The sequence below is a fragment of the Heterodontus francisci genome, chromosome 6, assembly GCF_036365525.1.
Source record: "Heterodontus francisci isolate sHetFra1 chromosome 6, sHetFra1.hap1, whole genome shotgun sequence".
Lineage (NCBI taxonomy): Eukaryota > Metazoa > Chordata > Chondrichthyes > Heterodontiformes > Heterodontidae > Heterodontus > Heterodontus francisci.
Window position 1 is genome coordinate 11,943,726 of NC_090376.1, and position 144,179 is coordinate 12,087,904.

The 144,179-nt window shown below is 43.9% G+C and overlaps 3 protein-coding genes across 7 annotated transcripts; 1 reads left to right on the forward strand and 2 right to left on the reverse strand.

The window, feature by feature from the left end:
- Nucleotides 1–2,004: 2,004 nt before the first annotated feature.
- clns1a (chloride channel, nucleotide-sensitive, 1A) lies at nucleotides 2,005–33,097 on the reverse strand. 3 transcript variants are annotated; one of them, XM_068033129.1, is made up of 7 exons: nucleotides 32,783–33,097; nucleotides 22,984–23,120; nucleotides 21,668–21,787; nucleotides 17,731–17,856; nucleotides 12,921–13,097; nucleotides 6,925–6,991; nucleotides 2,005–2,617 (listed from the first exon to the last, which is right to left on the reverse strand). In XM_068033129.1, coding segments are annotated over exons 1-7 (747 nt in total). In that variant the 5' UTR covers nucleotides 32,902–33,097; the 3' UTR covers nucleotides 2,005–2,616. The 3 variants fall into 3 exon arrangements, with proteins under 3 accessions (XP_067889230.1, XP_067889231.1, XP_067889229.1); XM_068033130.1 differs by having other exon boundaries at nucleotides 21,668–21,790; nucleotides 32,958–33,094; XM_068033128.1 differs by having other exon boundaries at nucleotides 21,668–21,790; nucleotides 32,783–33,094.
- Nucleotides 33,098–36,347: 3,250 nt separating this feature from the next.
- Nucleotides 36,348–76,288, forward strand: pnpla4 (patatin-like phospholipase domain containing 4). Of its 2 annotated transcripts, XM_068033132.1 has the most exons (7): nucleotides 36,349–36,722; nucleotides 40,007–40,191; nucleotides 45,720–45,814; nucleotides 55,005–55,140; nucleotides 62,158–62,223; nucleotides 71,224–71,376; nucleotides 72,369–76,288. In XM_068033132.1, the coding sequence occupies exons 2-7, from the start codon at nucleotides 40,012–40,014 to the stop codon at nucleotides 72,498–72,500; spliced, it is 762 nt and encodes a 253-aa protein (XP_067889233.1). In that variant the 5' UTR covers nucleotides 36,349–36,722; nucleotides 40,007–40,011; the 3' UTR covers nucleotides 72,501–76,288. The 2 variants fall into 2 exon arrangements, with proteins under 2 accessions (XP_067889234.1, XP_067889233.1); XM_068033133.1 differs by lacking the exon at nucleotides 62,158–62,223 and having other exon boundaries at nucleotides 36,348–36,722.
- A 4,033-nt stretch (nucleotides 76,289–80,321) lies between these two features.
- On the reverse strand, nucleotides 80,322–119,945 carry LOC137371137 (cytotoxic T-lymphocyte protein 4-like). 2 transcript variants are annotated; one of them, XM_068033134.1, is made up of 4 exons: nucleotides 119,731–119,945; nucleotides 96,691–97,053; nucleotides 94,469–94,581; nucleotides 80,322–91,298 (listed from the first exon to the last, which is right to left on the reverse strand). In XM_068033134.1, exons 1-4 carry the CDS (start codon nucleotides 119,792–119,794, stop codon nucleotides 91,104–91,106), a joined length of 735 nt encoding a protein of 244 aa, XP_067889235.1. In that variant the 5' UTR covers nucleotides 119,795–119,945; the 3' UTR covers nucleotides 80,322–91,103. The 2 variants fall into 2 exon arrangements, with proteins under 2 accessions (XP_067889235.1, XP_067889236.1); XM_068033135.1 differs by lacking the exon at nucleotides 119,731–119,945 and adding an exon at nucleotides 106,534–106,699.
- Between the last annotated feature and the right edge of the window lie 24,234 nt (nucleotides 119,946–144,179).

Consider the following 144,179-nt stretch of genomic DNA (forward strand, 5'->3'; position numbering starts at 1 on the left):
CAGGGAAGTTATGCTGAACTTTTATAAAGCTCTCGTTTGGCCCCAACAGGAGTACTGCATCCAGTTCTGGTCACTACACTTCAGGAAGAATGTGAGGGTCCTTGAGGGTGCATAGGAGATTTACCAGAATGGTTCCAGGGATGAGGGATTTTTGCTACAAGGTTAGGTTGGAGAAGAGGAGATTGAGGGGAGATTTTATAGAGGTATACAAGATGATGACAGGTTCAGATAAGGGAGACAAAGAAAAGCTATTCCCATTAGCTGACGGTACGAGGACTAGTCGATAATGATTTAAGGTTTGGGGGATGTAAGAAGTGAGTAATGGCCTGGAACTGGCTGCCTCTGCACAGACTGGGGGTTAAAACCTGGGACCTTTCTGGCCAAATCAGTGGACAAACTCAGAGGCATGCTCCTCCAGTGGCTCAGATAGCCATACCATTGGTCAGCAACTTCCATTATATAAATTTTAATATATTAACTGTCTTCTGCAAAGTTTTCCATTGTAATATATCAGTGTTCAAATGGTGCTCAGAATTTTTAATGTAAGAAATCTACATATTACCTAATGCTTTATAAAAAGGCTAAAGCTTTCTTTTCACATTACCACACTGAAGTTCTGTTGTACAATTTCGTGGTGTGAAGCTTATGCAGAGGGTGTTGTGATGGAGATAATTACCATGTCTCCACTGGGTTCTTACTCTGCTTTAATGAATATTGTTTAAATGTGGTAATACAGAAAAGTAGCACATTTGTGGGGAGTTTACTGAAGTGACTTCAACATTTGGAACAGTACATGTCACATGCCTAATTCTTAAACCTATGGCCAGTACTCTCTCCTCCTCTTCCACCACGCCACGCGGATCAATGGGCTCAGATATCTCACAACAGTTGAGTCGAAGGGGCCCTTTATAGGGGTCAAGAACTGCCATACCAGCTGTATTCACTATCTGTTGCAATCAATAGACCACATTCCTTGTGCATTGCCAGCAGGGACTTACCAGGGGTGACAATACCCTTTGTGAAATTGCACGACCCTTGCCTCTATGACAATTTCCAGGCCTTTGATTATGGAACTGACTTCTTGGTATACTGAAGGTGCCGTTACATTACTGCATGTGCAGGTCTTGCCCCGTTTATGGCATGGTAAATATAAACTTACAAGTTGTGCTAGTACAGCACACTAACTTCCACTATTGCATAAAAACAAGGAGGTTGGCGAAAAAACCACGATTGTGCCAAGCAGTCCTAAATGCATGTTGGGATTACCTGTTTGACCTTATTTTGAAATGGTGGCCAATATTTTTAGTGGCAGTCTCTGGTGTCATTGGCAGTGAGGAACGCGGTAAGTTTATATTTATCTTGTATTTATTTTGCTGTTGAACACCTTTAATATAATCATACTGCACCATGGAGGCTATCTGGCCCATTGTAATTGTGCTAGCTCTTTGAAAATTCTATTCAATTAGTCCTACACTCTTCTGCATTAATAATGTGTTCTGTGGTTACTATCCTGCCAACGGAAATCTATTTACTCTCATCAAAACCTCAGAATTTTGAATACCTCTATTGAAACACCCTTTAACTTTCTTTGGTCTATGAAGAACAATCCCAACTTTTCCAGTTTCTCCCTGTAACTGAAGCCCCTCATCCTTTTTACCATGCTGGCAAATCTCCTCTGCACCCTCTCCAATGTCTTAAAATCCTTCCTAAAATGTGGTACCCACAACTGGGCATGATACTCCAGCTGAGGCCTAACCAGTGGTTTATATAGGTTTCCTATAAGTTCCTTGCTTTTGTATTCTAAGACTCTGTTTATAAGAATCCAGTCTATGTACATGAACAAGCAAGGAACATCACCCTCTCCCTCTTTCTGTGGAATCACTTACTGCCACCTCCCATTTCATTGCTGGTCGAATCTGGGAACGTACTGCATTCTGAACAGTAAGAACACTGCCTGCTACTTGCAAGCCTAAAGTGACAATAAACAGAAATTGACCATAATAATGAGTTTTATATTTTAATTCGCCTTCAGCTGTGGAGGTACAAATTTTTGCAATTTATTAATTTTTTCCCTAAAAAAATGTCTGTAGAAGATTTGATTCAAGTACAAGTGTTGACCAGCTAGTTTTAAGTGTTGCCAGGATTAACATTTTAGTTTTAAAACATTTCTGAACTATATTATTGTCCTTTAGTTACATGCAAAAAAAATGCAATCAGAAAATCTGGCCTAAACTTATTGGGACTCCCTCTCATCCTCAAGCACCCTCCCCTCCCCTGTCCCCCAAACAAGAGACTCAAAAAGCAGCTGAAACCAGTTATCCACTCAGTACAAAAGAGAAGTAGGTTTTACTCAACACCGTAATCTTGCAACACTCGTCGACACAAAACGTGACGTACACTATATAGAAACAGCACTATATTAAGCATCGCATCCCACCTTATATTAAGAGTAATTTAAGTGGCAGCTGTCAGTATAGGACACATTTCACCCTGCAACAGTTTTGCTTTCTTTCAAATGTTAATTATTAAGCTTCTGTTAAACAGGTCGACCACTGTTGCATCACGATGAGATGTAGACTTCGCCAGTTAGAAACACTGGCCAATTATTGAGGCCCGTCTGCAAGGCAATGGAAGATTAGGTTAAAAAAATTACCTATTTAAATAGAAGTTTAAAAAAAATAAGTTTTGTTTTTCATCATCTCCTCCCACCCACTCCTCTCCCTTTTGGGGACTGAATTTACATGTCACCAAGTACATCAGCCAAGTATTGCTTCTCCAATTGGGCCCAAGCTACTCAACACTGCTCCAATTGTCTCACAGACTATTTTCTTCCGCAGCTACAATTTGCTACACAAGTTTTTCCATATTTATCAAAGTCCAACGACTCCTACAAACCACAAATGAAGAGAAGTGGGCAGCACTCTCGCTTCAGTCAGAAATTTATGGGCTCAAGGCCCACTATAGAGACTTTACAAGATTTAGGTTGATGCTCCCAGTGCAGTACTGAGGAGTGCTATACTGCCGGAGGTGCAGTCTTACGGATGAGATGTTAAACTGAGGCTTTGCCATGGACATACAAGATCCCACAGCACTATTTCTAAGAGGAGCAGGGGAGTTCTCATCAGTGCCCTAACCAATATGTAATCCTCAACTAACACTAAAGATAGCGGAATATAAATAAGGCTTTTTTCTTAAAGACACTTCATTGATGAGCACAGTTCAGTTGTGACTGAGGAACTCTAGAATCTTTATATATTTGCATATATATTTTGAGAAAATTGGATTGTTTGGAATGGATCCACAGATGACTGCCATCTTCATACACCTCATCCAAGAGGCTATTCTTCATCATAAGCGCCAAGCTCAATTCTGCCCTGATATGCACACATGTAGACTTTCCAAAAGGAGCAACTGACCATCAATCTGGAACAGGAACCTTGGCCAATTCCCTTAATCATCATGCCATTTGTAGTACCCCGAATGCAACTCTGTCACGATCAGCTAACTCTGTATAAACCAGGGATTCAACCACAGACTCTCAGGTTTGTGTGGCTCGGCCTTACTGAATCAGCTATCATGGGGGGGTTTCTGTCTTACACCATTTAAAAAAAAAAATTACAAACTCCCTCTCCACCTACCCTGCTCGCTATCATCACAATTGCTGTTGCAAACCCAAATAACCACTACTTCTCCATTCATCTTGGTTTTCCAATTAAGATACATTTTTTAAACTGAAATTCACTGCATTTACAGCACTGAGTTATGAGTGATACTCAGGACTACGTCACAACTAGAGCTCTACAGTCTACGTGCTGCTCAATTACAAATGCTTCCAGGCTCCAAACTGACAGCTTATAATTTGGTCTAGAGTTACTAAACAACTCAACCTCACTACTTAGTTGGAGAGTTGTTCTTACACAGACAAGGTGGGATAAGCAGCAGCACCCAAAGCAGCGTGGATTTACTGGCAGGATCTACAGAAGATTGTTTAGTTTGCTGTAACATTTTAAATACCCACCCAGTACTTCATTCAAAATGAAGGAGGATTTTTCTGGTGCCATGATGGATTAATCCATAGACTGTTGGCAGTTTCAGAGAATCTCTTTTCCAAATTGACTGGTTTTATTTGGTTTCCGCTCAAATAGACTTTGAAATGGATATTAATATTGCAGCCATAAATCTGCTCCACAATCAGGAATAGACTGATTAATGTACTACTAAAACCACGGAACACCTAAAGCATAATTTTATATCAAAGTACAAGTGAGTACTTCATCTGTGATCACCCATGACCCCTTTTCTTTAGATTTTTAAAAAAACGGTACTTAATTATTAACAGAGAGGTGGAGCACATTTAACAGGTCAAGTGATGTATTCCTGTTCCTATGAACCCTATTCTTCCACTCCGTTAACTTTTAATACAATTTGGCCCAGTGACACAGCAAGTTTAATCAAGGAGTAGCTGATTCATACAGGCGAGGAAGGTCCAAGGTTCAAGCTTTAGTTTGAATTAGCAGTGCGGACATTCAACAAGACAGCACTGGACTTGGCTGTGACAACACTGGCACAATAAAATAGCCAGCCAAAACTCTCAAGTAAATAATTACCACACAGGTGAGGTATCAGATGCTGGACTGGCACTCGTGGAACTGTACCACATCCAGGGCTCAATGTCTTCTCAGGGAAGTTGCTGAGAGAACAAATTGTTCAACTCAACTTTATTTGTTCGCCTTCCAATTCCCATTGACCATTAAATCAATCATTTGCATTTATAAAGTGCATTGAATGTGGTAAAATGTCCCAAAGCTGCTTCACCATGCCACATAACAAGATATGAGAACTGGTGATCAAAGTGTGGTTAAAGAGGTAGGTTTTGAGGAGCATCTTAAAAGAGGAGCAAGTGGTGGAGGGGTTTAGGGAGGCAATTCCAAGGCTTGGGGCTCAGGCAGGGCTCCCAATGGAGCAGCAAAGAAAATCAGGGTTTCACAATAATCCAGAATTGGAGGAGCACACAGATCGTGGAAAATTGCAGAGGTTAGAGATAGGGAGGGTCAAAGACATGGAGGGATTTGAACACAAGGATGAGAATTTTAAAAATCGAGGTGTTGCTGCATCAGGAACCAATGTAGATCTGTGAGCACTTTGCTTTCAAACCCTGATAACTGGCTTTAAAATCTCTTTCTCAATAATTGAAACTCAGATTCTGGCCAGTCAACCTATTATGTGGGAATCATGTCTAAACTTAACCCATGCAGCCAAGCAAGGTCATGATATTAGTAAACCGGCCCGGGTGGAGGGAATTCCAGTCGGCAGCAGCCAGGCATTTCCTTACAGAAGCTGCTTTTTCTTTTGCTTCCCTGCCTGTCTCATGTTCTTTTTCAAATGCTTGTCTGATTCCTCCTTTATAATGCGGTTCTAGACTCTGCCTCAATAGCCACCTGTGGTAAAAAAATTCACCATGACGTAGTAACTCTGAGGAAGACAGTGAAACGTTTTGTTGAATTTGCTGCAATGTCACTATCCATGTCACAGGTAGATATAGGAAAAAAATCAGGCAAAACAGGTTTTGTCAGGGTTGCAAGGTCTGTGCATTATTAGGTCGGCAATACTCAAGTGCCATTTCGATGATTTGCAGCCTCTATTTAAAGCAACATTATTTAAAAAACAAAGTGTTGCAGAATTTTTTTGGGGGGCTTGAAAGGGTAGGAGATAGTATAGGTCACAAAGAGTTCATACACCCACATATACAAAGTTATGTGATTTGTGGTAACACATTGTGCATTTGAAAAGAAATGAAAAACGTTTGCTGGGTTTCCACAGTGACTTTGCAGCAACAACAGAGACCAGGAGGATTCCAGCTTCAATCCTGGTTTGTGTGGAATTAGCTGTAACAGCAAAGTGCACTACAACTGGGTTAAGCACCCCTGAAGTAGAGATGGGGTGGGTGGCGAAAATACAACATCCCGTTCCTGTTCACTTGCTTACGGACCAACTTCTTGAACTGTGACAGTATGGATGTCAGGTGAAAACTGGGCCAGTTTCAGCTGTGATGTATCCGCCACCACCAACACCCCAACGTTTGACATAAAGGCTCGCCCGTGAAGAGTGACCACTTGGGTGAGGTACTGGAGGGAAGCAGGTCCCCGTGCAGCTCTTTTCCATCAAGGCAACAGATCCTTCAGAAGAAAACTGAATAGTAAAGGGTTTGCCAAAAAATCTTTCAAGAAGATGGAGTCTCTTTAATAAACCTTTAAGTGGAGAATATTGAACACCTTGGCGAGACTGAGTCAGCAATTTAATCAGGAGGCTGGGTTAGAAATGACCCAGATTTCCGACCATTCAACTTGATTAGATTACTAGTTAATTTGTAGACACTTGACTGCATGGAGGAGGAGGTTTATTCCACTTTGGAACTATTTTCAATACTAACCATGCCTGTCAGAGGAACGCTGTCATTTCACCATATGTCGCTAATACTGTTACTGCAAGAAAGCACAGCAATACATTTTCCACAATTGGGGCACAGATTGCAGTGTTTCAAAGGCAAATAAGACAAAACTTGGCGCTTGTGATCTCTGAGACTGGGTTTGATCACCTGAGGTGGTCAGAGAGGAATTTTCAGTTTACTGGCCTTGGACTTTCTCTCTCTTTAGTCCCTCCCAGGAGAGTACATGGCTGAAGGGGGAGGAGGTGGCAAGTGTCGGGTCATGATGCTCCCACCATCGTGATTGTGGGGGCAGGCTTGGTGGACCTTTCCTGCCCGTCATTTTTTTTTTCATGCTCTAACTGGTCACCAGCAAACTCCAGTTAGTAAAAGAATAACAGTCTGTAATACCTTCTGTTACATTCCCTCTACAGGTCATATTATATAACCCCAAGAACGCTGTGTTAGTTAAGACTTTAAATCAGTTTAGTAGCTTTTACCAGTGATCAACGTCAGCATCATCAAACTGTCCAGCTTCAACTGGGACTGCATCCACCTCCATCCCATCTGCAAAGAGAAGTTACAATTAGATCCAAAACATCACATCAGCTATGGCAGCACTCCCACACTGCCAGAGGTGTCTGTCTGTCAGACGTTAGACCAAAACCCTGCCTGCCTTATCGGTTCTGGATTCCGGATTTCTGCCCTGCATTTATCCTTCAACCAACAGCTAAAAAGATTATCTGGTAATTTATCTCAGTGCCATTTGTGGAACCTTACGCACAAACTGGCTGCCACGTTAACCTAGAGTACCACAATGATTATACTTCTAAAGGTAATTCACTGGCTGTAAAGGGCCTTAGGATGTTTGGCAGTTGTAAAATGGCTATATAAATGCCTTTTCTTTAACTCCACAAATATCTCACTACTGAACTTTGAACCATTAACCACTGAGGTCTTAAAATAGCAAGTCTTTTAAGAATATAAAGCTTAGTGAATAGATAGTGTATTATTTTATTAACCTAATCATAATAGGAAAACCCCAGGTCTGATCCCTGCTCTGTCATGGGTTAGTTCATCACTAGTAAATCTTACATAAGTGAACTGTGTACATACATGACCCCCAGACACTACACCAGTATCGGTCATTTTTGCTAGCCATTAACAGTTGTGATGCACGGTACAGCATAAAGCCAAAAAAGAGAGGCCTGCTTTTACAGTAAGAAACCATGTCGATACTAAATTAGCCCCCTTTCCACCCCACAACCTTAAAATTACAGGTAGGCCATTTTGAGAGAGAAATCAGGAATCACTTGTTCACACAAAGGTAGCAGAAATCTGGAATTCTCCCCCCATAAAGGCTGGGGATCAACTGGAGCTGTCAAGACTGAGATCGTTAGATTGTTATGAGGTAAAGATATCAAGCAACATAGAGCAAAGGTGGCTAAATGGAGCTGCGTAAAGATCTGTGACTTATTTGAATGGCGATGGATCAGGCTCAAGTGGCTGAATGGCCTACTCCTATTCCTAATAAGAACTGTTGAGTTCCTTTTTTTTGGTACCCTCTTGGCGGCTGACTGTTCCATCCTTAACTTGTAGGTTCAAAGGATATCCTGAAGTTACTATATTGAGAGTTGCCGCTTTAGATCAGCTTGGCAGGCATTCTGAAGCTATTGGGCCATCCCAGGGTGAACAAAAAAAAGTTACCATCTATTTGCAATACAAGTATGTAAGTACAGTAGGGAGAAGGCACGGTTTGGGTTACCATATGACCGTTGCTTATCATGCCTGCAAGATAGGCTGATTAAAGGTCAATGGACTGCGTACCCAAACTTGCTCGCTGCAAGTTAACCTGTAACTACACCCAGCTCAGCAGCTTCACAAGTGATCAAGCAAGGAAGGAAACTACGTCATAAAACTTCAATACAGCAACAGAAGGACATTCTTGCTTTAATCTCTGCTTTGAGACTGGACACATTCCTATGAGGGCAGAAAGGAAGGGCATCCAAAGCTAGAGCTGTCTGGATGACTGAAGAAACAGATTACTATGAAACAGAAAAAGGAGGCTTATGATAAAATGTTAGGTTCAAAATACAGTAGAGAATCAAGCAGAATGTAGAGCGCACAGTGGAGAACTGAAGGAGGAAATAAATGGAGCAAACAGCATGGATGAGAGAAGATTAGATCACATTAAAGGGAACAGTAAAGTACTTCATCAATTTAAAGAGTAGTCAAAGGACAGGTGGGAGTGATTGGGGACCAAAAAAGAAATCATCTTGTGGAGGCAGAGGGTACGGTTGACACTAAATGAGTACTTCGCATCTACCTTCACTGAAGAGGGTGGTGTCAGTGTCACAATAAAGGAAGCAGTAGAGAAATTGGATAGGAAAAATATAAAGAGGAGGTAAACACTTGGCAATGTTCAAAGTAACAAAGTTACCAAATCTGGATGGGATGCACTCTAGGTTGCTGAGGAAACTAAAAGTGGAAATTGTGGCTTTGCCCACAATATTTTAATTTCCCTTGGATAGGGGAATGGTATGAGAGGACTGAAGGGTTACAGATGTTACACATTGTCACAACCAAGACGGAAGGAGTGCACTGTTTATTCTGGTCCCACTTCTTCACAGGTCACAACATATATTTTAAATTTTTTCACTTACCGATACAGTCAATGATATACTCTATTTTTCCAGAATAAAACACACTAACCAGGTTTCTTTAATGAACAAAATTAACAAATTATAAAACAAGTCTTAACCAGTAATGAACACACAGATTGAAATTTTAAAGCTTCCTTTCTATCTTACTACACACATACACCAGTTAACCAGAAAAATAAGAGATTTTTGTTTAGAGCTCTGTTACAGATAAAAAAAACTTGGGTTGAATACTTACTTATTCTTGAAGAAAACAGATCAGATATGTTGTGTTCCAAAACTGGTATACAGTAGCCTCCGAGCACACATAGACAGGTCACTGGGATCTTTTAGAACAGTTCTTCTCAGGCAGTGTTGAGAATTAATTTAGCAGACATTTCTTCAAAGACAGGAGACGAACTCAGTTGAGACAGTGCACTTCTCAGGGTCTTAGAGAGAGAAGTTGGAAAGCTGAGCTGGGTTATGGTCTTCTTCCTTGGGAATTCTCTTCTCCTTCTGCAGGCTTGATTTTCAACATTCAGAAAGAATCTGGTCTCTTTCTCCATGACACTTCTTCAGCAGGCTCGAACTTCATCTCATTCCAGAAGGTAAACACTGACATTACAACCAAAAGCTTGTGAGTTTGCTGCTCCCGAGCTTGCCCTGTCAAGGGGTGTGCGACTGTCACGTCTCTGCCCACATCTTCTCCAGTTACCAGGGTTCCTGTTCAATTTTTATAACTTGATTCATGTGACAACCAGTAAACGTTGTTGCCAAACCAGTTCTTTCAGTGTCCTCTTGATGACTCTCTTTGAAAAATAACTGGTCCAACATTTCTTTAGTTTGACTATGAATTCCTCAAAAAAATATTATAACAAAAAACAATCACTTTCATAACAACGTATGCTCAAAAAGAGTGGTGGGGGTGGTGGAGAGAGAGAGCGAGAGAGAAAAACCAGGTTACTGGCAATCAGCCTTACTGTGAAAATGCAAGTTATCATAATGTAGGGCAAAATTTAACAGCCACTGTAAGAACATGGGTTAACAAATGACAGAATGGATTTGTTAAATGCAAAGGGTGCCTGACAAATTTGATTGTGTTCTTCGATGAAGTAAAGAGAGGACTGGCAGACTTCTACAAGTATGTATAAAGGCAGCAAAACCGGATGTGTGGTTTGAAGCAAGATGTAGCAGTCACTCAGCAGATGACGGGTTTGATGTAGGGATGCAGTGCATGAGCAGTAACAGGTAGAACCAAAACCTATACAATAGGTGCTTGGCATGTGAATAAATCTAATATGTTCCACAAGGGACAGGGAGTTACAGGCAATTCCCTTGAATGAACTATAAGCTGCTCTTAATGTATACCTTACCATATATTTTTATAATGCATGTTTGGTAATTTAGACATATACTGAAAAAGGAAATATCTGCAGGGCAATGGGGAAAGAGCTGGGGAGTGGGGACTAATTGGATAACTCTTTCAAAGAGCTGGCACAGACACGATGGGCCAAATGACCTCCTCCTGAGCTGTATGATTCTATTCTATGAATTAAGTGCAGTGAATGTGTATATGGACTTTAATGGATGTACAAAAATTAAAGCCTATGTGATTAAAAAGACCGTGGCAGTGTGGATATGAAATTGGCTGAGTGGCAGAAGGCAGCATGTACTAATGAATGATTGTTTTTCCAGACTGATTGGAAGTATGCAGTCGTGTACCCTGGGGTTGTATGAGGATCACTGTTCTTTTCGATTTATATTAATGACCTGGACTTGGGTGCAGGGGGATAATTGTATCAACTTGTCCTGCCACCTTCGAAAGATCTGTGTACATACATCCCCAGCTCTCTCTCTATTTATTTGTTCATGGGATGTGGGCATCAGTGGCTAGGCCAGCATTTATTGCCCATCCCTAATTGCCACTGAGAAAGTGGTGGTGAATAGCCTTCTTGAACCGTTGCAGTCCACGTAGGTACACCAACAGTGCTGTTAGGAAGGAAGTTCCAGCATTTTGACCCAGCGACAGTTAAGGAATGCTGATATAGTTCCAAGTCAGGGTGGCGTGTGGCTTGGAGGGGAACTTGCAGGTGGTGGCATTCCAATGCATCTGCTGCCCTTGTCCTTCTAGGTGGTAGAGGTTGTGGGTTTGGAAGGTGCTGTCTAAGGAGCCTTGGTGCGTTGCTGCAGTGCATCTTGTAGATGGTACACACTGCTGCCACTGTGCATCAGTGGTGGAGGGAGTGAATATTTGTGGATAGGGTGCCAATCAAGCAGGTTGCTTTGTCCTGGATGGTGTCAAGCCTCTTGAGTGTTGTTGGAGCTGCAGTCATCAGGCAAGTGGAGTGTATTCCATCACACTCCTGACTTGGTCCTTGTAGATGGTGGACAGGCATTGGGGAGTCAGGTGGTGAGTTACTCGCCACAGGATTCCAAACCTCTGACCTGCTCTTGTAGCTATGGTATTTATATGGCTACTCCAGTTCAGTTTCTGATCAATGGTATCCCCCAGGATGTTGATAGTAATGTTGATAGTGATGGCAATGCCACTGAATGTCAAGGGGAGATGGTTAGATTCTCTCTTGTTGGAGATGGTCCATTGCCTGGCACTTGTGTGGCACAAATGTTACTTGCCACTTAGCTGCCCAAGCTTGGATATTGCCCCGGTTTTCCTGCACTTCTACACAGACTACTTCAGTATCTGAGGTGTCGCGAATGGTGTTGAACATTGTGCGATCATCAGCAAACATCCCCACTTCTGACCTTATGATTGAAGGAAGGTCATTGATGAAGCAGCTGAAGATGGTTGGACCTAGGACACTACCCTGAGGAACTCTTGCAATGATGTCCTGGAGCTGAGATGATTGACCTCCAACTACCACAACCATCTTCCTTTGCGCTAGGCATGACTCCAACATGCAGAGAGTTTCCCCCCCCTGATTCCCTTTGACTCCAGTTTTACTAGGGTGCCTTGATGTCAAGGTCTCATCTCACCTCGAGGTTAGCTCTTTTGTCCAGTTTGAACCAAGGTTGTAGTGAGGTTAGGAGATAAGTGGCCCTGACGGAACCCAAACTGAGCAAGTTATTGCTAAGCAAGTGTCGCTTGATAGCACTGTTGACGGCCCCTTCCATCACTGCACAGAGGATGGAGGGTAGACGGATGGGGCGGTAATTGGTTGGGTTGGACTTGTCCTGCTTTTTGTATACAGGATATACCTGGGCAATTTTCCACATTGCCGGGTAGATGCCAGTGTTGTAGCTGTACTGGAACAGCTTGGCTGCACTTCCTTTAAAATTAGATCATTTAGTTCATATTGCCTCACCTCATTTTTCCTTCCAAAATGCATCACTTCACACTGCATTACATTTCATCTGCCACATTTCTGCAGTTCTCCTGAAGTCAGCTGCTATTTTTTGTGTTTTAGAGATACAGCACTGAAACAGGTCCTTCGGCCCACCGAGTCTGTGCCAACCATCAACCACCCATATTATACTAATCCTACACTAATCCCATATTCCTACCACATCCCCACCTGTCCCTATATTTCCCTACCACCTACCTATACTAGGGGCAATTGCTAATGGCCAATTTACCTATCAACCTGCAAGTCTTTTGGCATGTGGGAGGAAACCGGAGTACCCGGAGGAAACCCACGCAGACACAGGGAGAACTTGCAAACTCCACACAGGCAGTACCCAGAATTGAACCCAGGTCGCTAGAGCTGTGAGGCTGCGGTGCTAACCGCTGCGCCGCCCATTCTCACTGTTTACTACACTTTCCAGCTTTGATGTCATCTACCAACTTTTTATTATGCACTCCCCCCACCCTAAGCTGTAAAGGCTAGAATTTACTTCACCTTCAGTGTCGGCTGCTGAAGATTCTGTCCGCACACCAGCCATGTGAAAGGCCTGTTGATTGACTGACTGAGCTAACATGCCTTCTAGTCTCTGCAGAGTCGCCTGCCCCTCCGGATTCAAATGGGAGAAGCCTTCATCGTACGTGTAGAACGTGGGAACATCTCCTTGCCCTCGTTCTGTTAGGAGTGAAGGAAGAAATTAATGATTAGGTTTAAAAGGGCAAAAAGCCTCAGTAAAAGTAGCATAGCACGTGCTCAACAGACCAGAAGCCCAAAAGTTCAGCACACTCCTTAAATAAAGGGACTTTCCCAACAATGTGCAATCACACATTCAACCCTTGCAGAAACCGGCCATCTCCAGACCAAGCAACACAGGCAGTTTGTCCAACATGCAGAGCACATTCTTGCTCCACGGGGACATGCCCCACATATCCAACTCCAGACAGCTTAGGCACAAACTGCCAGCTGTCAATTAGGCATAGAAGCACTGCCAGTCTTAGTTTCAACCATTATTTGTGGCAGAGAATTACACATTTAAACCACTGTGTAGAGAAATGTATTTCTAATCGCCCTGTTAATTCTGTCTGCAATCAACTTAAACTTCTGAAACCAGCTGAAACAATCACTATCCATCTTATATAGAAACTTGCAGTGTAGGTGGCCATTCGGCCCTTGTGTCTGTACCAGCTCTTTGAAAGAACTATCCGATTAGTCCTATTCCCATACTTTTTCCCCAAAGCCTGATAAATATTTTCTTTTTGCTTCCCTTTTGAAAGTTACTTTTGAATCTTTCACAATTCTTTTGGGCATTGAATTGCAGATGATTACAAATCGCTGAGTAAATTCGCATCTCCCCTCTGCTTCTTTTGGCAATTAGCTTAAATCTGTGAATTTACTGGAGTTAAAGCCAGCCTTTTAAACAATGTTGTGAACCAGTGCAAATAAGATGCATAATCCATCAGTAGCGTTACATTAACTCCCCCAAACGGTAGAAAGGTCAGGAAATTTATACTGGGGAAACAAGTGTCATAGAATAGCAATTTCTGTTCAAACATTGCCACCCTGTGGTGAAATTGAATATCCAAAAGCAAAACACCACTGCTATCACTAGAATCTCAGCAAAGTATAATGACTGATTAATGCAATTTTCATCTCTGCTTAAATTGTAAAAAAAAAACACAGCACGATAATCACAGAATTAGAATATTCAAAGTTTTGATTGTTGCTGGAGGGAGCATTTGGAGCGACCAGCAAAGCCAACAGAATGCTGATTGACAGCCAAAACAGATGACAAAATCAAAGGAAGTTACGATCAAACTGCACAGTCCTCTGGTCAGACTACACTTAAAGCACCTGACACAGTTCTCCTCAACAAGACAGTCAGGCATTGGAGGCAGTGCAAAGAGGTACAAAGATCATCCTCAGTCACAGAGGGACTAAGGAGGAAAAGGACCAGAAAAGCTTTGGCATTGCAGCCTTGAACAGAAGCACTCAAGCCAACTCCTAAGTTCCCTCTAAGTTGTGCAGGTGCGCTGACATGCACAGGACAGTGCCATGCAGGGAACAAACAAGCCAAGCACAAGCAACATTCTCTTTAACATGCGCTCATGGATGGCCGCGTGGTAATCTTAAAAGGGACCGTGCAGTACAAGCAGGCCGCGCACAGCGAACAAAAGTTAGGGAGAACATTGCCCGAGAGGTAATCTTAGAGCCATACAAGACTTTAAATAGCACAGAAAAGGTAAACCAGGGAAGATTATTCTAAATTAAATTGCAGGAACAGGACCAAGGGCATGCAGTTTTAAACTTGTAATAAGTATATTCAGGCTGTTATCAGAACTTCATGGAAAAAAGTTCCAACACATGGAATCCACCCTCAGATAGAAAAAACTCAAGAATCAATTAGTTGCTGCAAAACGGAAATAGGAAGAGGGTGGCAGAATTTTAGGATAATTCTAGATGGACGAGCCAAGATGGGCCAAATAGCCTTGCTCACGGGTAATAATCTTGCAAACACTGGCAAGTGTTGCAAGTGTCAGCTTGAGGCCATGAAGTAAAAGCAGTGCACAAGAAGTGAATCACACAATGTTAAAGCCTTTTCGTTTAATTCCTGTAATATACCGAGTTAGTCAACTGATAACACAGCTGCCCTTAAAGTGAACGGAGAAAGCTTCAAAGACTCATTCTATGTATGTTAAGTCACATTGCAAGGCTGTAGATCTAAAAATACGGAAAATTTGGAAAATGTCACGAAATGCCAACAGAGACTCTTCTCAAATAGGTCAGTGAAGATCTTAAAGCCCTTTCTTCTTAACAGCAATTCTGCAATAGCAACACAGCAAACTGGTAATATTCTTGGGCCAATACAAATATAAGCAGGCATGGAGTAAGAAAAGGCCAATTAGCCCATTAAGCTTGCTTCTTTGACAGGCCTACTCGATCCTGAATTCTAACTTCATCTGTTTAATATTCTGGATAAATATGCAAGTGTTTGCTTTCACTGACAATGGATTAAATGACACATTTTTGATGGGTTGGAACTGTCATTCAGGAGCTTAATTTACAACCATTGATGGATAGCAGTTTTCGTTTAAAAAAGAAAGTGGATGAGAGATAAATACTGCTGCTAATAGCATTCTTCTAAAGAGGGAACTACACTTCTGTAAATTGACAGGTGCTGCAATCTAGCTTTTTTCGTCAACACATTGAAAAAAAAAATGAGCGTTAAGTAAAATCAACCTACCCTGAATGCTTTTAAAAACAACCTTGCTGTTCCAAATGAGCTCAAGGGGTTCTAACCCATGTCCCACAGCTATTGCTACCTCCCCTGCTTCTCTGACCCACCATCCTCAAATTCTAGCAAGTCTGATTGCTCAGCAATGAAGCACCATCACAGCATGCAGACACTCATCTTGGGCTGCTCAGCTAGCTCCAGGGTGTTGGTTTTAGAACACAGGCCGTGCTGCCTCTCTGAGCACAGATGATGCACGAGAACTCAAGTGGTTCACTGGAAAAGACCTTAAAACACCTCCAAAACGTCATACGGGATTTGTAAACACCTGCATTGCTTAACAATTGGCTACTTTCCTTCCTGTAATATTCAGAACACCACATTCTGGAAAACTGAGGAGATTGTTCGAAGGCTGTGCTCCAATTCAATACTCATTAAGAATGCTGCTCGCATTCACACAGCTGGACCCAAACTGCCAGCAATCTTTCAATACTGGGTTGAGGGAAGGGAGCTAAAGCCAGGCATCCTGTCTGGGGGAAAGAAGAAAAAAAAATCTCCTCAACTGCATAATAATCTGCAGAGTTTGAAAGCAAAGTCAATAGTTCACGACATAATCCACTTGCTCTCAGACAATTGTTTGTTTTGTGCCTTGCAGCTTGTGATTCCTTCCTCAATTGGGTTTTGGCTGAACTCAACCAAAAGTGGATACTCATTATGCTCAAACATCAGACAATTAAAGACCAACAAAAAAGCAACTGTGACTATAAACAGAAACAAGATGGGAAAAAAGACGCAGAGGGTTAAGACACATCGCCCAACAGTTTACAGGTCAACCCTCTCCATGACGGGAGCTTTTTCTCCCCCATCTATGTTTATGCATGCTTATCTTTCACTTTTCAGTGTACCCCTCCAAAACATTAACTTCTGGTTATTCGTTACAGTGTGAGATGTGTATTTCCAGCACTTTCTGCTTCAGTTGAGGAGCTAAGAGGCCAACTGCAGTTATCTCACCATCTCCCTCGCAGAGGTCAGCTAACTCAGCACAGACCAGGCATCTGAATCTGGTACCAGCATGTTCTGAATGACTCAGTACCACGCTAAGAGATACACTTACTCACTGAGGAGGTCCTACTGACCAACTCATCCAAACTTGTAAGCTTTGTCCAAGAGTTATGTCAAGAGTCAATATTCCTCGGAAACTGAACCGGGGACATTCTTCATAATGAAGTGCCCTTGTTCCTACCCACTGCCCATAGCTGGCTGGAATTTCACCAGCAGTCCATGGACAGCACTCTGCTGTAGCCTAAGAGGAGAATAGTCAAGGCCCTGATTGCAGACAAAATAACTTGCATTATATAATGCTTTACAGCCAATAAAATACTTTTGAAGTGTAGTCACTCTTGTCATGTAGGAAACGTGGCAACCAATTTGTGCACAGCAAGCTTCCACAAACAGCAATGTGATGTTGATTGAGGGATAAATATTGGCCAGGACATAGTACTGTAGGATCTTTTAAGTCCACCTGAGGGGGCAGACGGGCCCTCGGTTTCACGTCTCATCCGAAAGACAGCACCTCGAACAGTGGAACACTTTCTCAGTACTGCACTGAAGTCAGCCTAAATCTTTTTGTGCTCAAGTCCTGGAAAGGGACTTGAACCCACCAATCTTATGACGCAGAGGCGAGAGGGCTACTCACTGAGCCATGGCTGACAGTGGCAGAGTGGGCAACCATATGCCGTGAAAGTAACCCAGCCACTCAGTGATGTTCACTGCCCCAATGGACCATGCATTCTAAGCACGTACACTGCATAATGGGACTGTAATGCGGGTCACATTCAATGTCCAAAGTTTAACTGCAGAAGCTTTTAAAAATCTCAGCAAATGAAGGCCCAAACCACAGACTTCAGTAATAAGAGCGCTGACCCATAAAGTTGAGGCAAGACTGTATGATAAGTAGCACCCTCACAGATTTCTGGCCTTTAAGCACAAGAAAATGACGTGTCAGTGCAAATTATAGTTTTTACTTTTTGGTGAGATAGATATAATATATAGAATCTACTTGAAAAAGACTGTACTGACCATGTGCCTCCACATCGTACTCCTCTCCCTCTTCGTCGTCTTCCTCAAAATCATTCTCCGAGTCAGTGTCATCCGGGTCAGGGTGCAGGGCCTGGCAGTCACACATCGCTGTAAACATCGGCTCCACTGCAAAGAACAGTTAAAGAAAGAACTTGCACTTATATAGCGCCTTTCATCATCTCACGACGTCCCAACGTGCTTTACAGCCAATTAATTACTTTTGATGCGTAGTCACTTTTGTAATGCAGGAAATGCGGTAGCTAATTTGCGCACAGCAAGTTCCAGCAACTAGATGACTAGATAATCTGTTTTAGTAATGAGTTTATGGGATAAATGCTCCCCAGCTCGTCTTCAAAATAGTTACATGGGATCATTTATGAGGGAAGATCAGAGTATGGTTTAGTGGCTCATTCAAAATACTGCAATTCCAATAGATTTCCTCAGTGCTGCACTGAAGTGAGAGGTGGGGGGGGGGGTGGTAAAAGAGGTGGTGGCGGTTAGTCATATATATAATAGAATGGGCAGGATGAAATAAAGTTAATCTTTGTGGAGGTGAACCACAAACCTAAAAGCCTCCATGTTAACCAAGTTTTATTTTCCGACAGCCCTGCACACAATTCAATAGTGTTACATAATACATAGTTTTATGACCGACCGCTCCTGTCAAAGCCCCCCAAACAAAATATAACATTCTGATTGTGGTGGGACCAGCGCACTGTTAATTCAATCCCATCACTCCACAGATCGGCTAACATATCATTTAAAACTTTCCAAATTAAGGAAAGACCCAACTAAATTGGGCGGCGCAGTGGTTAGCACCGCAGCCTCACAGCTCCAGCGACCTGGGTTCAATTCTGGGTACTGCCTGTGCGGAGTTTGCAAATTCTCCCTGTGACCGTGTGGGTTTTCGCCGGGTGCTCCGGTTTCCTCCCACAGCCAAAGACTTCCAGGTTGATAGGTAAATTGGCCATTATAAATTGTCCCTAGTATTGGTAGGGAAGGTGGGGATGTGGTAGGGATATGGGATTAGTGTAGGATTAGTATAAATGGGTGGTTGATGGTCGGCACAGACTTGGTGGGCCGAAGGGCCTGTTTCAGTGCTGTATCTCTAAATAAATAAATAAATTGTACCATCTACCCCCAAATGAGGCTAACCAAACCAGATGTCTTTAAATCAATGAATTAACTCTTTAATTAGAAGAACTAAATTCTTAAAAACTATGAAGATATAAACAACATTTAAAAATAGAAAAAACTGAAGTCCGTGAAAATTTACAGTCCAATGTTGCTCAAAGTCCTCACAGGAGGTTGCTCAAAGTCCTCACAGGAGGTTGCTCAAAGTCCTCACAGGAGGTTGCTCAAAGTCCTCACAGGAGGTTGCTCAAAGTCCTCACAGGAGGTTGCTCTCCTCCAGTGAACTTCAAGAGTTAACGACTTGCAAACACTTTCAACAGAATTAATCTGACTTTAGAGTTTTTGAGGGATAAAAGATTGTCACAGTCTAACTTCCCTTCCTTCAGTTTAAATTACCAGAGATCTCGGTCTTGGCTTGACTTTTTCTTCGAATTTTGCGGGATAATAAAACAGACTAAAATCCTATTCCTTCAGTTTAAATGGTTGAGAGTTCTTTTTCAGGTGTCTGAACACCACAGCAGTCTGTGTCCTCTGTCTTCAACTAACAGCCAGTTCAAAACTGAATTGTAACTACTGTATCACATGAGACTCACTCCCAGTGGCTGTTTCTATGGTAACGAGAATGCACCCTTTGAATCGCAGTCTCCAAATGGCTGTTTCTAAGGCAACGGAAATGCATCTTCCTATTACTCCTAGGGCTTGCCGGCTCTTAAAGCAATACTGATCCTCTGCAAACCTTAAAGGCAAACCGTATATTCCGGAAAAAACTGCAGAACCATGACAAAGTTACAGTAGTCTCACAGTTAATCATGCTCTGAGAACAGCAATGACATTCTGTTTTCTCAAACACTACAGAGTAAAATGCCCAACCAACAGACTTGAAAAAGAACAGAATTAACCAGTCTAGAATACTAAGGCAATCTATTGTTCTGGACAATCTGCTGCTCGTAGCTAAACCCCAAGTCAAGCAAATTGGGGCCAGTGGCCACAATCGCAACAAATAGCCAGAGGGCTCCTTCAATTACTGCAAAAGCCACACATTATAATGACACCAGAAATGGGAAAACAGAGTTATGAGGAGGAACTTCAGATACCAGGACACCCCCTCACTCCACTCCAAGAAGCTGTAGCTCAGTGAGTAGCACTCTCGCCTCCAAGGCCAAAGGTTGAGTTCGAGTCCCATTCCAGAGACTCAAGCACATAACCGAGGCTGACAATCCCAGGGCAGTACAGAAGGAGCACTGCACTGTCAGGGATGCTGCATTTTGATGAGACATTAAACAGAGGTACTGTCTGCCCTCTCAGGTGGGCATTGGAGGCAGTACAGAAAAGATTTACCAGACGAATACCTGGAATGGACGGGCTGTCTTACGAGGAAAGAGTGGACAGGCTAGGTTTGAATCCGCTGGAATTTAGAAGAGTAAGAGGCGACTTGATTGAAACACATAAGATCCTGAGGGATCTTGACAGGGTGGATGTGGAAAGGATGTTTCCCCTTGTGGGAGAATCTAGAACCAGGGTCAGTGTTTAAAAATAAGGGGTGACCCAGAGATGAAGAGAAATTTTTTCTCTCAGGGTCATCTTTGGAATTCTCGTCCTCAAAAGGCAGTGGAAGCAGAGTCTTTGAATATTTTTAAGGCAGAGTAGATAGATTCTTGATAAGCAAGGGGGTGGAAGGTTATCGGGGTAGGTGGTAATGTGGAGTAATCAGTTCAGCCATAAACTTATGAATGGCGGAGCAGGCTCGAAGGGCCGAGTGGCCTACTCCTGCTCCTAATTCGTATGTTCGCATGTAAAAGATCCGACACCATTCAAAGAGCAGAGGCATACCCCTGGCTTCCTGCCCAACGTTTATCCCTTAACCAACACCTAAAAACAGACAATCTGGTTATTTAGCTCATTGCTTTTAGTGGCTGCTGCCTTTGCCTGGTTAATGGTAGCGATGACACTTAAAAAGTATTTGGCTGTGAAAAACTCTGGGACAGCTTGAGGATATGAAATGTGATCTGTAAATGCAAATTCTTTGCAATAGACTTTTTTTTAAAGTAGATAAAACTATGCTCACTATTTTCTCTGGTTGAGGAGTCAGTGACAAGGGAACATCAACTTAAAATGGTCGCCCAAGGGAAGGAGAATTAGTAGAAATTTATTTTATGCAGAGGATTGAAGCGCAGAATGCTTTGCCACAGCTACTGGTTAAGACAGATACCGCTACATCATTTAAGGAACAAGGAATAAGCTTTAACTATTTGAAGCAGAGGAATGGGATTGGGGAAGAGAGGATAGCAGAAAAAACAAAAAATTCAATTCATTAAAAATCTGAAACTGAAAGCTGGTTTCATGGCACCATTACTGAAACTATCATTGAACCCACCTGGTTCACTAATGTCCTTTAGAGAAGGAAATTTGCTGCCCTTACCTGGTCTGCCCTACATGTAACTTTTAACTGTCCTCTGAAATGGCCTAGCAAGTCACTTAGATACCTTGTCAAGGGCAATTAAGGCTGGGTATCAAATGATGGCCTTGCCAATGAAGCCCACATCCCATGAAAGAATAAGAGGAGGGATTAATTTACAGTACTCCGGTAAAGAAATGGGCTGAAGATATTTAAAACAGTAAACATGATGAAAAAAGTATATTGAGAAAGGTAATGCGAAGCTAAGGTTTGCCACTACAGTAGGGTGGAGGTGCGGAAGGGCTGGTTCAAACTGAAGAATATTTTGCAGTCATGTCAGGAGCTCTGCTCCACACAGAGTGATGAACACGAGGTACCTGCTAAGATCAAATGCAGACTATTACTCACAGGCTGTTTTATCCACCGGCACAAATCGAACCTCTGTGATTTGATCGGTGTCATCATCATCTTCCTCTGCCTCCTCTCCGTCAGGTGCCTTTTCATCCATATTTGCTTCTTTACATTCCTCTGCTGCGTGCAAACATATTGTTTTTACTTGAGCAGAAATATCATGCAACGACGTAGATAGGCAACCAGGATAGGCAGAAAGGTAGTTAATACTGACAAGTGTGAGGTGATGCATTTTGACAGACAGAATAGGGAGAGGCAATATACTTAATGGCACAGTTCTAAAGGGTGTGCAGGAAGAGGGACCTGGGATTATATGTGCATACATCTTTGAAGGTGGCAGGACATATTAAGAGTGATTAATAAAGCATATGGGATCTTGGGCTTCATAGAGGCATTCAGTACAAAAGCAGGGAAGTTATGCTGAACCTTTATTAAGCTCTGGGTAGGCCCCAAGTGGAGTATTGCGTTCAATTCTGGTCACCACACTTCAGGAAGGACGTTAAGGTTCTTGAGATAGTGCAGAGGAGATTTACAAGAATGGTTCCAGGGATGGAGAACTTTAGTTACAAGGTTAGGTTGGAAAAGTTGGGTTTGTTTTCCTTAGAACAAAGGACATTGAGGGGAGATTTAGTAGAAATGTACAAGATTATGTCAGGCTTAGATAAGTTAGACAAGGAAAAACTGTTCCCATTAACAAATGGTACAAGGACTAGGGGACACAGATAAAATGTTCTGGGCAAAAGATGCAGGGGGAATATGAGGGAACACTTTTTTTTTTAACACAGCAGGTGGTAATGACCTGGAGCTTGCTGTCCACAAGGGTAGTGCAAGCGGAGACAATCAATGATTTCAAGAGAAAGTTGGATGGCCACCTGAGAGAATTAGACTTGCAGGACTACAGGGATTGAGCCGGGGAGTGGGACTGACTGCATTGCTCCATGGAGATCCGGCATGGGCTCGATGGGCTGAATGGCCTCCTTCTGTGCCATAAATGACTATGTTAGGTCACAGATTGGATCCTGCTGGGTAGATGGACTGAAGGCTTCTTCCTGCCTGAAGTACACTATGAATTGTCTGGATAGCAGGGGAAAAGATGATCGGGTTAAGCTGCGATGCTCCCATAGTCTAACAGTCACTGTCAAAACTGTGTGGAAGTCAGCCACTTGGGAGAGGTACTGGAGGGATGCCCCCTAACTCCATAAAAAGTAGTTGCTTCAGAGACAAGGGGAGGAGAGCAAAAACAGGAAGCCACTGCCACACACCTCCCCACCCCCCACAGTTAGAAAAAAGGGAAGGAAAGGCACAAGTCTCACCTCCTAGCTTGGCATTCACCATCACATACAAGTGCTCCTGTGGATAAACAGTGGCATCTCGGGACACAGCATGTAAACTGATGGTCGGATATTCCAAGGAGAATCCCATCCCTGATCCATCAAACCAAGATAGTCGGCTGAAAATCAGAACAAAGAAGAATTTTAAAGTAAGAAATGGCTTGCAAACAATTAAAAAAAGTTCTGAAATATGGTCCTTGTTATTTCTGAAGTTACCCGGTACCACAGATAATCAGTTAAACTACACAGTGAAGTACAGAGGATCTAGCAAAATGCTCAAAGCCAGTGCCAGTCTTTACAGGGATTCAGTAAGTCAAGCTGTATTTTTATTGCGAGGCTATAACCAGTGTTCTTGTCATCATTTTCTCCAGAACTATGAGATCGGAAAATCAATAATCTGTCCTAAAAAGGCAGCTACTCACAAGTTAACACATACAGCACCATACACTGGCGAAACACAATACACACTGCACTGTCGGAGGTGCTTTCAGATGAGATGTTAAACAGAGACCCTATCTGCCCTCTCAGGTTGACGTAAAAGATCCCGTGGAACTATTTCAAAGTGCAGGGAAGTTATCTCCGGTGTTCTAGCCAATATTTATCCCTCAAGCAACATCACAAAAACAGATTATGCTGGGAAACATTGCTGGTTGTGGGAGCTTGCTGTGCGCAAATTGGTTACCACGTTTCCTACATTACAGTGACTACACTCCAAAAGTACTTAATTGGCTGTAAAGCACCTTGAGACATCCAGTGGTCATGAAAGGTGCTGCATAAATGCAAGTTTTTCTATTTACTGGTGATGTTCACACTGTGACATCCAATGCACTCCCCCCACCTTGTACCATTCAAAAAGGGAGAATATAGTACTAAAGGTGGGACAAAAGGATAAAATTATAGCTAGGAGGAAGTTCAACTCAATTTGTAATCATTGACCCTGGACTCCAGTGTAAAAGCAAGAGAAATATCTTAGGACTGTTGAGATAGAATTTTTGTTTTGCTAAGGTAGTAAAACAAGAGACCTCTTGCCTGAACTGGTCAAGATTCATTGCACTGTGTCCTATTCAAACTCATTCTTCCCCAGCCCCGTGAACCCTTACTGCCATTGGTTTTACAATCTACAGCTGTTTGAAACTCAAGCTGGACAATGCATAATCATCACTTCCTGACTTATTCAGTCTTCTCTCCCACCCTTTACAACCTTGTTGGTGTCCTTAATGATACAGCTTTGCCCTTCACCGTGGCTGCTTAACATAATGCTCCTTTTACAGCAGTCCTCGGTGGCATATAGAATGTCCATGCTTTGCTATGAATGCTGATGTTGCAATAGCTTCAGTTTCACTCAGTCAAATGGCGCTATTAATTTCTATCCATTGGTGCAAGGGTGCAAGACTTTCAGTCCTCTTTTGATAAAGTAGTTGCAACCTTTCCCACATTAGGACATGAAGAATTTGAAGTTACAGAAGAGATTTACTAGAATGGTTCTAGAGATGAGAGATTACAGTTGTGGGGATAGACTGGAGAAGCTGGGGCTCTCCTTAAAGCAGAGGAGGCTAAGAGGAGATTTGATACAAGTGTTTAAAATCATGAAGGGTTTCAATAGAGTAAATAAAGAGAAATTGTTTCCAATGGCTGAAGGGTTGATAACCAGAGGGCTCAGATTTAAAGTGACTGGCAAAAGAACCAGACGCGACATCAGGAAAGACGTTTTCACATGACGAATGCTTATGATTTGGAATACACTCTCTGATAGGCTGGTGGATACAGATTCAATCAGAGCCTTCAAAAGGAAATTGGATAAATACTTGGAGAAAAAAAATTGCACAGATACAGGGGTAAGAATGAGTGGAAACTAATTCAATTCCTCTTCGAAAGAGCTGGCGCAAACTCAATGGGCTGAATAGCCTCCTTCTGTGCTGTACTGTTCTGTGATAGAATAAGGGTAAAAATGTTGTTGTGTAAAGTGTGAAAACGTTTTTCTGTCCAGAATCACCAACAAAAAAGTAGGATCAGGTAGCTGACACCAGACACCATCCCTTGTGTAACACCTCATGGACTTTGTTCAACCTAGCTGAGCTGCCTTGGTTGCTCAGGGGGTAAATGCTATGAGTTATGCAGAGCCCCAGTTTTGATTCCTGGTCAGTTGCTCAGTAGCTGACCTCAGCTGGGGTAACAGTCAGGCTTGCTGCAACTGCACAGAGAAAGAGGAGAAAAGAAAAATCAGTCCAGGTTCCTGCCGACAGCTGTCCAGTTGGCTAAGTATATATAACTTTTCACTGGTCTAATGAAAAAGCCCTGTTGCAAAGTAAATGAACAACAGCAAGATTACAATCTGCCCACCATATCAACTTGTGGTCTCCGAAACACAAGACTTTCAAACCCTGGGGGCCTCTCAGAAAGGAGTACTAAAACTGATGTTTAACTTCAGGAAAATGTGTAAGAAAGATGGAGAAACTTGGGCTTTTCAGTCTTAAAAGGTAACATACAACACTAAATGGCAAATTATTTGAAACTAAACTATGACGGCCAGACAAGTAGATACAGGTACAAACAGGTAAAATGTCAGAAGTTGTTTACATGAAGAATGATCAGCACAAGGAATGTGTCCCTCAGGTGGAACAGTGGAAACAAAAGCTTGGAATAATTTAACAGCTGGGTATTACAATGAGCCATGGGGCTTTCTGGATGAACGCACTTAGTGACCTTCTCTTTATATTGCTTGGACTCTTGTAAGGCGACAGCCGCGGCTCAGTGGCAGCATTTGCGCCTCGAGTCAGAAGGTGGCGGCTTCAGACTCACCCGAGACCCAAAAATCCAGGTGGACAGTATTGACGGAGTGCTGCATTGTCAGATGCATTGTCTTTCGAATGAGACATTAAAACAAGGCTTCGTCTGCCCTTTCAAGTAAACTGTTTTCGAAGAAGGGCAGGGGAGTTCACCCTAGTGTTCTTGCCAGTTCAGCCCTCAGTCAACATTAAAATAGATTATCTGGGTCATTATCACTTTACAGTTTTTAGAAGCTTGATGTGTGCGAATTGGCTGTTGCGTTTCCTACACACTTCACTAGTGACCACACTTCAAAGTACTTCATTGGCTGTAGAGCACATTTGGGACGCCCTGGAGTTGTGAAAGGCGCTGTAAGTTCTTCATTTCTTGGCTGAATTTTCCCAAATTATAGCTATTTTCGCCAAACACCTTCAACAACCTGTCTGTTCAATATGATCAATATTAGTGTTCCAGTTGCTGCTTCTGTGTTTGGGACAAGTACATTCAGAACAATCTCAATCAAATTCCGAGTGGACATGCACCCAGAGGACAAAAGTAGCTCTCAATTCAGTGCTGAGTGGCATTCCTCACTTGGAGAAGTGGTAATGCAGGAGCTGAGAATATACAGAAGGACTTTATTCTGCACCTCACACACTTTATAAATCAAGGTTCACCCTGGGTGGAGAGGCAAACATATACTGCTCACATCATGGCATTTAGTGTCATGATTGTCATTTTGCGTCTAACTCTGGGCGCACTGACCCTTTAGCCAACTTGTAACGACCAATGTATTATTGGCATTAGCGCCAGAACTTTGCACTGACATTAAGTAAGGTTGACAGCCAAACTGGCAGGGTTACACACAGCACATTCACTGCTTCTGTATAATTCTCTGCTTTTCAATACTAAACTAGGCATATTCAGCACAATGGGAACTGGCACATTGACTGACCTGATTCAGGAATTTAAAGTGGAGTATCTGCATGTTTACACGTAACCTGCGCTTGATGTTGGCACTAGTTACCTTGAATAAATTGTCTTTCATTCCTCAGCGTGACCATCCTTCACCTTGATCAATGAAAACATTCACCAAAGTGTAAGAAAAAAAATATGTAAAAAGCAACTGTTTATTTAAAAGCAAAGCTGGCATTCAGCTGTGCTAGAGCAGCATGCAGTACAAAAGATGCAGAATTATTCCCACACAGGCTGGGATGAAAGACAAAGCCTTGGCTATGGGGTAGGTCCTGGGTATTCAGAGAAAAAAAAAATCACCAAATGATGTGGAGAAAACTTGGTCTGAATTTAAATGATACAACTAAAGTGGAGCATGGTCAGTCACTGGGTCCCAGTTGAAAGTATAACCCAATAGAGTATCGGGTGGCAGTAAAAAGGAATGCTCTTTTCCAATCTAATGTAACCTTCCCCGAATCTAGGGAATTTTGGAAAATTAAAACTAACGCATCAACTATCTCACTAACCACTTCTTTTAACACCCTAGGATGAAGTTCATCAGGACCCGGGGACTTGTCAGCCCACAGCCCCAACAATTTGTTCAGTACCACTTCCCTGGTGATTGTAATTTTCTTGAGTTCCTCACTCCCTTCCATTTCCTGACTTACAGCTATTTCTGGAATGTTACTTGTACCCTCTATAGTGAAGACCGATGCAAAATATCTGTTAAATTCATCTGCCATCTCCTTATATATCCATTAATTCCCCAGACTCACTTTCTATAGGACTAACGCTCACTTTGTTAACTCTTTTTTTTTAGATTAGAGATACAGCACTGAAACAGGCCCTTCGGCCCACCGAGTCTGTGCCGAACATCAACCACTCATTTATACTAATCCTACACTAATCCCATATTCCTACCAAACATCCCCACCTGTCCCTACATTTCCCTACCACCTACCTATACTAGTGACAATTTATAATGGCCAATTTACCTATCAACCTGCAAGTCTTTTGGCTTGTGGGAGGAAACCGGAGCACCCGGAGAAAACCCACGCAGACACAGGGAGAACTTGCAAACTCCACACAGGCAGTACCCGGAGTCGAACCCGGACCCCTGGAGCTGTGAGGCTGCGGTGCTAACCACTGCGCCACTATGCTGCCCTCTTGTGTATCTATAGAAACTCTTACTGTCTGTCTGTATATTTTTAGATAGCTTTCTCTCATACTCTAATTTTACCTTCCTTATCAATCTTATATTCATACTTTGCTGTTTTTTATATTCTGTCCAATCTTCTTACCTGCCACCTATCTTTGCATAAATATATGCTTTTTCTTTAAGTTTGATACTATCTTTAACTTTTTTAGTTAAGCAAAGATGGCAGGTTACCCCCCCTTAGAATTTTTCTGTCTCGTTGGAATGTATCTATTCTGTGTATTCTGAAAGCCATTAAATACATCCCAAATTCAAGCCTGATTCGTGAATTAACTTATCAAAGCCAGGATGGTGGTGCCCCGGGATAGGAGGGAGGGTTAAAGAAAATATACCGCGATTCTTGTCTGCTATCCAATAGCGCCAACTGGAATGGGATCGCGTGTGGGCAAGGATGAGGTTTGGTGAAATAGTCTGCTAATTCACACTGCCTGGGCCTACACAGGAGAGGTGCTGGGGGCAGCTAGTATTGATGGACCTACGACACAAGGATAGAAAACAGGTCTGAGGACACGGCAGACTGTAGGGAACTCTTGCAGATTGCACACCAGCATTCTGAGGATCTTTACCGGAGTTACATCAACTGTGAGCTGCATTAGGCTATGAATAGCAGAAATGTGAATCCAGCTTTCAGACCAAACAAACATCCCTCTTTCACACAAGAGCTATTGTTAACAAACTATACAGTCAGCACGGATTCCAAGAGCAAGGCACCATCCCACTCCCCGGTTTCATTGAAAATGGGCTGATCAAAGATCTCTGCCTCTGGCAACAAGCTGCTGAAAACAGTTATGCATGCAGTGCATATGCTGGGAGCTGGGATACGGCAAATGGCACAGTTGAACACAAAGCACTGGCTTCAGAAGGGACTCAGATAAAAACTCCCATTCAGACAAGCTTGGTCAAGCAGCAGGCTGCTATTCCTATACTAGCTGTGCAGAGTCAAGTGCCTGATCCATCAAGGAAAAAAAGTGAAGGATGAAAATATATAGATAAAATATCTGTTGCTCATCTGTGGTGATTTGCACAAGGACTGAATACCAAGTGTTGTTTTCAGGTGAAATGGTGCTTGGCAAGCAGGAATAATTTAACCAGGGCAGACAAGACATAAATTTTGTCTGGATTTTAAAGCCATACTTTCGGCCCTTATTTTATATAAAAACTTTGATTTGAAATCATTATTGTAGTTAAATTCCAAGCCAAATAGGAAAGCTGAGTTCACCAGAATGATAGAGGCTAAAAGAATTAAATTATGAGAACAGGTTGCATAGACTAGCCTTGTATTCTCAAACACAGATTAAGGGGTTATCTAACAGAGCTGTTTAAGATGATAGATACTGTTTTACCTAATGGGGGAGTCCAGAACAAGGGGGCATAACATTAAAATTAGAGCTAGGTTGTTCAGGGGCAATGTCAAGAAGCACTTCTTCACACAATGGATAGTGAAAATATGGAACGTTCTCCCCCACAAAGCTCTTAAGGTTGGGGGTCAATTGAAAATTTCAAAACTGAGATTGATAGAATTTTGTTAGGCAAGGGTATGAAGCGTTATAGAATCAAAGTAGATGGATGGAGTTAAGATTCAGATCATCCATATGTTTTAATTGTATGGCGGGCGGAACAAGCTCCAGAGGCTGAATGGTTTACTCCTGTTCCTATGTTCCAACCAATTCTAAAACATAAGAATTTCTCCACAGTACAGGCTGAGGAGTTGAGAGACTCGAAGCTGAGGCACCAAAGTACCACTGTTATTAGGAAGGTGACCAGTTTACACAGGCAATTTCCATTATAAATGTGGACAGCAATTTAAAGCTGACAGTTTGACAAAAACTTGACAAGAAAGACATAACAGGATGCGAGTGTAGATTTTTACTATCATACTCGCAGAGAGCTGCAAATTATTTGCAGTCAAATTTGTACCTTTATTGCAACAGCGGTGCTGTAAATACATGATTTCTAGCTATTCTTTCACCAAAGACTTTAACAGAATCAAAACTTCTCATTCTGGAAAAAGCTACATAAAGCCGTCCATGTGCAAAAACAGGCCTCGGAATATAAATACAAATTTTATCAAGAGCTTGGCCTTGTGGCTTGTTTATAGTCAAGTTTTCATCTGATGGGCTCAATATTATTTGAGGAATAGGCACTCTACTTCCTTGAAATCTGCCTGTTATAATTTCAGCATCCATCATTGAAGAAAATAGCTTCCTAACTACCAATCTTGTTCCATGACAAAGTCCTTGTTTAGGATTCAGGTTCCGTAGCAACATTATAACTGCTCCTTTCTTCAGTCTAAGTTTGTGCAGTGGCATGCCCATTGGAGTTAGACTGTGTAGAAACTCTGGCAGGTAAAGACTATAGTTTACAGAAGCGATGCTGATGTATTCTTTTAATTCACCTGACAGCTTTTCTAAAACCTGTTCATTCAAATCTAGCAAATTTTCACGTTTAGCACAAATAGCTTTCAAATACTAAGTCATATCAAATAATTACTTCCATCATTTTGCTGCACTAAACAATTCCATCATCTCTGCCACCCCTCCCATGCCATCCCTCATAGAAATAATCACTCCAGCCAGAGTAGCTGTTGTTCAGCTCCCCGAACCACTGCTGTTTTGTACAGGGCTTTGGTGAGACTGCACCTGGAATACTGGGTTCAGTTTTGGTCTCCACATTTAAGAAAGGATATACTTGCACTGGAGGCAGTGCAGCAAAGATTTACTAAATTGGTCCCTGGGATGAGGGCCTATATTCTCTGGAGTTTCGAAGAATGAGAGGCGATCTAATTCAGACATACAAGATTCTGAAAGGGCTTGATAGGGTCGAAGCTGAAAGATTGTTCCTGCTGGTCAGGGAATCTAGAACACATGGACACAGTCTCAGGATAAGTGGCCAATCATTCAGAACTGCGATGGGAAATTACTACACTCAAAGGGTTGTGAATCTTCGGAATTCTCCACCCCAGAGGGTTGTGGATGCTCCATCATTGAATACATTTAAGGCTGGGATAGATGGATTTTTGGCTCGCAGGGAATCAAGGGATATGGGGAGTGGGCAGGAAAGTGGAATTGAAGCCCAACATCAGCCATGAATGTACTGAATGGCGGAGCAGGCTCGATGGGTCATATGGTCTACTTCTGCTCCTATTCCTTGTGTTCTTGCATTTTTGTTCTCTACCAACCCCCTCCTGACACCACCGCCGCCAACCGTTAGTAGCTGCGGGTACATTACACACCCCACGTGCCTCTGCATGTTCCAGGCACTGCCCAGCAGATAAACACACCAACAGTGCCTCCCTTAAACTGACCAATCAAAACAATGTGAACAAACAAAAGCTACTATAGATGTTGATGAGACGATTAAGGCGGGAGGTCATGAAATGCACTACCTAAATTCAATTTCTTTCCTTCTTTAAAATATGCAAAGCCGCAAGAAATGAATGTGATAGTGCAGCAGTTTTCTTGCTTAACTGAATCCAGAGACTGGCTCCATAGCAGTCTGAGAATTTAAATTCGCTTTTAAAAAGTTGCAAGAGCTGGTATCAGTAAAAACGATGGTGAAGCTGTTGGATTGTCGTAAAAACCCAACTAGTTCATTAATGTTCTTTGGGGAAGGAAACCTGCCATCCTTGCTATTTTTTAATTTTGTTCGGGATGTGGGCATCACAGACTATGCTGGCATTTATTGTCCATCCCTAACTGCCCTTGAGAAGGTGGTGGTGAACTGCCTTCTTGAACCACTGCAGTCCTTGTGGTGTAGCTACACCCACAGTGCTGTTAGGAAGGGAGTTCCAGGATTTTGACCCAATGACAGTGAAGGAATGGTGATATATATTTTTATTTATTTATTTAGAGATACAGCACTGAAACAGGCCCGTCGGCCCACCGAGTCTGTGCCGACCATCAACCACCCATTTATACTAATCCTACACTAATTCCATATTCCTACCACATCCCTACCTGTCCCTATATTTCCCTACCACCTACCTATACTAGGGGCAATTTATAACGGCCAATTTACCTATCAACTGCAAGTCTTTGGCATGTGGGAGGAAACCGGAGCACCGGGAGGAAACCCACGCAGACACAGGGAGAACTTGCAAACTCCACACAGGCAGTACCCAGAATTGAACCCGGGTCGCTGTGAGGCTGCGGTGCTAACCACTGCGCCGCCCAAAAGTTCTAAGTCACGATGGTATGTGGCTTGGAAGGGAACTTGCAGGTCAACGTATATCTGGTCTATATTACACTCCAGACCCACACCAACATGCTCAGCAATTAACACTCTGAAACAGCCTGGCAAGAGGCAAAAACAGGACCAGCGCCATTCTCAAGATGATGAATCAAGGTCAGCCCTTCCCGCATACCACGAATAAATATTAAAAACAATGCTCACATCAAACTTTTTAACCCATGTTTAATCTAGAACCAAAACATGAATCTCATTCTGTCCAAAGCATCTCAGTCCACTGAGCCCTCTTTCTCCAGTAACCTCCCCCACTCCCTCTCCTCTGAACCTCTCTCGTCTCCAATCTCTTTGAACTTCCCACTGTGGCCACCTACCTGCCACCCCTGCTTTTTGGCCCCATCCCTTCCTTGCTTGCAGTCCCCTCAGTGCCCTGCCTCACTGCCACCCCATTTCAGCCTTTTTTCCTCCGCCCTTTCGCTCCCCAAACCGTTACCTGTCTCCCTCCTCCTCACTCTACGACTCTCCCCTTCTCTTTCCCTCCTTCCTCTCCCCCTTCTTTCTCCCTCCTTCTCACTTCTCTCTCCCTCCCTCGCCCCTCTCTCCTTCCCCGCATTTATCACCCACTCCCCCCCTGTATTTCCAACCTCCCCTCCCCACTCTCACCTTTCGGCGATGTACAAGGTGCCGGTGCCCAGGCCCTTGCCGTCCAGAACCGCCGCGATCTCGGGCTGCAGGAGCCGGACTCCCTCGGCCGGGGGCGGGAAACACCTCAGGAAAACCATGGGGCAGACAGTGGCAGCGCCTGGACACCCTCCCCGCCGGACCTCAGCCTCCTCACCGTAGGAACAGACACTCCAGTTGCGGGCCCAATGCTCCGACTCTCTCCCCTCTCCCTCAGCCTGAACGCTCCATGCGGCTCCCGCCCGGATACCGTCACCAAACACCCGCTTCCGGCCGCTACCAGCGCCCGGGAGCAGTCCAATGGCGCAATTACAGTAACACGGCGCCACTGGCGCCCGGGAGGAGTCATTACCACACCGTCCAATGACGCAATTACAGTAAAACAGCGCCGCCAGCGTCCGGGAGGGGTCATTCCAAAGCAATCCAATGGCGCAATTACAGTAAAACAGCGCCGCCAGCGTCCGGGAGGGGTCATTCCAAAGCAATCCAATGGCGCAATTACAGTAAAACAGCGCCGCCAGCGTCCGGGAGGGGTCATTCCAAAGCAATCCAATGGCGCAATTACAGTAAAACAGCGCCGCCAGCGCCCGCAAAGAATCAATACAACATATCGTAATTGCCGCAGTTACAGTAATATAGCACCGCCAGTGTCCGGGAGGAGTCATTACAACACAATGCCTTTGGTGCAATTACAGAAATACAGTACCTGTGGAGGCCGAGAGGGATCATTACAACTCATCACCATTGGTGCAATTACAGCAATACAGCACAGCCAGCGACCGGTAGGAGTCATTACAACAGAACCCCATTGGTACAATTACAGTAATACAGTGCCTGCCGCTAGAGACCGGGAGGAATCATTACAACGCAATGCCATTGGTGCAATTACAGCAATGCAGCACCACCAGCGAGCGGGAGATATCGTTCGAGGGCACCTGCCATTTGCTTTTGGAATGTATGAATACCCAACACCACCAGTTGATAGGTGTCATTTCATCAACACAAGACCACTTGGCTGGTGGAGCTCCAATGATAGGAATCCAGTGCCAGCGGAAATGCAACTTGAGGGTCAATTTGTAATTGTAAACGAAGTATAATGAAAGGAACGCAGGGAGTTGGGAGTGTATTTTCAGGAGAGTAGAACTATAAAGAATGGCCTAACACCATCAATAACACCACCAGAAGACAGGGAAGTGCAATTACAGTCACAGCAAGGGGTGGGAAGTTTACATATAGCACCTCCTGTAGGCCAGAACAAGTAATTATTGCACCACAGTATCACTAAGTGTTGAGAAGGTATAATGGTGTCAGTAACAGGCAGATACAGTGCCACCAAACCAACTGCTAGCAAACATTTGTCATGTGTTACAACCGACGTGGGAGGAGTGCACTGTCTTTTCGAGTTTCACTTCTCCACAGGTCACAACATATATTTTTTAAATGTTTACCCAGTTACCGATGCAGTCAATCATATACTCTACTCTTTATCCCAAAATAAAATACACCAACCAGGTTTCTTTAATAAACAACAAAATTATCAGTTTATTATAAAACAAGACTTAACCAGTAATGAAAAAAGCATTAACACAGATTGAAGTATGAAAGCTTCCCTTTTTAAACTCCCCACACACAAACTAACTTCTTATCATTTCTTTGCAGACAAAGACTTTGGGAAGGTTGTTGTCATTGGTTGCAGTCCCACATCCTTGACTGACAGATTCTTCCACAGCTGGTACAAGTGAAGGTGTAGACACTGCTGGGGGAAATTAGAGTCATCGAAAGATACAGCACTGACACAGGCCCTTTGGCCCACTGAGTCTGTGCTGACCATCAACCACCCATTTATACTAATCCTACATTAATCCCATACCTACACTAGAGGCAATTTACAATGGCCAATTTACCTATCAACCTGTAAGTCTTTGGCCGTGGGAGAAAACTGGAGCACCTGGTAGAAACCCACACAGTCACACTTGCAAACTCTGCACAGACAGTACCCGGAACTGAACCCGGGTCACTGGAGCTGTTAGGCTACAGTACCAACCACTGTGCCAACCACTTGAAGCTATCCTTTCCCTCCTTTTCTCTTTCATGCTGGTTCTTTGCTCAGTCTCAAAGGTGTCTGTAGCCGTCCTGATGTAGCATCTCCAGGCATGCGATCTATGGCCTGCGTTTCCCACTGGCGATTTGATTTGATTTAGATATACAGCACTGAAACAGGCCCTTCGGCCCACCGAGTCTGTGCCGACCACCAACCACCCATTTATACTAATCCTACACTAATCCCATATTCCTACCACATCCTCACCTGTCCCTATATTCCCCTACCACCTACCTATACTAGGGGCAATTTATAATGGCCAATTTACCTATCAACCTGCAAGTCTTTGGCATGTGGGAGGAAACCGGAGCACCCGGAGGAAACCCACGCAGACACAGGGAGAACTTGCAAACTCCACACAGGCAATACCCAGAATTGAACCCTGGTTGCTGGAGCAGTGAGGCTGTGGTGCTAACCACTGCACCGCGATGGTCAATGTGGCACAAAGAGAGAGACTTCAGGGAGTCCTTGAAACGTTTGCATGGGGCCCCTCTGTTCCTTTGACCTGTGGTCAGCTCTCCATACAACATGATCTTGGGCAGGCGACTGTCGTCCATAGGATCTTTTACAGCCATCTAAGAGGGCAGAAGGGACCTGGGATTAATAATTATCCACTGCCCTCAAAGCCCATGTAATATGATGACTGCATTGGTCTTGCTGTCACGTGTGCAATGCTGCAGGTGGTCTTTCTGAACAATATGTTTAAATGTTCAGCTTCATGGTAGAAGTATAGAAATGATACAGCAGAGGAGGCCATTCAACCCATTGTGCCTGCGGCTCTTTGAAAGAGCTATCCAATCAGTCACCTCTGATCTTTGCCCACAGCCCTGCAAATGTGTTCCCTTAAAGTGTTTATCCAATTCTCTATTGAAAGTTATTGTTGAATTTGCTTCTATCACCCTTTCTTAGCATTATTATTAATAATTAGTGTCGTAAACAACGCAGAAAGAGCAGTTGGATTAAAAATAATCCTGGAATAATACAGTAAATGCTGTGGAGCCTGCTCTAATATAATATATAATAAAAACAAGAAATGCTGGAACCACTCAGCAGGTCTGGCAGCATCTGTGAAAAGAGAAACAGAGTTAACGTTTCAGGTCAGTGACCCTTCTTCGGAACTGACAAATATTAGAAAAGTCACAGGTTATAAGCAAGTGAGGTGGGGGTGGGGCAAGAGATAACAAAGAAGATGTAGATTGGACAAGGCCACATAACTGACCAAAAGGTCATGGAGCAAAGGCAAACAATATGTTAATGGTGTGTTGAAAGACAAAGCATTAGTACAGATTAGGTATTAACGGACTGAATATTGAACAGCAGCAAGTGCAAACCTGAAAAAAAACACAGTGGGTAAGCAAACAGTGGAGCCTGCTCCTTGGCTGCAGGTGTTTTGAGATTGAGGGCGGGCGCGTTTTGAATTGGCCCAGGCGACGCTCCGTAGCCTTGTTGTGGCTGGCGTGGTAGCTAAGGGTGGCCTTTAGTAACCGGCTGTAAGGTGAAGCCTGCGGATTGAACGGAGGGAAATAGCTTGAGGATGATTCGCAGCTGGCCGCAGAGCCGCGGTTTAAGGGCAGTTTAGACCTTCTGCGCATTAATAAGCTGCGGGAATTTTGTGTGGTCAGCCTGGGCTGTCCCTTCGCAGCAACAACAAAGTCAACAGAAACAATGAGAATTATCAGAAAGCGCAGGGCCAAAGCTCAATAAACACCCGCAGAGGCGGCAGCTTTAAGCATTAACCCCAGCAGGAGGTTTTATTGTCATTACAAGGGCCAGTCAATTCCCCAGTGACATTGAAACAGCAGGTCTCATGTATCACTCGCGGTAAGTTGCATAATACAGCATTTTAAGAATGACTTGCATTTATATAGTGCCTTTCACAACCTCGGAACATCCCGAAGTGCTTTACAGCCAATGACATACTTATGAAGTACAGTTACTGCTGTAATGTAAGAAACATGACAGCCCATGTGTACACAGTAAGCTCCCACAAACAGCAATGTGATAACGACCAGATAATCTGTTTTAGTGATGTTGATTGAGAGGTAAATGTTGGCCAGGACACCGGTGAGAACTCACTTGCTCTTCGAAATAATGCCATGCGATCTTTTACAACTACCCGAGCAGGGAGATGGGGCCTCAGTTTACTGTCTGATCCGAAAGACTGTATCTCTGACAATGCAGCACTCCCCCAGTATGGCACCGGAGTGTTGGCCTTGATTTTTGTGCTGAAGTCCTGTCGTGGGACTTGAATCCGCAACCTTCTGACTCAGGTGAGAGTCCTACCCATGAGCAATAATTGATCAATAGGAACACCAATAGCCTTCTAGCTATTTATATGCCTGTGAATCACTCTGAAGTCTATGCATCTCTGAAGTGAATATAAGCAGCTTTTTAAGCCTGAGTAACTAAAGTTCTTTAAGTTGGGGCTTATTCTAATGGCCCTCCTTTGAACCTTTTCCAAAGCCTCTATGGCACCAACCAAAACAACATGCATTATTTTAAATGTGGTCTAACCAAGTTCTTATACAAGGATAAAGTAGAATACTTTATTTCATATTGGATATTCCTGTTAATACAACCTAATGGTCGATCGGGCCTTGGCTACAGCCTCTGAATGAAGTGTTAAACCCTGGCCCTTTCTCTCCTCTCAAGTGGATGTAAAGGATCCCATGATACCATTAGAGTAGGGAGTCCTCCCCAGTGGTCTAGGCCAATATTTATCCCTTAACTGAAATCACTAAAACAGATTACCTCATGATTATCACATTGCTGTTTGTGGGAGCTTGCCACATTTCTGACATTACAACAGTCTTCAAAAGTGCTTCATTGGCAATAAAACGCTTTGGTACATCCTGATGTCGTGAAATGCTTCTCAGCATTGGCCAGGAATCTTCAGAGAACTATAATACTAAGATTCTTTATTCTCAACCCATTTCTGTTCAGTTCCCTGTAAAGTGTAAGCATACTTGGTGTTGGTCCTTCCCACTTGCATCACACTGTGCTTAAATACCATTTGCAAAGGTTTGGCACATTTTCCCAGCATATTTAAATCTGCTTGCAGAAATTTCTTCTCTTCCAGCATCCTAATACTTGTAGACTTTCACCAAAGTTTTAGCTGCTTCCTCTGTTACCTGCACTTTCTTCTTTATATTCTGTATCTTGTTCTTATTCAACATGCTACAGAATCCCGGGCTTTATAAATAGAGCTGTAGAGTGAAAAAGAAAGGAAGTTATGCTAAATGTTTACAAATCACTTGTAGAGCTTCAGCTAGAGCTTTGTGACCAACTCTGGGCACCATAGTTTTGGGAAGGATGTCAAGGCCTTGGAGACAGTGCAGAGGAGATTTACCTGAATGGTGCCAGGGATGAGGGGCTTCAGTTATGTGGAGAGATCAGAAAAGCTGGGATAGTTCCCCTTAGAACAGAGAATGTTTGGAGGAAATTTAATAGAAAGATTCAAAATCGTGAAGGGTTTTGATAGTAAATAGGGAAAAACTGTATCCATTTGCAAGAGGGTCTCTAATCACAGATAATTGGTAAAAGAACCGGGGGGAGATGAGACTTTCTAGCGACTTATGATCTGAAGTGCACTCCCTGAAAGGGCAGAGGAAGCAGTCTCAATAGTAACTTTCAAAAGGAAAATAAATATATATACTTGAAAAGGAAAAGATTGCAGGGATATGGGGAAAGAGCAGGGGAGTGGGTCTAATTGGATGATGGGCCGAATAGTCACCACCTCTGCTGTATGATTCTATGACCCCCCAGCCCCTCCTCCCCGCAACCTTTACAGGGTCATAGAGTCGCACAGCACAGAAACAGGCCCTTTGGCCCACCATGTCCATGCCGAGCATAATGACTATCAAAACTAATCCCATCTGCCTGCATTAATTCTATATCCCTCTATGCCTTGCTCATTCAAGTCCAGATGCCTCTTCAATGTTGCTACTATTCCCCTGCCTCCTCCACCTCCTCTGGCAGCTCATTCCAGATACCCACTATTCTTCGTGTGAAGAATTTACCCCTTTGATCCCCTTTAAACCTCCTCCCTCTCACCTTAAATCTATGCCCTCTAGTTTTAGTCACCCCTACCATGGGAAACAGACTCTGACTATCTACCCTATCTATGCCTCTCATAATTTTATATACCTCTATCATGTCCCCTCTCAGCCTCCTTCGCTCCAGGGAAAACAGACCCAGCCTATCCAATTTCTCTTTATAACTCAAGCCCTCCAAACTAGGCAACATCCTTGTGAATCTTTTCTGCATCCTCTCTAGCTTAATCACATCTTTCCTGTAGTGCGGCGACCAGAACTGCACACAGTACTCCAAGTGCGGCCTAACAAACGTCATGTACAACTATAACATGACGTCCCAACTCTTGTACTGAATGCCTCGGCCAATGAAGGCAAGCATGCCATGTGTCTTCTTCACCACCCTGTCTACCTATGTTGCCACTTTCAGGGAACTATGTACTTGCACCCCAAGGTCTCTGCTCAAGAACACTCCTCAGGGCCCTGCCATTCACTGTATATGTCCTGCCCTGGTTTAACTTTCCAAAATGCATCACTTCGCACTTGTCTGCATTAAATTCCATTTGCCACTCCCTTGCCCACTTTCCCAGTTGATCTATATCCTGTTGTAACCTTAGACAACCTTCTTCACTGTCCACTATACCAGCAATTTTGGTGTCATCTGCAAACTTACTGATCATGTCCCCTACATTCTCATCCAAGTCATTAATATATATGACAAACAACAGAGGGCCCAGCACCGATCCCTGCGGCACACATTGCGGCACTGTGGTCATTGAACCTGCATCTGCCAATGCTGCTAGCTAGCGCAGGCCCTTGGAAGTGTACTTGATGTTAAAAATTCACTACCCAGGTCCTCCTGATGTTGGTGCAGCCACTGTTTAGTGTGGGACTGAGAAAAGCAGTGCTAGAAGGCCCTGCAGAGAGATCACCAGTCTATGTTGAGTTACTTAGCAGATCTCACCAGTACTGACAATTGGGACACTCCAGGTGACCATGGCAACTCGGCTGGGGGTGATGTGGGACGCTGCCTTTTATAACTTTAACCTTGTTCTCATCTTTCCATCCTTCCAGTTAATATGTGCCCCCTGAACCTGACTTTTAGTGCCTGTGGATTTTTGGGGATTTACCACTTGGGGGCAGCAGTTGCTCTGCACAGACATGGGAACAAGTTGCTTGGTAAAATACAGAACTATGCTGGAGCCTCTGGCGGAGCTTTGGTTGCTGCTGTTCTGCTTTTACAACCTGAAAAACTAGAGGTGAGTAAGAAAGGAGTTACAGTAAGCACAGCACCTTGAATATCTACTATCGGGATTTTCATTAGATTGCACTTTTGAATGTGAATCAGAAATTCAGCACCATATTGCGGGCTGTGCTCTGTCCATATTTAGTCGTATTTATTCTCACTTCCCTGCTCTTTAACATTTTTCCTCTTCAACTGTTAATCTGATTCCCTCCTCGATGCTGTGATTGGCTTCAATAGCCACTTGTAGCAAAGCATTGCATCTCCTATGTGAAACAATGGCCTGGATTTTGCAGTAGTGATGACAGCAAAACTGTCAGCCTTTGCTGTCATTATTCCTCTAAAACAGACAGCAACGCCTGGAGTCCGGATATGTGTAGTTCAACACTGAAATCCATAAGTTGCTGACAGTGATTCTATGCTTCTCCATGGAGTGCGCTGTTGAAATCCCGGCTGTCTGCAGTTAATTAGAAAGAATGGATATCGAGACTGTGGATAAACTGCAACATAAGACTTATTACCACAAAACCAAGGATAAGACAACATAGTTATTTGAAACTCAAAAAAAATTACTACTGATTTGAGCAGAAATAGTGAAGACTGAACACTTGCTACAACAACAAATATTTATATAGTGCCTTTCATGCTGAAAAATTTTCCAAGGCTCTTAAATCTAATAGAGGTATTCAACATTCACGCCACACAAGTGCCAGGCAATGACCAGCTCCAACAAGAGAGAATCTAACCATCTCCCCATGACATTCAACAGCATTACTATCGCTGAATCCCCCACTATCAACATCCTGGGGATTACCATTGGTTTGTGGCTACAAGAGCAGGTCTGAGCCTGGGAATTTTAGAGTCATAGAGTTGTACAGCATAGAAACAGGCCCTTTGGCCCACCGCGTCCATGCCAACCATAATGCCTATCTATACTAATCCCACCTGCCTGCATTAATTCCATATCCCTCTATGCCTTGCTCATTCAGGTACCTTTCCAGATGCCTCTTAAATGTCGCTACTGTTCCTGCCTCCACCACCTCCTCAGGCAGCTCATTCCAGATACCCACTATTCTTTGTGTGAAGAATTTACCCCTTTGATCCCCTTTAAACCTCCTCCCTCTCACCTTAAATCTATGCCCTCTAGTTTTAGTCACCCCTACCATGGGAAACAGACTCTGGCTATCTACCCTATCTATCTTTTTCTTTTGGGCCTCCTTATCTCGAGAGACAATGGATACGCGCCTGGAGGTGGTCAGTGGTTTGTGAAGCAGCGCCTGGAGTGGCTATAAAGGCCAATTCTGGAGTGACAGGCTCTTCCACAGGTGCTGCAGAGAAATTTGTTTGTTGGGGCTGTTGCACAGTTGGCTCTCCCCTTGCGCCTCTGTCTTTTTTCCTGCCAACTACTAAGTCTCTTCGACTCGCCACAATTTAGCCCTGTCTTTATGGCTGCCCGCCAGCTCTGGCGAATGCTGGCAACTGACTCCCACGACTTGTGATCAATGTCACACGATTTCATGTCGCGTTTGCAGACGTCTTTATAACGGAGACATGGACGGCCGGTGGGTCTGATACCAGTGGCGAGCTCGCTGTACAATGTGTCTTTGGGGATCCTGCCATCTTCCATGCGGCTCACATGGCCAAGCCATCTCAACCCTATCTATGCCTTTCATAATTTTATATACCTCTATCATGTCCCCTCTCAGCCTCCTTCGCTCCAGGGAAAACAGACCCAGCCTATCCAATCTCTCTTTATAACTCAAGCCCTCCAAACCAGGCAACCTGCACCCTCTCTAGCTTAATCATATCTTTTCTGTAGTGCGGCGACCAGAACTGCACACAGTACTCCAAATGCGGCCTAAACAACGTTATGTACAACTGTAACATGACGTCCCAACTCTTGTACTCAGTGCCTCGGCTGATGAAGGCAAGCATGTCATACGCCTTCTTCATCACCTTGTCTACCTGTGTTGCCACTTTCAGGGAACTATGTACTTGCACGCCAAGGTCTCTCTGCTCAAGAACACTCCCCAGGGCCCTGCCATTCACTGTATATGTCCTGCCCTGGTTTAACTTCCCAACATGCATCACTTCACACTTGTCTACATTAAATTCCATTTGCCAGTCCCTTGCCCACTTTCCCAGTTGATTTATATCCTGTTGTAACCTTAGATAACCTTCTTCACTGTCCACAATACCACCAATTTTGGTGTCATCTGCAAACTTACTAATCATGCCCCTTACATTCACATCCAAGTCATTAATATATATGACAAACAACAGAGGGCCCAGCACTGATCCCTACGGTACACCACTGGTCACCGGCCTCCAATCTGAAAATCAACGCTCCACTACCACCCTGTGCCTCCTATCACCAAGCCAGTTTTGTATCCAGTTTGCTAGCTCACCTTGGATCCCATGTGTTCGAACCAAGTAACCCACCTCCGGACTCCCCGAGTCCTGTCCGTCATCTACAAGGCACAAGTTAGGAATGTGATGGATTACTCTCCACTTGCCTGGATAGGTGCAGCTCCAACAACACCCAAGAAGCTCGACACCATCCAGGACAAAGCAGTCTGCTTGATTGGCACCCCAAACACCACCTTCAACATTCACTCCCTTCACCACCGACACACAGTGGCAGCAGTGTGTACTATATACAAAATGCACTGCAGCAACTCACCAAGGCTCCTTAGACAGCACCTTCCAAAACTGCTAACTCTACCACCTAGCAGGACAAGGGCAGCAGTTGCATGGGAACACCAGCACCTGCAAGTTACCCTCCAAGCCACACACCATCCTGCCGTGAAACTAAATCACCGTTCCTTCACTGTCGCTGGGTCAAAATCCTGGAACTCCCTTCCTAACAGCACTGTGGGTGTACCTACATCCCAAGGACTGCAGCGGTTTAAGAAGGCAGCTCACCACCTTGTCTAGGGCAATTAGGGATGGGCAATAAATGCTGTCCTAGCCAGTGACACTCACATCCCAGGAACGAATAAAAAAAAAAGGTCCACTCATCTAGTTTTAAAATGTGGATCAGCTTCTCTGCCCCAAAAAGTTGGACAAATCCAGCTTTAAAGCACTCTCCTGGCTAGCCGCGCATCTTCCACTTATCTGAAACTCTGCTGCCCTTATTCTAACTTGCATCAAGTCCCGTTCACTCATCACCCCCTGTGCTCACTGTCTACATGGGCCACCCAATCCACCAATGCCTCTTACTTAAATGTAACCATTGTGTTCAAATTCCTACATGGCCTTGCCCCTCTCTATCTCTGTGACCCCTTGCAAGCTCTACAACCCTCCAAGAACTCTGCATTCCTTCAACTCTGGCCTCCTGTGCACCCCTAACTTTCTTTGCCCATCATTGGTGGTTGTGCCTTCAGTTGTAGGTTCAGTAGTCCCTGAACCCTGGAATTTCCTCCTTAAGCGTCTCCACCTCTTTCCTCATTTTAAGACATTCCTTTATAATCTTCCTCTTTGACCAAGCTTTTCATTGTCCATCCTAATGTTTCCTTCTTTGGCTCTTTGTTAATTTTTTTGTCTGATTACATCCAGTGAAGTGCCTTGGAATATTTTATTATATTATATAAATGCAAATTGTTGCTGTTGACCAAAGCAAAGTACTTGCTGTGCAAGAGCTCCTGAAATGTGACCCTTTTTCCTGTGCTGAGCTTTTCTCTTGTCTGCAGTTGCTGAGGTTTTGATGGTGTCTGCTGTATTTCCTGTGACTTTACTCTCAGCCCTTGTCTTGTTCACAGCAGGGTCACTCTTGCTCTTGCTTTTGCATCTACACTTTCCGCCACCTCCTGATGAGTTTTGCATTTCAATCAGTGCTTCCCACCATTTTCCAGCTATTTTAGGAAATCTTTTCTTCGGCTATTAAATCTACTAATGCCTGTTTGGATGTTAGTTGACCTTATCTGTACTCTTGACTGTTATTTGGATGCACAACCCCTCTTTATTTTGATCAGTCCTATAGTCCCTATTTTCATTTCTGGCAAAGGAACCCCAACACTCCTCTGTTCCAGTGGTGAATAAACTATATTCTCCAAACAATGTTCACGGCTGCAACAATCTATCTTTCCTTTGTTTTAAAGTTACTGCTGCACCCACTGTACATTTCAGAATTCCTACATTTACAGCTGTGTTTTTATTAATGTGGTGCGCAGGATCTCTTGCCGAAAGTAAAACCTAATGCCGCCCCCCCAGTGTATGTTTAATGGCTCGAGGTGTTAAGATGGTTACTGTACTGCTGTATTTTCTTGTCTCCTCTCCTGGAGATGGTGATTAATGCTAGGGTGCAACACCAAAGATGCCTAGCTCCCATCCTTCCACATGCCATGAACCATGGTGATTGTTGGCTAGCTATTATCATGTTGTGGGCAACAAGTTCGACTGCATTCTGTCCTCACCTAATGTGCACTAACGTACTTTTAAAATACATAAGGGTTTATTTATTTTTATTTTATTTAGAGATACAGCACTGAAACAGGCCTTTCGGCCCACCGAGTCTGTGCTGACCAACAACCACCCATTTCTACTAACCCTACAGTAATCCCATATTCCCTATCACCTCCCTACACTAGAAGCAATTTACAATGGCCAATTTACCTATCAACCTGCAAGTCTTTGGCTGTGGGAGGAAACCGGAGCACCCAGTGAAAACCCACGCGGTCACAGGGAGAACTTGCAAACTCCGCACAGGCAGTACCCAGAATCGAACCCGGGTCCCTGGAGTTGTGAGGCTGCGGTGCTAACCATTGCGCCACTGTGCCGACCACAGCTGCGGTTCCTTGACTTTATAAACGGAGACATCGAGTACAAAAGAAAGGACGCTATGCTGAACCTTAATAAAACACTGGTTAGGCCCTAGCTGGAGTATTGCATCCAGTTCTGGGAACCACACTTTAGGCCTTAGAGATGGTGCAGAGGAGATTTACTAGATTGTTACCACTGTACAGGATTTGAGTTACATTGAGAAACTAGAGAAGCTGGAGTTGTTCTTCTTAGAGCAAAGAAGGTTAAGGGGACATTTGATAGAGACGTTCAAAATTACAAAGGATTTTGACAGAGTAAATAAAGAGAAACTCTTTCCAGTGGCAGAAGAGTTGATAACCAAAGACAGACATTTAAGATAATTGGCAAAAGAAACAGGTGAGATGAAGAGAATTCTTTTATACAGTGAATTGTTATGTTCTGGAATGTGTTGCCTGAAAGGCTGGTGGAAGCAGATTCAAAAGGGAAAATAATAGAAGAGGAGAAATTAGCAGGGCTATGGGGAAAGGGCAGGGGGGAGGATTAATTGGCCATGTTTTTCAAAGAGCTGACACAAGCACAATGGGCTGATTGGCCTTTTGTGCTGTATAATTCTATGAATGTGACTGGTGATCAGAAACTGAAACACTGACTGATTTTCAAACCTAGCACCTTGCCGGTCTGTATGGTTCAGTCAACCCCCTCCAAATGATTGGAGAGAAGCTGTTCTAATTTTTAATTTTTCTTTTTCTTGCCCTCCCCCCACCACCACCCCCGCTACCTCAGCAATGCAAAGAATTTACTTACAGGTTTGCAGCTGAAGTCCGGAAACAGAGGCTTGGAGCAATAACACCCGGTTATGACTTTATGAAGCAATTGAGGTAAGAGAACATAGGAACAGAGAAGGCCATTCAGCCCCTCGAGCCTGTGCCGCCAATCAGTTATATCATGGCTGATCTGTATCTTAACTCCAATTACCATCCTTGATCCTGTAACCCTTAGTACCATTACCTCACAGAAATCTATCAATCTCAGTTTTGAAACTTTCCCCCATCCTCAACAGCATTTTTGGGGCACAGAGTTCCAGATTTCCACTGTGTGAAGGAGTGCTTCTTGACAACACCCCCGAATTACGTAGCTCTATTTTTAATGTTAAGCCTAGTTGTTCTGGGGCACCTTATTGTCACAAAACTTCTTCCAATTAGAGTTTGAGTTGTGTGGAAAATTTTCTTCCCTGCTTTTGAAGGTAATGTAACTTAAAGAAAACTTAGAAATTCATTGACTCCACACCTACTTCACAGGTATAAAATACACACCTAAGCAGCCAATATGGTGCGGGGTGGATGCGTGAAATTTCATGCCAGAAGTGTGTTTGCCTGCCATATTGGTGAAGACTCCGCTATGGGCATTCAGGGCTCTCTACAAGAAAGACGCGTTAAGCCCTTTTCATATGCAATTAAAGGGCCCAACACCTGTTTCGGAACTGCTTCCTGAAATTGGGCTGCCCTGAACGTAGCCTGCTGCATTCAGGATAATATTACATGCTGCCTAACCTCAAAGAGCCACTGGAGGCCACCTCCAAAATGCTAAGTGGTTACCTGAATGTTGATCTGGGAGCTGCTCCCAACTCCACAGCTGGCCTCAAGACCATTGCCAGCCTCCGCCCTGTCCCCTCCAATCACCGGGGTGGCAATTGGTCCAACTTTGTACTCATAGAGCTGGCTAGCTGCCTCTGGGCAGACGATTGTCTTGCACTGCCGGAGCAGCCTTCCTGCGGAGACGATAATAAAGCAAGGCTCTGACTGACTGGTTGGTTCAGATGGATATAAAAGTTTCCGTGTCGCTAATCAGTGAAGAACACTGAGCTTTCCTGGTTTAAGATGTTGACCAGGCCAACACTGTCCATGACAGTATTGGTAGGAGTGACCATCGCACAGTCGTTGTGGAGAAGTCCCGCCTTCACATTGAGGATACCCTCCTTCGTGTTGTGCTATATTTCAAACAGATCTAGCAATGCAAAACTGGACATCCATGAGGCGCTGTGGGCCATCAGCAGCAGCAGTATTGTACTCCACCACAATCTGTAACCTCATGGCCCAACATGTCCCCCACTCTACCATTACCATCAAGCCAGGAGACCAACCCTGGTTCAATGAAGAGTGCAGGAGGGGATGCCAGGAGCAACACCAGGCATACCTCAAAATGAGGTGTCAATCTGGTGAAGCTACAACACAGGACTATCTGCATGCAAAACTGTGTAAGCAGCATGCAATAGAGCTAAGCGATCCCATAACCAACAGATCAGATCTAAGCTCTGCAGTCCTGCCACATTCAGCTGTGAATAGTGGTACACAATTAACTAACTGGAGGAGGTGGCTCCACAAATATCCCCATCCTCAATGATGGGGGAGCCCAGTGCATCAGTGCGAAAGATAAGGCTGAAGCATTTGCAACAATCTTCAGCCAGAAGTGCCGAGTTGATGATCCATCTCGGCCTCCTCCTGAGGTCCCCAGCATCACAGATGCCAGACTTCAGCCAATTTGATTCACTCCGCGTGATATCAAGAAACTGAAGACACTGGATACTGCAAAGGCTATGGGCCCTGACAATATCCCGGCAATAGTACTGAAGACCTGTGCTCCAGAACTTACCGTGCCCTTAGCCAAGCTGTTCCAGTACAGCTACAACACTTGCATCTACCCTGCAATGTGGAAAATTGCCCAGGTATACCCTGTACACAAAAAGCAGGACAAGTCCAACCCGGCCAATTACCGCCCCATCAGCCCACTCTCAATCATCAGTAAAGTGATGGAAGGTGTCATCAACAGTGCCATCAGGCGGCACTTGCTTAACAATAACTTGCTCAGTGACGCTCAGTTTGTGTTCCGCCAAGGCCACTCAGCTCCTGACCTCATTACCACCTTGGTTCAAACATGGACAAAAAAGCTGAACTCAAGAGGTGAGGTGAGAGTGACTGCCCTTGATATAGAGGCAGCATTTGACCGAGTATGGCATCAAGGAGCCCTAGCAAAACTGAGGTCAATGGGAATCGGGGAAAACCCTCCGCTGGCTGGAGTCCTACCTAGTGCAAAGGAAGATGGTTGTGGTTGTTGGAGGTCAATCATCTGAGCTCCAGGACATCACTGCAGGAGTTCCTCAGGGTAGTGTCCTAGGCCCAACCATCTTCAGCTACTTCATCAATGACCTTCCTTCAGTCATAAGGTCAGAAGTGGGGATGTTCGCTGATGATTGCACAATGTTCCGCACCATTGGGCGGCACAGTCGTGTAGTGGTTAGCACCGCAGCCTCACAGCTCCAGCAACCCGGGTTCGGTTCTGGGTACTGCCTGTGCGGAGTTTGCAAGTTCTCCCTGTGACTGCGTGTGTTTCTGCCGGGTGCTCCGGTTTCCTCCCACAGCCGAAGACTTGCAGGTTGATAGGTAAATTGGCCATTGTAAATTGCCCCTAGTGTAAGTAGGTGGTAGCAGAATGGTGGGGATGTGGTCGGGAATATGGGGTTAATGTAGGATTAGTATAAATGAGTGGTTGTTGGTCGGCACAGACTCAGTGGGCTGAAGGGCCTGTTTCAGTGCTGTATCTCTCTCTCTCTCTCATCCGTGACTCCTCAGATACTGAAGCAGTCCGTGTAGAAATGCAGCAAGACTTGGACAATGTCCAGGCTTGGGCTGATAAGTGGCAAGTAACATTTGCGCCACACAAGTGCCAGGCAATGACCATCTCCAACAAGAGAGAATCTAACCATCTCCCCTTGACATTCAATGGCATTACCATCGCTGAATCCCCCACTATCAACATCCTAGGGGCTACCATTGACCGGAAACTGAACTGGAGTAGCCATATAAATACAGTGGCTACGAGAGCAGGTCAGAGGCTAGGAATCCTGCGGCGACTAACTCACCTCCTGACTCCCCAAAGCCTGTCCACCATCTACAAGGCACAAGTCAGGAGTGTGATGGAATACTCTCCACTTGCCTGGATGGGTGCAGCTCCAACAATACTCGAGAAGCTCGACACCATCCAGGACAAAGCAGCCCGCTTGATTGGCACCCCATCTTCAAACATTCACTCCCTCCAACACTGACGCACAGTGGCAGCAGTGTGTACCATCTACAAGATGCACTGATGCAAAGCAACAATGCTCCTTAGACAGCACCTTCAAAACCCGCGACCTCTCCCAACTAGAAGGACAAGGACAGCAAATGCATTGGAACACCACCACCTGCAAGTTCCCCATTCAAGTCACACACCATCCTGACTTGGAACTATATCGCCGTTCCTTCACTGTCGCTGGGTCAAAATCCTGGAGCTCCCTTCCTAACAGCACTGTCGATGTACCTACTGCACATGGACTACAGTGGTTCAAGAAGGCAGCTCATCACCACCTTCTCAAGGGCAATTAGGGACGGGCAATAAATGCTGGCCTAGCCAGCGACACCCACAGCCCATGAATGAATAAAACAAAAAACTTTTTAAAAAAACGCCTCCAGATTAACTCATTCGTCTCACTTGCCACTTGTGGGGTTTTTGCTATTTATGTGAAGCGTTTTAAGATGTCCTGAGAAGGTAATTAGATGTATTTTTGGACACTTAGGGAATCAAGGGATATGAGGAATAGGTGGGAAAAGAACAAAAAAACAACACAGGAGCAGGCCATTCGGCCCTCCAAGCCTGCGCCGATCTTGATGCCTGCCTAAACTAAAACCGGGGACCGTATCCCTCTATTCCCATCCTATTCATGTATTTGTCAAGATGCCTCTTGAACGTCATTATCGTACCTGCTTCCAACATCTCCCCCGGCAGCAAGTTCCAGGCACTCACCACCCGCTGTGTAAAGAACTTGCCTCGCACATCCCCTCTAAACTTTGTCCCTTTCACCTTAAACCTATGTCCCCTAGTAACTGACTCTTCCACCCTGGGAAAAAGCTTCTGACTATCCACTCTGTCCATGCCACTCATAACTTTGTAAACCTCTATCATGTCACCTCCGTCGTTCCAGTGAAAACAATCCGAGTTTATCCAACCTCTCCTCATAGCTAATGCCCTCCAGACCAGGAAACATCCTGGTAAAGCTCTTCTGTACCCTCTCCAAAGCCTCCATGTCCTTCTGGTAGTGTGGCGACCAGAATTGCACACAATATTCTAAGTGTGGCCTAACTAAAGTTCTGTACAGCTGCAGCATGACTTGCTAATTTTTATACTCTGTGCCCCGACCGATGAAGGCAAGCATTCCGTATGCCTTCTTGACTACCTTATCCACCTGCGTTGCCACTTTCAGTGACCTGTGGACCTGTATGCCCAGATCTCTCTGCCTGTCAATACTCCTAAGGGTTCTGCCATTTACTGTATACTTCCCACCTGCATTAGACCTTCCAAAATGCATTACCTCACATTTGTCCGGATTAAACTCCATCTGCCATTTCTCCGCCCAAAATGGAGTTGAGGTAGAAGATCAACTGTGATCTTATTGAATAGCAGAGCAGGCTTGTGGGATCGTTTGGCCTCCTCCTTCTATTTCTTTTGTTGATATAAATTCTTCTTTATTTCCTCTAGTCGTTGTGTGTTAGCAGAATTGTGACTATAGCGGAAAGATTTCCTTGTGGTAGACATTTCTGGCAGACTCGTAAAAATATTCAAAGCAACACACTTAAAATTTCAAATGACCCAAGGAAATCTTCCTCTGAGGTTGAGTACAGGTGGTTACTGGCTTGTCACTTGTGAGGTGGTTTTAGGTGAAGGATTAAACATCTCCTCCAAGAAACACTTAAACTGGTCGACTTCCAATGTGACCTCAACATGAAGAAAATCCACTGATGATCATTGTATTTTATCCAACATTTTTCTTTATTTTCCAGTTTTTAAAAAGAAATCACACAGACTATTAAACCCATTTGTGCCTCTTTGTAATTGTAGTTGGCATTTCTGCATGCCCTCTAATCTATTGTTTTCCTTGTTAATTTGTAGACTTTAACTGAACAAAGGATTTTAACTAAAAAAAAAAGGACAGCCCGTTCAATTATTTTTTCTTCCCTACATCATACCCTTACACCCTTGCTCAGTATGTTTAGTGTCAACACTGCCAGTGTTAAAGATAATAAAGAGGAGATATTAGAAAGTCTGGCTGTACTTTAAAGTTCATAAGTCACCATGACCGGATGGGATGCTTCTGAGGATGCTGAGACAAGTAAGCATGGAAACTGCAAAGGAAATTGGCATAATCTTCCAATCTTCCTTAGATACAGGGTGGTGCGAGAAGACTGGAGAATTACAAATGTGCATCCTTGTTCAAAAAAGGGTGTACGGCTAAACCCAGAAACTACAGGCCAGTTAGTTTAACCTCGGTGGTGGGGAAAGCTTTTAGAAATGATAATTCTAGACAAAATTAACAGTCACTTAGTCAAGTGCAGACTAATTAGGAAAAGCCAGCACAGATTTATTAAAGGCAAATTGAGTTTAACTAACTTGATGGAGTTTTGATGAAGTGATAGAGATAATTGATGAGGATAATGCAGTTGATGTGGTGTACACGGACATCCAAAAGGCGTTTGATAAAATGACACATAATGGAATTGCTAGCAAAGTTGAAGCCCATACAATAAAAGGAGCAGTTGCAGCATAGATACGACGTTAGCTGAGTGACAGGAAACATAGTGGTGAACGGTTGTTTTTCAGACTGGAGGAAGGTATGCAGTGCAGTTCTCCAGGGGTTGGTACTAGGACCACAGCTTTTCTTGATATTTATTAATGACCTAGACTTGGGTGTCAGGGCACAATTTTCAAAATTTGCAGATGACATGAAACTTGGAAGTATTGTGAACTGTGAGAAGGATGGTGATAAACTACAAGAGGCTGGTGCAATGGTGGACACATGGCAAATAAAATTCAATGCAGAGAAGTATGAAGTGGTACAGGGTTTACAAGGCTCTACGGGTAGATGCAGGAAGGATGTTTCCCCTGGCTGGGGCCTGGAGGGGTTCTAAGAGCCAGAGGACACAGTCTCAGAATAAGAGGTAGGTCATTTCGGACTGATTTAGGAATTTCTTTACTCAGAGGGTGGTGAATCTTTGGAATTCTCTAACCCAGAGGGCTGTGGAACCTCAGTCATTGAGTATGTTCAAGACAGAGATCAGTAAGTTTCTTGGTATTAAAGGCATCAAGGAATATGGGGATAGTGCGGGAAAATGGCATTGAGGTAGGAGATCAGCCATGATCTGGTTGAATGGCAGAGCAGGCATGAGGGGCTACTCCTGCTCCTATTTCCTATGTTCCTATGGCACATTTTGGTAGAAAGAACAAAGAGAGGCATGTTAAATAAAGGCAATGTAAAATAAAGGGCACAATTCTAAAGAGTACAGTAGCAGAGAGACCTAGGGATAAATGTGCACAAATCTGGATATTGCCAGGACTGGAGATTTTAGCTATGAGGAAAAATTGAATCGGCTGAGGTTGTTTTACTTGGAACAGAAGAGGCTGAGGGGTGACTTAATTAAGGTGTATGAAATTATGAAGGGCCAAGATAGAGTAAATAGGGACAACCTATATATCTTAGCAGAGGGGTCAAAAACCAGGGGGCATGGATTTAAAGTAATTGGTAGAAGGATTAGAGAGAAGATGAGGAAACATTTTTTCACCCAGAGGGTGGTAGGGACCGGAAACTGTCGGTCTGACATGGTGGTAGATGCAGAAATTGTCAACACGTTTAAAAAGTACTTGGATGTCTACTTGAAGAGCCATGACCTGTTGGGCTACGGACCGAGTGCAGCAACTTGGGATTAGGCTGGGTAGTTCTTTGTCGACCAGCATGGACACGATGGGCCAATTGGCAACTTCCTGTGTCACAAATTTTCTATGATTTCTATGAAATCGTTGAAGGTGGCGGGGCAGATTTAGAAAGTTGTTAATACTGCATATGGGATCCTGGGCTTTATAAATAGAGGTAAAGAATACAAAAGCAAGGAAGTTATGTTGAACCTTTACAAAACTCTGGTTTGGCCTCAACTGGAGTATTGTGTCTAATTCAGGGCACCGCATTTTAGGAAGGATGAGAGGGTGCAGAAAAGATTTACGAGAATGGTTCCAGGGATGAGGGACTTCAAGTACCTGGATAGATTGGAGAAGCTGAAACTGTTCTCCTTAGAGAAGGTTGAGAGGAGATTTGATAGAAGTGTTCAAAATCATGAGGTTTCTAGACAGAGTAGATAGAGAGAAACTGCTCCTGTTGGTGGAACGGTTAGCGACTTAAGGTGATTGGCAGAAGTACCAGAGGCGACATAAGGAAAATGTTTTTTTACACAGCGAGTGGTTAGGATCTGGAATGCAATGCCTGAGAGTGCGGTGGAGATAGATAATCAGGGCTTTCAAAAAAGAATTGAATAAGCACCTGAAGAGAAAAAATTTGCAGGGCTTTGAGGAAAGGGCGATTAGTTGAGTTGCTCTTGCAGAGAACCAGCACAGACGCGACAAGCTGAATGGCATTCTTCTCTGCTGTAACCATTTCATGATTTTATGTTATTCCGAACATACGAATTAGGAGCAGGAATAGGCCACTCGGCCCCTCGAGCCTGCTCCGTCATTCAATAAGATCATGGCTGATCTTAATTTAACCTCAACGCCACATTCCCGCCTATCCCCGATCACCTTTTGCTTATCAAGAATCTATCTACCTCTGCCTTAAAAATATTCAAAGACTCTGCTTCCACTGCCTTTTGAGCAAGCGAGTTACAAAGACTCACGACCCTGTGAGAGAAAGCATTTCTCTCATTTCTGTCTTAAATGGGTGAACCCTTATTTTTAAACAGTTACCCCTATTTCTAGATTCTCCCACAAGAGGAAATATCCTTTCCACATCCACCCTGTTAAGATCCTGAGAATCTTACATTTTTCAATGAAGTCGTCTCTTACTCTTCTAAACTTCAGAGGATACAAGCCTAGCCTGTCCAACCTTTTCTCATAAGACAACCTGCTCATTCCAGGTATTAGTCGAATAAACCTTCTCTGAACTGCTAATGCATTTATATTCTTAAATAAGGAGACCAATACTGTACACAGTACGCCAGATGTGGTCTCATCTGCACAACTGAAGCATAACCTCTCTACTTTTGTATTCAATTCCCCTCGCAATAAACGACAACATTCTATTAGCTTTCCTAATTACTGCATACTAACCTTTTGCGATTCATGCACTAGGACACCCAGATTCCTTTGCATCTCAGCTCTGCAATCCCTCACCATTTAGATAATATGCTTTTTTATTCTTACAGCCATAATGGACAATTTCACATTGTTCCACATTATACTCCATTTGCCAGATCTTTGCCCACTCACTTAACCAATCTATATATCTTTGTAGCTTCCTTATGTCCACTTCACAACTTATTTCCTTACCTATCTTCCATATCCTCTATTGTGCCATACACAAAACACCTCTTGACGTCAGGCCAGCGCCAGCCAGCGCCTGGTGATCCTCTTTGGACAAGTGTACAAGTGGCCGGAACAGCCTGTCCTTCCAAACTTTCTTTTTTTCTTCACTGTTTCTCCCAGTTTTGTACCCACACTCCCCCTCCCCGTCCACCCCATTCCCCCTCATAATTATTGAATACTGGTGGTACAGGCTTCAGGGGATGAATGACCCTGTTCTCTCTTCTGATGCCACCTTCAGGGTTCTGAGATCCTTGCAACAATTGCAGTTACAAATGGTTAACTCAAAATGTGAACATGATTAAGGCAGAGTTCAGGTTAGGTTGCACAAAGCTCGTGTGTGAATTACATAAGATCATAAGAAATAGGAACAGGAGTAGGCTATTCGGCCCCTTGTGCCTGCTCTGCCATTCAATAAGATCATGGCTAATCTGATGTGGCCTTAACTCCACTTTCCTGCTTGCCACCACATAACCCATGACTCTCATGTAGATCAAAAATCTATCTAACTCAGCCTTGAATATCTATATATTACATTGATTTTTGTTTTCTTTTATAAAAAGGTCGTGTTCTGAACAGGCCGGAAACGTTTAACAGTTGAAGACAAGTAATGTGATTTGTGTTTTTCCTCCTAAGGGAGGGGATGGAGACCATTCTTTCTGCCGACGCCCATATGAAAGCTCATGAGCGACTCCACGTGTCAATCACAAGCGTTAAGACACTGAAAAATTGTTTGATCTCCTCATTTCCGACCAGGGAGGACCTGATAACGGTAACTAACCTCAGATTGCATCTGGATGGATATTTGGGCTTGCTGCCTGCATGTTAGAAAAAAAGAAAATAAAAACTTGCATTTCATACTGCACCTTTCATGACCTCAGGATGTCTCAAAGCTTTTTACAGCCAACGACGTTCTTTTTTTGTGAGAAGTGCAGTCGCAGTTGTAATGTAGGAAAAATGGCAGCCAGTCTGGGCACAGCAAGATCCCACAGGCAGCAATGTAATAATGACCAGACGATCTGTTTTAAGAGTATTAGGAATTCATAATTCATCGTTATTCTTCATAAATCTATGCAAAGGGCCTAGTTCCATAATTCAGGACACCGCCAAGGTTGATAGGAATAGGAGAGATGACTTCAGTCAAGTAGCAATGGGCTGTAACTTGGCTTGAATTTTGAAAGATTGTAGATTGTAATCGGCGAGAAGGTGGACTGCAGCAGAATACCAGTTCTGAGGTCCTACTGTCTAAATCTTACCCTCTAGAATATTGGGTCAGTTTGCATAAGACATAAGGACCAGGAAGGACACAGATGGTGTGTGCCGGGATTGAAATCAGCTCCAAAAGCTCTGTTCAATCACTAAGTCCATTCCACAACCTCAACCCTCTGTGTAAAAATTAAAAAATGCTTCCCACTCTCTATCCTTAATCTCTTACTTTTACTCCCATCTATGACACTTTGTTCTAGGCCTCTCAATCACTGCAAACAGACTGATTCTGTCTAATTTGCCCCGATGCTTCATAATTTTAACATATCCATCATGTCGCCCAATAGTCTATTTCTATGAATACAGCTACAATTTTCTAGTCTTTCCTTGTATTTGTAGTTCCTTATACCAGGCACAACCCTACTGAATCTGCACTGCATTCTTTGTTTTGTGTTGCGACTGAGACCGGAGGAGTGCATTGTATTTCTCTAGTTCCACTTCTCCATGGGTCACAACATATATTTAAATGTTATACCCAGTTACCGATAAATATGTACTTTATCTATTTTGGTTTCAGATTAAAGTCCACCAATCAGGTTTCTTTAATAAATAACAAAATTATTAATTTATTATAAAACAAGACGCATTTAATAAAAATGCCAAGCTTATTACCACACAGGTCGAAATATGAAAGTTCCCTTCTAAATTAACCCAGCACACACACACACACACACACACACACACACATACTGGTTAAAGAAATAATAAAGATGTTTTCTCTGCAAAGAGCTCTTTACAAAAAAAGACAGAAAATAATTTGTCCAAATATTTGTTAATTTTTGAAGGAAAAGGATAAGATATGGTATGTTCCCAAGTGGTCCCTTATTCTGGCGTCCAAATATGCGTAGACGCTGTCACTGGGATCTTTTTGGAGCAGTTCTTTTCAGGCGACATCGAGAATTAGTCTGGCAGGCTTTCCAGGAGAATCACTGCATCAGGGGTTTCAGCTATCATACTGGATTTTCTAGAGTTTCTCAAAGAGGTGGAAAAAGGATGAGCTGGTGACTTCTCTCATAGCAGGGTACCCCAACTGACTCAAAACAATATCGAAAAGGAAACCAACTCTTCATTACCGTAAATCTTGACATGTCACCTCTCTGTAAACAACTCCCCTTGTCACGAAGGCTGCTGCTGTTTACTTAGCTTAAGACATGTGATTTCCAGTATGGGTTTGTTTTTTAAACAAAATCTCAAGTCCTTCCAGTGACCCTTTAAAAAAAAGTCTAGCATCGATGGAATCTCTTCAGTCTTTCAAATGAATCAATTTCCACAATTTTTAGACACGAGTCCTCAACAAATATTGAGGAATAGAAGCACTTTCATAACATTTGTCATAACATCCTTCCTAGTGTAGAGCCAAAAGCTATGCACTGTGTTCTTACTAAGGTTTCATATAGATTCACTATTATATATATTTTACATAGATGACATGACATAGATTGGGACCTGAATATTAAAGGGTACTTGGCATTTAGGAAGGACAGGAAGCTAGGAAAAGGTGGAGGGGTAGCTCTGTTAATTAATGATGCTATTAGTGCAATAGAGAGGGACGACCAAAGTTCAGGAAACCAGGATGTAGAAGCAGTTTGGGTAGAGATGAGAAATCATAAAGGCAAGAAGACACTTGTGGGAGTGGTGTACAGGCCACCTGACATCAACCACACTGTAGGAGGGGGTATAAAGGAAGAAATAATGGTAGCTTGTTAGAAAGGTACTGCAATAATTATGGGGGATTTTAGCCTACATATAGATTGGAAAAATCAGATGGGCAGAGGTAGCCTAGACGAGGAGTACATAGAATGTTTTCGGGATAATTTCTTGGAACAGTACATTCTGGAGTCAACCAGAGAGCAGGCTATACTAGACTTGGTATTGCGCAATGAGATAGGATTAATTAATGACCTCATCGTTAAGGCGCCCCTAGGTAGCAGCAATCATAATGTGATTGAATTTTACATTCAGTTTGAGGGAGAGAAGAGTGGGTCCAAGACTAGTATTTTAAACTTAAATAAGGGTAATTATGAGGGCATGAAAGCAGAGCTAGCTAAAGTGAACTGACAAATTAGGTTAAGGGATAGGTCAATAGAGATGCAGTGGCAGACATTTAAGGGAATATTTCAGAATACACAGAATAGATACATTTCAACAAGAAAGAAAAATTCCAAGGGTGGGACCCGCCATTCGTGGTTAACTAAATCAGTTAAAAGATAGTATCAAACTTAAAGAAAAAGCATATCATTGCGCAAAGATGGGAGGCAGGTCAGAAGATCAGACAGAATATAAAAAACAGCAAAGAATGACTAAAAGATTAATAAGGAAGGTTAAATTAGAGTACGAGAGAAAGCTAGCTAGAAACATAAAGACAGATAGTAAGAGTTTCTATAGATATTTAAAAAACAAAGTGAGCATTGGTCCTATAGAAAGTGAGTCTGGGGAATTAATAATGGATAATAAGGAGATGGCAGATGAATTGAACAGGTATTTTGCATCGGTCTTCACTGTTGAGGATACAAGTAACATCCCAATATTCGCTGTAAGTCAGGAAATGGAAGGGAGGGAGGAACTCAAGAAAATTACAATCACCAGGGAAGTGGTACTGAACAAATTGTTGGAGCTGCAGGCTGATAAGTCCCCGGGTCCTTTAGGACTTCATCCGAGGGTGTTAAAAGAAGTGGCTAGTGAGATAGTTGATGCGTTAATTTTAATTTTCCAAAATTCCCTAGATTCGGGGAAGGTTCCGTTAAATTGGAAAATAGCTAATTAACTCCTTTATTCAAAAAGGGAGGGAGACGGAAAGCAGGAAATTACAGGTCAGTTATCTTAACATCTGTCATAGGGAAAATGTTAGAAGCTATTATTAAAGACATTATAGCAGGGCATTTAGAAAAAATCAAGGTAATCAGAGTCAACATGGTTTTGCGGAAGGGAAGTCATGTTGAGCCAATTTATTGGAATTCTTTGATTACATGTGTTGTGGATAAAGGGGAACCAGTGGATGTATTGTACTTAGATTTCCAGAAGGCATTTGATAAGGTGCCACATCAAAGGTTATGGTGCAAAATAAAAGCTCATGGTGGAGGGGGTAACATTTTGGCATGGATAGAAGATTGGCTAGCTAACAGGAAACAGAGAGTAGGCATAAATTGGTCATTTTCTGGTTGGCAAGATGTAATGAGTGGTGTGCCACAGGGATCAGTGCTGGGGCCTCAACTTTTTACAATTTATATAAATAACTTAGATGAAGGGACCGAAGGTATGGTTGCTAAATTTTCTGATGACACTAAGATAGGTAGGAAAGTAACTTGTGAAGAGAACATAAGGGGGCTACAAAGGGATAAAGATAGATTAAATGAGTGGGCAAAGACCTGTCAAATGGAGTATAAGTGGGAAAGTATGAAATTGTCCACTTTGGCAGGAAGAATAAAAGTAGAAGCGGGTGGCACAGTGGCGCAGTGGTTAGCACCGCAGCCTCACAGCTCCAGCGACCCGGGTTCAATTCTGGGTACTGCCTGTGTGGAGTTTGCAAGTTCTCCCTGTGTCTGCATGGGTTTCCTCCGCGTGCTCCGGTTTCCTCCCACAGCCAAAAGACTTGCAGGTTGATAGGTAAATTGGCCATTAGCAATTGTCCCTAGTATAGGTAGGTGGTAGGGGAATATAGGGACAGGTGAGGATGTAGTAGGAATATGGGATTAGTGTAGGATTAGTATAAATGGGTGGTTAATGGTCGGCACAGACGGTGGGCCGAAGGGCCTGTTTCAGTGCTGTATCTCTAAATCTAAAAATCTAAATCTAAAATTATCTAAATGATGAGATATTGCAGAGCTCTGAGATGCAGAGGGATCTGGGTGTCCTAGAGCATGAATCGCTAAAGGTTAGTATGCAGGTACAGCACGTAATTAGGAAAGTCAATAGAATGTTATTGTTTATCGTGAGGGGAATTGAATACAAAAGTAGGAAGGTTATGCTTTCAGCTATACAGGGCATTGTGGAAACATTGGTGTGTACAGTACTGGTCTCTTAAGGAAGGATGTAAATATGTTGGAGACAGTACATAGAGGTTTTACTAGACTAATACCTGGAATGGGCGGGCTGTCTTTTGAGGAAAGATTGGACAGGCTAGGCTTTATCCGCTGGAATTTAGAAGAGTAAGAGGCGACTTGATTGAAACGTAAAAGATCCTGAGTGGTCTTGACAGGGTGAATGTGGGAAGGATGTTTAAAAATAAGGGGCTGCCCATTTAAGAAAGAGATGAGAAGAATTTTTTTTCTCTGATGGTTGTGTGTTTTTGGACTTCTCTCCCTCAAAAGGCGGTGGAAGCAGAGTCTTTGAATATTTTTAAGGCAGAGGTAGATAGATTCTTGATAAGCAAGGGGGTGAAAGGTTATCGGGGGTAGGTGGGAATTTGGAGTAATCAGTTCAGCCATAAATTTATTGAATGACAGAGCAAGCTCAAGGGGCCGAGTTGCCTACTCCTACTCCTAATTCATATGTTCTTATGTACATTCTATATCATTAACCCTGGAAGTGAATGTCACAGCCTCACAACCCTAATTCACTCCCTCTCACACATGTTTTCTCTCTATTTCTTGCACTTTTATTTCTCCCTTTTTCTCTTTCATTCTGGCTTCCTCTCTTGCTCTCTTCTCTTTCTCTCCCCTCTCATTCTCCATTTTTACTCTTTGTCCCTTTTGTTCTCTGTTACCCGTCATTTTCATTTTCCATTTCCAATTTTCTTGTTCTTCCTTTTTATATTCCCATTTGTTTTTTGTGACCCTGTTGCTCCTCACATTCCTCATTGTTTGTAAAGTGACTGCAGAGGAGGGATTAGGAGCAGACTGCGAAAAAAATAGGCATGGCACGATTGTGTGGGTGTTGGCCCCATAAAAGAAGTCACAAAGGCGAAGGTCACAGTAGCCTACAGTAGTCTCATTAGAAGTTGCTGCTGGTGTCTCAAGGTAGGGAACAAACCCCACTGGACAAGCCCTGTGTGTGATTTGAGGATAGGGGGTAAATTGTCTGAAGGTAGCACTCCTACCCATTCAGCTAATTGAAGTTTGCAGTAGCTCATAGGAATGGTAATCCTGGGGGATGCAGTATAACAAAGTTTTATGATTTTCTGGAGTGGGGTTGGGTGCAGTGGTGGGGCGCGTGCCAGAGGGTGTACCTGGCTGGAGGAACGAAGGTGTAATGGGCATCCAGGATATTCAGAGGCCCAGCAGGGTATGTCCTGCTGCTTGTAGAATGGAGGAGAGAAGTGGTTGGTAAAAGTGATGGGGCCAAACTTTTAATGAGAAGGGTGAAAAATGACAAACATGAAGGTCATGATACTGATGATGATCAGGACCAACACAGGAAATGTTATTAGAAAGCTGATTTTGATCCTATCGTAGCTTATTGTCCAATATATTGGTGTTTTATTATTGCACTGTACTGTGATTTATTGCCATTGGTCTTTCCTTAATACTAACAAATTCTTGTAAATGTCATATTTTGTTCTCACAAACGTTTTAATTTAGATTTATTTGTGACATTGCAGATTGGATCTCAAGTCTACAGCACGGAAAACTGTTCTCAATTTTTTTTCTCATCTACTGAAATAACCAAGCTATAAAAATTCTGGTTATTAAAATAAAACATTCTTGGCCTACTTATTTTTTTAAATAAAAATATTCCCCTCCTTTTTCCAACTCTTTCTGGTTACCCGAAGATGGTCACTCCTTGTTGTGGTATGATTACATGGATGGCAAATGCTTTCACGAAATACTCTTGTTTGATCCTTTTCCGTTAGTGTTTATAGATGTTAAATCCCAGTGGGCCCAGGCATGAATTCCTGATACTCGGCTTCCAGCAGGCGAAGAACGTACTGAGTGACACCTCTATAACAATTGCCCTCAAATGTCCTGGGCTGCTCCATGAGGAACTATTGTTTGGCCTGGTGCAGGAGGACTGTTGGAACCTATGGAACCAATGGGGTGGATTTTCAGCTTGCCACCAGGCATGAGAACCAGCTGCCAATCGGCCGCCCATGGTGCAAACCGCCCAATCACGGAAAAGAGAGACAGGCAGCTGGGGAGACAAACCCCTACTGGGTCCTATACATCCTGGACCCCTGAATGGCCTGTTTTAGGCTAGGCCCAGTAACACATCCATGTAGGATTAACCAGCCCTCCAATTTTGACCTAGAGTCTCGATGATTAATCTACAGGGCAACAGAAGAGAAAAAAAAAATCATAGGGGCAGAAAAAAAAAATGCCTTTCATGACCTCAGGACATCCCAAAAACACTTCACAGCCAGTGAAGTACTTTTCAAAGCGTAGCCACTGTTTATAATGTTGGAAACACGGCAGCCAATTCGCACACAGCAAGCTCCCATCACTGGCTCAACACAAACTGGGGGAATCTTTGTCTTTGTCAATACCATACAGGGATGTACATTAATCCTAGGAAGCCATCAAAATAATCAGAAAAAATGTTATCTTTGCAAATTTATCTTTGAAAGCCGACACTTGCTATTTATTACCAGGTTCTTCTTGCCAGTAGCTTTGTGCCATTCTATGCTGGGATCAAGGCAGTGGCGTATAGAGGAGAAGTGAGTATAAATTAGTTTCTATATAATGGTTATGATTTGCTATGTGCATTTTCTGTTGAAATGTCATGTAGAAGTATAAGGTACAATTTACACTGCGTAATGTGAGGACCTGAAGTAACCTGTGTCTACCTCAAAACCGACAGCAGCACTATAGAAATGGACACTTGAGGGCAGAGATGCTGCAGTTTAGAATGGGAGTAGAATAAATTGAGGCAAGAAGCAGGATGAAGTCTTGCAGAGGCTACCAAAATATAAAACAAGGAAGCTCTCATAAGAGTGGCTCTGTTTGGTGGAAGGAATAAGTTGCAGGCCGAAATCATACTGTGCAATTTATTAATAACAAAAGTGTTCCTCATTCTGAGGAAATTCCTTTATCTGCTCGTTTAATGAAGGCCTTAACCTGCTTACTGTTAACGCACAGAATGATTTGCATTGGATCCAATTGCATTCTGATTGTAATCTAACAAACATGCTGAACTTTTCTCTTTCTCGTTTCCCCCGTCTCCATTGATCACATAGAGTTGTCGAATACTACAGCACAGAAGGAGGCCAGTCAGCCCATCGAGTCTGTGTCAGTTCTTTTGAAGAGCAATCCAGTTAGTTCCACTCCTGGCTATTTTCCCATATCCCTGCAGTTTTTTTCTTTTTCAAGTATTTATCCAATTCCCTTTTGAAGGCTACTATTAAATCTCCACATGACCTGCTCGCTGGATTTTTCAGGTGTTGATCTGAGCTTATTTCGAAGTAGTACATGAAAGTACCCTCGGGATGACTTCTTTCTCTTTTCTTCCCTGCCTGTGTTAAGTTGCTGGCCTCATACTGTGCACTGCTTAGCACCAGCATGGAGATTAGAAATAACATGGGGATAAAATACAGGCCACCATTGCATTGATGCTTCAGTGCACTATGCACTATACCACTCTAACCCAGTAGATTACAGCAATCTAAACAAGGAGAATTTGAAATCCTGTTCTTTTGGGCCTCCTTATCTCGAGAGACAATGGATACGCGCCTGGAGGTGGTCAGTGGTTTGTGAAGCAGCGCCTGGAGTGGCTATAAAGGCCAATTCTGGAGTAACAGGCTCTTCCACAGGTGCTGCAGAGAAATTTGTTTGTTGGGGCTGTTGGACAGTTGGCTCTCCCCTTGCGCCTCTGTCTTTTTTCCTGCCAACTACTAAGTCTCTTCGACTCGCCACAATTTAGCCCTGTCTTTATGGCTGCCCGCCAGCTCTGGCGAATGCTGGCAACTGACTCCCACGACTTGTGATCAATGTCACACGATTTCATGTCGCGTTTGCAGACGTCTTTATAACGGAGACATGGACGGCCGGTGGGTCTGATACCAGTGGCGAGCTCGCTGTACAATGTGTCTTTGGGGATCCTGCCATCTTCCATGCGGCTCACATGGCCTGTACCTTACTTGTTTTATACTTGTTTTCCACCCCCCATTCAAATTTTCTATCTATCCTCCCCTTCTTCTTTCCTGAAAGCCTTGACTTTTGAATCTAAGGGTATTCAGTACCTTACCCAACTGACTGTTAATGTGTTCATGAAGAGCGTTGCCGGATTTTTCAGGCAGCATAACAGCCAAGCCCCCACACGTGCACTTTCTCAAGCAGGGTGCTGCAAGAGAAGGAGCCTTGCTGCTCTTTGCAACGCTGCAGAAAGCCAGCACCTCTGACAATGTAGCACTCCTCCAGTACTGCACTGGAGAACCAGAGGTGACATGAGGAAAAAGTATTTTACGCAGCGAGTGGTTAAGATCAGGAATGCACTGCCTGAAAGTGTGGTGGAGGCAGATTCAATCATGGCTTTCAAAAGAGAATTGAATAGACATCCGAAGAGAAAACATTTTCAAGGTGACGGGGAAAAAGCAGGGGAATGGAACTAGATGAGTAGCTCTTACAGAGAGCCAGCATGGACATGACAGGCCAAATGGCTTCCTTCTGTGCTGTAACCATTCTATGATTCTATATGTTCCGAGTCTCACTCCAGGACTTGAGCACAAATATTAAGGCTGACACTGCAGTGCAGTACTGAGAGAGTGCTGCACTGTCGTAGGTGCCATCTTTCAGATGAGATGTTAAACCGAGGTCCCGTTGGCGCCCTCAAGTAGATGTGAAAGATCCCATGGCACTATTTCGTAGAAGAGCAGGGGAGTTATCCTTGGTCTCCTGGTCAATATTTATTCTTCAATCAACATCATAAAAACAGATTATCTGGTTGTTATCACATAGCTTTTGTGGGATCTTGCTGTGCGCAAATTGGCTGCCACACTTCGTACATTACAACAGTGGCTGCACTTCAAACGTACTTCATTGGCTGTGAATTGCTTTGAGACATCCGGTGGTCACGAAGAGCACTATATAAATGCAAGTCTTTTTCTTTTCCTTTGAAAGAGCTATCCAGTTAGTCCCACTCCCTTGCTCTTTGCCCATAATCCTGCAAATTTTTCCTTTTCAACTATTTGTCCAATTCCCTTTTGAAAGTTACTATTGATTCTGCTTCCACTACTCTTTCAAGCAGTACATTCCAGATCATCGCAACTCGCTGTGCAAAAAAAATGCTCCTTGTCTCACCTCTTTTTTTCCCAATGATCTTAAACCTGTGTCCTCTGGTTACCGAGCCTCCTGCCAATGGAAACTGTTTCTCCTTATTTACACTATCAAACCCCAGGGTATGAGAAAGGAGCCTATGTCTACTTTTCCTTCCTATTCATTTTCTCTAGTTTGTAACCCCTACTGATCTTGAACTGAATACTACATGTATGCTTACGTTATTGCACCTCCTTCCCCAGATCATTATTCCATTGTTTGGATTTCTGTTACTTCTCCATGTTTGAGTTAATTAGTAGAACAGTACATCGACCAACAACACAACCCTCCATCTCAATTGAACGTGTCGGTGTGCTTCAAACATCCAAAAATATTGTTGCAAAGTTCCCATCATTTTCCTGTTTTTAAAAAAAAATGCGTGGCATGAATAGAATACCATGCAGGTCCCAATGCCAATAGATAGTTACCGTGCCGTCATCATTCCGTTCGACAATTATGGTTTGTGCGACAGGATCTGTGTCAAATCCTCTGTGCCACCACCAGGTGTTTCTTGTCTCTGACAGCGATTGAGCAGATGGAGACACAACAGGGTTCTCTAGCATCAGCTGTGGCGGTGGAAATGTGCGTGCAACACGTTGAAAGTATCTCAGTAGAGATGGCTATCTTTGAACTTAAAATTGTGCAGCAGATTTCTAGGCATATAATACTGATGGAAAAACCATTCCAAAATCTATGCACAACAACAACTTGCATTACTATAGCCTCTTTAACATAGTAAAACATCCCAAGGTGCTTCGTGTGAGAGCAATCGGACAAAATTTGATATGTAACTGGAGAGGTTTGCTCATTTGTGGGTTAGGTGAGGAGGTATAGATGAGGGGTAAGTATCTTGAAATTAAATTGCGGAGATACAAGGAGATGATGATGCTTGGCAGGAGATACTTGGGGCAGAGATCTTGATAAGTTGAAATATGTGAAAAGCAGAGACAATGAGGCAATTGAGGGGAGTGTTCGTGAAATCACTCCTGAAGAATGATGAAAGAGTGATGGGGTGAGGCAGGGGCATAAGCAGGCAGGGTTCAGGAATGATACGGTCTTGGTTACTGATGCAAGCTCTGGGGATCGAAATAAACTTCTCAAATCATTGGCGCAGGTTATCCAAAATAAAATGTAAAGGGAGAAAGAAGAAATGAACTGAATGAAAAGAGAAATTGAAATATAGAATTAGTAACTGCCCCCATGTCATAAACCTTTGCAGCACCCTAGGTTTTAGATTAGTATTCACCAACTTTAGATCTGAGGCCAAAGAGCTGTTTCTTGTCTACACTTGAAACCCAAAGCTTATTCACACTGATATCAAGATTCTTTATTGGAAAGTAAACCATGGTTCAGGAATGAGTGTTTGGTGTAAGATTGTTAAAATAGATAGTAGAATATAAGATAGTATGATTGAAACCCATTAAACACACGAGTAGAAATATCCTTCAGGAAGCCTTGTGCAATGCTGCCTTCAGCTCTAGGTGCTGCACAATTAGATTAGTGTTAGAGTTAAAGTGTTAACTGCAAAAGATCCACATTTGGCTTTTTCTTTTTCTCTTCCAATTTTATTCCCCCTTAAAGGCACTGACTATTGTTGAGGTATCATAGACATCAGTTCCCATGCAAGACTGTAGACAATGGGGGCTGGATTTTACCAGCCCCTCGATGTCGTGGATCTTAGCGGGGACGTCCATAAAATGCTTGCGGGAAAGGCCCGCTATGATCCACAATGCCGAGAAGGCCCTGCTGGATATTGGCGGCGGCAAGGCCTTGGTGCAGCCCCTGCTCCCCACCCCCCCCCCCCCCACCCCCCCACTTTGCCTCTTGGCAGCGGGGCCTTCATTTAAATATTTAAATTAAGTAAATGAAAGCAAATCTCCTTATCTGCTCCCAGCGGCTGTCCCACGCTAATTTTATGGCTGCAACTCGTGCGCCTTCGGAACTCCGTATGGGGGGGGTGGGGAAGTGAAACAAACACTTTTTATTGGCTGCGGGGATGGTGGGAAGGCGTTGAAAGGCAAATGTGGTGAGGTTGGGAAGGAAAATTCGTGCTGGGACTAAAATTCGTGCTGGGAGTAAAATACATTTCCATCAAATTGGAGAATAAAAAGACCATTGTGAAGGTTGAGAAAGGGCCCACATCTTTCAATGTTTTATTTTAATGACACGTGTTGTTGCAATGCTTTAAAAGTTTAACCTGAAGTGCTTGAAGCCCTTTAAAAATGGTGCCGGCGCTGGAAGCCGTTGCTGGAGGTGCGGCAGCTGCCCCTCTACATCATTGGGGGCAGCCGCTCCGCCCCCTCCATTTAAATGAGTCCCTGCATGTAATATCGCGGGGACTCTGCGGCGGTGCTTCCACGTCAGAAGGCCGCTGACTTCACAGCGCGCCGATAAAATTCAGCCCTGGGTGTTGGGAGACTCATTGGTAGTAATGAGTGTCAAAGAAGAGCCCAGTCCTGCGCTCCCAATGTCTACACAAGCTATTTCCATCAGGAGGGATCAGAAAAGGGAACAATGGTAGATTTTATTTCACACTCCTCCCTAGCCCAGGAGTACTGTATTGCGTTGGTAGCAGTGGAGCACTGTATTGCATTAGTAGTGGTAAAGCAGTGTATTGTTTGGTAGTGGTGGAGACCTGTATTGTATTGGTAGTTAGAGTAGTGTATTACACTGGTAGCAATCCAGTGCTTTGTTTTGTTGGTGAAGTAATGGAACTCTGTGTCGTACTGTTAAAGTGATGGAGCTCTGTATTAGGAATTCTTCTTTGGCCTCCTTGTCTCGAGAGACAATGGGTAAGCGCCTGGAGGTGGTCAGTGGTTTGTGAAGCAGCGCCTGGAATGGCTATAAAGGCCAATTCTCGAGTTACAGACTCTTCCACAGGTGCTGCAGATAAAATTGGTTGTCGGGGCTGTTACACAGTTGGCTCTTTCCTTGCGCTTGTATCTTTTTTCCTGCCAACTGCTAAGTCTCTTCGACTCGCCACGCTTCAGCCCCGCCTTTATGGTTGCCCGCCAGCTCTGGCAACTGACTCCCACGACTTGTGATCAATGTCACAGGACTTCATGTCGCGTTTGCAGACGTCTTTAAAACGGAGACAAGGACGGTCGGTGGGTCTGATATCAGTGACGAGCTCGCTGTACAATGTGTCCTTGGGGATCCTGCCATCTTCCATGCGGCTCACATGGCCAAGCCATCTCAGGCGCCGCTGGCTTAGTAGGGTGTATATGCTGGGGATGTTGGCCGTCTCGAGGACTTCTGTGTTGGAGGTACAGTCCTGCCACCTGATGCCAAGGATTCTCCGGAGGCAGCGAAGGTGGAATGAATTGAGACGTCGCTCTTGGCTGACGTACGTTGTCCAGGCCTCGCTGCCGTAGAGCAAGGTACTGAGGACACAGGCTTGATACACTTGGACTTTTGTGTTCTGTGTCTGTGCGCCATTTTCCCACACTCTCTTGGCCAGTCTGGACATAGAGGAAGCCTTTCCCATGCGCTTGTTGAATTCTGCATCGAGAGACAGGTTATTGGTGATAGTTGAGCCTAGGTAGGTGAACTCTTGAACCACTTCCAGAGTGTGGTCGCTGATATTTAAGGATGGGGCATTTCTGACGTCCTGTCCCATGATGTTCGTTTTCTTGAGGCTGATGGGAATTTGGCAGCGAGGCCTGGACAACGTACGTCAGCCAAGAGCGACGTCTCAATTCATTCCACCTTCGCTGCCTCCGGAGAATCCTTGGCATCAGGTGGCAGGACTGTACCTCCAACACAGAAGTCCTCGAGACGGCCAACATCCCCATCAGCGCATGGGAATTTGGTTAGGCCAAATTCGTGCAGGCAGCCGCAATCCTGTCGATGAGTCTCTGCAGACACTCTTCAGTGTGAGATGTTAATGTAACATCGTCAGCAAAGAGGAGTTCCCTGATGAGGACTTTCAGTACTTTGGTCTTCGCTCTTAGACGGGCAAGGTTGAACAACCTGCCACCTGATCTTGTGTGGAGGAAAATTCCTTCTTCTGAAGACTTGGAACACATGTGAGAGCAGCAGAGAGAAGAAGATCCTAAACAGTGTAGGTGCGAGAACACAGCCCTGTTTCACGCCACTCAGGATAGGAAAGGGGTCTGATGAGGAACCGCTATGCTGAATTGTGCCTTTCATATTGTCATGGAATGAAGTGATGATACTTAGTAGCTTTGGTGGGCATCCAATCTTTTCTAGTAGTCTGAAGAGACCACATCTGCTGACGAGGTCAAAGGCTTTGGTGAGATCAATGAAAGCAACGTAGAGGGGCATCTGTTGTTCACGGCATTTCTCCTGCAGCTGGCGAAGGGAGAGCAGCATGTCAATGGTGGATCTCTCTGCTCGAAAGCCACACTGTGCCTCAGGGTAGACACGCTCAGCCAGCTTCTGGAGCCTGTATAAAGCGACTCGAGCGAAGACTTTCCCCACTATGCTGAGAAGGGAGATTCCACGGTAGTTGCTGCAGTCACCGCGGTCACCCTTGTTCTTATGGAAGGTGATGATATTGGCATCGCGCATGTCATAGCCGCTAAGCGCATTGCACTGCTGAACTACAAGAAAGCCCCCAGCAAGTTAACATCCGTAGCACTTAAAGCAGCCAGAAGCGCTGCACAAAGAACAGCCAGGCGCTGCGCAAATGACTACTGGCAACACCTATGCAGTCATATTCAGCTGGCCTCTGACACCGGAAATATCAGAGGAATGCATGATGGCATTAAGAGAGCTTTTGGGCCAACCATCAAGAAGATTGCCCCCTCAAATCTAAATCAGGGGACACAATCACTGACCAACGCAAGCAAATGGACCACTCGGTGGAACACTACCTAGAACTGTACTCCAAGGAAAATGTTGTCACTGAGACTGCCCTCAATGCAGCCCAGTCTCTGCCAGTCATGAATGAGCTGGACGTACAGCCAACAAAATCGGAACTCAGTGATGCCATTGATTCTCTAGCCAGCGGAAATGCCCCTGGGAAGGATGGCATTACCCCTGAAATCATCAAGAGTGCCAAGCCTGCTATACTTTCAGCATTGTACGAACTGCTTTGCCTGTGCTGGGACGAGGGAGCAGTACCACAGGACATGCACGATGCCAATATGTATTAGGAATATTAGCAACAAAATTGTGTTTAATTTTGAACACTGCACCTCAGGAAGGGGAGATTAGCCTCGGAGGGGATGCAGTGCAGATTCAGTGCAGAATGGTACCAGAACCTCAAGGGTCAAATTATGAAAACAAGTTGCACAAATTTCTCTTGAGTATAGAGGTTTGGTGGTGGGGGAGGGAGGGGGGGGGGCGGGTGGGCAGGGTGATCTGATCAAAACATTTAAAGTTTTAAAAGGATTCAAAGCTTTCAACACTGAGATTGTTAGACTTTTGTTGACTAAGGCCAGAGTGTCAATGGATATGGAGCAAAGGCAGGAAATTGGAATTGAGGTGCAGATCAGCCATGATCTAATTGAATGGTGGAACAGGCCCAAGGGGCTAATGTCCTGTTCCTAATGTACCTAGAATGTGGTTGGTAGAGTGCTGGGGTCTCGATTGGGAGGCAGGGGGAATGCTTGGGACTACCTAAGCTCATTTTATTTATCACTGGTACTACAGGCAGTGCAAAGGCAGTCATCACATCAGTTTGAGGTGGATTCAAAACCTAATGCATTGCTCCACCCAATTTTCTCCTCCCCTCCCAGACTTCTCGTTTCTACTACTAGGTGTCGGCCATGGCTCAGTAGGTAGCATTCTTGTCTCAGAGTCAGAAGGTTCTCCGAAGCCCCACTCCAGACACCTGAGCACAAAATCTAGGCTGACACTCCCCATACAGTACTGAGGGAATGCAGCGCTGTTAGAGGTGCCGTCTTTCAGATGAAAAGTTAACCGAGACCTTGACTGTCCTCTCAGGTGGGCGTAAAAGATCCCATGGCACTATTTTGAAGAAGAGCAGTGGTGCCCTGGCCAACATTTATCTCTCAAGCAGCATCAATAAAACAGGTTATCTGGTCATTATCTCATTCCTATTTGTGGGACTTTGCTGTGTGCAAGTTGGTTGCCAATTTCCTACATTACAACATCCAGTGAAGTACTCTTGTCACTGTTGTGTTGGAATATCCTGAGGTCACGGAAGGCACTATATCAATACAAGTCTGTCATGCTTTGCTACAGTGAAGTTCACTTTTAATGTCATCTATATTTTAAACACTCTGGTTCTAGGTGATGATGTCAAATAATATGGTCAAAATTTCAGTGTGGTGACTGAAACTGGATAAGTGATTTTTAAAAGAAAAATCAGATGTGGTAACAGTTTTATAACTGTATATACACAGGATTTATTAGTTCTGGTTTACTCTGACCTCCTAAACATGGGACTCATTCTAAAACTTTGCTTTTTTTTTTAGACTTGGATTGATGGTGGGTTAACAAACAGGCTTCCAGTCTTATCCACTGGACAGACCATGACTGTTTCACCTTTCAGTGGGAAATTAGATATCTGCCCTCAAGACAAGGACCAAAGCAATTTGTATGTCACGATCGCAAAACAGGACTTTATCGTAAGTGCTTTTCAAAGCGAGTTTGCTGCTCAGATACTAAAAAAAGAACAGTTTCCTTATTTCAAAAATGCTGATTTAAATATTTTCCGCGGTTTAAGTAATGCATGTTTACAGTGCGGTTTTGTAAAGGTCATTTACATCATATCTCAACATCGATGATGCAGTTATTGTGTTGACTGTGGCCCGACAGCGTATCAGAGCAAAGTCAGACTTTGTCGAGGACAAAATTTTGCTTTGCTTTACTCCAGAATCCAGATTGGCCTTAATACGCCAATTTATTCTCATTCACCTTGGAGATTAAGCGATATAAATTGGACTATGTGGTCAGAAAACATGCATGACAAGGCCAATTCTGGGGACCAGTGTCTGGTTCCCAAAGGATGCCGGACAGATGTTCAACCCAATATTGGGTTGGGCCATTTTTTAGGCATCCTTGGTGCTGCCTAAAACAACCAGTAAGCCCCTTATTTACATATGTATCATGTCCAATGCATGTTTTAGGCCATCCTTATCAAATTGGTGTTGCCCATTGAGGACTGAGATAAGGAGAAATTTCTTCACTCCGGGTTGTGAATCTTTGGAATTCTTTATCCCAGAAAGCTGTTGATGCTCAGTCGATGATATTCAAGCCTGAGATCGATAGATTTTTTTGGACACTAAGGGATTAAAGAGATATAGGGATTTGAGGTAGATCAGCTATGTTCTAATTGAATGGTGGAGCAGGCTCAAGGGGCCATGTGGCCCACTTCTGCTCCAATTTCTTATGTACCAGCCAAGTGAGATAATTGCTGAAACTGAGTGTAAATGTTTCATTCCTTTGCATGCAGTCCTTTGCTCATACAAGAATAGCTGCTTATCAGGGTTGTTTATTTTAATAAACGAGGAAACAAAACAAAGGTGCATTACTGCATTTTAACAATGTGTATTCTGTTAATTCCTTCCTCTTTTTTCCTTTGTCTCTTTCTCACCACCCTCTCCCATTTCAACTACAGCTGTCCATTGCAAACTTCGTCAGGCTCAATCAGGCACTGTTCCCACCAGGCCAAGCGAGGATGGAGTCTCTATATAACAATGGGTTCAACGATGCTGTGAGGTTTCTACGGAATAAAGACTATTTTGAATAGCTGGCTTAATTTTACTAACCTTTGTTTTTTTGTCTGTTTGAACACTGTGCCACAAATTGATAAAAGTAAACTGTTAAAACGGAACTGAATAAGTCAAACTCCTGTTTTTATTAGATGGGATTTTGAGATTTCTGTTGGTGTTTTAGAGACCACATTCTAAAATACTGTCTTTTTAAGTAATGGGTAGCCCTTAGTTAAAAGGCATTGTTTAAAGCAAACCCATTTTATATTTCCTCCCCACTGAAAGTACCCATGGGGCTGGATTTTGTGCAGGAGTCAGGGGTCCAGCGCCAGGCCGAAAAGTCCAGGGGAACCTCGCTTCTGCGCTTTTTCAGGCCCTCGAAGCGATCCTCCGGTCTTTGGCCATCAAAGTTGAAGGAGGCGGGATCCCTGTCCCTTTAAACACTTAATAGAGAGCCCCCAAGAGCTGCCAGCCAATCACAGTGCCGGCAGCGCAACAGTATCAGCAGCATCTCCGGGAGTGGTGACCACTGCTGGTACTGCAGAGGTCTCGGATCCAAACCCAGCATTGGAACCCCGAGGTAGATGAGGCAGGATCGCCGGGACTGGTCCAGAAGGTCCTGGTGGGGGGGGGGGGAATGAGATTGGGCGTTCGATCTAGGGGGAGGAGGTTCACTGGGTGTACAGTGGTTCCCGGGGGGGGTGGAGGGGGGTGTCCACCATGGGCCAAGAATTGCCCACGAAGGAGGGACCCCCTCCACCCCAACCCTGTATGGAAGGTGCCTTGTTTTCCAAGGTGTCCTCCCTGCGCGACGGAGGCCCTCCTTGACACTGGTAGATCCCAGCGGCAGCGGGAAGAGGCCCTTAATTGGCCCTCAATAGACTACTTAAGGGTCTGAATTGGCCTCTGGGTGGGATGGCCAACATCTGCCTCTTCCCCCCCACCCCCCACCTGAAGATTCTCTGGCCCCACCACCACCCCGCCACAAAACCCGATGTCGGAACAAAATCCAGCCCATAAGAACTGTTTAAACCTATTTTGTCTGAAAGTGCTTCCAACCCTGCTGTTGTGCACTTATTTTAAAATTGTTAAGGAAAACAGAGAGATAGTTAATACTATCGAAAGAGACTTATTGAGCTCTAACCATGAATGAAAATGGAGAGATTAAATCTGCCACTACAGTTGTTAGTGCCAGATTTAAAACTGATCCTGTGGTGCTCTCTCTACATTAGAACTGTGTACATTTATCTCTAGGATCTGCGCTACAATCCAGCCCAGACACACAGATGAAGGACTCCAGTTTGGCTATAGGGCTTTTACATTTAAACAAGATTGGAAAGTGCCAGTCCAGTTCTTAGTGGGCAAAAGCCCACAGCATGCATAAAGAGGACATAACGATTGGTGGAGTGGGAATTGGAAATGCCATGCTCTTTTGAGGTTAAGGTTGGGGGCAGCATAGAGGAAACTATGTCTTGAGGTAAATTTTCAACTTGCTGACTAGGTGTGGAACTGGCATAGCAGATCAACCACCCATTATAGAAACCTCCCAATTTACCTTTCTATTGTATTTGATGGAAAGGAAAATGTGTCAGTTTCTATATTAAAGACACAACATATATGCATATTGATAATGTTGTATAATGTGCACCTGATTCACGCCACCTGTTTTATGTTTGGGCGGCAAGTTGAAAATTCAAGCCCATTTCTCAAACCTTTGCTGTGCCTGATCTGGGAGTACTTGATGTAAGCGCTAACTCATTTCCAGCACTGACGGCCCCTCACCTTGTTGAATCCCCCAAAAAATAAACATTACAAATGTCTTCTTCAGGACTGACCTTAAAGTTGGGTTGATCATTGATAAATTGGAGCATTTAGGGATAATCTCTAGTTATAGTGACTGGTGGCGGTAGACTCCAAAGCTGAACAGGATAAGCTACAGGAGGTTTCAAATGTACTTGGGAATTGGGTAGACAGGTGGAGAAACGCAAAGGTGCTTTACATGGGACAAAAAAACCCAAAACAGAACTATGGAAAGATATGAGCATGGAAAATGAGAGAGATCTGATTGACAATAAATTGAAGCTATTACAACAATGCTCAGCAGCAGTGAGTAAAATTTAGATATAGTCAGAGTTTAATATTGAGGTGAAATGATGAGATAATCCTGAAGCTTTAGAAACCATTGATGTGACCACACATAGAAAACTGTGTAAACTTCTGGTTGCCACAGTATAAAAATGATATTGCAGCTATTGAAAGGATATAAAAGAGATCAACCAGAATGATTGCAGGAATAGAGGGATTGGTTTTATGAGGAGTGATTATGTAAATTAAGCATGTTCTTACTAGAAAAGAGAAGGTTGAGAGGTGATACGAATGTTATTTTTTGGATTCTGAAAGGACTAGATATTGTAGACCGTGACCAGCTATGTCACCTTGTTCGGGACAGTAGAACCAAAGGACACAGTCTGCACTTGAAGGAGGGGTAAATTGAAAACTAATCTGTGAAAACAATGTTTTAGCGGGTGAAGGTTTCCTTGGGAGAAGGTGGAAATAAATAGTTTTGATCCATTCGAATGCATGAGATACAGTATATGAGTAATTTAGGACCTGACATGTGGTGAGTGCAGCATTGCTTGGGAGGAACAGGTGATTGGACCTATGCTTCCCAAAGCTGTCCACCACTGGGGGTTTTCCTCACATCATGCCTGGCTCCATTGTAGACTAATCAATAGTGATTGATCGCTATGATTAGTCAACAACTCTATATTCGGTGTATCATGTGACTACCAGGATAGTAGAAGGCAAACTAGATGGATTTTGCTCTTATCTAGAAATTCTTGCGCTCTTTCACCCCTTTCCCCCATAACTTGTCTCCTGAAAATGGCAGCTCATGTTGGGGGCTACAGTTCCACAGGGGAGGATCTCAGCTTGTCAAAATGTCCATCCCCTACTTGTGAGCCTGAATGGCAAGTGTTGGTGGGTGAGTCAACACAGGGCCACACACACAGGCTTCCAACAGGAGTTGAAGGAAGGGAGGGAGGAATTTATATAGTGCAGTTCATTACCATTGGATGTTGCAAAGCACCTTACTGCAAAATGTAGTCACTGTTGCAATTTAGGGAATGCGGCAGCTATTAGGTACACAGCAAACTCCCACAATCAGCAATGTGATAATGACCTATAATGTCGATTGAGGGATAAATATTGTCCTGGACTCCAGGGATAACTCCGCTGCTCTTCAAAATAGTGCCGTAGGATCTTTTGCATCCATGTGAGTGGGAAAACGGGGCCTCCGTTGAATGACTCATCCAGAAAACAGCAAGTGAGATTTCAAAGTAGATCGTGGTGCTTAAGTCGTGGAGTGGGACTTAAACCCACAAACTTTCTGACTCAGAGGCAAGATTGCCACCAACCGGATAGTCATCAGCCTCTTTTTAAAAAAATATCTTTGTTAGTTTGGGGACAGTAAGGCCAATTATAGTTTCCCCCTCACCACCATAATCACTGCTATTCCTTATTGTTGCCATGGCACAAAGCAGTTAATTGCACAAAGCATGCACTCTACAAATCTACCTGTGTCTTTGCTGTTAAGAGCTGATCGAGTTCCAAATGGGGCATCTCAGCTTTAACACGATCCAAAACAATGGTGACAACATCAACACTCAAATTGCCAAATGTGACTGAAGTAATTTCAACTCAAAGCAAAATCTACTGTTTAAATTGTTGGTTGCATATTACCTTATGAGTGGGTATAATGTGTTTTTTATGCTGCATTGTAATTCTGCATTGATGCAACAATAAAATGAATGTACAATGCGTGAGATTTCTTCAGTAGGATTCCTTAGGTTTTCTTAATGTCACCTTCTGATTTATTTTTAATGTGTTTAAGTCAATGTAATTTTTCTGTGTATGTTTATTTTCATGGGAGATTTGAACAAGTTTTCTGCTTTTTTATTAATAGCCAATTTTCCCACAAGGTCCTACAATGGAATGGCCAGACACCCTGTTATGATGATGTAATGGAGGGATAAATGTTGAACAGGACAGCATACGCACTTCCTTTAAATCGTAACCATGGGATCTTTAATTCTACCGAATAGATCTTCACTTTAATGTCTTGTCCAAAAGACTGCACCACCAACAATGCAGCACTCCCGCAACACTACATTAGATGGTCAGCCTAGATATGGGATCAATTCCTGGAGTCCAGATTTTTCTGACTAATGTTAGAACAGGAGGAGCCATTTAGCCCCTTGAGTCTGTTCCATCATTCAATTAGATCATAGCTGATCTGTGACATAACCTTTGCCCCATATCCCTTCATACCCTAGGCTAGCAAAAATCTATCAATCTCAGATTTAAAATTAACAATGGATCTAGCATCAAGCTGAGACATTTTGAGCATTTGATAAACATTTTTATTAAAAATTAAAATAGAAAAGTATTAATAAAATTAAATTTAATGATGCAGTAAGTTTTATGTTTCAGTAATGCTGTCAATTCTAAGAAAGATAACAGATAAACAGCAAAAAAAATCATTGCATGAAGAGACCAAGAGTTATACACTAATTTAAATGCAATTATAAAACTGCTGATACAGCTGATGATTGGTTTAAAGTCAACAGGAGAGGGGATACTGTGTCGGTCAAGTTGCGCCTTTTCCTGTTTCTACGAAGGTGCACTGCAGTTAAAAGGCTTCAGCTTTTTTAAGGTCAGAAAAATTCTGAATTAGACGTAAGTATTGTTACTTACAATAAATGAGTTACAAGCCCTGGTCACCCGTCGCCCGTGTGCTCAATGACCTACGAGGGTTCCTGGTTGGGCAACACCTTGATTTTAAAGTTCTCGTGCTTGTTTTCCAATCGCTCCCTATCTCTATATGCTCCTCCAGCCCAACAACCCTCCAAGATCTCTGTGCTCCTCTAGTTCTGGCCTGTTGCGCATTCCGGATTTTAATCACGTTGTCAGCTGTGCCTTCAGCTGCCTACTTACTACCTACGTTCTCTGGAATTCCTTCCCTAAACCCCACTTCTCTACCTCTCCTTAAAATCTTCCTCTTTGACCAAGCTTTTGGTCACCTGTCCTAATGTCTCCTTATGTGGCTCAGTGCCAAATGTTGTTTGATAACACTTCCGTGATGCACCTTGGAACATTCTACAAAATTAAAGGCGCTATATAAGTGTAAGTTGTTGATTCTAGTGACTGTGATAGCTATAGATGGAGAAGTCCCACTTAATGCATCATCCATCCAGAGTGCTTACTCTATTACCCTGAATGTTAACATCTAGCTGTTTCTTCACTGAGTTCAGCATCCCGGTCTCAAAAACTCTTCCCGGCAACCCGTTCCAGCTGCTGATCGCCCTCTTGATAAAGGAATACATCTTGACATCTATCTAAGCTTAACACGCCTTATTAGCACAAATGAACCCTTAATAGCTTATGTGAGCACACAGAAAAAGAAAAAAGGAAGACTTGCATTGATATAGCGCCTTTCATGAGCTCAGGACGTACTAAAGCACTTTACAGCCAATGAGGTACTTCTGAAGTGCAGTCACTGTAAAAATGTAGCAAATGCAACAGGCAATTGGTGCACAGCAAGCTCCCACAAGCTGCAATGTGATAATGACCAGATAATCTGCTTTTGTGATGTTGGGTTGAGGGATAAATATTGCCAGGAGACTGAGGATATCTCCCCTGGTCTTCAAAGTGGGATTTTTACGTCTGCCTGAGAGGGTAGACGGGGCTTTGGTTTAACAGCTCATTCAAAAAAAAAAAGAACCTCCAACCGTGCAGCACTCCCTCATTACTGCACTGGAGTGTCAGCCTAGAGTTTGGTGCAAGGAAGGTTGTATGATGCATTGCAACCCCTGGTAGAAGGCCTATCCTTAACAGCTCTGCCTCTAATAAACCATGCTCCTTTTAAAAATGTGTCCCTTATAATTTGCCTGTTTATAACACATTAACTAAGCCTTCCAAAGCCAGTTTTGTAACGAGTCTGTCCTTGTAAAAGTTCTCTCTGCTGCCACAATGCATCTTAACAGCTTTCCTTTGTATTTAAGGAAGCCTTGTTATCTGCAATCCTTTTAAAAGTCAAATTGCTAAAAGTAATTACACTTAAACTGTAACCTTCCTTTTGTTATATTGCTACCTGCTTCTGTGGCATTTCATAAAAGTTTAATGACGATGAGACCATTGATGAAGAGACTTGAGAGGAATTATTCAGCTTGGCATCACTAGCTCAAAATATTTCCCTTTTCTCCTATTTTCTAATAAAGGGACTGAGTTGTTCTGGAGAATGGTGTCAATCACCAAATGATACTTTGCCAAGATTGTCATTCTTTGTGAGTCTAGACAGTGAGTGTTGGCAGGTTTCATAGACTAGGCTTGTGTTTCTTTGTATGTAGAAGATTAAGCAGTGATCTAATTGAGGTGTTTAAGATGATTAAAGTATATGATAGAGCAGATAGAAACAATTTCTATTATGGTTGGGGATGGGGGAGGTGGGAGAAGCCCAGAACAAGGGAGCATAGAAACACTGTGGGCAGCGCAGTGGTTAGCACTGCAGCCTCACAGCTCCAGCGACCCAGGTTTGATTCTGGGTACTGCCTGTGTGGAGTTTGCAAGTTCTCCCTGTGACTGCCGGGTGCTCTGGTTTCCTCTCAGCCAAAGACTTACAGGTTGATAGGTAAATTGCCCATTGTAAATTGCCCCTAGTGTAGGTAGGTGGTAGGGGAATTGAGCGGATGTGGTAGGAATATGGGATTAATGTAGGATTAGTATAAATGGGTGGTTGATGGTCGGCACAGACTCGGTGGGCCGAAGGGCTTGTTTGAGTGCTGTATCTCTAAATAAATAAAGGAACAGGAGGCCATTTATCCCCTCAAGCCTGTTTCATCATTTAATGAGACCATGGTGGATCTGCGACCTAACTCCATACACCTACCATATCCCTTAATATCTTTGGATAACAAAAATCTATCAATCTCAGATTTCAAATTATTGATCTAGCATCATTTGCCATTTACAAAAGAGAGTTCCAAACTTCTACCACTCTTGTGTAAAGAAGGGTTTTCTAATTTCGCTTCTGAAAAGTCTGGCTCTAATTTTTAGACTTTGCCCCCTAGTCCTAGACTCCCCAACCAGTGAAAATAGATTCTATCTACCCTATCTGTTCCCCTTAATATCTTGAAAACTTCAATCAAATCATCCACTAACCTTCTAAATTTCAGGGCATAACCCTAATATTAGACTCAGGCCATTCAGGAGTGATGTCACACAAAGGGTAATGGAAATCTGGAGCTCTGTTCTCACGAAAAGCTACTGAGACTGGGGATCAATTGAAATTTTCTAAACTGTAAATGATAGATTTTTTAAAAAAGCAAAATAACTGTGGATGCTGGAAATCTGAAATAAAAATGGAAAATGCTGGAGAGACTCAGCAGGTCAGGCAGCATCTGTGGAGAGAAAAAAAAATGATAGTTGGCATTTCCGGTCAATGACCTTTCTTTCACCTGAACTGGGAAATGTTTAGATATGTAATAGGTTTTAAGTAGGTCAATTGAGGGAGGATGGAAAAAGAACAAAAGGGAAGATCTGTGATAGGGCAGAAGATTGGAGACATTAAATGACAAAAGAGTTGGTGGGGCAGAGCCAAAGGGAGTGGTAATGGGAGAGCGTGTTTGTTTTCAGATGGCAGCTGTTTATTATTCTACCATTGACACCTCTTCTGGATTCACCTTTTGCCTGTTGTTCCATTATTACTCCCTTTGGCTCTGCCCCACAAACTCTTTTTCCATTCAATATCTCCTGTCTTCTGCCTTATCACATACCTTCCCTTTTGTTCTTTTACACCCTCCCTCATTTGACCTACTTAAAACCTATTACAATCATAGATTTCTTTTAGGCAAGCGTATTAAGAGTTATGGAACCAAGGCGGGTAGATGGAGTTAAATTACAGATCAGCAATGATCTAATTAAATGTTGAGAACAGGCTTTAGGGGCTGAATGGCCTACTCCTGTTCCTATGCTCCTATGTTTTTAACTGTTAGGTGAGGGGTTGCTTCAGATGTGTGCCTTTTCTCCAAGCCCTTACCTGTTGTGAACATACCTCCAGTTTCCAGTAGGGGTTACCAGAGACTGTGAGAAACTTGGATAGCTTCTCCCCTCCCTTGTCCAGAAATACTGAACTAATAGTTCAGTACTGAACTAGTACTGCCATCGTGTGATACCAGCCAATGCTCCAAATGCCTGAGGATAAAAACCTGAGAATCTTCCTGGTTTAACTGATTTTATAAAGTCAATATAAGAATCTAGTAATAGGAAAAAAAAACTAGTCAGTCCATGTCATTTTGCACATACCCAATTTTAATCGCCCCATTGTTGGCGACTGTAACTTCAGCTGCTGAGGCCCCAAGCTCTGGCATTCCCTCCCTAAACCTCGCAGCCTCTCTACCTCGCTTTCGTCCTTTAAGACACTCCTTAAAACCTTTCTCTTTAAACAAGTATTTTGATCATCCACCCTAATATCACCATGTGCGGCTCAGTGTCAAATTTTGATTCATAATGCTCCTGTGAAGTGCCTTGGGACATTTTATTGCATTGGGGTAGGCGGTGGCGTAGAGGTATTATCACTGGACTAGTAACCCAGAGACCCAGGGTATTGATCTGGAGACATGGGTTCGAATCCCACCACAGCAGAAGATGGAATTTGAATTTAATTAATAAATCTGGAATTTTAAAAAAAAGCTAGTCTAATGATGGCCATGAAACCATTGTCAAGTGTTGTAATAACCCATCAGGTTCACTAATATTCTTTAGGGAAGGAAATCTGCTGTCCTTACCTGGTCTGCCCCACATGTGACTCCAGACTCACAGCAATGTGGTTAACTCTTACATGCTCTCTGAAATGGCCTCGCAAACCACTCAGTTGTATCTAACCGCTACGAAGTCAATAAAAAGGAATGAAACTGGACGGACTACCCGGCATCGACCTAGGCAATGGTAACAACAACGGCAAACCCAGCCCTGTCGACCCTGCAAAGTTCTCCTTATGAACATCTGGGGGCTTGTGCCAAAGTTGGGAGAGCTGTCCCACAGACTAGTCAAGCAACAGCCTGATGTAGTCATACTCATGGAATCATACCTTACTGACAAAGCCCAGACACTGCAATCACTATCCCTGGGTATGTCCTGTCCCACCGGCAGGACAGACCCAGCAGAGCTGGCGGGACAGTGGTCTACAGTAGGGAGGGAGTTGCCCTGTGAGTCCTCAACATCGACTTCGGACCCCATGAAGTCTCATGGCATCAGGTCAAACATGGGCTAGGTAACCTCCTACTGATTACCACCTACCGCCCTCCCTCAGCTGATGAGTCAGTACTCCTCCATGTTGAACACCACTTGGAGGAAGCACTGAGGGTGGCAAGGGCACAAAATGTACTCTGGGTGGGGGACTTCAATGTCCATCACCAAGTGTGGCTCAGTGGCACCACTACTGACCGAGCTGGCCAAGTATTAAAGGACATAGCTGCTAGACTAGGTATGCGGCAGGTGGTGGGGGAACCAACACGAGGGAAGAACATACTCGACCTCGTCCTCACCAATCTGCCTGCCGCAGATGCTTCTGTCCATGACGGTATTGGTAGGAGTGACCACCTTGTGGAGCCAAAGTCCCGCCTTCACATTGAGGACACCGTCCATCGTGTTGTGTAGCAGTATCAGCGTGCTAAATGGGATAGATTTCGAACAGATCTAGCAATGCTAAACTGGGCATCCATGAGGTGCTGTGGGCCATCATCAGCAGCAGAATTGGACTCATCCACAATCTGTAACCTCATGGCCCGGCATATCCCCCACTCTACCATTACCATCAAGCCAGGAGACCAACCCTGGTTCAAAGAAGAGTGCAGGAGGGCATGCCAGGAGCAGCACCAGGCATACCTCAAAATGAGGTGTCAACCTGCTGAAGCTACAATCCACGACTACTTGCATGCCAAACTGCAAAAGCAGCATGAAATAGACAGAGCTAAGCGATCCCATAACCAATGGATCAGATCTAAACTCTGCAGTCCTGCCACATCCAGTCGTGAATGGTGGTGGACAATTAAACAACTAACTGGAGGAGGTGGCTCCACAAATATCCCCATCCTCAATGATGGGGGAGCCCAGCACATCAGTGCAGAAGATAATGCAGAAGCATTTGCAACAATCTTCAGCCAGAAGTGCCGAGTTGATGATCCAACTCGTCCCCCTCCTGATGTCCCCAGCATTACAGATGCCAGACTTCAGCCAATTCGATTCACCACGCGTGATATTAAGAAACGACTGAAGGCACTGGATACTGCAAAGGCTATGGGTCCTGACAATATTCCGGCGATAGTACTGAAGACCTGTGCTCCAGAACCTGCTGCACCCAGAGCCAAGCTGTTCCAGTATAGCCACAACACTGACATCTACCCGGCAATGTGGAAAATTGCCCAGGTATGTCCTGTACACAAAAAGCAGGACAAGTCCAACCCAACCAATTACCATCAGTCTACTCTCAATCATCAGTAAAGTGATGGAAGGTGTCATCAACAGTGCCATCAAGCAGCACTTGTTTAGCAATAACCTGCTCAGTGATGCTCAGTTTGGGTTCCGCCAGGGCCACTCAGCTCCTGACCTCATTACAGCCTTGGTTCAAACATGGACAAAAGAGCTGAACTCCAGAGGTGAGGTGAGAGTGACTGCCGTTGACACCAACGCAGCATTTGACCGAGTATGGCATCAAGGAAAACTGAGATCAATGGGAATTGGGGGAAAACTCTCTGCTGGTTGGAGTCATACCTAGCGCAAAGGAAGATGGCTGTGGTTGTTGGAGGTCAATCATCTGAGCTCCAGGACATCACTGCAGGAGTTCCTCAGGGTAGTGTCCTAGGCCCAACCATCTTCTGCTGCTTCATTAATGACCTTCCTTCAATCATAAGGTCAGAAGTGGGGATGTTCGCTGATGATTGCACAATGTTCCGCACCATTAGTGATTCCTCAGATACTGAAGCAGTCCGTGTAGAAATGCAGCAAGACCTGGGCAATATCCAGGCTTGGGCTGATAACTGGCAAGTAACATTTGCACCACACAAGTGCCAGGCAATGACCATCTCCAACAAGAGAGAATCTAGCCATCACCCCTTGACATTCAATGGCATGACCATCACTGAATCCCCCACTATCAACATCCTAGGGGCTACCATTGACCATAAACTGAACTGCAGCAGCCATTTCAATACCGTGGCTACAAGAGTCGGTCAAAGGCTAGGAATCCTGAGGCGAGTAACTCACCTCCTGACTCCTCAAAGCCTGTCCACCATCTACAAGGCACAAGTCAGGAGTGTGATGGAATACTCTCCACTTGCCTGGATGGGTGCAGCTCCAACAACACTCAAGAAGCTCGACACCATCCAGAACAAAGCAGCCCACTTGATTGGCACACCATCCACAAACATTCACTCCCTCCACCACCGACGGACAGTGGCAGCAGTGTGTACCATCTACAAGATGCACTGCAGCAACGCACCAAGGCTCCTTCGACAGCACCTTCCAAACCCGCGACCTCTACCACCTCGAAGGACAAGAGCAGCAGACGCATGGGAACACCATCACCTGCAAGTTCCCATCCAAGTCACACACCATCCTGACTTGGAACGATATCGCCATTCCTTCACTGTCGCTAGGTCAAAATCCTGGAACTCCCTTCCTAACAGCACTGTGGGTGTACCTACCCCAAATGGACTGCAGCAGTTCAAGAACCTTCTCAAGGGCAATTAGGAATGGACAATAAATGCTGACTTGGCCAGCGGCACCCACATCCCATGAATGCTAAGTAAATACCAGTTGTTTTTGTAATATTCTGTGTTTCTGAGAGAGATGGGATTCGAGGGATTTATTGAGAAGATAGCTCGCTAGACTTGCTGAGCAAGAAAGGGATAGGCTCTGAAAGTCTTGCTAAAACTTCTTCTTCCCCAAGATGTTGGAGAAATCCGTTCCCTGCCAGTCTGTCAATCTGTCCAGAGAACATTTGTCATGCTGCTGAGCTCATTCTGACAGTGACAGATTACAGCAGCTAGTGAGTGTGCTCAAGGGTAACCTTTGAATAAAAGATTACCTCCGTTGAGGCATTTTATTGTAGAAGCCTCTAGTAATGTGACAACCTGTACAGCTTAGCTTGTTACTTTTGCGATAATATGAAATTAAAGTCTCTATTAAGATGGACAGCCTATTTCCTCCAGTGGGAGATTCCAGAACAAGGGGACATAATCTTAAAAATAGAGCTCGGCCATTCAGGAGCCACTTTTTCATACAAAGGGTAGTAGAAATTTGGAACTCTCTCCTGCAAAAGGTTGTTAACACTGGGAGCAATTAGAGGTTTCAAGACTGAGATAGGTAGGTATTTGTTGGCTGAGTATCAAGTGATATGGAGCAATGGCAGGGGAGAGGTGCAGATCAGACATGATCTAATAGAAATAAAGATTTGCTGATCTACAGTGTCTTTCATGCCTCAGGATGTGCTTTACAACCGGTGAAGTACATCTGAAGTGTAGCCATTTTTGAATTGTAGGAAACGTAGCAATTTGTGAAGATCAAACTCCCACAAACAGCAATATGATAATGACTAAATAATCTGTTTTAGTGATGTTGATTGAGGCATAAATATTGTTCAGGACACTAGGAGGAACTTGCCTGCATATCTACAGTGCCATGGGATCTTTGAAACCCACTTGAGGAAACAGACAGAGCCCCGGTTTAACATCTCATTCAAAAGATCATATGAAATAGGAGCAGGAGTAGGCCATTCGGCCCCTCGAGCCTGCTCCACCATTCAATAAGATCAAAGCTGATCCGACTGTGGCCTTAACTCCACATTCCTGCCTTCCCCCATAACCCTTGATTCCCTTGTATATCAAAAATCTGTCTAACTCAGCCTTGAATATACTCAATGACCCAGCCTCCACTACTCTCTGGGGAAGAGAATTCCAAAGATTAACTACCCTCTGAGAAGAAATTCCTCCTCATCTCTGTCTTAAAAGGGAGACCCTTTACTTTGAAACTGTGCCCCCTAGTTCTAGATTCCCCACGAGGGGAAACATCCCCTCAGCATCTACCCTGTCAAGCCCCCTCCGAATCTTATATGTTTCAATACGATCACCTTCAATCTTCAAACTCCAATGCGTATAGACCCAACCTGCTCAACCTTTCCTCATAAGACAACCCCTTCATCCCAGGAATCAGCCTAGTGAACCTTCTCTGAACTGTTTCCAATGCAAGTATATCCCTCCTTAAGTAAGGAGACCAAAACTGTACGCAGTACACTAGGTGCAGTCTCACCAATGCCCTGTACAGTTGTAGCAAGACTTCCCTACCTTTATACTCTTTCCCCCTTGCAATAAATGCCAAAATTCCATTTGCCTTCCTAATTTCTTGCTGTAACCACATGCTAATTTTTTGTGATCCATGAACAAGGACACCCAGATCCCTCTGTACCACAGCATTCTGTAGTCTCCCTCTATTTAAATAATATTCTGCTTTTCTATTCTTCCCGCCAAAGTGGACAACCTCACATTTTCCCACATTATACTCCATCTGCCAAATTTTTGCCCACTCACTTAACCTATCCATATCTCTTTGGACACTTGGTGTCCTCCTCACAACTTGCTTTCCTACCTATCTTTGTATTTTCCATAAATGTGGCTACAATACACTCAGTTCCTTCATCTAGTCATTAATATAGATCGTTAACAGTTGAGGCCCTAGCAATGATCCCTGTGGCACTCCACTAGTTGTAGTTTTCCAACCTAAAAACATCCCATTTATCCCAACTCTCTGTTTCCTGTCAGCAAATCCTTTATCTTTGCTAATATATTACCCCCACCATTAGCGCTTATCTTGTGTAGTAACCTTGTATGTGGCACCTGATCGAACACCTTTAGGAAATGCAAATACACTACATCTACTGGTTCCCCTTTATCCACCCTGCTTGTTACATTCTTAAAGAACACTAATAAATTTGTTAAACACGATTTCTCCTTCATAAAACCATGCCTAATTGTATTATGATTTTCTAAATGTCCTGCTAAGGAGACCAAACTATATGCAGTACTCTTGGTGCAGTTTCACCAATGCCCTGTATAGTTGTAGTAAGATTTCCCTACTTTTATATTCCAGGCCCTTTGGGCCTCCTCCGCCATTCAAAAAACATCATGCTGATCATCTAATTCAGTACCTGAAACGTTAACTCTGCTTCTCTCTCCACAGATGCTGCCAGACCTGCTGAGTATTTCCAGCATTTCTTGTTTTTATATCTAATTCAGTACCCTGTTCCTGCTTTCTCCCCATATCCCTTGATACCTTTGGCATTAAGAAATGTATCTATCTCCTTCTTGAATATATTTAATGATTTGGCCTCCACTGCTTTCTGCAGTAGAGAATTCCACAGGTTCACCACCCTCTTAGTGAAGAAATTTCTCCTCATCTCGGTTCTAAATGGAATACCCCGTATCCTGAGACTGTGACCCCTGGTTCTGGACTCCCCAGCCATCGGGAACATCCTCCCTGCATCTAGCCTATCTAGTCCTGTTAAAATTTTATAGATTTCTATGAGATCCCCTCTCGTTCTTCTAAATTCTAGTGAATGTAGGTCTAGTCAACCCAATCTCTCCTCATACGTCAATGCTGCCATCCCAGGAATCAGCCTAGTAAATCTTCTTTGCACTCCCTCTGTGGCAAGAACATCCTTCCTCAGATAAGGAGACCAAAACTGCTCACAATAACAAAATAAAAGGCTGTTGCACCCATGCCAGCACTGTGTGAATTGGGAGGGGAACCTCTCTGCAGGGTGGCCTGTGGCTGCTGCAGCACCCAGACAGGCAGAGAGGACCTCTAAGCCTGCCTGGAGTGTTGGCTGCCCCCAGTCTGCTGCTGGAGGGGGGCCACCTCCAAGCACCTAAACTGGGCCCTGCTGCCTGCAGGAGGCCAACTGTAAAATTCCACTCGACCTCCTTTAATTGGACTTAAGTGGCCCTGAACAAGCTGGATCAGCTACTTGTTGCATGGTAGCCATGCCGTTTCCCATCCCCTCTCCACAAAAATGGCCCAGGGTGAAATGGAGCTAGGGAACTGGCACGCCAGCCCTGGCATGGCCTAAAAATCAAGCCCCAAGTCTCTGAAGTGGGACTATGAATGAGTGGGACTGAATGAGTGGAACTATGAATGAGTGGGACTACGAATGAGTGGGACTACGAATGAGTGGGACTGAATGAGTGGAACTATGAATGAGTGGGACTATGAATGAGTGGGACTATGAATGAGTGGGACTATGAATGAGTGGGACTGAATGAGTGGGACTATGAATGAGTGGGACTATGAATGAGTGGGACTATAAACACACAACCCTCTGAGTCAGAAGTGAGGAACATAGGAACAAAGGAGCAGGAGTAGGCCATTCACCCCATCCAGGCTGCTCCACCATTCAATATGATCATGGCTGATCAGCCACTTCGATTACTTTTTCCCACACTATCCCCACATCACTTTATGCCATTGGTATTTAGAAATCTGTCAATCGCTACTTTAAACATAATCAATGACTGAGCTTCCACAGCCCTCTGAGGTAGAGAATTCCAAAGATTCACAACCCTCTGAGCAAAGAAATTTCTCCTCATCTCTGTCCTAAGTGGCTTCCCCCTTATTTTATAATTGTGCCCCCTGGTTCTAGACTCCCCAACCAGGGGAAACATCTTACTTGCATCTACCCTGTCTATCCTTTTTGTAGGTTTCAAAGAGATCACCTTTCATTCTTCAAGATTCTAGAGAATACAGGCCCAGTTTTCCCAATCTCTCTTCATAGGACAGTCCCACCATCCCGGGAACAAGTCTGGTGAACCTTCGTTGCACTCCCTCTATGGCAATAATATCCTTGCTAAGGTAAGGGGACCAAAACTGCACACAGTACTCCAGATGCGGTCTAACCAAGGTTCTATATTGAAGCAAGACTTCACCACTCCTGTACTCAAATCGTCTTGCGATAAAGGCTAACATACCGTTAGCCTTCCTAATTGCTTGCTGCACCTGCATGTTAGCTTTCAGTGACTTATTGACGAGGACACCCAGGTACATTTGTACATGTACACTTTCTAATCTCTTACCATTTAAGAAATACTCTGCACATCTGTTCCTCCAACCAAAGTGGATAACCTCACAATGAGAGTGCTTCCCAATGAGCCACAGCTGACACACAATCTAATTGAATGGTGGAGCGAGACTGAATGGCCTACATCTGTTCCTATGTTCCTATTCTGTGCAAAGAAAACAAGGAAATTGTTACGATATAAAATGAATCCACTTGAATTGATATTAAATACTTTTTCTAATTAGAATTTTGGATGACCCACTTGTAGCCCATGTTCCTTGAAGCAGCTACCACTCTCATTAACTGTCCAAAGTTATGGAAGCTGTTATTGCCTCTCGCATTATCCATCTCCTCGAATATTCGTAACCTAACCCATGAATTTTCAATGCAACTATTCCAATGGTGGTGATCTTTCCTGTGTCATGCCTTTCTGAAACTTTGCTCTTGGATGATGCTCAAAATGATTTGTTACAATGTACACGACGGACAAAGTGGGTCCGAGGGGCTGGATGGCTCACTCCTGCTGCTACTTCTTATGTTGTTACGAACCACACTCAAAGGCAGTAATGTTTAGATCATTCAAGTTTGTTTTCCATTTGCCTAAGTCTCCCATTATGATAGCAAACTGCATTTTTTGTACTGCCCGTGTATTTTTGCAGAACAGGTTCAAGGGGCTGAATGGTCTCTTCCTGTTCCTACATGTTCCTAGTGCTTTTCCCTCTCTGACCCTTTCTGGTAGGATAGCCCAAACATTTATCCACCTTTGTTTAAATAAACTTTTCCGAGTTTTGATTCTAAATTTATGTCTTTCATTCCTGCTCTCCTGACTTATTTTGAAGTAATATTCTGGTTTTACCTCACCTTTTCCATTTAATACTTATTATACCTCAATGACGTCTCTGCTCCCTGTGACTACCATTTCCTCTAGACTGTACAGCTTACATTTCTCTAATATTTCTTTATCTCCTTTGCATTTAGAATCAATCTTGTTGCTCTTCGCTACACCCTCGCTGGTACCTGTATATGTTTTTCTGCAGCAGAATTGAACGGAAATGTATGGCCTGACCAGTGCATGTAAAGCCTTAGCATGCTCTCTGAACTCAAAAAGGAGAGAAGGCTAAGGGATGCCCTAACAGAGGTCTTTAAAATTATGAAAGGTTTTGATAGAGTAGAAGCAGAGAGTGTATTTCCAAATGTGGGAAGAGCAAATCTAGAGGCTATCAATGTAAGATAGTCTCCAGAAAATAAAACAGGGGATTCAGAAGAAATTTCTTTATCCGGAGAGTGGTGAAAATGTGAAACTGCCTATCACAGGAAGCAGTTGAGGCAAATAGTATAGATGCATTTAAGGGGAAACTGGACAAGCATATGAGGTACCGAGCAAGAGCCAGAAACTGGGATTAGGCTGAATGGTTCCTTGTTGGCTGGCGCAGACACAATGGGCCGAATGACCTCCATCTGTGCTGTAAATTTCAATGATTTCCTATGAAATAAGAAGAAACTGTTTCCACTGGCGGGAGGGTTGGCAACCAGAGGATACACATTTAAGATAATTGGCGAAAGAACCAGAGATTGACTCGAGGGGAACTTTGTTATTCATTGAGTTCTTATGAAATGGAATGCGTTGCCTGAAAGGGTGGCGGAAGCAGATTCAATAGTAACAAAGGGAATTGGATATATCCTTGAAAAGAAAAACAATTAGTGGGCTATGGGGAAAGAGTGGGGGAGTGGGACGAATTGGAATGCTCTTTCAAAAGGCTGGCACAGGCATGATGGGCTGAATGGCCTCCTGTGCTGTATGATTCTAGTTCTTTGCTATGCCAGGCTTTTCCTCCATGTAGCGATGCATGTTAATTATGGCTCCCTCACTAATATGCGAACATACGAATTAGGAGCAGGAGTAGGCCACTCGGCCCTTCGAGCCTGCTCCGTCATTCAATAAGTTCATGGCTGAACTGATTACTCCACATTTCCACCTACCCCCGATAACCTTCCACCACCAAAACAGAGAGTGCAGTGCATATTCAGTTGGGTAGGTCCAATTTAAAACACTAGTCTATAACAAGTAAAGATTTATACAGTTCAAAAGATATTCTACAGAGGGATTTTTCTTCTGGAAGTATATACAAAAGAATTAGAAACAAACACTCATTGCTGATAACAGCTCTACGGAAGCCACTGTAGATTTTTCACCATTAGCTGTGCTATGTTGGCCGGAATTTTATGGTGGGCGGATGGGAGCCGGCCTCCGACTCAAAATTGGTGACAAACCTGCTTCCGCCTCGCCTGGGGATCTGTTCCATATTGGCCTGGAGTGGGCAGCCCGTGTTTCGCCCCCCTCGCCCTATGTAAAGGGGGGGCGGAGGCGAGAGCAGGTCGGGAAAGCCTCCCGGAGCCTCCCGCTCCCTTTTACACGACCAACCCCCCCCCCCTCCCCCGCCACCATCCGGCTCATTGGTGTGGCGTAAAATTCTGGCCATTATCTCAGTTTCTGACTCCTGGTTCTGATGAGTGCCATGTCTTCATACTCTTGATTATGTGCCTCTCTGACCCTGTCTGTACTCAGAGGCATTGTACGTCCACTGAAAGAATTTAAGTGAGATTCCTCTTGGACTCTGGATGCTTCTTCAGGATTCAGTCTGCTCTCAGATCGTTTACGACCACACAGGTGGACCTAGAATGAATTTCAATTGCAGTATCAATACAATACTTAATATTATGCCCTTCACTTTTCAGTAACGTAAATTTAACACATTACTGTTAGTAATGTGAATGGTCAAAAGGCTTAGTATGTTCGTATGATGCTCTTCTGTCTACTAATTTAATGGTGGCATTAACACGCTTATTTAAAATAAATTAAATAAAATAATGATTGAGGCAATGCTATGCATAACACTTTGTTATTTCTGCCAAGTTGTTTTCAGTTATACATCTTTTATCTTATATATGCACATTAAGGGATGAATTTTATCAGCCCACTAGGGACGAGCTGGGAGGCGGAACCTGCAAAATGGCGAGGGAAGGGGTGGTGGTGGTGGTGCCTCTGTCACTTTCTCGACGCCATTGAATTTTATCAGGGATGGGGAAGGTTGAGGACTGCCTTCCCACTCAGAACCCAACTGAGGCCAAATGGCCACTTAAGGACCTCTTCCTGCTGCCGCTGTTATTTTACCAGCAGCTGATGGGGCCCCCGCCAGGTGGGGAAGCCACACAATAAAACCAGGCGGCCTCCCTGCGGAATTGGGGCGGCCCTCCTGCTCGGGAAATCTGCAGCACACGGAGGGATGGGAGCGCTGGCACTGAGCAGTTAACTCTTTGAGTGCTGTAAAATGTAGCCAGAGGTCCCCCAAGCAGGCGAGGTAAGGATCCCCCCCATCTTTCTGGCCTGGCGTCAGGAAGCCCTCCGCCTACATAAAGTTCAATCTATAGTCTTGTGTATTTTATATTTATCATTTACTCTAATTCTGTATACTGTATTTTATACATATTATAGTCTGTATTCTGTATAAAGCAGCAGATTTAGTGTGCCATTGTTCATGAATGGTCTAGCCTCTACGGGAGGGTGGAGATTTTTAGCACCTAGCTTGACCTGTACCTTTAAAACTATTGCTCCGGTAGTTTGTATAGGGAAGTGGTCTAAAGAGGCATATCTGGGCAAGTGTAGCTGTGGCTAGGTTCCTGAGGTCAATCAGAGGGCAAGAACTGGCAAATTAAAGGCTTCAGAACAGAAGAAAACATGGTGAAATAAATTAGCTTTCTCTTTTTGTATCTGTAATGAAGCGTGTTGTGTGGGCTGAGAGAACATGTGGCTAGGTTTTTTGAACTAAGTGTAGATGTGCAGATCCACTTAACCCAGGCTACACATACAAAGCCTTGGGCAGTAGATAGCTAGTGGTGAGTTACAAGGCAGAAATCCAATGAATATGATTAATTGGTGTATATGGATTTTAGCAAGGTGTTTGATAAGGTTCCCCATGGTAGGCTCATTCAGAAAGTAAGGAGGCATGGGATTCAGGGAATGTTGGCTGTCTGGATACAGAATTGGCTGGCCCATAGAAGACAGAGGGTGGTAGTAGATGGAAAGTATTCAGCATGGAGCTCGGTGACCAGTGGTGTTTCACAAGGATCTGTTCTGGGACCTCTGCTCTTTGTGATTTTTATAAATGACTTGGATGAGGAAGTGAAAGGCTGGGTTAGCAAGTTTGCAGATGATACGAAGGTTGCTGGAGTTGTGGATAGTGTGGAAGGCTGTTGTAGGTTGCAACGGGACATTGACAGGATGCAGAGCTGGGCTGAGAAGTGGCAGATGGAGTTCAACCTGGAAAAGTGTGAAATGATTCATTTTGGAAGGTCGAATATGAATGCAGAATACAGGCTTAAAGACAGGATTCTTGGTAGTGTGGAGGAACAGAGGGATCTTGGGGTCCATGTCCATAGATCGCTCAAAGTTGCCACCCAAGTTGATAGGGTTGTTAAGAAAGCGTATGGTGTCTTGGCTTTCATTAACAGGGGGATTGAGTTTAAGAGCCACGAGGTTATGCTGCAGCTCTATAAAGCCCTGGTTAGACCACACTTGGAATATTGTGTTCAGTTCTGGTCACCTCATTATAGGAAGGATGTGGAAGCTTTAGAGAGAGTGCAGAGGAGATTTACCAGGATGCTGCCTGGACTGGAGGGCAAGTCTTACGAAGAAAGATTGAGGGAGCTGGGGCTTTTCTCATTGGAGCGAAGAAGGATGAGAGGTGACTTGATAGAGGGGTACAAGATGATGAGAGGCATAGATAGAGTGGATAGCCAGAGACTTTTTCCCAGGGCGGAAAGGGCTATCACCAGGGGGCATAATTTTAAGGTGATTGGAGGAAGGTTTCGGGGAGATGTCATAGGTAGGTTCTTTACACAGAGAGTGGTGGGTGCGTGGAATGCACTGCCAGCGGTGGTAGTAGAAGCAGATACATTAGGGACATTTAAGCGACTCTTGGATAGGTACATGGATGATAGTAGTATGAAGGGTATGTAGCTGGTTTGATCCTAGAGTAGGTTAAAGGTTCGGCACAACATCGTGGGCCGAAGGGCCTGTACTGTGCTGTATTGTTCTATGTTCTATGTTCTAATTGGCAAAAGAATCAGAGGTGAGATGAGGAGAATTTTTTTTTACACAGTGAGTTGCTTTGATCTAGAATGCGCTGCCTGAAAGGGCGGTGGAAGCTGATTCAAAAGAACTTTCAAAAGGGAATTGGATAAATACTTGAAGGGGAAAAATTTGCAGGGCTATGGGGAAAGAGCTGGGGAGTGGGACTAAATGGACAGGTCTTTCAGAGAGCCTGCACAGGCAAGGCTAATGGGTGACCTAGTAGAGGTCTTTAACATCATGCAAGGTTTGATAGGGTAGATATAGAGAAGATACTTCCACTTGTGGTAGTGGGGGAGTGGGGGGGGGGGGGGGGGGGGTGGAGACCAAAATTAGGGAATCATAAATATAAGATAGTGATGAATACCTCAGATAATGAATTCAAGAGAACCTTCATTACCCAATGAGTGGTTGGAATGTGGAACTTGCTGAGACAGGGAGTGGTTGAGGGGAATAGCATAGATGCATTTAAGGGGAAGCTAGATAAGCATATGAGGGAGAAAGGGATCGAAAGATATGTTATTAGGGTGAGATAAAGTAAGGTCGAAGGTAGCTCGTGTGGAGCATAAACATGGCATGGATCGATCTTGTAAATTCTATATAATTCTATTCAGGGCACTGAACTATGTCTACTGTATTCTCTGATAGCAACACATGAATGTTTGACAACGCTACATAGTGAACTATTGCAATAATAATTTTTTTTAATTACTTACAGAAAGTACTACCACCATAACTGTGACAACAAGGCTGTAAACTAAAGCAGCTGGTAAAACAATGCCTTGCCACATCTCTTTAGTGGCCTTCAATGTCTCACATGAATTTGACTCTGAAAATAAATAGTAAGAGTTTTTAGGAACAGAGAAAGTCATTAGGCCCAATAAACCTGCCTTTCTCATGGACAAACCTTCCAAACCCGTGACCACTACCGACTAGAAGAACGAGGGCAACGGGTGCAATGGGAACACCACGACCTGCAAGTTCCCTTCCAAGTCATACACCATCTTGGAAATTTACTGGTTGTTCCTTCATCATCGCTGGGCCAAAATCCTGAAACTCCCTCCCCAACAGCATTGTGAGGGCATCTTCACCACGTGGACTGTAGTGGTTCAAGAGGAAGCTCATCACCACCTTCTCAAAGGCAACAAGGGATTGGCAATAAATGCTGGCCTTGCCAGCGATGCCCACATCCCAAGAACAAATTAAACTAAAAAAAACCTACCCTCCTCCCCACCATTCCCCTCAATTGTCTCCGCAGAAGTGCAGCTAGTTGCCTCTTGAATTTCTCCACTTCAACAGCCTTGGTTCGTAAATTCTACAATTCCACAATTCTATTGATTTTGACTGGAAAGATCCTGCCTGAATTCCCACCTTCTAACTTTCCAGTTTTTAACCTGTGTCAAAGTATCACAGTAAAATACATTTCAGAAGGAGACCATTTGGCCTACCCTGCCTGTGCTGGCTCTTTGGTAGAGATTTCATATTGGAGAATTGGTTTTTCAATACCCTTTGTAACTTTGAAAACCTCAGTTGGATCACCCTGAGGTCTGCTTTCCAAAAGAAACAGGTCAAACTCTCTTAATCCTTCATTTGTAACTTAAATTCTTGTTACTCAGGACGGACATTTTATATGTAATACAGCAGAACTGTTAAAGGGTGGGAACAATATCACCAAGGTTATTCATGTGTTTCCCACGTTTTCTTCAACCGTCGTCTCAGCCCAAAACTGTTCCATCTGAAAGGTCAAGTAGCTCATCAAAATCTCTGCTGGTAACATCATATCCAGCATAAAGTCTCACTCGCCTGTCACGCCTATCCTCCCTGACTAATGGTGACTGCCAGTCCCCCAACTCCCTTCATGGATTCACCCCTCTCTATCTCTGTAACCTCATGTAACTTGATAAATTCTCATAAACTGCTCTGTCTCTTTGCCCAACGATTGGCATCTTCAGTGGCCAAGGCCCCATTATGGAAAATCCTCCTTAAACTCCTTAGCCTCTTCAAACCCCCACCCTCATTTCTTTAAGAACACCTATAAATCCTACCTGTTAGATGAAACATTTAGTCACACCTCTACATATCTCCTTCTTTCTTCCCTCATTCATGCCTTCATTATCTCTAGACTTGACTATTCCAACACATTCCTGGCTGGTCTCCCACATTCTGCTCTCTGTAAACTTGAGGTCATCCAAAACCCTACTTCCCATGTATTAACTCGCACCAAGTCCCATTCACCTATCACCCCTGTGCTTGCTGACCTACATTGGGTCCTGGTTGAGTAACATCTTGATCTTAAAATTCTTATCCTTGTTTTCAAAATCATCCATGGCCTCGCCCCTCCCTATCTCTGTAATCTCCTTCAGCCCCACAACCCTCTGAGATCTCTGCGCTCAACTACTTATGGCCTCTTGAGCATCCCTGATTTTAATTGCTCCACCATTGGTGGCCTTGCCTTCAGTTGCAAGGACTCAGTCTCTGGAATATATTCCCTACACCCCTTTGCCTCTCTACCTCTCTTTCCTTCTTCAAGACACTCCTTAAAATCTACTTCTTTGACCAAACCTCTGGACTTCTGACCTAATATCTCCTTATGTGGCTCAGTGTCATGTTTCATTTTATCATGCTCCTGTGAAGTGCTTTGGGATATTTTATTATATTAATGGCGCCATATAAATCTAAGTTGTTCTTGTTTCCATTGTTTTGACTCAGTGTCAATTTTCTTATTGTGCCTTTGGGATACTTTGCGATGGCAAGGTTGCTATATAAATGCAATTTTTTGTTGTTGCTGTATACTTTACAACATTATTATTGCACTGTGGGCCTTGACTCTTCACTTGGGTTTCCCCACATAATAGCACTGAAGATTTACCAAATATAGAACATGCTTTAAATACCCACTAGGATGCCATCAAGACACAATCGTATCTGTTTTACTCACCGCGCACATTTAATCTGGTTCCTTCTCCATATCCACTCATGTGAGGTGGAGGTAGAGAGACTGATACTTCGCATATGTAAACTCCAGAGTCACTCAGTGTCAGGTTGCTTATGACGAGGATGTTATAATCTTTGGAAAGATTGCCACGAATGTATAGGCGCCCATCTTGACTGGACAAGGAATCAGAGTCCTCCGAAAAGGCCATAACTCTGTGCTTCCGCTGCACACCTTTGTACCAGTACATGTCTGTGTGGACAGGAGTTGTGTTGTGGTAGACCCCCTCACAAGCGATCATAGCCGTCATTCCGACCGACGCAGTGATTTCTCCGGGATGCTGTGACACGGAAACCTTGCCTTTGTAACCTGAGAAGGTGCAGAATGAAAGGGAGCAAAACGGAACTTTGAATTGACTTTTAGTCGTTCCAATCAACTACATACAGCAGCAGCGAATGGACAGGTCACCTGTGCCTGCATTATTTCATAATCATAGTCTTAAAAAGAGCAAAGGAACAGCTTGCATTTATACAGCACCATTCACCACCTCAGGACGTCGCAAAGTGCTTTACAACCAGTGCAATACTTTCTGAAGTGTAGTCACTGATGTAATGTAGGAAACATGGCAATTTGCACACAGCAAGGCTCCACAATCAGCAATGTGATAATAATCAAATAATCTGTTTTAGCAACGTTGGTTAAGCGATGTTGGCCAGGACACCCGGGAGAACTCCCCTGCTCCCCTTCAAAGGAGTGCCATGAGAGCTCTTTCATCCACTTGTGAGAGCAGACTCATCCAAAAGACAGCACCTCCAACAGTGCAGCACTCCCTCAGTACTGCACTGGGAGAGTCAGCCTAGATTATGCATTCAAGGAAAAATGCAGAAGCTGCAAATAATTGGAACTGAAGCAAAACACTTCTTATCTAATGCAAATGACTCATCAATGGTTCGTCCTTAACTATATCTATTTGTGTGAATGACAGAAAACAATGCGAACATTTTTTCTCACTCTTTAGAGGTTTTAGTCAGATCTATATAACACACATTGCAAATGACCTCTTGGTATCTATCTCGGGCACTTGTTAAAAAGAATAGCTGCATCTTGGAAAGCACCTTAACCAACAGGGTCATTTGGTGTGATTAATTGTTCTATTGTGCGATGCCAATATCATCACCTTCCATAAGAACAAGGGTGACCGCAGTGACTGCAACAACTACTGTGGAATCTCCCTGCTCAGCATCGTGGGGAAAGTCTTCGCTCGAGTCGCTTTAAACAGACTCCAGAAGCTGGCTGAGCATGTCTACCCTGCGGCACAGTGTGGCTTTCGAGCAGAGAGATCCACCATTGACATGCTGTTCTCCCTTCGTCAGCTACAGGAGAAATGTTGTGAACAACAGTTGCCCCTCTACATTGCTTTCATTGATCTCACCAAAGCCTTTGACCTCGTCAGCAGACGTGGTCTCTTTAGACTACTAGAAAAGATCGGATGTCCACCAAAGCTACTAAGTATCATCATCTCATTCCATGACAATATGAAAGGCACAATTCAGCATAGCGGCACCTCATCAGACCCCTTTCCTATCCTGAGTGGCGTGAGACAGGGCTGTGTTCTCGCACCTACACTGTTTGGGATCTTCTTGTCTCTGCTGCTCTCACATGCGTTCAAGTCTTCAGAAGAAGGAATTTTCCTCCACACAAGATCAGGTGGCAGGTTGTTCAACCTTGCCCATCTAAGAGCGAAGACCAAAGTACGGAAAGTCCTCATCAGGGAACTCCTCTTTGCTGACGATGCTGCTTTAACATCTCACACTGAAGAGTGTCTGCGGAGTCTCATCGACAGGGTTGCAGCTGCCTGCAACAAATTTGGCCTAACCATCAGCCTCAAGAAAACGAACATCATGGGGCAGGACATCAGAAATGCCCCATCCATCAATATCGGCGACCACGCTCTGGAAGTGGTTCAAGAGTTCACCTACCTAGGCTCAACTATCACCAGTAACCTGTCTCTCAATGCAGAAATCAACAAGCGCACAGGAAAGGCATCCGCTGCTATGTCCAGACTGGCCAAGAGAGTGTGGGAAAATGGCGCACTGACACGGAACACAAAAGTCCGAGTGTATCAAGCCTGTGTCCTCAGTACCTTGCTCTACGGCAGCGAGGCCTGGACAACGTATGTCAGCCAAAAGTGACGTCTCAATTCATTCCATCCTCGCTGCCTCCGGAGAATCCTTGGCATCAGGTGGCAGGACCGTATCTCCAACACAGAAGTCCTCGAGGCGGCCAACATCCCCAGCTTATACACACTACTGAGTCAGCGGCGCTTGAGATGGCTTGGCCATGTGAGCCGCATGGAAGATAGCAGGATCCCCAAAGACACATTGTACAGCGAGCTCGTCACTGGTATCAGACCCACCGGCCGTCCATGTCTCCGCTTTAAAGACGTTTGCAAGCGTGACATGAAGTCCTGTGACATTGATCACAAGTCGTGGGAGTCAGTTGCCAGTGATCGCCAGAGCTGGCGGACAGCCATAAAGGCAGGGCTAAAGTGTGGCGAGCCGAAGAGACTTAGCAGTTGGCAGGAAAAAAAACAGAAGCGCAAGGGGAGAGCCAACTGTGTAACAGCCCCGACAAAAATTTTTATCTGCAGCACCTGTGGAAGAGCCTGTCACTCTAGAATTGGCCTTTATAGCCACTCCAGGCATTGCTTCACAAACCACTGACCACCTCCAGGCGCTTATCCATTGTCTCTCGAGACAAGGAGGCCAAAGAAGAAGAGTCAGGGTTCATTACACCAAAGCAAGTGACAAATATCTTGTCATCCTTCGTTTCAATGCCACAATCTGAAAATGCAGCGTAAGACATCACAGATTATAAAATTATACAGAACAGAAGGAGGACAGGAGGCCCATCTTGCCTATTCTAGCTCTTTGAAAGAACTGTCCAATTAGACACACTTTTGTTTCAGGTTTCTGCATTCTCCTCTCCCTCCCTCTTTGTAAGGGATCACGGGGTGGGGGGGGAGGGTGCTGGTGGGGGTGGGTAGGTGTTGTGGGGGGGTGGGGGTGCAGGGATGGGGGAGTGTACCATTCCATCATTGCCGGCAGTTCTCTGGTAGCTTAACCTGAAGCAAGAGTTTTCTTCACATTGTGAGTTGGTCGTTATCTGACTCGGTGACCCTCTTTACAGCGCTGAATCAGTATATTTTGCTGAAAAATGAAACGGTTGCAGGGCTGTGGAGAAAGAGCAGGTTGTGGGCAGGGTTGGTGTGGGAGCTTGCAATTAATTGGTAACTCTTCCAAAGAGCTGGCACAAGCACGAGAGGGCGAATGGCCTCTATGGTATTCTCTCTGTGATGTTTATGAGGATTGAACTTTGTCTTTGGGCAAGGATGTTACATTTTAAAGAATTTGGGGTCCAATTATTCTTCCCGCTCCCTATTATTAGGGTCAACTTTGACTTTAAGTGATAGCATAAAGCAATGATCGCAATATCATACTAGGCTCTCATTTATATATCTCCCCTCATTTTCAATACCAATGAGAGAGAAAGAAACACTTGCATTTATATAGCACCTTTTATGACTTCAGGATGTTTCAAAGTGACTTACAGCTAATGAATTATTTTTGAAGTGCAGTTGCTGCTGTATTGTATCAAACGCAGCAGCTAGTTTGCACGTAGCAAGCTCCCACAAACAGCAATCTGATAATGACCAGATAGGTAATCTGTATTTCTGACTTCAAAGTAAATGAAAATTGAAAGAGATGTGTATAATGGGCAGCAGATCTGATATCGCCTGTTTTACGCTATTACCCAAAGTCAAAATGATTCCCATTTACTCAGTGTAGTGGGACAGACAAGAACGCCAATATTACACAGTGCCGATCTACTGACATTCCCCTACTTGACAGGAAAACCCTGCCTGATCTCAATACAGGAATGAACCAAATTTCAAATCCTATTATTCCAAAGTGGCCAATTGGAGCTCCCAGGTTTTAAATTGTTCCCACGATTTGCAAAACCAAGTCAAGCAAAGGTTCAGGAATTCCTTCCCTAAACCTCTGTGCTTCTCTATGTTTCTCTCTCCTTTTTCTAAGGTGCTACTTAAGGTGTCAGCTGCAGCTCAGTTGTAATTTTATTCTTTCTGAGTCAGAAGGTCGTGGGTTTGAGTCCTACCCCAGTGACTTGAGTGTAAAAATCAAGGCTGACACTGCAATGCTGTAGTATCAGAGGTGCTGTCTTATGGATGAGATGTTAACCTGGCCTCATCTGTCCTCTGAGGAGGATATAAAAGATCCCATGGCACTGTTTCAAAGAAGAACAGGAAGTTCTCCCTGCTGTCCTGGCCAATATTTATCTCTCAAGCAACAGATTATTGTCAGATTATCAGGTCCTGATCACATTGCTGTTTGTGGGAGCTTACTGTGTGCAAGTTGGCTGCCGCATTTCTTAGATCACAACAGTGATTACATTTCAAAAGTACATCATTGGCTGCAAGGTGCTTTGGGATGTCCCGTGGTTGTGAAAGGTGCTATATAAATGCAAGTCTTTCTTTTTTAAATCTACCTCTTTGACTACGCTTTTGGTCACTCTTCTAATTACTCCTTATGTGGCTTGGTGTCAAATTTTGTGAAGCGCCTTACTCTGTCAAGGCGCTATAGAAATGCAAGTTTACTAGACTAATATCTGGAATGGGTGGGCTGTCTTATGAGGAAAGATTGGACAGGCTAGGCTTGTATCCACTGGAATTTAGAAGAGTAAGAGGCAACTTGATTGAAACATATAAGAACCTGAGGGGTCTTGACAGGGTGGATGTGGAAAAGATGTTTCTCACTGTGGGAGAATCTAGAAAGAGGGGTCACTGTTTAAAAATAAGGGGTCGCCCATTTAAGACAGAGATGAGGAGAAAGTTTTTCTCTCAGAAGGTCGTGAATCTTTGCAATTCTCTTCCTCAAAAGGCAGTGGAAGCAGAGTCTTTGAATATTTTTAAGGCAGAGGTAGATAGATTCTTGATAAGCAAGGGGGTGGAAGGTTATCGGGGGTAGGTGGAAATGTGGAGTAATCAGTTCAGCCATGAACTTATTGAATGGCGAAGAGGCATGAAGAGCCGAGTTACCTACGCCTGCTCCTAATTCGTACGTTCGAATGTTCGTAAGTTGCTTTGTGATGTAAGAGCTCGTATGATTTTTTTTTACGAATATCACCACTTAGAATTAATCCTTTCCGGATCTTTAATTGGTGTATTTTTCAGGCCTGGCTGTGTGCAGACAAAAATAAATGGGGTAGGGGGGGTGGGTAAGAGGTTGTTTAAGAGACATCTTGACAAATACATGAATAGGAAGGGAATAGAGGGATATGGGCCCCGGAAGTGCAGAAGGTGTTAGTTTAGGCAGGCATCAAGATCGGCGCAGGCTTGGAGGGCCGAATGGCCTGTTCCTGTGCTGTACTGTTCTTTGTTCTTTGTTCTTTGAAGGAACCGGCTGAAAAGGTACAGAGGGAAAACAACCGATGGGGTAGCTCGTAATGTTTGACAGTGTGTTGGGAGCATGCCAAATGTTATTTATAAAATAATGAAAATGCTGTACATTAGCTGCAAAGTTCATATCATTAGGACCATGTGTGGCATCAAGGAGCCCTAGCCAAATTGAAGCCAATGGGAATCAGGGGGAAAACTCTCCACTGGTTGGATTCATACCTAGCACAAAGGAAGATGGTTCTGGTAATCGGAGGCCAATCATCTCATTCCCAGGACATTGCTGCAGGAGTTCCTCAGGGTAGTGTCCTAGGCCCAACCATCTGCAGCTGCTTCATCTTTGACCTTTCCTCCATCATAAGGTCAGAAGTGAGGATGTTCGCTGATGATTGTGCAATGTTTAGTACCATTCACAACTGCCCAGATATAGAAGCAGTCCATGTCTTTAAGCAGCAAGAACTGGACAACATTCAGGCTTGGGCTGATAAGTGGCAAGTAGCATTCACGCCACACAAGTGCCAGGCAATGACCATCTCCAACAAGAGAGAATCTACCATCTCCTCTTGAAATTTAACAACGTTACCATTGCTGAATCCCCCACTATCAACGTTCTGGGGATTACCATTGACCAGAAACTGAACTGGAGTAGCCATATAAATACTGTGGCTGCAAGAGCAGGACAGAGGCTGGGAATTTTTGCTGCAATCTTCCACAAAATATGCCAATTAATTATATGACAGTTTAAAATTTTTAAAAATTCATTCATGAGATGTGGGCGTCGCTGGCTAGGCCAGCATTTATTGCCCATCCCTAATTGCCCTTGAGAAGGTGGTGGTGAGCTGCCTTCTTGAACCGCTGCAGTCCATGTGGGGTAGTGAATCCACAGTGCTGTTAGGAAGGGAGTTCCATGATTTTGACCCAGTGACAGTGAAGGAACGACGATATAGTTCCAAGTCAGGATGGTGTGTGGCTTGGAGGGGAACTTGCAGGTGGTGGTGTTCCCATGCATTTGCTGCTCTTGTCCTACCAGCTGGTAGAGGTCGCGGGTATGGAAGGTGCTGTCTAAGGAGCCTTGGTGCGTTGCTGCAGTGCATCTTGTATATGGTTGACACTGTGTGTCAGTGGTGGAGGGAGTGAATGTTTATGGATGGGGTGCCAATCAAGTGAGTAACCCACCTCCTGTCTCCCTAAAGCTTGTCCACCATCTACAAGGCACAAGTCAGGAGTGTGATGGAATACTCTTCACTCGCCTGGATGTGTGCAGCTCTAACAGCACTCAGGCAGCTCAACACCATTCAAGATAAAGCAGCCTGCTTGATCAATATGTCATCCACCATCTTAAACATTCACTCCCTCCACCACTGACACACAGTGGCAACAGTGTGTACCATCTACAAGATGCACTGCAGCAAATCACTAAGGCTCCTTCGACAGCACCTTCCAAACCCGTGATCCCTTCCACCTGGAAGGACAAGGACAGCAGACAAGTGAGGACACCACCATCTGTAAGTTCCCCTCCAAGCCACACACCATCCTGACTTGGAAATATATCACAGTTCCTTCACAGTTGCTGGATCAAAATCCTGGAACTCCCTTCCTAACAGCACTGAGGGTCTACCCACATCAGATGGACTGCAGTGGTTCAGGAAGGCATCTCACCACCACCTTCTCAAAGGCATTTTTTTTTTTTGTTCATGGGATGTGGGCATCGCTGTCTAGGCAAGGATTTATTGCCCATCCCTAATTGCCCTTGAGATTAGGGATGGGCAACAAATGCTGGCCTTGCCATCTCATAAAACAAATAAAAAAATTAGGATTATTAAGTGAATAGCTGCCAATATTTACAGAGTGAAAATAGTGATTACGTATCAAATCACTTTTCTCTAACACGTTTCCAGACAATCCTGATACATCATCTTGCAATACTACCCATGACTGGCACCTGCAACTGCCAATGTTTCATCCTAGCATTGTCCAACCTTCTCGCTTTCTCTCCAGACACTCATGTTTTCTCTCTACCCGAACATTTTAGAAATTACTCAACTCTGAAAGGACAAAATCTAACAATATCTTTCAGATATTTGTCATATTGTAAGCAAATCAACTCTGTTAAAATGCTGCCCTCTGAAATACTGAAATCACAGTGTATTTTAAATTTATTTTATATTATCCAGCCATAGAAAATAAAAGACATTGGATAGATTTTGACTTTGCGCAATGGCGAATCGGCATCCTATTTTACACTTAGTGCCAATTTGATTTTTATTGAGTTTAATAGAGGTAAACATGAGGGGAGATGTAAAATAGGGCTAGAGATTTGCTATCATCCAATTTACACAATTGCAGAGAGAGATAATCTACCCCAATGCTTTATGAGCTACAGTCTTATTGTGACACAGATATTCTGAAGTAAAACCATTTCTTTACTTTTGGAAGAAAGTCTGTCATGTTTAGATGGCCAAGTTTTTTTTTCTCAAATGTAAGCTATTAGGACGTCTAGATCTTAATAGTTCAAATCCAGAAATTGCTTCTGTCAAATACATTTTGCCATACTTGCACATTTAAATTATGAATTTAATATAACATGAGTTTAAATTCACTTAGTTTAAATGTAACACAATTGTAAATTCACTGTGAATTTCAATTTAGCATGATTTGAAATTTACTGTGGATTTAAATTTATTGTGAATTTAATGAGAATTTAAATTGACTTGCATTTCAATTTTCTGTGAATTTCAAATTGTTATAAATATATATTTACTGTTTTTACCATATTAATTACAAATTTATTTCAGCAAAATTAATTTTGTAAAGTGCTGACATAAAGCATTCCTTGTACTTATATTTTTGGGTTTACAGTATATTGTCCAGACATTCACATCTTCCCCACTCTGAATATTTTAAAACTCCTCTTAAACCACTCGGAGAACTTGTACCCAGTCACTGGGTCTCATTCTACTATGTACTGTTTGGGTTAACTCTTAATGGTCCTGTTTTAACTCCATCACCCTGACTTGTTGAACTACGTTAACTCCTAGTCTTCCAATCTTCCAACATTTTTTTTTATCATGTTTATCTTTAAAATGCCACACCCTACTTATTTTTGAAACCTCCTCCACGCCTACAACTCTCTCCCGCAAAACACGTCTTTGCTCCAACTCCAGCCTCCGTGCATCCCCTCTCTCTTTTTACACCACCATTGGTGGCTGTAACTTCAGCCAGCAAGGTCCCTCTTTCTGGAATTCCTTTTCTAAGCTCATCTGCCTCTCCAGCTCCCTCCCCACTTTAAAGCCCTCCTTAAAACCCAGCTCCTTGACCAAGCTTTTGATCACCCTTCCTCATCTATCCTTCTATGACTCACCATCCATTCTTCTCACATCTCTGTAAAATGTCTTGAGATGCTTTTCTACATGAAATAACTACAAACCAAAGGCAGCCCAAGAAAATAACAAGAAATATAAACATTAGCGATCACGTTTTGATCTGAAGAGCTGATTCTGATAGCAGCTGTTTAAATAATTTTAGAAGGGGAATAATGATAAGTGTATTTATACCGAGAGATTTGGGGAAATTATATCATTTTAAAGTGGATTAACTTAATTAAATAAAATATTAACAAAGTAACATAAAATACAGTGCTGTACTTATATTATTAAAACTATTTTATTTCAATCTAAAATTATTCCCATTTGGATCGCTTTAATTGAAAAAAACCTTTCCAATTTTGAAATGCTTGATTTAATAAAACTCCCATTTATTCTGTTGCTTATTCTATTGAATCAATTCAATGAGTTACTCTTGGAGTTTGCTGACTTATTGCATGGGCAAACAAATAGAGTTATTTTTACAGTCAAAATTAAAGTACCAAACAGTACAACAAATAGGATAATGAGAAACTATACATTATAATGCAAGCCAATACACATGGAAAGGAGTCATTTAAACCGCAGGCTCATTCATTATATGCAAAGATATTATAGAGAGGCGTGTAAGAAATATTTAATAAAGGCAAGTCTATCTTTCTAATCTTGAATTCATCAGGTTTGCTCTGTGACATAGGAGCAGGAGTAGGCCATTCAGCCCCTCACACTTGTTCTGCCATCAATTAGACCTTGACTGACATTCCAATATGTCCCCCCCCCCCTCACTGTTTGAAAGCTCCTGTTCTCAGCTCCGCACCCGACAGCACAACCAAGATCAGGAACTTGCTGGCGATTGGAGCGAGGTGCCAATCTGAGTGCCAACATCCCAGGACATGGCAGGCTGCAGTTCTGCCGCTCGCTGCTGGTTGTACTTCCCTCTCTTAATGTAACTAGTAAACTGAATAGGTCTGTTACAGGAGACCAAGACTGTGAGAAAGTGGGAATTCCTTTTACCTGCCAAGCACATAATTGCAGACATCAGGGGGAGCAACCATGTTAAAGGAAACATTGTCGAAAGAAGATATCCTTTTCCTCCAGAGCAACTTATCAAGGTTTAAGATGCTCGCCTTCAGACACGGAGACACGGAGAGTGATCAGTTAGGGTGCTCATGAAAGTTGCTTTTGTGGTCAGTCATTTCCTTTCAATGAAAAATATCTATAAAAAAGCGATGATAGCAAAACTAAACTGCTTTAGATTAAAATCTATTGAGAAGAATTATCTGAATTATTTTGAATAGGGAAGTAAGAAAAATATGCATTATATGTGCACATATACATTTAATTATCGATCTACATAGTGATTCTTCTCTATTACATGGGTGATTTCTACCTCCTATAACTGCAGAAAGTTGCTCTTTTATTTCAGATCAGTATTCGTTGTATTTCATCATCACATTCCGAGATGATTTATATAATAAATATTTGTTTCTGCATTTCTAGTCTTGCAGTGGGTTAGTATGAAGTTTTTGTAAAACTGTCACCCACTGATAAACAAAGTTTATCACCTTTTCCCCACAAACGCTTGCTAAACAAGAGAAGATAGTTGGCCACAACCGAATGGTCGATTGAATGGCAGATAGGTACAAGGCACTGATCTTAATGGCAGCAACTGTACCAGGCTGGGCAAGATCGGCATACCACAAATCCAGTGAGATCACTCCCCTACCACACCCTATATTCCTTAGAATATAGGTTAAGGGATGATTTGACTGAGGTTCCGTTAGGATTTTGAAAGAAATTGATGGGGTAGATAGAGAGAAACCTTTTGCTCAGAGGGAGTCTTAGTCAAGGGGACATAACCTTAAAATCAGAGCCAGGCCTTTCATGAGAAAAGTTAGCAAACACCTCTTCACACAAAGTCTGGAACTCTCTCCCAAACAAAGCAGTTAGATACTGGCTCGACTTTAAGAAATTGAGACCTGGGCTGGATGTTTATTTTGGGATCGGGACCCTGTCATCGGGTCAGGTTCTGATGAAGGGTCACTGACACATTAACTCAGCATCTCTCTCCACAGATGTTGCCGGACCCGTCGAGTATTTCCAGCATTTCTTGTTTTTATTTCAGATTTCCAGCATCTGCAGTATTTTGCTTTTATTATGCATTGGCATTTATCATATTTATAGATTATGTATCATATAACATTTACAGCCACACAATTCAGTTGATAATTTGGAGTTTTACAGGCAGTGATATCTGGACTCTGAGAAAACTTTTGCGCAAGGGATAACATTTCTGGTCAGAGGATGAAATTTCGATCTGCTGTTTGGGTTATATGAAGTGCATAGGAATATAAGGACATAATTAAGAGCTGGAGTTGGCCATTTGGCCCTTCGAGCCTGCTCTGCCATTCAATAAAATCATGGCTGATCTTCTACCTCATCTCCACCTTCTCGCCCTATCCCCATATCCCTTGATTCCCATATTATCCAAAAATTTCTGACTTGAATACACTCAACAACTGGGCATCCACAGCTTTCAGAGAATTCCAAAGGTTCAGAACCCTTTGAGTGAAGAAATTTCTCCTCATCCCAGTCCTCAATAGCCGACCCCCTCATTCTGAGTCCGTGATCGTGGTCTAGATTCCTCAGCCTCTCAGCATCTACCCTGTCAAGCAATGTTCCCTACAAGCCGCACGGCCATGCAGCAACCTGAGAGTCCGCGCGCAAGCCGTGCACAAGTTGGCCCCTTTAAGTTACTCCACGTGCAAGTTCACTCAAAAAAATTTAAAGGGGCTGTACACTTAAATAAATCACTTCACACTTGAAAACAAATTAGAGGGAATGTTGCTGTCAATATTATATGTTTCAATGAGATCACCTCTCATTCTTCTAAACCTAGGGAATATAGGCCTAGTTTAGTAGGTTGGGACTAGGTTCATGTGGAGCATAAACACTGGTATGGACCTGTTGGGCTGAATGGCCTGTTTCTGTGTTGTAAATTCCATGCAATAGGCCAATGACACACAAAATGGTTGCTTTAGCACAGAATGTGCGATTGCTTCTGGAAACTGAAGAGAGATTTGATTTTATATTGAAACCAAATCAGAATGACGACATTCTGCTGTTTTTCCTACTCATTCCTTTGAAGATTTCAGAGTGTGTGTACTCTGAAAGACATTAACCTACATACTTGCCCCAGCCGCTCTTATCTCTTGTGCAATCAATGTCACATCAAATGTTGTAATAAAGAGCATGAAATGGAGAATGTAAAAAAAAATTGTGTAATCATTAAAGGATTATCTGTCTACCTGCTTAGAAATGAAATGACTGGCATGAATATTTTACACACATTTGACTCACATTTACTGAGCATTATACAACATACTTGTGTACATTACAAGGAATTAGGATAAGCTTCGTGATCTTTTTATATTTTGTTGGACTATTTCTATACACCCTCCAGCAAACACAACACTCGTTATTGAAATAATTATGCTTTGTAGTTATAAGCATTGGGCTAGGTAAGGTTTTTTTTTAACGTTTTACATTTTTGTAAGGTTCACTGTGGCCCCGGGAAGAGCAGGAGTGGAAATCTTGGGGCCGCCTCTGGACGTATCCTGCCTTCCCCTCCTGCAGTCACCTGGACCACCCCACCCTCACAGCCCACATTTAACTTGCTGGGAACCATTTCCACTCCCCCAGCTTCCCCAACCCCTGCCAATTTCTCACTCCCACCCTCCCACTGTTATTCAAGGTTTTGAGCAGGAGGCAGTTCAGAGAAATGCAAATGTATCATAGAATTTTATAGTAGAGTAAGAGGCTATTCTTCCTTTCATGCCTGTGCCAGCTCTTCTGTAGAGCTATCCAATTCATCACTTCACCCTGTTCTTTCCTCATAGCCCTGCCAAATTTTCCTTTTCAAGTATTTATCCAATCCCCCTTTGAAAGTCATTCTTGAATCTGCTTCCCTTTCAGAGCATTCCCGATCACAACAATTTTCCACGCAAATAAATTCTCCTCATCTTTCCCCGCCCCGCACCCCGCCCCCGGCCCTTTTGCCAATTTGCCTTAAATCTGTGTCCTCTGGTTACTTGCCAGTGGAAATGGTTTCTCTTTATTTACTTTATCAGACTACTTCATAAATTTGAACATTTCTGTTAAATCCTCTCTTAACCTTCTCTGTTCTAAGGAGAATAATCTCAGCTTCCTTAGTCTCTCCACATATCTAAAGTCCCTCATCCTCGGTCCCATTCTGGTAAATCTCCCTTGCACCCTCTGCCTTGACATCCTTCCTAAACTGTAGGGTCCAGAATTAGTCACATTTTAAAATGTCCCTGGCCTCATAGCTCTTAATCCACCCACCCAAATTTGGGCTTATGTGTCATATATGTCATAGACATTAACACATATAATGTCTAGAATGTACACATATGTGCATGTGTATATGATGTAAGTGTAAATGCACATTGTACAGATACACAAATATATCTAAATAATTACAAGTTTACAGTTTGAGACACATCCGTAGGTAATCACATCCCAATCTCTATCATAAGTCAAAGTCTAACACATCTCAATCACACCTCAAATGTTCCCTAGGGCAGAAATTGGTGATTGTTTCAACTTTCAGAAAGTACTATTAATTAAATAAGTCATGCTAACTGACTTTAATACGAGTTGATTCAATAACTAAATAAGCAAAGGCTAAGAATCTTCAACCAGCAATAAATTACTTCATTCAAAAAAACAGGTGGTCATGTCTTTAAAAACGGCACCAATCAGCAGATAATTAACCAATAAAATCGCTTTAAAATTTTCCTTAAAGTGCATTCACCTTGGTTTTAGTCCAGTATATACAACTAAAAATTAAACTTACAATGTAACAAATACATTTAAAAAGTGCCTAACTTATACCAAGATGATTAAGTGTATCTGTAAAAGTTGCCTTGAAAGTGCTCTTGGAACCCTATAGGTTTAGATGTTGCTGTTCTGGCTTTCCAGTACATCCTCACTCTCAATTTTTACCCTATTCATTGCTTCTACTCTCTGCTTTTGTCAGATTCCTCTTCCTTAGTAAACACCAATACAAAGTACTCATTAAGTTTTCTAGCCTTGCTCTGTGCCTCGAAACATATATCACCCTCTTTGCCCCTAATAGGCCATACTCCACATTTTACTACTGTCATAAAGACACCCATCTGCCAAGATTGAGGCATATTAATTTCGTCATGAACCTTAATTTTAAACTGTTGCTGGAGTGAAGAAAAGACTTGTTTTACAAGAGATCACCAGACACTTGGCTGGAAGAACATTTGCATACTAAGAGACAGTGCTAGGAGAGACAAATGAATTGCTCCCTGATTCAATTAACAGAGATTGGTCTGGGCAATGGTGATTCACATCTGGTCGGTGTGGGAGACAGCACTACACCACACATCCCCCCCCCCCCACCCCAAAACTGAGAGGTTTGAAATCCACAAACGCAGAAGTTTGTCTAAACAGTTAGTCACATGACTAACCGGCTGGCCAACTTGGAGGTCCGAATTGTGCTCACAGGACTGTTTTAGTCAGACTGCAGTTTGTAACTGTACCTGGAACAAGACAGCCTCTCTCACGGCTGGCTTTCTCTTGCTTTCTCACAAGCCTCCGGACCCACTGAAGACACGTAAACCCCAAGAGAGAAAAGATTCCTACATCGAAACAAGTTAAAGCTTGCACTGGGCCCCAATGAACAGCAAGACTTACCGGCAACCAAAGACTCAACATCAAACTCGAAGGACTGTAACTACAATCCATTTATTGCCTCAGCCTTTTCCCCTTTATTCTTTTCTACTTTTTCTGTCTCCATCTGCATGTGTGTTTATTGCCTATGCATGCTAGTGTGGTTGCATCGTGTATTCGTAGCCGATACCTGAATTAGAGTTTAAGATTAATAAACTTCCACCTTTCTTGTTTAAATCTAAGAAAACCTGTCTAATTGATTTCTTTGCCTTACAATTGGAAAGAGGTGAACAAGGATTCACTGAGGGGGAGCTAAAACACAATGTTTTTAAAAATTAAATCCTGTTACAGTTAAACCAGGCAAAGGCTGAGAGGGAACCCCTAGACCCTTTTCTCAGCAGGTCATAACACTACCCTCTTACCACATGCATACCGGTAGAGGATATTTGGATTTCCTTTTATGTTGACTGCCATTCTAGTCTCATATTCTCTCATTGCCAGTCTTATTTTCCTCTTCACCTCCCCTCTCAACTTATTGTAGTTGACCTGGTTCTCATTTGAAGAATTCACCTGCCATGCATCATACACCCTCGTTTTTTGTTTTATCCTAATTGCTATCTCCCTCGTCATCCAAGGAGCTCTGTTTTTTGGTTCCCCTACCTTCCATTCTTGTTGGAATGTACCTAGCCTGTACCTGAGGCACCTCTTCCTTAAAGATAACCCATTGCTCTCTTACAGTTTTTCCCTGTCCGTCTTTGGTTTTATTTTATCCTGTCTTGATCCCTTCTCATCACACTGAAATTCGCCCTCTTCTAATGTAGCCGTTCTACCTTCTATCATTCCTTTACTTTTCTGCATTACGAATCTAAACCTTATGATACAATGATCACTCTTACCCAAGTGCTCCCCGACAGACACTTGGTCTGCTTGGTCCACCTCATTTCACAGCACCAGCTCCAGCAATACCCTCCTTTCTAGTTTGGCCAAAAACATACTGATCAAGGAAGTTCTCCTGAACAAAATCCAGAAATTCCTCTCTCACTTCAGTTACATGGATAGATTGGAGAAGCTGGGTTTGTTCTCTTCAGAAGAGAAGGTTGAGAGGAGATTCAAAATCATGGGGGGCCTGGACAGAGTAGATAGGGAGAAACTGTTCCCATTGGCAGAAGGGAACTGGAAGACACCGATTTAAGTGATTAGCAAAAGAACCAAAGGTGACATGAGGAAAAACTATTACATCCAGCGAGTGGCTAGGATCTGGAATGCACTGCCTGAAAGCGTGGTGGAGGCAGAGTCAATCCTGGCTTTCAAAAGGAAATTGGATAATTATCTGAAGAGAAAAAATTTCCAGCACTCCAGGGAAAGGGCGGGCAAATGGGACTGGCTGAGTTGCTCTTGAGAGCTGGCATGGACATGATGGACTGAATGGCCTCCTTCTGTGCTGTAACCATTCGATGATTCCTTTCCCTTTACTCTAAAATTATCCCAATCGATATTTGGACAAGTAAAGTACCCCAATATCACCACTCTATAGTTCTCGAACATCTCTGTGATTTCCCTGCAGATTTGTTCCACTATCTCTCTCTCTCACTATTTGGAGGCCTATAAAATACCCAATAGAGTGATCATACCCTTTTTGCTTCTCACCTCTAACCAAATGGATTCTGTCCTTGCCCCTTCAAGGACATCCTCTACAATGTCTTCCCTAATCAGTACTGCCAGCCCACCCCCCTTTTTTCCTTCTCTATAATTTATGAACACTTTATAACCTTGCAAATTAAGCACCCAGTCCTCACCATTTTTAAGCACGTTTCTGTTATTGTCACTACATCATATTCCCATACTGCTATTTGTGTTTGTAATTCACCAACCTTATTCACCACACTTTGTGCGCTTACATACATGCATTGTAATCCTGTCTTTGCATTCCTCATAGCCCTTCTCAGTCCACTCTCATCTAATACGGAACTACTCCCTTCTCTTGTACTGTGCAACGCTCTCACATTATGTACCTTATTCGTCTTTTCTACTTCTATATGCTGGTGCCCATCCCCCTGCCAATTTAGTTTAAACCTTCCCCAACCACACTAGTGAATCTATCCGCAAGGACATTGATCCCAGTCGTGTTGGGGTATAACTAGTCCCTTTTGAATAGGTGCCTTCTGCCCCAGAACTGGTCCCAATACCTCAAGAATCTAAAGCCCTTCCTCCTGCACCATGCTTCAAGCCAGGCATTGATCCTCCCTATCTTCCTATTTCTACTTTTGCTAGTGTGTGGGACTGGGAGTAATCCAGAGAATACTACTTTCTAAATTCTACTCTTTAACTTCCTCTCTAGCTCCTGAAAATCTGACTATACAATCTCAATACCTGCCCTTGCTATGTTGTTGGTACCAACGTGTACGACAATTTCTGGCTCACTCCCTTCTCCCTGCAGAATATCCCACACCCTTTCTATGATGTCCTTTACCAGAGAGGCAACACACCATGCGGGACTCACGATGACGGTTACAGAAATGCCCGTTTGTCCCCCTGACTTTGGAATCTCCTATAACAACTGCACTTCTACCCTCTGCTGCTCCCTTTTGTACAGTCCTTTGCCCATTGGTACCATTGTCTAGACTGCATTCTTTCAGGGTATCATCACTTCCAGCAATCTCCAAAGCTGAGTACTGGTTTGAGAATGGCACACATTTTGAAAACTCCTGTATTTCCTGCCTCTTCCTACTCTTCCGGATGGCCACCCACCTAGTATCCTGAACTCTTACTGACTGTGGGTGACCACCTCCTGGAAAGTGCGATCCAGGAAACTCTCCTCCCTGATGCTCCGCAGTAACTCCAGCTGCACCTCAAGCTTGGAAATCCTGAGCTCAAGATGAAGCAGCTGGAGATATTGCCTACACATGTGGTCACCCAAGACATGTGAAGCATCCTGGAGTTCCCACATGGTGCAGGAATTGCAAACAACAGGTCACAGCTGCCCATCTATGATCTAAAAAAATCTCTATTCCCCCTTTTACAATCTATTTGGTACCTTGTTTAAACTAGTAAAGCTTAGTTAATGCCTCTAGACCTGCTCTGTGCTGCTACTCTTACTAATTCACTCACTTATACTTACCCAGATTGAGGATATTAATTTCCCAGCTCCTAATTTGAAAAACTGCCCTGGTTTAGAGAAAGAAAATGAGAAACACTCACCAACCAATCACTCACGTGCTTTCCTGTGACGTCACTCCTTGATTTTTTTTTTCTTGGTTTCCTCTCACGTTGCTTTCTCTCTCTCTCTCTCTGTGCCGCTGCTTTATCCCTGCTGTGCTCTCAGACCTTCTGCGCTGTTCTCGAGTGCTCTCTTTGAGATAGCTGCTCTCAAAAGGTTCTGGGTTCAAGTCCCACTCCAGGACTTGAGCACAAAAATCAAGGCTGATACTCCAGGGCAGTACTGAGGGAGTGCTGCACTGTTGGAGATGCCATCTGATGCCCCATCTGCCCTCACAGGTGGAAGTAAAAGATCTCATGACACGATTTTGAAGAAAAACAGCTGCCGAGTTTCCTACATTACATTAGTGACTACACATCAGAAGTACTTCATTGGGTGTAAAGCACCTTTGGATGCTTTGCTATGTTAAAGGTGCTAAATAAATGCAAGTTGTTTTTGAAATGTGGCAACCAAATTTGCACAGTAAGGTCTCACAAAGAACAGTTTTAGTAATTCTGGTTTAGGGATAAATATTGACCAGGCCACCGGGGAGAACTCCCCTGCTCTTCTTCAAAACAGTGCCATGGGATCTTTTACCCGAGAGGATAGATTTGGTTTAACATCTCATCCAAAACATGGCACCTCTGACAGTGCAGCACTTCCTCAGTACTGCACTGTAGTCTCAGGCAGGATCTTGTGCGCAGGTTTCAGTCACTCACTGAGCCGCAGGTATGACTGATAAGGGTACGGCGAGGATTTAGGATTCTGCAGTTGCCACCCAAGCTTCACAGAACTCAACTAGGTTCCACAGGGAGATTGTAGAATCATTGAAATTTTAGAATCATAGAAATTTACATCACAGGAGGAAGCTATTTGGTCCATTGGGCTGGATTTTACTGTAGGCAGAAGGGACTTCGCCACTGACACAAAAATCGGTGACGAACCCTCTTCTGCCTAGCCCGGGGATCCAGCCCATATTTTACGGGTCCCCGGGCTTTAATTGTCCTGAGGCGGGACTTCCACTCGCTTGAGGAAGGTCGTCCCGCCTTAGTGAGTTGCCAGCCAATCAGCGGGCTGGCAGCTCTTAGTCTCAGCGGTGGTCACTGCTGGGATTGCAGTCCAGCCGACTTCAGGTAAGTTGGGCTTGCCCCACCAGGTTTGGGGGGGTGGGTGGCGGTGATTGGTCCTGGCGGCAGGGCAAGGGTAGTCGTTTGGGGAGGGGGGTGGGGTGGGTGACATCTTGGGTCCTGGGGGTGAGTTGGGAGGTGGGGCGGCCCTCAATCGGGCACCCTGTGCCCGACTGCCATGGCAACCCCCTGGTGCGTGGAAAGGCCGGCAGCTTTCGCTGAGCGGCCTTTCACCTCCCCAGCATGCCCGCTTGCCACGGGTGAAAATATCCATGGAGTGGGCCCTTGAGTGGCATTAAAAAAGAGAGCACGGGGATTCTCTCCAGTGTCCTCGCCAACGTTTATTATATGTTTTGGGGCATTCTGAAATTATGGAAGGCATTCTATAAATTCAAGCCCTTCTTTTGTTCAAGTTGGGCTTGAACTCACAATCTCCTGGCTCAGAGGCAATAAGTACTGTCATTGAACTAAACTGCTGCTCAAGCCAAATTACACCACAGATATATGACAATAAATTCATAAAATATTCTCAAGGAGAAAAGTGAAATGTGAATAAGTTCCAAATAGACCACGTAAAACTACCTTCAACTCATGACTTCCATCTTGTTATTGGGGGAGTTGAGGGATATCAGTACTGACTAATGGCACAGTTTCCCATTCCCTATACCAGCAAGCTAATCAGCTACAGTAGCATTCCCATTATATTAATGTGTCATGGATGAAATAATCATGAGGCAAACTTCTTCCAATGACACACGTAAATGTTTCTGATTAAGAAACTCTAATACCATTTTCTAGCCACATCCATTGCGATCATGCCCACTGGCTGCATCATGATAGTTCCAACCTCTTTTATCTTGGTTGCAGGTTGGAAGGGCATCTGCAGACCGTCTTTGTCCAAGTGTTTTCTTGCTTGAGTGAGGTCATTATAGCTTTATTTAAAAAACAGAGGGTAGTGAGGAGTGCCACAGTTCTGAGATCGTGGTAATTATGCCAGCTTTCTCTTTCTTCATGCTGCAAAGCCAGAAGATCATGGCTGACTCCAGAGACTTCAGCACATAATTTAGGCTGACACTTCAGTACTGAGGCAGTATAGGAGGTGTCATCTTTCAGATGGGATGGTAAACCGTCTACCTTACTGGGAGGGCATAAAGGATCCCATGGAATGGCCTGATGTCCTGCAAGCGATTATGTCGTCATTTATTTCCTTGCTGTTTGTGCTGCACTTCCCTCCAAAGAATTACGTTAGGCCAACTCTTACTGGAACAATAATGGGTGTTACCGCTGTATGCTGTTATCAATGCTCTCTTCCGCTAGCAGGTTTAGGTAATTAAGAGATATGGTGCGAGGTGCCAATTTCAGGAACCTGCTGGTCAATTTACACCACTCCACCATTTGCCTTGTACAAATTACATCTCGCTCTTAGCTTCACTGTTATTTTTAAGAATTTACTGAAATTGCTCTGAAATTGCCCATTAAACTTCAGGAAGTTAGGACTGGTGATTAATAGCATAAGTTCCCTCTTAGCAATGTGATAATTGTTATTGCAATGCAAATCAACCTCTCCGGCCCAGAAAGGGAACAATTTAAACTTCAATTCATTCCTGCAAGTAGTAAATTGTTGTCTGAGATTTAAAAAATATAAATTTTTTTTCTTGCTTTTCCTTTCTGTTTCTTTTCCCTCACTCTATGATCCAATCTTTCTTTCCCTCACTATATTTCTCTTAACCTGATTTGAGTCTAATTCACCCTCCTTCTCTGCCATTCCTCTGTTTCTTACTTTCTCAAGCTCATTAAGGAGGTAGAAAATTGATCCCATTGTTCACTGAGGTCATGGATGCCCTGTTGCCTTCACCGAGCCTCTCTAATCCCGATCCGATTGTTGGCCGCAGCCTGCCTGAATTATGAAAATGAAGCCGAGGATTACTTTAGGATGGAGCTCAACCCTTTCTGTTCAGGCGCTTGGTCATCAGGCTGGGAACAAATTTAGGCCCAGGATTCCATCATTATATAAGGATTTCCACAGTACTTCCACCAAAGTTATGGCAGACAATCAGGAGAAACTTGGTGCAAAATCACCCACTCCCACTCTCCAATATTGTAAAATAATGGGTACTCCATTTGAAGCTGTTTTACACCCCCGCACCCCCCTTTTGCCATAGCTTAACTGGCCTGTTTTCATGTACTGACTGACTGAAATGATCTCGTTATTGATAATTCTGTGCTTTTCACCATTTTCCAGCTTTTTAGAAAAGCGCAGTCTGAACAAAAAGCATTTTATCCTTTTTTTAATGTTGAATTGTAACAGCACAGTAACAGTCTATTCGGCCCACTACATCTATGCTGTTATTTATGTTCTCCATGAGCTTCCTCCCACCTTTCCTTCCCCATTAAGATATCTTTCTGTTTCTCTCTCCTTCATGTGTTTATCTCGCTTCCCCTTAAGTCTATGCTAATTGCTTCAACCTAGGGTTGCCAACTCTGGTTGGATGTATTTCTGGAGGTCTCATTAACATGACTTCCTGCCTCTCACTGCTCCGCTTTCCACACTCCTGCCATTGTCCAGCTAATCCTCATGGCACTCTGCCTCCCCACAATTGGGAAATACACAAACTCCTTGGGCTGAATTTTACCGCGGGTTTCAGGACCCTGACGTCAGGGCGAAGAGCGGGTCCTAAGCCTGCACTTGCCAGCAGTGGGACTGGCTTGACGATTTTACCACAAGCTGTCTCCTAATTGGCCGCCTGTGCGGCCGTTGTTGAATTAAAGATGGCGGGTGGGGCACTGATGCTGCCGGCCCAATCAAGAGGGCCAACAGCTCTGAAATCTCAGTGGCACCACCGGGAGAGGCAGGCCCTGCTGAGGCTCAGGGTGCCTCCAGGTAAATAAATTAGACATAAAAAATTCAGGGGCTGAGAGTTGGCAGGAAAGTCCTCTGGGAGAATTGTTGGGGATCGCGGGACTGCCTTCCCTGCCCACGGATCCCTCTTTTGACCAAGGAGCCTACAGCCTCCATTACGCTGGTGGCCTCCCCATGCAGCAGGGAGCTGCTGTGCCGATGGCAAAATGCCGGCAGCCCCATAAAATGGCCGTTAGGGCCTTTAATTATGCAAATCGGCTCCCTTGGAGTGGTCAGCCGATATGCCTTGCAGGCTTTTATCAGCACCCCACATCCACCCCTACCCCTGACTCCCAGCCCGTCACTTGGAGGTCAGCAAAATTCTGCTCATCATTACACAATTCTTTGACCCTCAGCCAAAGAGCCTTCCCCCACCACAGCTCCCCCCACCATCCTCCCACCCCATCTCCAATATTTTAATAACTAGTAAGCAAAAGTGTTCAAAAAAAAGGGAAAAAAGTACAGTTTTTCATTCAGTTTCACAGAGAATAATCTTCGATTCCTGGAGCCTCCACAGCAATCATGGAGTTTTGGCAACTCTACCTCAACCACTCCACATGATAGCAAATCCCAAATTTTCACCACTGTATACACCCAACTGTTGACCTGTCCTTCAATCCTCTCCCAGTTTCCAGTTCTGCTGAAAGCCCTAGTGACCCCCTCACACACGCACCCTAAACACTAACCCACCCTAAACACTAACCCACCCTAAACACGAACCCACCCTAAACACTAACCCACCCTAAACACTAATCCACCCTAAACACTAACCCACCCTAAACACGAACCCACCGTAAACACTAACCCACCCTAAACACTAATCCACCCTAAACACTAACCCACCCTAAACGCTAATCCACCCTAAACACTAACCCACCCTAAACACTAACCCACCCTAAATACTAATCCACCCTAAACACTAACCCACCCTAAACACGAACCCACCCTAAACACTAACCCACCCTAAATACTAACCCACCCTAAACACTAACCCACCCTAAACACTAACCCACCCTAAATACTAACCCACCCTAAACACTAATCCACCCTAAATACTAACCCACCCTAAACACTAACTCACCCTAAATACTAACCCACCCTAAATACTAACCCACCCTAAACACTAACCCACCCTAAATACTAACCCACCCTAAACACGAACCCACTCTAAATACTAACCCACCTTCTGTCTCTTTACAAATGCCGAAATGCTGATGGTGTATTTCCACCATCTTCTGTATTTTAGTTGTAAAAGAAAAATAACCTACCTTGGATTATCCTAAAGCGCACTGCCCACATAAACCCCCACCACCCTGGGGCGACCATCACCATCAGGACTGCAGTGCTTCATGGAAAGAACGCCACCATCCCAACCTTCTCAGGGGCAACTCGGGATGATTGATCAATGCGGCCTTGCCATTGTCACCCAAATCTCAAAAAACAATTTTTAAGAGATAATCACTCCCGGGCCACCGATAGTCACTGTCTGTTTTCGTTGTTACTCAGCTTTTAAGTGTAGTTATAGAAGCAATCTCTAGATGACTGGTGTGATAGGAAAAATCTGATAAGGTTATTCATTGTGACATGATGGTATTTGCTGAGATCTGAAACTGATTTCATCAGGCTTGTTCCCCTTTTGACCCTTGGTGGGGTATGATGAAACTCAACTGGTTAAGCTTTGGTGTAATGTAATGTTCAGGAGGCTAGTTAACGAGATGCATTGTAGTGGATGGGGGGAAGGGGAGGGAAGAAAATATGGAAGTAAGTTCCATATTGTGATGAGTTAGTTGTTTTTTTTAGGGGGGTTGCTGGTTGGCTGCATGCATTAATGTCTTCATCATAGTGAGGAATGTTAATACCAGGAGGTGGAACATTCACCTCTTCCACCCACCCAGTGTCAGCATTTGTTAACTTCCTGGGTTGCACAGATTCTTACAGCACAGAAGGAGGCCATTCAGCCCTTTGTGCCTGTGCTGGCTCTTTGAATAGAGCTATCCAATTAGTCCCTCTCCTCTGCTCCTTCCCCACAGCCCTGTAACATTTTTCTTTTTCACGTGCCTAAACCTGAGCTCATCCACAACCCTGCTGGGGGATAAGAAAGGAGGGGGAGTGGCAATTTTGGTCAAAGAAACTATTACAGCTGTCAGGAAGGATAATATGTTGGAATAGTTAGGTGCCTGATGGCCGGCACTGACACGATGGGTGGAAAGGCCTCTTTCTGTGCTGTATAATTCTATGACTCTATGGTCATACCAGGTTCACAGGTCACAATAACAAAAGAAGCTCCCATCTCTATTTAAATGGCTGCATTAGAATCATAAGATCATAGAAGGTTTAAGGCACAGAAAGAGGCCACTTGGCCCATTGTGTCTGTGCCAGCCGAAAAACGAGCCACCCAGCCTAATCCTACCTTCATAGGCCTGCAGGTTCTGGCACTTGAGGTGCATATCCAGACACCTTTTAAATAATCTGAGGGTTTTTGCTTCTACTACCCTTTCAGGCAGTGAGTTACAGGCCCCCACCACCCTCTGGGTGAAAAAGGTTTTTCTCATCTCCCCTCTAATCTTTCTACCAATCACTTTAAGTCCAAACCTCCTAGTCACTGCCCTTTCTGCGAAGGTGAATAGACCCTTCACCTCCACTCTATCCAGGCCCCTCACAATTTTGTACATTTCAATCAGATCTCCCCTCAACCTTTTCTGTTCCAAGGAGAACAACCCCAGCCTATCCAATCTTTCCTCATAGCTGCATTTTTCCAGTCCCAGCAACATCCATGTAAATCTCCTCTGTACCCTCTCTAGTACAATTACATCCTTTCTGTAATGAGCTGACCAGAACTGCACACAGTACTCAGGTTGTGGCCCAACCAATGAGTTATACAGTTCCAGCATAACCTCCCTGTTCTTATATTATATACCTCAGCTAATAAAGGAAAGGATTCCATATGCCTTCTTAACCACCTGTCCTGCTACCTTCAGGGATCTGTGGACATTCACTCCAAGTTCCCTCACTTCCTCTACACTTCTCAGTATTTTCTTATTAATCATGTATTCCTTTGCCTTGTTTGACCTCCCCAAATGCATCACCTCACACTTCTCCAGGTTGTATTCCATTTGCCACTTTTCTGCCCATCTGACCAGACCATCAATATCTTCCTGCAGACTACAGCTATCCTCCTCGCTATCTACCACACGGACAATCTTTGTGCAGTCTGCAAACGTCTTGATCATGCCCCCTACATTTACATCCAAATTGTTAATATAGACCACAAAAAGCAGGAGACCAAGTACTGAGCCCAGCGGAACGCCGCTGAAAACAGTCCTCCAGTCGCAAAAACACCCATCGACAATTACCCTTTGTTTCCTGCCACTGAGCCAATTTTGCATCACTTTGCCTTTTTAAAATTCATTCTTCGGGATGGGGATGTCGCTGGCAGGGTTGACATTTATTGTGCAAGGCTAGTTGTCCTTGAGAAGGTGGTGGTGGGCCTCCTTCTTGAACAGCTGCAGTCCTTGAGGTGAAGATACTCCCACAGTGCTGTTTGCTAGGGAGGCCAAGGATTTTGACCCAATGATGATGGAGGAGCAGTGGTATATGTCCAAGTCAGGAGGGGAACTTGGAGGGTAGTTCTGGTCCCATGCACCTACTGCCCTTGCTCTTCCAGGTGGTGGAGGTCTCTAATTTGGAAGGTACTGTCAGAGAAGCTGTAGAATACACTAACAGAGCTAACTGATTGAACCAGACACAATAAGAGACAATGGCTTGGAAATTACTCAGAGCTGATCCCCCTCCACTGACTGTAACTTAGAAACATAGAAACACAAATAGGAGCAGGAGTAGGCCATTTGGCTCTTTGAGCCTGCTCCGCCATTCAATACGATCATGGCTGATCATCCAAACTCAGTAACCTGTTCCCGCTTTCTCCCTGTATCCCTTGATCCCTTTAGCCCTAAGAACTATATCTAACTCTTTCTTGAATATATTTAATGAATTGGCCTCAACTGCTTTCCGTGGTAGAGAATTCCACAGGTTCACCACTCTCTGGGTGAAGAAATCCCTCCTTATCTCAGTCCTAAATGGCTTACCCCTTATCCTTAGGCTGTGAGCCCTGGTCCTGAATTCCCCCACCATCGGGAACATCCATCCTGCATCTAGTCTGTCCAGTCCTGTTAGAATTTTGTAGGTTTCTATGAGATCCCCTCTCATTCTTCTAAACGCTAGTGAATACAAGCCTAATCGACTCAATCTCTCTTCATATGTCCGTCCTGCCATCCCAGGAATCAGCCTGGTGAACCTTCGCTGCACTCCCTCCATAGCAAGAACATCCTTCCTCAGATAAGGAGACCAAAACTGCACACAATACTCCAGATGTGGTCTCACCAATGCTTTGTATAATTACAGCATGACATCCTTGCTCCTGTACTCGAATCCTCTCACTATGAAGGCCAACATACCATTTGCCTTCTTAACTGCCCGCTGCAGCTGCATGCTTACTTTCTGCGACTGGTGCACAAGGACACCCAGGTCTCGCTGCACCTCCCCTTTTCCCAATCTATCGCCATTCAGATAATAATCTGCCTTTCTGTTTTTGCCACCAAAGTGGATAACCTCACATTTATCCACATTATACTGCATCTGCCATGTATTTGCCCACTCACTCAACCTGTCCAAATCACACTGGAGCTTCTCTGCATCCTCCTCACAGCTCCCACTCCCACCCAGCTTTGTGTCATCTGCAAACTTGGATATATTACATTTAATTCCCTCATCCATATCATTAATATATATTGTGAATAGCTGGGGTCCTAGCACTGATCCCTGCGGTTCCCCACTAGTCACTGCCTGCCACTCGGAAAAAGACCCATTTATTCCTATTCTTTGTTTCCTGTCTGCCAACCATGTGGGACCTTATCGAAGGTCTTCTGAAAGTCCAAATACACCACATCCACTGGTTCTTCCTTATCTATTCTACTAGTTACATCCTCAAAAAATTCCATTAGATTTGTCAACTTCATTGGAATTGTGGCAGAAAAACTATTTATGTGCACTGTTGGTGGAGTTATGCTGGGAGCTCCAAGAAAATTCCTGGTCCGTGTCAACATTTGAGAATAGAGTAGGTGGGTGGTTGAAGGAAAGTTGGATCAGGGATATAGAAACAAGACGGGTACATGGGATTAGGCCAATGTAAACACCAACACGAAGATGGTTGGGATGAACGACCTGCTTCCATGTTGCAATTTTTTTGTAATTCTATTTGAGAGGTGTTCTTCATGTCACAGAGTCATTACGGCACAGAAAGAGGCCACTCATCCCATCGAGTCCATGTTGGCTTTCAGTAGAGCAATCCAGGTAGTCCCATTGCCCTGCTCTATCCCCGTAGCCCTGCAAGTTTAATTTCCTCAAGTTCTCATCCAATTCCCTTTTGAAATCATTGATCGTCTCTGCTTTCACCACCCTCGTGGGCAGCGATTTCCAGGTCATTACCACTCACTACATAAAAAAAAGTTCTTCTTCACATTCCTCCTGCATCTCTTGCCCAAAACCTTCAATCTGTGTTCCCTCATCCTTGTACTATCAGCTAATGGGAACAACTTTTCTTTGTCTACATTATCTAAACCTGTCATAATCTTGTACACCTCTAGCAAATCTCCCCTCAATCTCCTTTGCTCCAAGGAGAACAACCTAGCTTCTCCAACCTAACCTTATAGCTAAAATCCTTCATCTGTGCAACCATTCTGGTAAATCTCCTCTGCACCCTCTCAAGCACCCTCACATCCTTCCTAAAGTGCGATGACCAGAACTGGACGCAATTCTCTAGTGGTGCCAGAGCTTTATAAAAATGCAGCATAACTCCCCTGCTTTTGTACTCTATGCCTCTATTTATGAAACCAAAGATCCCGTATGCTTTGCTAACCACTCTCTCAATATGTCCTGCCACCTTCAAAGATCGATGCACATGTACCCCCAGGTCCCTCTGTCCCTGTACACTCTTTAGAACTGTGTCATTTAGTCTATATTGCCTCTCCCTATCCCGTCTGTCAAAATGTGTCACCTTACACCTGTCTGTTTTAAATTCCATCTGCCACTTGTCTGCTCATTCTGCTAGCCTATTTATGTCCTGTGGCAGTCGATTTGTATCATTCTCACTGTCTGCCAGAACTCCAAGTTTGGTATCATGAGCAAATTTTGAAATTGTACTCTGTATTCCAATATAGGAATATAAGAATATAGGAGCAGGGGTAGGCCATTCAGCTGTCGAGCCTGCTCTGCATTTCAATTAGATCAAGCCTAATCATCTACCTCAATGCCACTTTCCCACATCAGCCCCATATCCCTCGATGTTATTAGTATTCAGATATCTATCGATTTCTGTCTTGAACATGCTCAATGATTGAGTTTGCACAGCCCTCTGGCGTAGAGAATTCCAAAGAGTCACCATCCTCTGAATGAGGAAATTCCTCCTCATCTCAGTCTTAAATAGTCTACCCCTTATTCTGAGACTATGTCCCCTGGTTCTGGAATAATCTGCCGGGAGAATCATCCTATCTACATTCACCCTGCAACGGCCTGTAAGAATTTTTAAAGTTTCAGTGAGATCACTTCTCATTCTTCAAAACTCTCAAGAATACAAGGCCCAGTTTCCTCAATCTCTCCTCGTAAGACAACACACCATTCCAGGTATTAATCTGGTGAACCTCCATTGCACTCCCTCTATGGCGAGTATATCCTTCCTTAGATGAGGAGGCCAAAACTGCACACAATACTCCATGTGCGGTCTCATCAAGGCTCTATACAATTGCAACGACATCTTTACTCCTGTAGTCAAAACCCCTTGTGACAAAGACCAACATACCATTTGCCTTCCTAATTGCTTGCTGCACCTGCATGCTAGCTTTTAGTGACTCATGAACAAGGAAACCCAGGTCCCTTTGGACATCAACACTTCCCAGCCTCTCACCATTTAAGAAATGCTCTGCCTTTCTGTGTATCCAAGTCATTTATATATATAAATATCAAGAGAAGAAGTGGTCCTGGCACTGACGCTTGGCAATCACCACTGCCTACCATCCTCCAGTCTGACAAACAACCATTTGCTACAAATTATCTGGAGCTTGCCTGTGATATTATGATTAGGCTGATGCCAGAAATTCATCTGGGGTCAGGACATTATGGCGTCTGCAGTTTATGCATTGCCCAAAGTCCGGTTGGTTTATAACTGTTTGGTTAAGTTAGGCTGTTGCATCTAAAGTGAGAACGCAACTCTTCTCTCCCCCCAAACTAAAGTGGATGTATCCAAGACATTTTAGCAAAGATTTGCCCTTTAACCCCTGACCTGTAAAATGTGTTCATTTTCAGCCATGTCATGAGGACAAAATATTCACAGAGATCAAAGTAAATTCAGGCTGTGAGCTACCTCTCTCACCCATCTCAAATCAACCAGTTTAAAAGGGGGGGAGGAACATGCCAACTGCTCACCTTTCTCATTGGGAAATGAATGACTTTTATGGTGGTGAATGAAGGAGGGTGGGAGAGAAGGAAGTGAACCCCAAAGATGAGGAATAGAGCGGGGAGAGGGCAATACTGCTGAAAAATGTGGTCTGGATGGGCACCCTATTTTTTTTATTTATTCTTGGAATGCAGGTGTTGCTGACAGAGCGGACACTTATTGCTCAATTCCTAGTTGCCCCGACAATGCGGTGATGGACCTTCTCAAACCACTGAACAGCTTTATCCAACTGGGCCATTTCACAGGGCCGTTAATGGGAACGGTAGCATAGTGGTAATGTTAGTGGGCTAGCAGCCCAGAAGCTAGGACTCTGTGGAGATAAGTTCAAATCCCACCATAACAGCTGGGTGAATTTATATTCAGTTAATTAATGTACCTGGAATAAAAAGCTTGCCTCATTAATGATGATCGTGAAACTACGGAATTGACATAAAAACCCATCTGGTTCACCAATGCCCTTCAGGGAAGGAAATCTGCCTTTCTTACCTGGTCTGTCCTTCATGTGACTCCAGACCCAGAGCAATATTTTTGACTCTTAACTACCCTCTGAAATGGCCAAGCAAGCCACTCAGTTGTATCAAACTGCTACTGAAAAGTTGAATAAGAATAAACCTGGATGGACCACCCAGCATCAACCTAGGTGCTGGAAGTGACAAAGCCACTTCCTGCCCAGTCAATCCTGCATAGTTCTCCTAACGTCTCGGGGCTTCTGCCAAAATTGGAACAGCAGTCCCACAAACTAGGCAAGCAACATCATACCTTGCATTCAATATTGCAGACTCCTGCATTACCATCTCTGGGCATGTCCTGTCCCATAGTGGTATACAATCAAGAGGGATTGGCCCTGGGAGTCTTCAACATTGATTTCGGACCCCATGAAGTCTCATGGCATCAGGTCAAACATGGGCAAGGAAATCTCCTGCTGATTATCACCTATTGCCCTCTCTCATCTGATGAATCAGTGATCCTCCATGTTGAACACCACTTGGAAGAAGCACTGAGGGTAGCAAGGGCACACAATGTACTCTTGGTGGGGAACTTCAATGTCTATCACCAAGTGTGGCTCGGTAGCACCACTACTGACCAAACTGGCCGAGTCCTGAAGGACATATCTGCCAGTCTGGGCCTGTGGCAGGTGGTGAGAGAACCAACAAGATGGAAAAATCTACTTGACCTCGTCCTCACCAATCTACCTATTGGAGATACATCTGTCCAAGACAGTATTGGTAAGAGTGACCACCGCAGAGTCCTTGTGGAGACGAAGTCCCGTCTTCACACTGAGGACATGCTGCTTCATGTTGTGTGGCACTACCACTGTGCTAAATGGGATGGATTCAGAACAGATCTAGCCACTCAAAACCGGGCATCAATGAGGCAATATAGACCATCAGCAGCAGCAGAACTGTATTCAACCACAATATGTAACCTCACGGCCCGGCCTATCCCCCACTCTACCATTACCATCAAGCTGGGGGACCAATCCTGGTTCAATGAAGAGTGCAGGGAGGCATGCCTGGAGCAGCACCTGGCACATCTAAAAATGAGGTGTCAACTTGGTGAAGCTACAACACAGGACTACATGCATGCCAAACAGTGGAAGTAGCATCCGATAAACAGGGCTAAGTGATCCCACAACTAATGGATCAGATCTAAGTTCTGCAGTCCTGCCACATCCAGATGTGACTTCTGGTGAACAATTAAATACCTAATAGGAGGAGGTGGCTCCACAAACATACGTATCTCAATGATGGCGGAGCACAGCACATCGTTGCAAAACATTTGCAACCATCTTCAGCCAGAAGTTCGGAGTGGATGATTTGTCTTGGCCTCCTCCTGAAGTCCCCAGCATCACAGATGCCAGTCTTCAGCCAATTTGATTCACTCCACCTGATATCAAGAAATGGCTGAAGATACTGGATACAGTAAAGGCTATGGGTCCTAATAACATCCTGGCTGTAGTACTGTAGACTTGAGCTCCAGACTTCCCACATCCCTAGCCAAGCTGTTCCAGTACAGCTACAACACTGGCATCTACCTGATATTGTGGAAAGTTGCCCAGATATATCCTGTCCACAAAAAGCAGGACAAATCCAATCTGGCCAATTACTGAAATAAAAACAAGAAATGCTGGAACCACTCAGCAGGTCTGGCAGCATCTGTGGAAAGAGAAGCAGAGTTAGCGTTTCAGGTCAGTGACCCTTCTTCGGAACGTTCCGAAGCCTGTCCACCATCTACAAGGCACAAGTCAGGAGTGTGATGGAATACTCTCCACTCGCCTGGATGGGTGCAGCTCCAACAACACTCAAGAAGCTCGACACCATCCAGGACAAAGTAGCCCACTTGATCGGCGTCCCATCCAATCTTAAAAGTTCACTCTCTTCACAACCAGTGCACAGTGGCGGCAGTGTGTACCATCTACAAGGCTCCTTAGATAGCACCTTCCAAACCCATTACCACCTAGAAGGACAAGAGCAGCAGATGCATGGGAACACCACCACCTGCATGTTCTCCTCCAAGTCACACACCAGCCTGACTTGGAACTATATCGCAGATCCTTCATTGTTTCTGGGCCACAAACCTAAAACTCCCTCCCTAACAGTACATGGACTGCAATGGTTCAAGAAGGCGGCTCACCACCACCTTCTCAAGAGCAATTCGGGATGGGCAATAAATGTTAGTCTTGCCAGCAACACTCGCATCCTAAGAGTGAATATAAAAAAAAATCAACCACATTGTTGTGGGTCTGGAGTGACACTTAGTCCAGAATGGCTAAGGATGGCAGGTGTCCTTCCCTCAAGGAGTTTAGTGAACCAGCAGGGGGTTTTTCTTACCACACTCTGATGTGTGTATACAGTAAATGGAAAAGTCCTGGGGAAAATTGATGTACAGAGAGATTTGGGTGTTCAGGTCCACTGTTCCCTGAAGGTGGCAACGCAGGTAAATAGAGTGGTCAAGAAGGCATACGGCATGCTTTCCTTCATCGGACGGGGCATTGAGTACAAGAGTTGGCAGGTCATGTTACAGTTGTATAGGACTTTGGTTCGGCCACATTTGGAATACTGCGTGCAGTTCTGGTCGCCACATTATCAAAAGGATGTGGATGCTTTGGAGAGGGTGCAGAGGAGGTTCACCAGGATGTTGCCTGGTATGGAGGGCGCTAGCTATGAAGAGAGGTTGAGTAGATTAGGATTATTTTCATTAGAAAGACGGAGGTTGAGGGGGGACCTGATTGAGGTGTACAAAATCATGAGAGGTATAGACAGGGTGGATAGCAAGAGGTTTTTTCCCAGAGTGGGGGTTTCAATTACTAGAGGACACGAGTTCAAAGTGAAAAGGGAAAAGTTTAGGGGGGATATGCGTGGAAAGTTCTTTACGCAGAGGGTGGTGGGCACCTGGAACGCGTTGCCAGCGGAGGTGGTAGATGCGGGCACGATGGAGTCTTTTAAGATGTATCTAGACAGATACATGAATGGGCAGGAAGCAAAGAGATACAGACCCTTAGAAAATAGGCGACATGTTTAGAGAGAGGATCTGGATCGGCGCAGGCTTGGAGGGCCGAAGGGCCTGTTCCTGTGCTGTAATTATCTTTGTTCTTTGTTCTTTTGTTAATTTTTAAGGAAAATTCAAATTCTAAAACCACTTTGATGGGATTTAGACTCTCTCTGGAGGGGATTATTATATCCAGGTTTTAGGATCCAGTAACATAACGACCACACTACCGTATCCATTCTCGAGGGGTGCGTTATCATGAATGCTTCGAATGACCTGCAAAGATTGACCTGCCAACTGAAAGATTGTGACCTGCCAAATGATTTCTCATGAAAATGGAATAACTTGATTAATTCTGAAAGCGCACAACAGCAAGAATTGCTGAACGAAAAAAAAATGTATGAGCAATATAGCGAGCTGAACTTGTGCCCTCAACCTTAAGAAATGAGGGACTAATGCAGACTGCCAGCTGGTGTTGCTGATCCCATTCTGAGATGGCAGCTGCCACAAAGGTTTCAAAGGTGATTTTTTTTTTCTCTATTCATTCATAGCCAGCATTTATTGCTCATTCAGGTCAGGGGTCGGTCGTCTTTTTTTTTTTACCCGAAGAGGCTTTTTAAAAAGAACTGTTCAGTGAAGGGTCACTGACCTGAAACGTTAACTCTGCTTCTCTCTCCACAGATGCTGCCAGACCTGCTGAGTATTTCCAGCATTTCTTGTTTATCTTTCAGATTGCCAGCATCTGAAGTTTTTTGCTTTTACTTAAGAGGAAAACCCTGTTTGTCGAGAATCTAAGGAACATTATGCACTTATGTGATGCTGCAAAAAGTCATTGGCTTTAACTTCCCTCTGATGCTTTTAGGAGTGATCACAGTTACGAATGAATTTCAGGTAATTTCAATCTTGTCTATGGGTCGGGTAAAAATCCAGTTTCTACACCCCAGGAATAGGCAAAAACTGTTATTTTTGTTTTCACAGTCGAATCTTGATGCTACCCAATTCTTAAATCTGCCTTCGGCTTTATCAACTTTTTCCTGGCATGTTTTGTTTCGCTCTTAGGTGGGTATTTTTCTGCAAAGGTTTTGAGCTTTGCTCACAATTGCCAGGCAGAACTTGATTTTTTTGAACTTAATAGCCGAAACCCCGGTTTCCTTTGTCGAGATTTCTTAAATGTTATTTTAAAGATTTTTATATTACATTTTAACATATGACACATTATAAACACCATAACGAGATGCATCGACTCAAATAACGAATCCATTTTCAAAATTAAGAACCATTGGCACAAACTTTAAATATTGTAATTTTCAACCTTTATGGCTTGTAGGGAATTGTATTCGGAAACGGTGTCTTCACCAGTGACCCCACAAAAATCAATTTTCAATCCAATGTTGTGATAGATGGGTCTGTGTTAGGTGAGCTAGGGAGTTGAATTCACATTAAACATGAATTCAACCCTCCCATCTACTCGGGCCTACTCACTTGTGAGGAGTTCGGTTGCAGCATCGATACCCATTGATGTCTCGAACAAGCTTTTAGTCTATTTCATTGCCGAACCGACTCACTATAGGAAATAACTAGTGTGTCGAAGTCTAGTGTGTCGAAGTGAAGTTTTTACAAAGGGAACACTTTAATGCAACTGGAGTCTAAAACATGTCTGAAAAAGCTGAGGTTAGTACAAGGCACTAATTGGATGGCAAAATCTACCCAGTTGATATATATTTTTGCATATGTTTTACATTTACTATGCAGTAATTTCCACTTCCCAATATTCGCTGCAGTGAGTTTAACTGCACTGTATCATTCAAACATGTTGAATTTTAAAATTCATTAAGATATAAGGACAGTGAAAGGTCATGGAGATATATCTGGATTACAGGTAGTCGAAGAGACTTAGCAGTTGGCAGGAAAAAAGACAGAGGCGCAAGGGGAGAGCCAACTGTGTAACAGCCCCGACAAACAAATTTCTCTGCAGCACCTGTGGAAGAGCCTGTCACTCTAGAATTGGCCTTTATAGCCACTCCAGGCGCTGCTTCACAAACCACTGACCATCCCCAGGCGCTTATCCATTGTCTCTCGAGATAAGGAGGCCAAAGAAGAGGTAAACCAGATCTTGGATTAATTGGTACAATAATGACATGAACCTGAAATCTTCTTTCAGCTGCTGGGATGAATTGAATTGCATACACAGGGAAGAAAGAATGACTCCTCGAAAATGCTGCTCATTTTCCTGTTTTGTTATGCAGTTGTAAAACAGCCCGATAGGAGCAGAAACATTGATCAGTAAATATTACCGCAATGTTATAAGTTGGTAATATAAATGGGAATGGCTCAGAGCTGTGGGTTACTGACCTCCGTTTGAGGTGGTAGAGTTCATGGATTTGGAAGGTGCTGTCGAAAGAACCTTGGTGAGTTGTTGCAGTGCATCTTATAGATGGTACACACTGAACAAAGAACAAAGAACAGTACAGCACAGGAACAGGCCATTCGGCCCTCCAAGCCTGCGCCACTGTTGCCACTGTGCGTCGGTGGTGGAGGGAGTGAATGTTTGTAGATGGGGTGCCAATCAAGCGGGTTGCTTTGTCCTGGATGGTGTCGAGCTTCTTGAGTGTTGTTGGAGCTGCACCCATCCAGGCAAGTGGAGAGTATTCCATCACACTCCTGACTTGTGCCTTGTAGATGGTGGACAGGCTTTGGAGAGTCAGGAGGTGAGTTACTTACCACAGAATTCCCAGCCTCTGACATGCTTTTGTAGTGTGGAATCTTACTGGACTTGGGGAGGCAGTGTTGGAGGCGAGACTGGGAGTAAAATTTGAAGGTCGCTCGTCAGATTGGCTTTCTGACGTGTTCCCACATCCAAGAGATCTTACTGGAGGCGGAGTCAACATGGCAGTGGTTACCCACCCAGTAGTGGTCACTTTTAGGCCTAATTGGGGGAAAGGTGTTGCTGCCGCTGGGATCTTCCTGACATCAGACTGTCCTCCTGCTGAGTCTGAAGCCTGGCAGGTACCTGGAGGAGGTCACATGGGAGCAGGCAGGGAAGCCATCAACGTCTCCTCTCAATCCCCCCATTACGGAGCAGCGGGAATCGGAGGGCCACCGTCGCGACCACAAACAGTCCAGCGGAGGAGATTCCTCTCCACATTAATGGTCTGACCTCTGATGGCCATTCTCTATTTTTTACTATGTAGAAGTCCTCAGAGGGTGCCCTTATTTCGAGGCACCCTCACTGTCTCTTACATAGAATCATAGAATGGTTACAGCACAGAAAGAGGACTTTCGGCCCACTGTGTCAGGGTTGGCTCTTTGCAACTCACCTAGTCCCACTCCCTTGTCTTTTCCCCTGTTTCCTGTTAGTTAGCCAATCCTCTATCCATGCTGATATATTACCCCCAACACCATGAGCTCTTACCTTGTGCTGTTACCTTTTATGTAGCACCTTAGCAAATAAATTTGTCAAATACGATTTTCCTTTCACACATACATGCATCAGCAGCACCCACCGGTCCCGGTAAGCTGCTGGCCAATCACAGCTTCGGGCTCTCTGATTGGGCCTCCTGCCTTGGGAAGCTGCCCACCATCCTTAACTGAACGGCAAACATGACTGCGGCCTCTTAATTGACCCCATCTGTAAGGTCACGATGGCGTGCAGCCAGCCGACACCATTGGGGTTGGGGCCTACTTTTGGTCCTGAGAGCAGATTATGTGGCTGGTCCAGTTAAGTTCCTGGTCAATGGTAACCACCAGGATGTTGATATTGGGGGATTCAGTGATGGTAATGCCATTGGATGTTAAGGGGAGATGGTTGGATTCTCTCTTGTTTGAGATGGTCATTGCCTGGCACTTGTGTGGCACAAATGTCACTTGTCACTTATCTGCCCAAGCCTGAATGTTGTCCAGGTCTTGCTGCAAATGGAAAATTAATAAGATCTGAAAAAAATGGCTGAAAGTACTGAGAATGTATAAGGCTGTGTGATTAAAGACTGAAAAACAGCTACACTACAATTAATCTGAGACAGTTTGAGCTGCAGTTCACTGCACACACATGGCTCTGCTACTGGGCTGCAGGCAGTGTGGATCTCCTCTGGGCTTCAGGTTAACACACCCATTAATATAAACTTTTGAATGTTAATTATGAAAAACTTGCATTTCTAAAGTGCCTTTTACGATGTAAGAACGTCTCAAAGTCCTTTACAGGCAAAGAAATACTTTTTCTGAAATGGTGTCACTGTTGTAATGTAGGAAATGTGGCAGCCAATTTTCGCGCAGTAAGCTCGCACAAACAGAAATGTGATAATGACCAGATGATTTGTATTTAGTTGTTGGTTGAGGGATAAATATTGGCCTGTACACTGGGGAGAACTCCCCTGCTCTAGAGGCCTGCTCAGGTCGGGAAAAAAGAACCCGACTCGAACCCGACTGAACCACAGCGGACCCGAGCCTGACCCAGCCTGACCCAGCCTGAGTCCCTCCGATTTTGCCCCGAGCCCGACCCGACTCGACCCGAGCTCGACCCGAACATCCCTTTACTTACCTTCTGACTGGGAAGCTCCACGAAGCTGCAGCGCATGCATGATGACGTCATAGTGACATCACTCACTCACTGCGCAGACTCAGTTTCGTCCCGGACTCCCAGCCCAGTTAAGTTTTTAAAATTTTTAATACTTACCAGCAGAGCTCGTACCGTGTGTGTCCGGCCCGAGCGGACCCGAGCCCGACCTGGAATCGGCCCGAGCCGAGCCGAGCCCGAAAGCCATACCCTGAAGATGGGCCCAACCCGGCCCGAGCCTGACACATGTCGTCGGGTCCCGTTGGGTTCGGGTCGGGTAGCAGGCCTCTACCCTCTCTACTTTGAATAGTGCCATGGAATCTTTTAGATCCACTGAGAGGGCCTCAGTTTAATGTTGCATCTGGAAGACAGCACCTCCAAAAGTACAGTACCAGATATTCTCCTCAAGTTCTTGGACTGGGACGTGAACGCATGACTGTCTCATTCAGAGGCAGGAGTGCTACCCAGTGAGCTGACATTAAGGTCGCTTGACCTCTCTTGACCTTTAGCAGGAGCTTCTTGGAGGGCCAGATTTAAACTCTCCACTCGCACGCACCAGTCTGGGTATGCTGGGTGGTGGGGGGGTTAAAATCTTGGCCTTGTCAAAGAGGCGCGTCTCCTTAACTCCCTCAGGCCTTGTGGCCTCCTACAATCAAAGCTCAGTGTCACCTGCTCATTACTTTTTCATTTACTTCACTTTCTCACCACTTCACTCGACAGCAGAAAGCACGCTTAGAGGTTTTTAATAAGAGCTTGGTCAGTACCACAGTAGCAAGGCAATAGAAATCAAATAAAAAAGTTGTTAAATTGTGGTTTATGTTGAGCTATTTCATTCAGTAACAGCAGAATATTAAGTCTGCTTCTGGGTTCAAGGGTTCACAAATTCTCCCAGTGGTTAATTTTGCATAAATCACTACTCCCCACAAAACGTATGCAGCATCTGGAAATGGTTCCAAAACTCTACACTGTCCAACTGAATCTATTACCTCACACTTGCAGTTAAAGAAAAGCTGGGTTGAGAATCACCATGAACTGATGGTGAGGGTGCATTAAAAATTTACAAGGATCATACCAGAACTGAGAGATTACAGCAATCAAGGAAGGCTGAACAAGCTGAGACTCATTTCTCTAGAAAAGAGAAGGCTGAGGGGTGACTTCATAGATGTCTTTAAAATTATGAAAGGGTTTAAAAGGGTAGATATAGAGACATAGATGCTTCCAGTTGTGGGGGAGTCTTAAACTAGAGGTCATAGATATAAGATAGTCACTAATAAATCCAATAGAGAAATACGGAGAAACTTCTTTACCCAGAGATGATAAGAATGTGGAATTCACTACCATGGGGAATGGTTGAGGTGAATATTTATTTTGAGATACAGCACTGAAACAGGCCCTACAGCCCACTCAGTCTGTGCCGACCAACAACCACCCATTTATACTAATTCTACATTGATCCCATATTCCCTACCACATCCCCACCATTCTCCTACGACCTACACTAGGAGCAATTTACAATGGCAAATTTACTTATCAACCTGCATATCTTTGGCTGTGGGAGGAAACCAGAGCACCCGGCAGAAACCCACATGGTCACAGGGAGAACTTGCAAACTCTGCACAGGCAGTACCCAGAATCGAATCCAGATCGCTGGAGCTGTGAGGCTGCGGTGCTAACCACTGCGCCAATAGCATGAATACATTTAAGGGGATGCTGGATAAGCACATGAGGGAGCATGGAATAGGATATGTTGACAGTGTTAGATGAAGTAAGGTAGGGGGGAGGCTCATCTGGAGAATAAATACCAGCATGGACCAGTTGGGCCAAATGGCCTGTTTACCACTGGACTATAACAGTGTTAATACTCCACATGAGCCTCCTCCAATTCCACCTCACCCGATCAGCATAACCTTCTATTCCTTTCTCCCTCATGTGTTCATCTGGTTTCCACTTAAATGCATCTCTGCTATTCGTCTCCGTTACTCCTTGTGTTTACCCTCTGGGCAAAGACATTTCTCTTGAAGTCGTCATTAGATTTATTGGCGACTATTTTATATTAATGGCTCCCAGTTTTGATGTCCTCCACGACTGAAGACATCTTCTCCACATCTACCCTATCAAACCCTTTCATAATCTCAAAGACTTCTATAAGGTCACCCCTCAGCCTTTTTCCTGGAGAAAAGAGCCCCAGCTGTTCAATATTTCCTGATAGTTAAAACCTGGCATGGCATCACCATGTGAATGTTTTCCAGTGTCTCTTTGTTATTTTTATAATATGGAGACCTGAATTGTTCACAGTACTCCAAGTGTGGTCCAACCATGGTTTGATTAAATTTTACCATTTCTTCTAGAACATAAGAAATAAGAGCAGAAGTAGGCCAGATGACCCCTCGAGCCTGCTGTGCCATTCAGGCACAGTAGACCATGACTGATCTTTGGCCTCAACTCCAATTTCCCACCCTACCCCCATATTTCTTGATTCCTTTAGTGCCCAAAAATCTATCGATCTCAATCTTGAATATACTCAATGACTGAACACCACATGAGACCATATCTGGAGTATTGTGTGCAGTTTTGGTCTCCTTAACTGAGGAAGGATGTTCTTGCTATGGAGGGAGTGCAGCGAAGGTTCACCAGGCTGATTCCTGGGATGGCAGGACGGACATATGAAGAGAGATTGGGTCGATTAGGCTTGTATTCGCTAGCGTTTAGAAGAATGAGAGGAGATCTCATAGAAACCTACAAAATTCTAACAGGACTGGACAGACTAGATGCAGGATGGATGTTCCCGATGGTGGGGGAATTCAGGACCAGGGCTCACAGTCTAAGGATAAGAATAAGCCATTTAGGACTGAGATAAGGAGGGATTTCTTCACCCAGAGAGTGGTGAACCTGTGGAATTCTCTACCACGGAAAGCAGTTGAGGCCAAATCATTAAATATAGTCAAGAAAGAGTTAGATATAGTTCTTAGGGCTAAAGGGATCAAGGGATATGGGGAGAAAGTGGGAACAGGTTACTGAGTTTGGATGATCAGCCATGATCGCATTGAATGGCGGTGCAGGCTTGAAGGGCCGAATGGCCTACTCCTGCTCCTATTTTTCTATGTTCCTGCCTCTACCACCCCTTCAGGCAGTGTGTTCCAGATTCCAACCAACCTCTGGGTGAAAATTTTTTTCCTCAAATCCCCTCGAAACCTCCTGTCCCTTACCTTACATTTATGCCCCTGGTTATTGACACCTCCGCTAAGGGAAAAAGTTTCTTCCTATCTACCCTATCTATGCCCCTCATAATTTTGTATACCTCAATCAGGTCCCCCCTCAGCCTTCTCTGCTCTAAGGAAAAGAACCCTAGCCTATCCAGTCTCTCTTCATAGCTGAAATGCTCCAGCCCAAGCAACATCCTGGTGAATCTCCTCTGCACCCTCTCCAGTGTAATCACTCCAGCTGTGGCCTAACTAGTGTTTTATACAGTTCCATCATAACCTCCCTGCTCATATTCTATGCCTCGGCTAATAAAGACAAGTATCCCATATGCCTTCCTAACCACCTTATCTACCTTTGCTGCTGCCTTCAGTCATCTATGAACAAGTACACCAAGGTCCCTCTGACCCTCTGTACTTCCTAGGATCCTACCATGCATTATATATTCCCTTGCCTTGTTAGTCTTCCCAAAATGCATCGCCTCATACTTCTCAGGATTAAATTCCATCTGCCACTGCTCTGCCCATTTTACCAGCCCATCTATATCGTCCTATAATCTCAGGCTTTCCTCCTCACTATTTACGACATCACCAATTTTCGTGTCGTCTGCGAACTTATTGATCATACCTCCTATATTCACATCTAAATCATTAATGTACACTGCAAACAGCAAGGGTCCCAGCATCGATCCCTGTGGTACACCACTGGTCACAGGCTTCTACTCGCAAAAACAACCCTTGTCCATCACTCTCTGCCTCCTGGCTGAAGCCAATTTTGGATTCAATTTGCTAAATTGCTCTGGATCCCATGGGCTCTTATCTTCTTAACCAATCTCCCATGCGGGACCTTATCAAAAGCCTTACTGAAGTCCATGTAGACTACATCAACTGCTTTACCCTCATCTACACACCTAGTCACCTCCTCGAAAAATTCAATCAAGTTTGTTTGCCTTGGGATTTTCCTTTATCTTACCTGCCAATGTTTTTTCATGCCTCCTCTTTGCTCTCCCAATTACTTTTTTAAGTGCCACCCTACATTTTCTATACTCCTCTAGTGCCTCCACTGTTTTCAGCCCTCTGAATCTGCCATAAGCCTTCTTTTTTCTCCTTATCCAATCCTCTATATCCCTTGACATCCAGGATTCCCTGGATTTGTTAGTCCTACCCTTCACCTTTACGGGAACACGTTGGCCCTGAACTCTCACTATTTCCTTTTTGAATGACTCCCACTGGTCTGATGTAGACTTTCCTACAAGTAGCTGCTCCCAGTCCATTTTGGCCAGATCCTGTTTTATCTTATTGAAATCGGCCTTCCCTCAATTCAGTACCTTTATTTCCGGTCCATCTTTGGCCTTTTCCATGACTACCTTACATCTTACAGAGTTATGGTGACTATCCCCGAAATGCTCCCCCACCTACACTTCTACCACTTGTCTGGCTTCATTCCCTAGGATTAGGTCCAGGACTGTGGCAGGTCCTGTGAGAGGTCCCTTCTCTTGTAGGAATTTCTGCGTGCTGGCTCAAAAAGCTCTCCTGTATGCACCTTAGGAATTCTGCCCCTTTAAAACTTTTGCACTAAGACTATCCCAGTTAATTCTGGGTACTGCCTGTGTGGAGTTTGCAAGTTCTCCCTGTGTCTGCGTGGGTTTTCTCCGGGTGCTCCGGTTTCCTCCCACAAGCCAAAAAGACTTGCAGGTTGATAGGTAAATTGGCCATTATAAATTGTCACTAGTATAGGTAGGTGGTAGGGAAATATAGGGACAGGTGGGGATGTGGTAGGAATATGGGATTAGTGTAGGATTAGTATAAATGGGTGGTTGATGGTCGGCACAGACTCGGTGGGCCGAAGGGCCTGTTTCAGTGCTGTATCTCTAAACTAAACTAAACTAAACTTAATATTGGGGAAGTTGAAATCCCCGACTATTATTACTCTATTATTTTTACACCTCTCTGAGATTTGCCTATATGTCTGCTCCTCTATCTCTCCCTGACTGTCTGGAGGCCTGTAGTACATGCCCAGCCAAGTGATTGCTCCCTTTTTGTTTTTAAGTTCTATTCATATGGCCTTATTTGAGGAACCTTCGTAGATATCATCCCTCCTTATTGTAGTAATTGACTCCTTGATCAATAGTGCAATGCCACCTCCTCTTTTACAGTGCCTCCCCACTCACCCCCACCCCTCCCCCCCCATCACGCCTGAAGAATATTGAGCTGCCAGTCCTGCCCTTCCCTCAGCCATGTCTCTGTGATAGCAATATCATATTCCCATGTGTTAATCAATGCCCTCAATTCATCTACCTTATTTGTAAGACTCCTTGCATTAAAATAAATGCAATCCAGCCTTGCATTATTCGCTTGTGCCTTAACGTGTCTATATTTGGTCTGCCTTCCAGACTGACTTAGTTTCTCTTCTATATTTGGATGTGCATCACCCCCTACTGTACCTCCACTCTGTCTCCTATCCCCTCTCTAACAGATTTTCCACTTTGGATACTGTTGGGGGAGATAGCTTCTCAGGGGAATGCAGCAACAGCCAAGTCTGTGGCACCACGGGTGGTTCAGCTGCACAGAAGGGGAGGAAAAAGAGTGGGAGAGCTATAATGATAGGGGATTCCATCGTAAGTGGTACAGATAGGCATTTCTGTGGCCGCAAACGTGACTCCAGGATGGTATGTTGCCTCCCTGGTGCTAGGCTTCAGAGGAGTCATACAGACTTATGTAAAGCTGTATATAGTTAATATGTAATAAATGAGTTAATGTTAAAATTCCTGAAGATTCAGTAATCTCCCCTAGCTAGACTAACCAAATATACAAGACGATGACAGACTAACCACAAATACAACACTAACCTTCTGTGAACACAGAGACCTGGCCCTGAATGTTTATTCTCTGGGTCTCTGTTTCAAAAACAGAGCTTAGTGCCACTCCAGAGACTGACCCCTGACTCCAAGCATCAAAGCAGGAGGGTACCCCCTCCCCCTCCCTCCCCTCACCCCCCCGCCACCACCCAAAGGTATTCTTGACCTACTGCGGCCTTTGTGACAAGCTCTGTTGTTTATCCCACGGTGCCCAGATTGAGAGACTCACTCATTTCCTAATTGACTGTCGTGCTCTCAGTGTCAACTAAGCTGCATGACCAGATGTGTCAATTCCTGTTATAATTGTTATTCCATGACGATGTGCACGAGTTCACAATGACTTTGGCAAGTCTTGGTATGTTCATAGATGAAACAAACCCAGACCTCACACCTCTTCACTTGCCACTCAGTCTCATAGCAAATTGATATTGTTCTCTAAAGCAACTATTAGCTGCCTGATAGTACAAGTATGTAAATGAACTGTGTTGAGTGGTACTGAAATTTAGAATTTATACCAGAAATTCAATGTTTTCTAATCCTTCAATTTGTATTAGGGAAATAGGGGTATATGATGATATCCTATATAAACCCAACACCATTGAACTAGGGAACAGAAAGTGTGCCAGTCAACCACACCATCCTCCTCCAACACTCCTCCTTCCTTCCCCTATCCATTCCACTCCTGCTTCAGATCATGTGTTACTTAAACCTAATCCATGCCTTTGTCACCTCCAGCCCTGACTACTGTAATGCTCTCCTGGCCTGCCTTGCATCCTACACTCTCCATAGACTTTGATTCTGCTGCCCATATCCTAACTTGCACCAAGTCCTATCACCCACCATTCCTGCGCTTGCTCCTGGTATTGGCTCCTGGTTCAGCAATGCCTCGATTTTAAAATTCTCATCCTTGAGTTAAAATGGCCTCGCACCTCCCTATCTTTGTAACTACTTCAGCCCTACAACCCCTCAGAACTTTGTGTTCCTCTGACTATGGCTCTTGTGTAACCCCCCCACTCTCTTCCCTCCCCACCAATATTCACATAACGGGCCACCAGTGTGACACAAGAGCTACTTTGCGCGACTATCCAAGTTGCACTTCCGTCCAAAATACCCCCTTCTTCGCTTTGGCATCCTTTTTTTTTAAGCTTCTGTGAAGCACCTGGGGACATTTTTCTACGTGCGAGGTGCCATCTAAATGCAGATTGTTGTTGTAGTTCTTGATCCTTACGTTGATCCTCCTGTTGGAAAACCTGCCTGTGGAGGAATCGGCTTCGGCTGAGATTGTGTCTGAGACTCACTGCTTGGATGAGGAATTGGAGCATGGCTAACTGCAAGACTGGCAATTTAGTCATAGAGTCATAGAGTTTAACAGCACAGAAACAGGCCTTTCGGCCCATCGTGTCTGTGCGGGCCATCCAGCACCCAACTATTCTAATCCCATTTTCCAGCACTTGGCCTGTAGCCTTGTATGCTATCCATGCTGGCTGTCTCGGATCAGTTGATTTTTTTTTTAGGTATTCAGTCACCCTATCCTTAATTATAAAATCTAGCAATTTCCCAACAACAGATGTTCGGCTAACTGGTCTGTAATTCCCTGATTTCCCTCTAAGGATGGAAAAACATTTGAAATAATGATTACCTTGTCTGAAATTGGAACCAAACGCTAAATCCAAATCGAGTGGTGCAGCGAGACGATTCGTCTCTAACCCAGATCCCACAAACCTCCTACACATCTATAGATGTTATCGAAGAAGGGTCACTGACCCGAAACGTTAACTCTGCTTCTCTTTCCACAGATGCTGCCAGACCTGCTGAGTGAATCCAGCATTTCTTGTTTTTGTTTCAGATTTCCAGCATCCGCAGTATTTTGCTTTTATTATATAGATGTTATCGGTTGCTCAGGTAACACTCTGAGGTCAAAGGTTGTGGGTTCAAGCCCTCATCCAGGGGCTTGAATGCAAAATCTAGGCTAACACTCCCAGTGCAGTACTGTGGGAGGGCTAAACTGTTGGCAATGCTGTCTCAGATGCATGTAAAAAATCCCACAGCACGCTTTGAAAAAGAGCAGTGGTGTTCTCTCCGGAATCCTATCCTATGTTTATCCCTCAACTAAAAACAGCTTGTCTGGTCATTTATCTCATTGCTGTTTGTGGGAGCTTGCTGTGTGCAAATTATCTGCCTTGTTTCCCAAATTACAACAGTAATTACACTCCAAAAATACCTTATTGACTGTAATCTATTGGCACTTTGGGATGTCATGAAAGATGTTGTATAAACACATCTCTTCTTCTGCTTTTACAGAACATCATTGTAAAGAAAACAATTCTCCCCGAAACAGGAAAACAGACTTCGACTGAAGCACACCTCTTCACAAGTGTGAAAACCACACAGACTTATGAAGTGACGCGGACATGTCACAGAGGTTTGACAATGCATCACATACCCATCAGTTCTGCCACAAGGCTTTCAACAAAGCACAGTGCAGAATGTGTAAAATCTTCATGTTTTTTTCCACTTGTGCAGTGCAAAGACAAAGTCAAATTCTAGTCTTTGTCCTCATAAACCTGGGTCGTGACTGGAGATTTACTGGAATGGTACCAGGGACATGGGACTTCAGTTATGTAGAGAGACTGGAGAAGTTGGGATGGTTCACCTTAGAGCAGAGAAGCTAAAGGAAAGATTTAATAGTGGTGTTATAAATTAGGAGCAGTTTTGAAAAAAGAGTAGATAGGGAGAATCTATTACCACTGGCAGGAAGGTTGATAACCTTAAGACACAGATTTAAACTAATTGCCAAAAAAGCCAGCAAGTAGATGCAGAGATTTTTTACTCAGTGAGTTTTCATGATTTGAAGAGGGACTAGACTCAATAATAACTTGCAAAAGAAAATTGGATATTTATTTAAACGAGAAAAACATGCATGGCTAAAGGGAAGGGGGGAATGGGGTGGGACTAATTGGATAGCTCTTTCAGAGAGCTAGTACAGGCTTACACCATATGAACTAGGAGCAGGAGTAGGCCATTCAGCCCGTCGAGCCTGCTCTGCCATTTAATTAGATCATGGCTAATCTGTTTGTGTCTCGAATTCCACACTCCCATCTACCCCCGATAATCTTTGATTCCCTTGCCTAACAAGAATCTATCTACCTCCGCCTTAATATGATAGTGTAAATCAGGTGATAGCAAGCTGGCAATCTGCTCTACATTTCTGCAGATTTTTTAAAAATTCGTTTGCGGGATGTGGACATCACTGGCTAGGCCAGCATTTATTAATTGAATTCAAATTTCACCACCTGCTGTGTTGGGATTCGAACTCATGTGCCCAGAGCATTAGCCTGGGCTCTGGATTACTAGTCTAGTAACATTGCCACTACACCACCACCTCCCCCTAAAGTTAACCACATTATTTGACTCCAAACCCACAGCAGAGGCCAGACCAGCAGATCTCCTTCCCTAAAGGACATTAGTAAATCAATCAATAATAGCTTCATGGCACCGTTACCGAGAGTAGCTTTCAATTCCAGATATTTTTTCATCAATTAATTCATATTAATAGCTAATTGAATTTAACTCCTAGTAGTTGCTGTGGTTAGATTTGAACCCCTGACCTCAGAGAATTAACCTAGGCCTCTGAACTACTAGCTCAGTGATATTACCACTACACCATCATCTCCCTCTTGGGAGATGGGCTTGATGGGCCAAATGGCCTCCTTCTTTGTTGTATTATTCTATGGTCACGTGGCTTTTGCAATCATCTATTTTAAGCTGTTTTTAAATGAGTTGATACCAAGTGAATCAGATGGATGTACACAATTCATCAGGACAGTGTAGAATACAATGTTATATAATCTATTTGCATTACAGCACTACTTCTGGCATCAGAGAGAGAGAGGGAGAGAGACAGGGGTGGGAGGCTCTCACTAGTCCGTTCTTATCATCACATGTCATGGGATCTTTTACATCCATCTGAGCAGACAGATGGGGCCTCGATTTAATGTCTCATCCAAATGTTGGCAGCCCCGGCAGTGCAGCACTCCCTCAGTACAACAACTAAGACGGCGATGAGGAGGAATATCTTCTCTCAAAGGGGTGTTAATCTTTGGAATTGTCTTCCCCA

Bases quoted from the DNA above. Each gene is read 5' to 3' on its own strand.
- clns1a (XM_068033128.1), bottom strand. From the start codon at position 32,901: ATGGTTTTCCTGAGGTGTTTCCCGCCCCCGGCCGAGGGAGTCCGGCTC. The intron at 21,791-22,983 runs GTGAGACTTGTG...GTTTGCACGCAG, and splicing joins GGTGAATGCCAAGCTAGGAG to CAGAGGAATGTAAAGAAGCA. The intron at 6,992-12,920 runs GTGAAGTAAATT...TTCTCTTTGCAG, and splicing joins TTCAGCAGCCGACACTGAAG to ATGGGATGGAGGTGGATGCA.
- pnpla4 (XM_068033132.1), top strand. From the start codon at position 40,012: ATGTGCCCCCTGAACCTGACTTTTAGTGCCTGTGGATTTTTGGGGATT. The intron at 55,141-62,157 runs GTAACTAACCTC...ATTTATTACCAG, and splicing joins CCAGGGAGGACCTGATAACG to GTTCTTCTTGCCAGTAGCTT. The intron at 71,377-72,368 runs GTAAGTGCTTTT...TTTCAACTACAG, and splicing joins TCGCAAAACAGGACTTTATC to CTGTCCATTGCAAACTTCGT.
- LOC137371137 (XM_068033134.1), bottom strand. From the start codon at position 119,794: ATGGTGATGGTCGCCCCAGGGTGGTGGGGGTTTATGTGGGCAGTGCGC. The intron at 97,054-119,730 runs GTAGGTTATTTT...GCACCTTCTCAG, and splicing joins GCGCTTTAGGATAATCCAAG to GTTACAAAGGCAAGGTTTCC. The intron at 91,299-94,468 runs GTAAGTAATTAA...AATTCATTCTAG, and splicing joins TTATGGTGGTAGTACTTTCT to GTCCACCTGTGTGGTCGTAA.